The sequence below is a fragment of the Corvus moneduloides genome, chromosome 23 (genome assembly GCF_009650955.1).
Source record: "Corvus moneduloides isolate bCorMon1 chromosome 23, bCorMon1.pri, whole genome shotgun sequence".
NCBI lineage: Eukaryota > Metazoa > Chordata > Aves > Passeriformes > Corvidae > Corvus > Corvus moneduloides.
Window position 1 is genome coordinate 5149161 of NC_045498.1, and position 135971 is coordinate 5285131.

The following is a 135971-nucleotide window of genomic DNA, read 5'->3' on the forward strand; positions in this document are numbered from 1 at the left end:
TCACTTCAGAGTGACGCTCTGCTGCTTTGGCACCTTACGGGGAGGGGCCGCTGCCCCGGGAAGGGCTGTGCCCCATCCCCCTCTTTTTGGTGTGTCCCCCCCAAATGGAGACGACGCTGCGATGTCCCCAAGGCCATCCCAGGGAGGTGAGGGAGGAGCCGCCTTGCCCAGGAGATCCCAAACCCCTGCAGGGACAGGAAAGCTTCGCCCCGTCGCTGTGTGCTGGCACCCCGGGGACAACACGTCCTCCAGCCTGCGACATCGAGGGCTGAGGTGGCCCCTTCCCGTGCCGCTGGCTGGGGAGGAAGCCGGGGCTGGCCGCAGGTCAGTCCCTGCCTTTCCTGGCTGCCTCCTGCCAAGAAATTCGCTCCAGGATCATCTCGGAGCCGAGCACTGCGGGGGCAGCACCTCCCTGCCCCGCTCACACCGGCCCCGCTGCCCCCAGAGCTGCCCTGGCCCGGGGATGGGGGTCTCGTGGGGACTCCAGCACCCCGGTTCCGCGGAGTGCCAGATGTGTGGGGTGCAATCCATGGGGGGTTGGCTTTGAGGGGGACCCGGGACGCAGCAGCACCCCGAAAGCCGTAGGGGCACCGTACCGGCCTCTGCCGGTGTTCCCAGCTGGGTGTGCGGCGTTCCCGGGTGGGTTTGGAGGGATTCACCCCTGCAACAGTGGGATCTTCACCCTGCCCCCCACGGGAGTGGCAGCTCGGCCGAGCCCGTGCGTGTCCATGGGGCATCCAGGGCCAACCCAGCTGGGTGTGGGATCTTCCCACGCCTCTGAGCAGTGGGGACAGGGTCCTGAGACCTTTTCCCTCCCCCAGCATGGCCGGGACGGTGGCACACGCAGGGCAGGGGGTGTGTGCCAGCCCGCGGCTCTGCCTCCCGCCGTCACATGGCCCCAAGGTGCCCCGGCAGGACTTTGTCCCCCTCCACCTTGGCTGCCCCACGTGTGCCGAGGCTGCCACTCCCCGGAGAGGGGGCACGAGCAGGGGGGAGACGCCAGCGTCAGAGTGACACAGAGGGAGCTGTGACCTCGCAGGGCCAGCTGGCCGCATCCCGCCGGAGCCCAGCCGCAAGAACGGGGTGAGGGGATGCTCCAAACGCTTGGACTGTCGCCGCTGCCGCCTCCGCGAAGCGGCTCTTATCAGCTGGCAGGGGAACAGGGTTGTTACGGGAATGCTCAACTGTTCCCGCAGCACCCCACGGCGTCCTCTGAGCTGTCAGGGAGCTGGCGGGAGCACAAGGACACAGAGCAGTGGCCGGGGATGTCCTTTGTGCCAGTGGCTTTGCTTTGTTCCCCCCGGGGGTCTTGGGGGAATTCGTGACTCACTGTGGATTCCTACGAGTCCAGTCATGCTGGAGACATTCGGACTCTGGGCTGGACCCAGTTCCTTCCTGCGGCGCTCCAGCCTCCAGCTCCGCGCTGCGTGCGCTGCCCAAGGACGCGCTCACAGGAAAAGGCCCTTCCAAGAGCGCTTGGAAGAGGGGCTCCCGCAGGATGGGCTCCCGCAGGATCCCCGTTCAGGCGCCCAGAGAGCCCCGGGGAGCAGGCAGCTCCCGTGCCCGGCGGGATTTGGTGCTCCCCACTTCCACACCCTTCCCCGGAGCGAAGCCCGCCCTGGCCGCGGCATGTCCCCGTGGGCTCAGCCAGGAGCCCGTGGCCCGTGGCCCGCGGCCGCCCAGGGAACCCCGCCGTGCTCCCGTCCTGGCTGCCGTGAGGCATCCTCGAGGAATCCTTTGGCAGGGCTGGGAGATGCTCCTGGCGGGCCAGGGACAGCAGGAGCCCCGAGTGGGCGGCTGAGATCCCGCAGCAGCTGGTGCTGGTGCTGCGGGGGGGGGGACCAGAGCCTGGGGGGTGGCCAAGACCCCCCCGGTCCTGGTCCCTGAGCGTGTGGCTGGGCGGTGGCAGCGGAGACATGGGGGTGGATCCAAGTGACACCAACTCCGTGCCCTGGGCTGGGGTGTGCCTGTCTCAGCTGTACCCAGCTGCCCACACCCCTGGAAGGGGGAGGAATGCAGCCCCCTCCCCTCTCCACCCTCCCTTCCCGTGCTCTCCACACACCTGGGGAATGGGGAAACGGCCCAGGATGGATTCCCCCCTGGATGGAGCAGGGGGTGCTGGCGCGACAGCCGGGACCCCCCATCCTGCGAGGGCAGTGCCGGGGGGCACCGGGAAGGGATCAGGAGCCGGGGACACCCCGGCCCCGCGGGGACAGAGGTGTCGCCCGGGACTCCGGGCGAAGGGGCCACAAATTCGGGGCTGTGCTCTGCAGCCCCAGGCCCGACCCCCGCCCAGCTGTGCTCCGCCCCGGGCCGGTCGCGGCTGCCCCGGCGCCTCCCCGCGCCCCCCCGGCCGGGGCGCGGCTATAAGGAGCGGCGGGGCCGGCGGCGGGCGCGGAGCGCCGGGCGCGGCAGGTACGGGACCGGCTCGGGGGGGACGGGGTGGGGCTGGAGGGGGGTGCCAGGCGGGAGGAGAGAAGGGTCCCGCCCCACGACTCCCCGGTACCGGACCCCCCACTCCTCTCCCGGGGTCCCCGCACGGCGGGCGCGGCAGGTACGGCCGGGGACGGGGAGGGAAGGAGAGGTTTCCCGGGATTCCCGGGTCACCCCCTCCCCGCTTTACGGGGGTCGGGGGAGTCCCCGCGCTGCAGGCGGAGCAAGGTAGGGCCGTGGGATGGGACCCGGCAGGAGAGGGTCCTTCCCCGTGTGTCCCCCGGATTGTCCCCACTGGCCTCTTTTGGGGTCCCCGCCGCCCCCCTCTGCCACCTGCCTGCCATAGGGACTGGGGGTGGCGTTGGGAACGGGACCCGGGCAGCCCCCCCGAGTGTCCCGGGGAGCCCCTTCCCGCGGGGGTTTTGCTTTTGGAGCCGGTGGTTAAGGGCTGGGCGGGCACGGGGCCCCTGAGATGCCGGGGAGTGGGGACCTGGGGGGAGAGGGTGTTTGGGAGGTTGTGGGAACCCTGAGCTGCGCGGTCACAAGGGGAGTTACAAAACCGGAACGTTTTGAGGTGGGAGCAGCGGCTGTCGTGCCCTCACTGCCCTCCCTCTGCAGGTGTGGGGACATGACCGGGGACATGTGGGCCCTGCTGTGCGTCTGGCTGGTGGCCCAGGTGGCCCTGTCCTCCCGGGTCCGCACCCGCCGGGAGCTGGGGCCCGGTTTGTACGAGCACGGGGTCTATGACGCCGGGGGCTCCTACTGCCAGCGGGGGGACGTCTGCTGCCACGGCCGCGACGACGGCTGCACCGTGCCCTATCACGACACCCTCTGCTACTGCGACCTCTTCTGCAACCGCACCGTCTCCGACTGCTGCCCCGACTTCTGGGAATACTGCCTGGGCATCCCGGCCCCCTTCCCCAAAGCCTCAGGTGAGGAGCGCCCAGCCTGGCTGTGGGTGTCGGGGGACAGTCCTGGGGTGCTGCTGGTGCTCCTTGGGGTGATGGATGTGGCGCCTCACATTCCTGCCCTCACTGCAGAGTTTCTCCAGACAGCTCGAAGCTGTGGAAACTCCTACAGGGTGGGGATGGACTCGCAGAAAAAGGTGTGGGAGCAGCCCGTGATCCCACAGCCCGTGCCCTGGGGAAGGGGCAGCTCCAGCAGCGCCTGTGGGCAGAGCAGGGATGTGCGGGGACTCCATCCCAGCTTGCCCGGTCACGTCTGGGGCAGGCAGATGTGGCCCTGGCTTAACCCTGTCGGCAGCTGGGGCGGCCGGGGGCGAGGAGGGGGCACGGGCAGCCCCCAGCTCGCAGCACAAGGCTCTCTCAGAAGTCCCTGCGGAGCAGAGCCAGCTCCCGGGCACAACCGGCCCCTTTATCCCTGTCCCGCCAGGCTGAGCATATTTAACCCTCCCGGCGCCGAGCCAGCCCCGCTCCCACCCACCCTGCACCGGGGGGGAACCCACTGAGCCCCATCATAACTTTGGGGGTGCCAAGGTGCAGCCCGGATTTAAGAACAGCATTGATTTTCCCTTTGCTTTGTACCCCCGGGAATATGGGGGTGCTGGTGGGGACCCCCGGCACAGCCAAGCACTCACCAGGGGCTCTCCCATTCCCATCCAGGCTGTGCCCGTGCCGGACGCAATTATCCCACGGGAGCCACGTACCGGGAGAACTGCAACCTGTGGTGAGTGAATGCCGTGTGGGCACCTGTGGCATGTCACCAGCATGTCACCAGAGGAAGGTGTCGCGGTCCTGCGGGCTCCTGTAAACCTCAGGGCTCGGTGGAGAGCGAGGCCCGAGCTGGGTGGTGGGAGCTGCTGCCAAAACGCCTTTGCTCCAGCAAATCCAGAGCCAAGGGCCTTGAGCCGCTCCCAAGTTCCAGCGCATGCCTGCGTGGGAGCCGCTCGCCCCGGCGGGACAACGCGCTGCCCAGGGGGGTTTTGGCCACGCTGGTGCCGGCCCAGCTTGCCCAAGCCTGACGGGACGCTTGGGCAGCCGCGGCGGTTTCGTGCCAGCGGCCAGAGTCCGGCTGTGCCGCCCGCTCGGCAGCCCCTGGAGCTCGCTGCTGGAGCAGCGCGGGGGTTATCTGGGAATACTGGTATTACTGGCATCCGGAGGTGGGGGATAGGGGAACCTGCAGGCGCGGAGCTGCCGGAGACGAGGAGTGAACCCGGCGGGGCGATGCGGCAGATAAGGGGAAATCAAAGGCAGCGTCTGGGGCGTGTGCGAGGGCAGGGGCGCGTGTGTGAACATGCGTGTGCGGGTGTGCGCCGGGGCTGCAGGTGAAAAGCCAGCCCGACCCTCCCCACAGCTCGCGGGCAGCCTGGAAGTTCTCCGGGATCGCGGTGTGGAGCACTCAGGGATGGAGGGTGTCCCCATTCCCGCGGGGAATGTCAGTATCCCAAATCCATGCCCGTGCTGGGGGAGAATCTCTGGCCCGCCAGCGCTGCGGAGGGGGCAAATCTCCTGTTCCAAACCCTCCTCCCCCGCACTTGGCGCCTGGAGAACGGGAATTCCTGCAGTGCTTCACCCCCACCCCTGTCCCTGCCGGGGTCCCGCGGGGTCTGGGAGGGGTGGCAGGGGGCAAAAATTATGGTGGGGTGACGCAGAGCGTGGGCACCCAGCTGGTGTCACCCCGAGATGCTCCCAAGTCCCCACGTGTCTCACGCAGCGCCGGGAGTGCTCAGGGAAGGATGGAGGAATGCGGGGATACAGGTGCTGCCGGCGGGATTGCGATGGGGGTGTCTGGAGGGACGCGGCTACGGCCTCGTTCAGCTCCATAAAAGGGAAATGTGCCGGGATCTGGGCAGGAGGGAGCATGCCAAGCATTGCTCACCGCACGGGGGGAGCACAGCCCGGGGCTCCCCAGGGGACCCGCCACACCCCCACAGCCCCCCCTGCCCCAGCTGTCCCCGTGGGGGCCGCAGGAGTGAGGTGGCCAGAGTGGGTCACTCATGGGGACACCCAGTCCTGACCCCCAGTCCCGGGCTGGTGTCCAAGCCCCTCTCTGATGTCTGCAGCCCTGGCAGCTTTTCAGCTGATTTTTCTATCCCATGGCCTGTCTGCCCTCGGGGCTCCAGCGGGGGCTGGGGCAGAGAGGGACAGCTCCCAGGGCCACCCAAAGGCCACTCGCAGGGTCACCCGGAGGGCTGCCCACGGCTTCACCCCGTTCCGAGGTGCCAAGCCCTGGTGACCCCTGACAAAAGTAGCCCTGAGCCCCTCGCTGGCTGCCCAGTTGGGGAGAGGCAGCGTCCACTCAGGGTCCCCCTGGTCACTCTGGGGACATCATCTCTCACTGGCTGTCCCCTCCGCAGCACGTGCGGGCCCGGCGGGCAGTGGCAGTGCGAGGACCACGCCTGCCTGGTGGATGGGGAGCTGATCGACGCCGTCAACAGGGGCAATTACGGGTAAGCACCGGGCACCGCGAGGATGGGGAAGGGATGCTTCACCCCCTCGCTGCTTTTTGGGGTAACCCCTGACCCGTGATCCCTCCTCCCACGCAGCTGGAGAGCCGCCAACTACAGCCAGTTCTGGGGGATGACGCTGGAGGACGGGATCCGGCACCGCCTGGGCACCTTCCGTCCCTCTCCCACCGTCATGAACATGAACGAGATGCACGTGAGTGCCCCGGCAGGGGGGAAACTGAGGCACGCCAGGGGTTATCCCTGCCTATCCCAGCGATTCCTCATCCCTGGGAAGGGGCTCCCAGGAGGGAGGCAGGGAAGGGTTGTGTTTGGAGACAGCAGCTCAGCAAATTCCCCGGGACAATCCCCGGGCTGCCAGTGTTGTTTTTTCCCCCCTCTCCTCCGTGCTCTTTTCCCATCGGAACGCCGGCCCCGCCGCTGCTGACTCAGCAGAGCCGGCTGCTCCAGCGCTTTGCCTCTGCCCGCACCCAAACCCCGGATGGGCACCCTCCGGGGGTCCCTGGGGTGCTGGCAGAGCTCGGTGCACGCCCAGCCCCTCGCTCCGGAGCCTGAGGTTTAATTTTAGAGGCGCTTCCTGTGCTGGGAGAAGCCAAGGAGTTGTGGCCGTGTCCTCCCCAGGAAGGCCGGGGCGGGGGCTCCATCCCCGTTCCCGAGCGGAAAGGCTGGGCCAGAGGCCACCATGAGGGGCTGTGTCACCCAGAGCTGTGTGCTCGGGGTGGCCACCGAGGGCCTTGCTGGGGTCCGGGACAGGCCACTCGGTGCTGGTGTTCTACGAGGAGCTGCTGGGGCTGTGGAACCCAAATTTGGGGGAAATTGAGGGATCTGGCCCTCCTGGGATAAGGGGGATGCCCAAATCTTTGTCGCTTGTGGTGGTGTCCCTGTCCTGAGGGGGTCTCGCAGTGGGTCTGAGGACACTAAAGGGGGCTGGGGATCATCTCAGAGGATGGCTGGGATGGCAGGAGAAGGACATGGGGTCCCACAGTGGGGCTAGGGGACACTAAAGGTAGCTGGGGACCCTGCTCAGAGGGTACCAGGGATGGCAGGAAAAGAATCAGTGAGGCTGGTTGGGGACTCCGCAGAGGATGAGTGGGATGGCAGGAGGCGGACATGGGGTCCAGCAGTGGGGCTGGGGGATACTAAAGGGGGCTGGGGACCCTGCTCAGAGGATGACAGAGATGGTTGGGATGGCAGGAGGATCTGGGGGTGTCTCTGTGGCCTGAGCCCCCCCGCCTCTGCCCCGCAGATGAACATGGACTCCAATGAGGTGCTGCCGCGTCACTTCGATGCCGCCGCAAAGTGGCCCGGGATGATCCACGAGCCCCTGGACCAGGGGAACTGCGCCGGCTCCTGGGCCTTCTCCACGGCCGGTGAGGGGGGACGGGGTGGGCTGGGTGGGGACAGCGGGGACGGAGGGGGAACCGCCTCCCCCTGACCTCCCGCTCCTCCCCAGCCGTGGCCTCCGACCGCATCTCCATCCACTCCATGGGACACATGACCCCCGCCCTGTCCCCTCAGAACCTCCTGTCCTGTGACACCCGCAACCAGCGGGGCTGCAGCGGGGGCCGCCTGGATGGGGCCTGGTGGTACCTGCGCAGGAGAGGGTGAGGGGGTTGGGGTGGGATGGGATGGGGTGGGATAAAGTGGGTTTGAGGCTCTGGGGAGAGCCCAAGAGATCCTCCTGTCCCTTGGGCAGGTGGGGGAATGAGGGCTGCCAAGGTGGAATGGAGAGTGGGGTTTGGGGGGAAGGTGCAAGTGGGGATTGGGATATGGGTGGGATTGGGATGGGGATGGGAGCGGGGTTTGGGACGGGGATGGAGCCGGGTGGTCCTCCCCCTGCTCACATCCCTGTCCCTCCGCGCAGGGTGGTGACAGACGAGTGCTACCCGTTCACGAGCCAGCAGAGCCAGCCGGTGGCCCCGCCCTGCATGATGCACAGCCGCTCCATGGGCCGGGGCAAGCGACAGGCGACAGCGCGGTGCCCCAACCCCCAGACCCATTCCAACGAGATCTACCAGTCCACCCCCGCCTACCGCCTCTCCTCCAGCGTGAGCGCCGGGCCCCGGGGGCGGAGCGGGAGCCCTTTGGAGTGGGGAGAGGGGGAGCGGGAAGGGGCTTGGCTCGGGGTGCTTTACCTGGGAAAAACCGAGTTTGGGAATGCGGCTGGGAAAACCCCGCTGCGGAGCCCGCGGGGGAGCGGCTCCTGAGCCCGGCATCTCCACAACAGCCACCCGTGGGTGCTGGAGCAGCTCTGCCTGCATCTCTGGGGGTGGGGAGGGCACTGCCGGGGGTCCCGGCCCCGGTGCCACCCGGTGCCACCCGGTGCCACCCGGTGCCAGCCGGCTCTGTGCTTGCAGGAGAAGGAGATCATGAAGGAGCTGCTGGAGAACGGCCCCGTGCAAGGTACGGAGCTGGCGGGGACACCCCTCTGTGCACCCCAAAAGGTTGGGGGAACAAGGTGGGGGGCAAAGCCGCTCTGCCCGGGCTGGGGGAGCTGTCGTGCGAGCCAGGAGCCCCCTCAGCTGCTCCCCCTGCTCGGCCTCAGCCGCGTGCCCGGGCAGTGCTGCCCCAGTGCCCGTCACGCTGCCCACCCCAGCGGGCACTGGGTTGCTCATTAACTCCGAGATTTAATCACCGTCTTGGCAGCTGGGTTTGTTTAACTTGATTTTTTTCTTTTTGAAACCTCCTCCGAGTGTTGTTGCATGGCCCCGGGGAGGACCCGGCTGCCGCCTTCCCTCCTGCTGGCAATGCGATGCCCCGTGCCCCGCTGTGCCCGTATCCCCCACCCTGGGGGACGCGGAGCCCCTTCCCTGGGGACAGTGGCAATGTCCCCAACCCCTGTCCTGCTCCCCGCAGCCATCCTGGAGGTGCACGAGGATTTCTTCATGTACAAGAGCGGGATCTATCGGCACACGCCGGTGGCCGAAGGGAAGGGGCCGAAGCACCAGAGACACGGGACCCACTCGGTCAAAATCACCGGGTGGGTGTGGGGGTGGCCTGGGGGGGCTCCAGGGGGTGTGGAAAGGGTTGGTCTGGGTGGGAAAATTGTTCACTTTGGATGTCCCCAGGCTGGGAAAGGAAGCAGAGAGGGAAATGGTGGCACAAGTGACACGAGTGGGGTGCTCAGCACCCTGGAAGAGGGGGCGGGCTGGATGGAGGTGCAGACCCCAAAGAGGGGAGTGGGGCCGGCTGCCCTGTGCCGGTGTTTCCTTCCTCCTGCCGTGGCTAAATATTCCTGCCCGTATTCCTGGAGCGGATGTCAAAACCTCGGCCTGGCCCTGGGGAGGCGCCGGGGGCAGGAAATGAGCAGGGTCAGCACCCCCCAGTCCCACCACGGTGCTGGGGAAGGGGGATCCCACAATCTAGGGGTGCCCGGGGACCCCCCTCACTGTCCTGTCCCGCTGCAGGTGGGGAGAGGAGCAGCTGCCCGATGGCCAGACCCAAAAATACTGGGTGAGTGTTGGGGGTGAGTTTGGTGGGGCTCAGCCATGAGGTGCTGCTGCTTCTCCGCACCCATTTGGGGTCCAGCTTGGGTTCGGGGGATCACCACCCGTGTCCCGTGTCCCCTCTGCAGACGGCGGCCAACTCGTGGGGCACGGCGTGGGGCGAGGGCGGCCACTTTCGCATCGCCCGCGGCGTCAACGAGTGCGAGGTGGAGACTTTCGTGGTGGGGGTTTGGGGCCGCGTCAGCATGGAGGACATGCCCCACAAGTGAGCCCCCCGCTGCCCCCGATGTCCCTGTCCCCAGCTCGGCCCCGCAGTCACAGCACGGCGGGCGGGGGGCTGGAGTTGTCCCCTGGGTCCCCTGGCCGGGGGCTGCGTGTGCCCGCTGTGCTGACGCAGCGGCTGGGTGCAGTGGGGCGTGCGTGGGGGGTGCCGCGGGGGCTGCTCCCGTCTCCCATGGGATTTACCCGCTAATCCCCCCGCCCCGGGCTCGGCTGGGCTGCGGTGGCGGCGGGGGGCTCTTCAAAGGCAGCTGCACCCCCCCCCCCATCCCGGCTGGAGCTGCGGGATTCCCCCTCCTTTTCCCAATGGATGGGGCTGGGAAGGGTCCCCCATATTCCGGTCCCTCCCATCCTGGCCCCACCACTCCCCCCCAGCAGGGCAGCCCTGGAGCTGGGGGTGTGGAATAACCCAGAGGGGGGGTCCCCTGAGCCCCCAGGGCTGGGTGTCGCCAGGATGGGGTCCCCACCGTCCCCCCCCCAGCCCGTCCCTATGGTGCTATGGCCCCGCCACCCCTCTGGGGACAGCGGGGACAAGGGAGGGCTCAGCCCCGTGATGTCCCCGTCCTGGTGGGGCCACAAGTGGGGTCCACGCAGCAGCGCAGCCCGGGACCTCTCCCCTCTCCCCCCCCCCCCCCCCCCCCCCCCCACCCCCCCCGCCAACCCAAGGGCTGTACTTTTAAGATTTTGTATTTATTTTGCTTTTTATTGTTTGTAAATAAAGTTATGGAGGCCTCAGAGCCGGCAGGGTGGACTCAGTGCTCCGAGGGGGACACGTGGCCCCTGTCACCCCCGTCTGGGGGGCCCAGCGTGGCCTCGGGAAGGGCTGGGGGGGTGAGATAAGGCCCCGCTCATTGTCCACCTTCCGGTCCCGCCGCTCCGGTGACCGCGGCCAGCGCTGGCCACGCTGCGGGCACACGCAGCCGCTCGGGCCACCACGGCCGCGGTGACCGCGGCCAGATGTGCCACCGCACCCAGATGTGGCGCTGCAGTCAGCTGTGCCACCACACCCGAGCGTGCCACCACAGCCACCGTGCAGCTGGGGGTGCCACCGCGGCCAGCTGCGCCCTGCAGGTGCCACCACAGTGAGATGTGCCGGCACAGCCCCCGCGTCCCCGCGGCCACCCCGCTCCATCCCGGGGGTAGCGCTGCGGTTGTTGTGGCCTTTTCCAAAGGTCTGCATTCCTGGTGGTCCCTGGCCCTTTCCGGGTCGCCTCCCTCGGGTCTCCCCCCCCCAGCAGAGGGGGACACAGAGTGTGGAGTGCGGTGCCACCTGGTGGTGGCTGCCTGCAACTGTAGGTATCGATATATTTATTATTTTTAAAATATTTAAAAATATATTTATATTTATATGTATAGATAGAGATATGGATGTGTATAGATGTGTCTGTATATATATATTTTATAGATAGATATAGGTACAGGCGCCTGTTTTTGGTCAGACATGAACACCCCCATCTCGATGTATATCTCGATGTATATCTCCATATATATCTCTATATATCGCTATATATCTCTATATTAATCTCTATATATCTCTATATCGATATACATATCTATATATCTCTATATATATCTATATATATCTATATCTATATATCTATATGTGTGTATATACATATCTGTATATTCATTTATATATATATATATAAAGAACACCCTGTATATATATTTATATGTGTATATATGTACATGCAACCACCCCCCTGCACATATATATATATATATATATATATATAAACATACAGCCCCATACTTATGTTTATATGTATATATAGGTAAACACACAGCTATTTATATGTTTATATATGTGCATGTACACCTGCATGTACACTTATATACACACCCCTGTATTATATATAATATATAATATATTATATATATATTATATTATATATAATAATATATATAATATATATATCTATAATATCTATAATATAAAAAATATATACTATATATAATATATATAGTATATAAAGATATATTATATATAAAATATATAATATATAAAATATATATAATATATTACATATATCATGTATAATATATACAATCTATATTATATATGTTATGTATAATATATATAATATATATAATATATATAATATATGTTATATATAATGTATGATATAATATATACAATATATATTACGTATATAATATATATTATGCAATATATATAATATACATTATATTATACATAATATATAAAAATAAAATTTATATCATATATAGAAAAATTATCGATATAATGTATATAAAATATACTATATATAATACATAATAGATAAAATGTATATAATACAAAATATACTATATCTAAAATAAAAAATATGTAATAAATAATATACTCTATATAATATATATTCTCTGTATCATATATCATCTATTTTATATGTAATAGGTGTGTGCCCATATATTTACATGTACATATGTGTACATATATACACACATCTATTTATGTGTGCATATACATGAACACACCTATATCTAGATTTTAATTTCTATATTTATAAACACACACCTGTATTTATCTCTCTACATGTGCCTGTATATATATTTTTTACGTGTATACATGTAAATATAGAAATTTATATTGAAAATATGCCTGTACACAGACCTGTATATATAAATATATATGTACACCTGTATATATTTATATATATACTTATATACATTTTTATATATACATATATATATATGTACCTATACAGCTATATATATATAGAGAGATAGATGATATACACATAAACCACCCCCCTCTATATATTTATGTGTCTATTTTTATGTAAACACTAAATATAAATATTTCTATATCTATTTATATACCCTATACATATATTTTTATGTGTATTTATCCATGGACACTCAGAGGGGTGTCAGTGAGGAGTTTGGTTTGGATCAATGGCATTTTAGATATATTTCTATACGTTAAAATATAGAAATATATATTTATAATATATGCAGGTATGTATATAACATCTATAAATATAGATATAATTCTATTTATGTGTATTTTATATATTTTTTTATATTTTTGTATGTATTTTACAGAGATGTATTTCATATTTTTAATATATTTTTATATATCTTAAAAATATCGATATAAAATACATCTATAAGTGTATAAAAGATATAAAATACATCTATAAAATAGATATTGATATATTTATAGATATATTTACAACCCTCAACCCCAAGCAGGGCTGAGCTCTGACTCAACAGAAATACTGGGAATGCTCAGGGGGGAAATATCCTTGGTATGCTTGGGAACAGCCAGTCCTGCCCCAGGCTGGAAAACACCGAGCTCACGGAAAACACCGAGGTTGGGCCCTTCCTTCTGATCTCAGACCTTGGAACCTTTTATTCCGTAAGAATTCCTTCAAAGCTCTTGGAGATTCCTCAAGGCAAACTCCAGGTTCATCCTCTGGCCATCACTTGGGAAGAAAACTTCGGCATTGTTTGGATTTTTCTGTGCCTCAGTGCTTTCTTTTCTCTATTTTGACATGAAATTCCCAAGAATTGATTTTAGGGAATGGTATCCAGCCCTGGGAATGGGGAGAGAGGCACACGAGGCACCTGATGTCCCCTGGACCCCCTCCCCGGACACAGAGACCACAGAGCAGCCGGAGCACGACGCCTTTTATTCCAAAGCTGGAAAAATTGAGCTCTAAACTTCGTCTGGATTTGGCTTCAGGATTGGCAACAGCGGGGGGACGATCCCATGAGGCTGCAGCAGCACATCCCATTCCAGCAGCCCCCCAAAAACAGCAATGAGACCCCCCCCAGAAAACATTCCCAGGGGTGTGATGTGCTCCCAGGGCACTCAGAGAGGGAAGGAAGGAGCTTTATCCTCATTTTCCCCCTTTCCTGCTGCTTCCAAACCCAAGGCTCAGCTTTTCCTCCCCAAAACGGGGATGTTCTGCTGCAGACGCCTTGGGATGAAGCTGGAATTTGGGGCTGGCACGGGATCTAAGCTGGTTTGGCTGTCCCAGTTTGGCACGGGATTCACCCCAATTCCCAAGGAATCCAAGCCAGGAAAACCCCAGCAGGCTTTGGGTGGATCACGTTGGGAATTTGGCCCCGGGAGAGGGGAGGGGGAACTCTCACAGAGGCTCAGCCACATTTAGAGGATAGATGAGGATGGCTGCAGCTCCTGGAGAGCTCCAGAATTCCCAGCCTTTGGAGCAGGGGATGTCACAGCATCCGGGTCACCACCACGGCGAGGAAATCCTCGTAGCTGAGCCGGATGTTTCCCACCAGCGCCGTGTCCTTCTCCCGGAAGGAGTCGGTGAGGCTCTGCAACTGCACGCAGATGTGGATGAACCGGTCCAGCTGGATACTGGGATTAGGAGAACGCTGGCTGTACCGGGCCAGCAGCAGCTGGCTGAACTGGGGGCTCAGGTTGTAGCCCATCTGGGAGAAAGCTGGGAGCAAGGAAAACTCGGATTAAACCATCCCAAAGGGATGGAAAGTGGCTGTGCCCTCCTCCTCCATGCCCCATCTCTCATTCCCACCACCCTTCCCACACTTCCCGCTCAGGGTGTGCACGGGCAGGGCTCTCCAGAGGAATCAAGCCACAAATTCCAGGCATTTTTCCCTTCACACACACCCAAGAGCTCCTCCCAAAAAACAGGTTCCAGCCACACATCGTTGAGGGAGGATTCCGGGCTTCCTGCAGGAAGGAAGCCCGTGGCACAGCCCCGCTGCAGCTCATCACCTCCTGTCCCCTGGAAAGCTCCAGTGGATAATTCCCAAGCTGCTTTGGAAGCATCCCAGGAGCTCAGAGCCCCCCAGCCCAGCTGCAGGGACCACTTCAGGAGGAATTCCAGCTTCCAGCTGGGAATAGAGCCAGGCAGTGGCTGGGGGGGGGTCAGGCCAGGCCAGGCTGGTGCCCCTGGCCCTCACCCACCTTGCTGGAGCTCGCTGAAGCTGATGGAGCCGGATTGATCCGTGTCATACTGCTGGAAGAGGCTTCTCCACTGCTGGATGAAGCGCAGCAGGGCGGAGAAGCCGTAGACGTCGATGCGCCCCGACCGCGTCTTGTCGAACATGTCTGGGCGGGAGAGCAGGGCAAGGAGGGGTGGAAAGGATTCAGAAACTTCCAGAGAGCTCAGGATCCGCACCACAGCTCCCTGGAATTCTGCTCTGTTCCCAAAATCCTCCCTCACCAGGACAGCGATCGACTGGGACCATTCAACCCCCAAGGCTGGTAAGAAACAGCACCAAAAGCTGAGGTCGGGGCAAGCTCTGGGTCAGTCTCAGCATTTTTTGGGCTTTCCCTCCCTTTCCTCCCTGTCTTTTTGGGATCTGGGGCTTGTGCAGCTCTGGGATTTCCTTTTCCAAGTGGGATTTTGGGCCTTTCACTCACGTCCTCCACCACTGGGAGCTGCTTGGTTTGCCCAGCTCTGGCTCCAGCCAGGAGGCGATGCCCAGGGAAAAGGGGAATGCCACAGGGATGGGCTTCACCCCAAACCCAAACAAACCAGATTAACACCGGGAGGAGGGGAAGGAGATCCCAAACTCACTGATCATGAGCAGACAGGTCTCATCGTTGAACGAGGACCAGTTGTTGTTGACCAGCGCCTGCTTCAGCTCCTTGACGGAGATGAACCCGCTGTGATCCGCATCCACCGTCTGGAACCAGGAAAATGCCTCGGGATCCACCCCTGGTGGGGCATTCCCTGCATGGGAAGAGGCCATCGGCGCTGTCACCCCCTGCTCGGAGAGGCCACGGGCTAGGCTGGCCCCGGGGGTGGCTCACAGGGCCGGGCAGCGCTTCTCCTCCCACGGGTTTTACAGCCCCGTAACACCCTGGGAAAACAGGGCTGGGATGGGCACGGAGCGGCTGGAGCTGGGAATGGGCTGCGAATCAGAGCCTGGTGGAGCTCTGGGATGGAGAGGAAGCCACGGGACCGCCCCATAAACCCGGCAGCACCGGGGGACGGATGTGGGGTGTGAAGTTTTAGGGCTGCCTGGCACTTCCTCTTCCTCCTCTTTCTCTTTTTCCTCCTCCTCCTCCTTTCCCTCCTCCACTTCCTCCTCCTCCTCCAGGATTTCTAAATAATAAACCGGGACATTGAATTTCATTCTCGTGGCGGCATCTACCGAGCTGGCGACCCCCTCAACCCCCACCCCTCCCCCAGGCACCGGACTGGGAACTCCCCAAACCCCCCGACCCCACACCAGGCTGGGGACCCCATCGCTCCCCACCTCCGTCCCGGGTACCGCGCACGGAGACCCCCGGACTCACCTCCTGGGGCCGCCCCGCCGTACGGCCCGGGCTGGGGGCCGCCGTAGGAGCCGCCGTAGGGACCCCCGGGCGGGGGTTGCCCGTAGGGCCCTGGGGGTGGCCCCCCGCCATAGGGACCCCCAGGTGGGGGCTGCCCGTAGGGTCCCGGGGCCGGCCCCCCACCGTAGGGGCCCCCATGATAGGGGCTGGCCGGAGGGGGCTGTCCTGCGCCGGGGAAGCCCTAGGGAAGGGACAGAGACGGTGTGAGGCGGATACCGGACACCGGGCACCGAGATGGGCAGGGGGATGGACCCCGGCGTGACTCCCAGGCCCCCCTCCCCGGATCAGCCGCCGGTCGCATTCCCGCCGCGGGTCATAGTCCGGGTCCCGGTCACAGTCCAGGTTCTGGTCCCCGGTCCCCGCTCCCGGTCCCCGTTCCCTGCTGCCGCTGCCGCTCCCGGTCCCGGTCCCGATCCCGCTCCCGGTCTCGGTCCCGGTTCCGGTGCCCACCCCGCACCTGCCCCGGGTACGCCATAGCGCGTCCTCCGCCCCGGCCACACCCCGATGACGTCACGGAAACGACGCGCGCCCATTGGCTGCGGCTCGCACAGACCACGCCCCCGGGCGGGGCGGAGGCCAAGCGGTGACGCGCGGGAAGCGCGCGCCCGACGAGGCCTTAAAGCGGCAACGGCGACCGGGGTGGGGCCCACCAGGATGGGTTGGCACCGGGAGCTACACGGGAGCGGGGTTGGAATTCTCCCGGAGTTTACCCGGGATCAGCCCGGGAGTGAGGCCAGGACCAGCCTGGGAGTGGGGCTGGTGACCCCTCAAAATGAGGGCTGGGGTTCCTCTGGCAGCAGGAGCGAGATCCCTCTAGGAGCAGGACTGGGATGGCGGTCGGGGATTCCCGAGGATTCCAGGCATGGTCAGGATCAGCCCAAGAGCAGGGCTGGGCTCAGCCTGAGAGCAGGGCGAGAATCCCCACAAGATGAGAGCTGGTGTCTCCACAGGAACTGGATTGAGATCCCTCCAGAGGCAGGACTGGGATCCCCCCAGATCACAGACAGGAGCTCCTGGGACCTGGGCTGGGATGTGCTGGGATGAGAGCGGGATCTCCCCAGGACCGGGGCTGGGATATGCCCACATCACGGCTGGGATTGCCCCTGAGGCAGGGCCAGGACCCTCTGGGATCAGGACTGGGATCCCCCCATCAGTCCCAGGGTCACAGGGAGCCCAGGGTCACCGTGTCCCCAACCAGAGTGGCCTCAGGACTGGCCCCGAGCAGCATCCCTCGGGGATAGGGCTGGGCACAGGGATGAGGAGGAGGCAGAGACCCATCCGTGTCCGATCACAGAGCCGGGAGGCGCGGGGGCACCAGCACAGGTGTATTTTTGGGGCAGGATCCACCCGCCCCCGCGATTGCTCCGGAGCTGTACAACCCCCGAGCCCCCCGCGACAGGCACGGCCCCGGCACAGCGGGGAAACAATATTAACAGCAAATTCGGGGGGCACGGGGGGCGCGGAGCCCCTCAGCCGAAGGGACCCTTGACGTTCTTGGGCTGGAAGAGCGGCTGCTCCATGGGCATGGCCCCCAGGCACTCGGCGGGGCTGCAGTGCCCCGTCTTGCCCGGCTGCCCCGTGGCACCGGGAGGGCCGGGGATGCCGGGGATGCCCTGCTGCCCCACGGGGCCCGGGGGACCCATCTTCCCGTAGCCTGGTGGCCCTTGGGGACCTGGAAGAGATGGAGAGAAAGGGGGGGGGGTGACAGGATGAGGGGGTGGCAGCAATGCCCAGCGTAGGGCTGGGGGCCACATGGAGGGACGGGGCTCACCTGGGGGTCCCGGGGGGCCGCTGTCCCCCATCAGCCCCACACCTTTCTCGCCTTTCTCTCCTTTGGCACCCGGCTCACCTGGGAGAGAGGGGGATGGAGACGGGTGAGATCCCGGCACAACCGCAGCATCCCAGCAGCCAGGGACACCGGGAATGTCCTGGGGACACCGGCAATGCCACAGGGACTCTGGGAATGCCCCAAGGGCACCAGGAACATCTCAGGGACACTGGAAATGCCCCAGGGACACTGGGAACGTCCTGGCAACGCTGGGAACACCCCAGGGACACCCATAACGTCGTGGGGACACTGGGAATATGATGGGGCCATCAGGAACGCCCCAGGGACACCGGTAATGTCCCAGGGACGTAGGGAACATTCCGGGGACATTGGGAACGTCTAAGGGACACCGGGAACATGATGGTGACATCGGGAATGCCCCGGAGAGCAGCACGTACCCCGCATGCCCGGCACGCCCTGCCGCCCCTCTCTGCCGATCTGCCCCGGCATCCCCGGGGAGCCAGGGGGTCCCGGCCGGCCGGGCAGCCCGTCCTTCCCGGGGGGACCGGGTCTGCCCGGGGATGCCACCATCTCCACCGGGAAGTGCAGCCGGGAGGTGTAATACGCCATCCGCTCTGCGGGGACAAGGACCGAGCTCAGCGCCGACGGGGACAGGGCGGGGACACGGGGAGGGTCCCCGGGCCTCGTCGCCATTCCCCCGGTTACCGTCAAACATCTTGTTCAGCTCCTGCCGGATGAACCTCTTGACCTCGTCGTAATTCACCACGTCTCCCTGAGGAGACACGAGGGGACACGCGACGGGCCACGGCCACCGCGCCCCGGCAAAGGGACAGGGTCCTGCCCCCCGACGCGGCCACCCGTCCTTACCATCATCCCCGGGGGTCCCGGTAGCCCGGGGCTGCCCGCGGGGCCCGGCGAGCCCGGGGGTCCCCTCTCCCCCGCCGGTCCCCGTGGCCCCACGGGTCCCATGGAGCCGCTTTTCCCCGGACCCCCGGGCATTCCGGCTCTGCCCTTCTCCCCGGGGTACCCCCGCTCGCCGGGGGATCCAGAGTCACCCTGTGGAGAGGAAAGGCTCAGCCCTGGGGTGCCGGGACAGCTGTGGGACACCGGGGAGGCGGCGGTGGCACTGCCAGGCTCCCCTCACCTTCTGTCCGGCCGGTCCCACAATGCCCGGTTTTCCTGGGGGTCCCTGGAAAACAGCAGCAGCGTGGCAGGGATGTCCCCACCCCGGCGACCCTGTGTCCCCATCCCTCTGTCCAGCGGGGCAGGAAAGCTCCAGAGCCCCCGCTCCTACCTCTTTCCCAACGGGTCCGTCCGGTCCCTGCTCCCCCTGCGAGGTGGTGACAGAATGAGGTGGTGACACCACGGGGCCACCCCCAAGGTAGCCACTGCTTCGGGGTACGGGGTCTGTGCCCTGCTGCACTCACCGGTGGTCCCGGGTGTCCCGGGGGTCCCGGCTGTCCTGGCATCCCCGGCAGACCCCGCTCCCCCACGGAGCCGCGCTCGCCCTTCAGCCCCTGCGCGGAGGAGGGAGCCGGGAGCATCGGGATCAGCGCGGGGCGGGGATGGGGACCCCAAACCCGCTCTCCGTGGTCCCATCCCGACCCCAAATCCCAGAGTGAGGGCTCCAGCCCTGGCAGTACTCACCACTCCAGCGAGGCCAGCGGGACCCGGCTGCCCCGGGCTGCCGGGGGGTCCCTGGGGACAGAGACAGGCGGGTCAGTTGGGGGTCACAGGTGATGTCCCCACTCCCTGCACCAGAGGGAGTCCCCGCCGTGATCCCCCCGTGGCTATGTCATGGGGGGCAGCTCCAACTTACGATGAGCCCTGGGGGTCCCTGCCGGCCTTGGGGTCCCATGGGTCCAGGGTCACCCTGAGGAAGGCGAGATGAGGAGGAGGAGGTGGGGAGGGGTGGTGACAAGGAAGGCAGGGTGGTGACAAAGGGCCCCAACCTGCCCAGGGGTCACCCAGCCCTCGCTCACCTCCGCTCCCGGCCGGCCCGTGCTCCCCGGGGGGCCAGGTTTGCCACAGTCACCCTAAAAGGAGGAAGGGACATCATGGGCAAGAGCAACGAGTGGAGACTCTGGCCAGGCCCGAGGCCCCTGGGGATGTCACCACCCAGCGTCACCATCGCTCACCTTCGGTCCTGGGAGCCCTGGGTGTCCTGTCTTGCCCTTGAAACCCTGGAGAGAGAAAAGAGCTGAGTGGGGCTCCCAGGGTGCCACCAGCAGAGCCCAGCAGGTGACTCTGACTCTGCAGTGCTGGTCCAGGGCCAGCACCCAGAGCTCAGTGTCCCCAGGAACACGTGGTGGGACAGTCCCGGCTCAGGGGACCCCAGTCCTGGCTGCAGGGACATGCCAGGCACGGAGCACTAGGGAGGGGTGACAAGGAGGGCTGTCACTCACCGGAGGACCCATCATCCCTGGTGGCCCGGGGGGACCAGGGTCACCCTGGGGAGAAAGAGATGTGGGTTGGGGGTGTCCTGGGGGGGTGGTTCAGGGTGGCTGCCCCCCACCAAAACCCAAGAGAGCGCCAGAACCTCACCCTCAGCCCTGGCTTCCCGTCTTTGCCATCCAGTCCTTCCAAGCCAGCAGGGCCCTGTGGGGACAAGGTGACAGTGACAGAGGGTGGTTTGCACTGAGGAGCTCTGGGGGTCCCCAAGGGACTTGCTCAGGGCACCCCAAGATATGGGAACAGATCCCTGGGGAAAGGGAACGGGTCCCTGGGGAATGGGAACAGCCAGCGGTGCTCCCAGGAGCACCCAAGGGTGACACATAGAGGGGGTCTTACCTGGATTCCTGGGGGTCCAGGGGGTCCAGGGGGTCCTGGCATCCCCGCGGGGCCTCGCATGCCCTCACTGCCCTGCAAGAGCCACAGGAGGTCATGGGCACAGCCAGGGCTGGGCACCAAATCTGGGGGGCAAGGGGTGACACCACAGAGCATTGCCCGGTGGCACTTGCCCCTGGCACTCACCTTCTCGGCCACAGGCCCTGGTGGCCCAGCTGGACCAACCTTTCCTGGGAAACCAGGAGGACCCTAAACAGATGAGGGGTGTTGAGTTAATGGGGGATCCCAGCAGAAGAGCCCAGCCCATAAATCCCGCTCTTCCCCAACTTATTTTAATGGGATTGCTCTGGAGCTGCTCCCTGCACCTCATCCCACTCGTGTCCCCCGGGTAGAACCCCCTGTCCCCATCCCTGGCCCTGTGGGGACACCCAGACACACAGCCAGGGATGGGCACCAAGCCTTGGAGACACCTTCCTGGAATTCCCGGGGGGTTGTACTCATCATTCCCAGTGGGATTTACTCACCGGTGGTCCCGGGAAGCCAGGCTGGCCCTGGAAACCCTACAGAGACACAAGAGCTGAGCCAGACCCCACAGCCACATCTTGCCCCATGGGGGTCCTCAGGGGGGTTCTGGCCCCTTTGGGGACACTCACCTGGTCCCCTTTCTCTCCGGCGCTTCCCGGTAGCCCACGCTCGCCCCTGGGACCCTGCGGAGAGACGGGACGAGGTGGTGGGAGCACCCCACAACACCCACAGCCACCCCTCTCCCACCCCATAACCCTCAGGGTGGGCACCTACCGCTGGCCCCACAGGACCGGGCAGCCCGTCCACGCCGGGGGGTCCCTGGGAAGGACAGGGATGGGATCAGATGGATGTGGCTGGAAGGATCCCAGTGCCGGTGCCCACGGAGAGGGGGGCACCTGGGGGAGAGCCCGGCCCCACTGCCCCTGATTAGGGCCCCGAGGGACTCACCAGCTCCCCTTTCTCTCCAGGGGGGCCCACGTAGCCTCGCTCGCCTTTGATGCCCTGGGGAAGGAAGGGGACAAGGTGGGATGTGGGGCAGGGATGGGATTTGGGGAATGGATGGAAAATGGGGCATGGATGGGATATAGGGCAAGGATGGGATATGGGGTAGGGATGGGATTTGGGGTAGGGATGGGATTTGGGGCAGGGGTGGGATTTGGGGCATGGATGGGATATGGGGTAGGGATGGGATATGGGGCAGGGATGGGAGATGGGGTAGGGATGGGAGATGGGGCAGGGGTGGGATATGGGGCAGGGATGGGATATGGGGTAGGGATGGGATATGGGGTAGGGATGGGATATGGGGTAGGGATGGGAGATGGGGCAGGGGTGGGAGATGGGGCAGGGGTGGGATATGGGGTAGGGATGGGATACGGGGTAGGGATGGGATATGGGGTAGGGATGGGAGATGGGGCAGGGGTGGGATATGGGGTAGGGATGGGATATGGGGTAGGGATGGGATATGGGGTAGGGATGGGATACGGGGTAGGGATGGGATGTGGGGTAGGGATGGGATATGGGGCAGGGATGGGATATGGGGTAGGGATGGGAGATGGGGCAGGGATGGGATTTGGGGCATGGATGGGATATGGGGCATGGATGGGAAATGGTGCATGGCTGGGATTTTGGGGCATGGATGGGACATGGGACATAGAAGAGGAGAGATGGAGACACAGCCGGGGCATGCTCAGGGTGCAGGTGCCCTGGCATGGATGAACAGGACGCTGGGAATGTGTGGGATGGGATTGGATGGACAGGACAGAGATGAGCCCTGCAGGGACATGGCGCTCTGTGCCCACCGGGGTCCCCAAATGCAACATGGGGGGGGTCTCAATGAGCACCAGGAGGGACACGAGGACCCCCAGGGGCTGCCTGGTGCCCCCAGTACTCACAGGAAGGCCGGGGGGCCCTGTAGCTCCGGGGTATCCGGGTTGTCCTGGAGGTCCCTGTGTGTGAAGACAAGGACACTGAGCCACCTGCAGTGCCCCAGCCAGGTGCCAACCCCCACGGGCCACCAATGTCCCCCTGTCCCCTCGTCCCACAGCACTCACCGGCTCCCCTTTGGCTCCGGCGAGCCCGGCAGGGCCACGTTCCCCTTGGAGACCCTTTGGGGGGAGAAGAAAGGAGATGCAGGGGGGTCTCCTCCAGCCCCTCCCGGGGCTGTGCCCACCTGGCAGCAGGACCTGGGCACAGTCCATGGGTCTGTGACCTCTGCCAGCCTGCTGGGATCGCGGCTGGGTTCCCTCCACCCCTGGCACAGCCACGGGCACCGGGGGCAGTGCCCAGGCATGGGGCGGGGGGGGGATGCTCAAACCCTGGCGCTGTGACCCTGGAGCCAAGGAAAGCTCAGCCCTGGGGGGACTGCGGGGGGTGCCCAGAGCTGGCTCCAGCCCTCAGCTCCAGCCTGGTGTTCCCCATCCTCCCAGGGTGACACGGGGACAGCCGGGAGCCCCACAGGGACCTCCGGGGTGGGTTAGTGGAGTGACGTGGTGCCGAGGTGGCAGAGAATGACAGGACACGCTGGCACACCGCAGAGCACGGCCCACAGAGAGCCCCAGAGAGCCCCAGAGAGCCCCAGAGAGCCCCAGAGAGCCCCAAAGAGGCCGTGGGGTGATGGTGACATTAGTGGACGAGGGGACACGAGCAGGAGTGCAGGATCCTCCGAGAGCCGCCGGCACAGCCCCACCACGGGCTCCTGTGGGGAGCGAGCAGGGCGGGAGCAGGAGGATGGAGATGGAGGTGGAGATGAGGATGAAGATGGAGATGAAGATGGAGATGGTGGTGGAGGCTGAATGACCACAGAGGAGTGACCAGAGGAGGAGGATGAGCCCAGGCAGCACCGGCCACACACGGGATCCTCCTGGTCGCCACAAATGTCCCTTGGAAGCCACCAGGTGCCCCCCCGTGGGAGCTGTGACGGTCACCCAGCTGAGGTGGCAGGTCCCTGGCACACCTGGAGCCGCGGAGCTGCGCCAGGTCCCGCGGTGGTGAAGAGACCCAGCACCAGATCCCTGAGCTGAGGAAGATCATCCCGGGTCTGCCGGGCCCCCCTGCCTTGGGATGGAGGAATGGGAATGGAGGGATGGAGATGGAGTGGGAGGGGAGGGGCAGCTGTGCTGCGGCTGCTCCCGGCGGGGACGGGGACAAGGGACACAGCCAAACCAAGCGGCAGCGACACAAGGGCACAGAGCGGAGCCGTGCTGGGTTCTTACGGGCAGTCCGGGTGCGCCCGGCGTTCCGGGAAAGCCTGGGGGGCCCTGAGGGGAGAAACAGGGAGGTCACAGCTTGGAAAAAGCGCTGGGGAGCCCGGGCTGAGCCCTGGGGGTGCCACAGAGCTCCTGCTCCACCTCCGGGCTGGCAGCACCTTCATCTCCATCTCCAGCCTCACCGGGGACATCCGTGCCATGCCGTGCCACACCTGTGCCTCGCCACGGCCACGCCCCACTGCCCGTCACCACGGCCTCAGGGCAGGGTGCCAAGCCCCTTTGGCAATCAGCTTTTAAGGGCTCTGAGCCCCCCAGAATCCCCCCACCCCGGGCAGGGGTACTTACGATGGGCCCAGGTGGTCCCGGGGGTCCCCGCAGTCCTGGCGAGCCCTGGGGAGGGACGGGGTGTGGTCACCAAGTGTGACCACAGAGGCGGGGACAGCCCCGAGGGGCACCACGGGACCTGCCCCAGCCCCCGGGAAGGGCTGGCATGGCAGGAAAGGGGGTCCATGGATGGGTTGGAGCTCACCCACCTGCTCTCCTCTCTCTCCTGGGATGCCCGGAGCTCCTGGCAGCCCGGGATCACCAGCGCAGTCAGGGCTGTCACCCTGAGGGGAGTGGGGGACACATCAGGACCCCAGACCTGCCCACCGCCCATCACCCACCTCCGAGCCCTGCCAAGCACCCCGCAAGCAGCTTCTACTCCCCAAAGCCCCCACAGTTGGTCCTGGATGCCCAGCAGGGACCGTCCCTGGGGAGCAGGGGGTGGGACAAGGGCCCCAGCGCCACTCACCCGAGGCTCCTCCGCTCGCGGGAACTGCGCAAAGCACTGCAAGAAAACCCCGGAGTCACCCCGCTGCGACAGGACGAGCCTGTCCCCTCCCAGGATCCAGGCGGTGTCCGGAAGCCTGCCCGCATTCCCAGTAGGACCAGTGTCCCCAAAGCGTGCCCACAGTGTCCCCAAAGCGTGCCCACAGTGTCCCCAAAGCGCGTCCAGTGTGCGGTACTTCCCCCAACTCCCACACAATCCAATTCGCTGGGACTCGGGAGCACCTCTACACCTCCCCCTCCACGGCCAGGGGGTGTCGGGCACCCAAATTCCCACCCGGAGCTGTGGGAATACTCACCCGGGCACAGTTCTCGCTGCCAGGGGCACCCGGCATGCCCCCATCCTCCTTCTCCCCCTCCAATCTGCCGGGAGCTTCCAGGGCCGCCTGCAGCTGGGCACAGTCGCCGCAGAGAGTCTGGGGGGGAAAGAGGGAGTCAGGGGCACCCCGAGGGGTCCCGCGGGGCAGGAGGGTGACCCCATCCCCACCCTCTCACCTTCAGCACCTCGATGTTCCTCTCGGCCATGACGGCCAGAGGTCCCTGGAAAAGAGGGAAGGAGGGATGGAGAAGAGGGATGGAACGACGGAAGGAGGGAAGGATGGGAGGGATGGAGAAGAGGGATGGAACGACGGAAGGAGAGAAGGATGGGAGGGATGGAGAAGAGGGATGGAACGACGGAAGGAGGGAAGGATGGGAGGGATGGAGAAGAGGGATGGAACGACGGAAGGAGGGAAGGATGGGAGGGATGGAGAAGAGGGAGGGAACGGTGGAAGGAGGGAAGGATGGGAGGAGGGATTGTCCCCAGGGACGGGGGAGCAGGGCAGGGGACACTGCCGTGGGAATTGTCACCACCTACCAGGTCTCCAGCCGGTCCAGGCAGTCCGGGCAAGCCGTTGTGTCCCGGCATTCCCTAAATCCAAGGGGACACCGAGTATTCAAACCTTGCCCTAAAAAGATGGCGATCATTCCTGCTCTCCCATGGCTCACCTGGCGACCGGGGGCACCGGGCGGCCCAGGGGGACCGGGAGCTCCGGGGGGACCCTGCAAGACCCCAAAAAAGGATCAGAGGGAGGCAAGGGGGGTGTGGGAGGGGCACAGTGAGGGTGGCACCGACCTGCGGACCAGGCTGGGGCTGCCAGGACATCCCGGTCCATAATCCTGGGGCTCCCTGCGGGTGAGAGACGGGGAAGAGAATCCGGGAGGGTGAGACGGGGCCGGGGGGTGCCTGTGAGGGTGACACGGAGCCGGGGGAGGGGGTGGCACTCACCGGCATCCCGGTGTAGTTGGGGTCCTGGCGGGGGCTGGGGGCACAGGAACACTCCCCGGGCTCTCCCTGTGGGCAGAGGAGGTGAGGAACAGGGCGGGCAGAGGGGGTGGCACGGGGGGCACAGCTCCACCCGAGCCCCAACTCACCTTCTCTCCCTGGGCGCCCTTCTCCCCCTGCCAGAGGAAAGCCGAGATGGGCATTAGGGTGGGTCCCCGGTGCCCCCCACCCACCGCGGGGCACCAGCTCGGCCACCCACACCCCTGGCACAGCCCCCCGGCACCCCCCCGGACCTACCGGCTGCCCGCTGGACCCGGGGAGCCCTCGCTGCCCCTCGGGGCCCTGCGAGGAAGAGGAGGGTGAGGAAACTTCCTGGCTTGGCCAGGGTCGAGGTGCCAGTGGGGTGGCACTGCCCATCCTGGAGGACAGGACCTACCGGTGGCCCTGTGACGCTGCTCCCTGGTGGTCCAGGGGGTCCCGTGGCACCTTTGGGGCCCGGAGGTCCCTGCAGAGGAAGGACAGCAGGAATGGGGAGCACGGGGCACACCGAGGGCTGGGGGACGCTCTCTTACCTTGGCACCTTTCTCTGCTGCCATCCCCGGGGGTCCCTGCGGTCCGGGGGGGCCCTGGGGGCAGGACAGGGTGTCGGTTCCTCCCAGTGAGGGGACAGCAGTGTCCCCAGAGCTGCCACAACCCACACAGGGGGCTGGCAGGAATTGGGGGCTGCCCCATCACCCAGGGCTGGGCACCCCAAAACCCCACCCCCAAACCCTACTCACGGGGGGTCCGGGGGGTCCGGTGCTCCCGGGGTCTCCCTGGGAAAAGCAGATTGTGTGAAAGCCACCAAAGCCACCCAGCACGGCACGGTGACAACACCGGCACCCCAAAACCCACCTGCAGTCCCGGCTGGCCGATCCCCCGCGGTCCTGGCTCACCCTATGGACACAGAAGGGCAGTGAGATGCCCCCAGGACCCCACACCCAACCCCTGCACCCCATTAGGGACACAGAAGAGCAATGAGGTGCCCCAGGACCCCACACCCAACCCCCGCACCCCATTAGGGACACACAGGGGCAGTGAGGTGCCCCCAGGACCCCACACCCAACCCCTGCACCCCATTAGGGACACACAGGGGCAGTGAGGTGCCTCCAGGACCCCACACCCAACCCCTGCACCCCATTAGGGACACACAGGGGCAGTGAGGTGCCCCCAGGACCCCACACCCAACCCCTGCACCCCATTAGGGACACACAGGGGCAGTGAGGTGCCCCCAGGACCCCACCCCCCACCCCCGCACCCCAGTAGGGACACACAGGGGCAGTGAGGTGCCCCCAGGACCCCACACCCAACCCCTGCACCCCATTAGGGACACACAGGGGCAGTGAGGTGCCCCCAGGACCCCACACCCAACCCCTGCACCCCATTAGGGACACACAGGGGCAGTGAGGTGCCCCCAGGACCCCACACCCAACCCCTGCACCCCACTCACCTTTAGCCCCTTCGGCCCAGCGGGGCCCTGCACCCCCGGCAGTCCTGGCTTCCCCTAAAACACAGCAGGGTCACCCCGAGGACACGATGCCACCGGGGCCCTTTGGCCGTGGGGAGGGGGCACTCACGGCTCTGCCCGGCTGGCCGATGCCCGGCGGGCCCTGGTCCCCTTTGGCACCGGGTTTTCCCGGGATGCCCACCACGTCCGAGAGGTCCCCGAGCAAGGCGGGGCCGGGCTCGCAGGCGTCTCCCTGCGGGGAGGGGACAGGAGAAGGATGGAGGGGTGGGTGACACCGAGGTGACGGGGCACAGGTCCCCAAAATGTGGGGGGGGGTCTCACCTTGTCGCCTTTGGGGCCGGCCGGTCCCCTGATGCCAGGCTCACCCGACAGCCCTGGGACACCGGCCATGCCCGGGGTGCCCGGGTCCCCGGGGCTGCCAGCGTCGCCCTGGCGAAGAGAGGGGACAAGGCTGGCACGGGGAGGCAGGGGACAAGGCACGCACAGAGGTGCCAGCCCCCTGTGCCACCACCAGCGCCACCAGGAGCCACCCCGAGCCCCTCTCACCTTCTGTCCCTTCTCGCCAGCGTCGCCGGGTCTGCCCTGGGGAAACGCAGGAACGGGTCAGGCTGGGGCATCCCCCCCCAAAAACGGGCACGGGGGGCACGGGGGGCACGGGGGGCACGGGGGGCACTCACCGCTCTGCCCGGGGGGCCACCAGGGCCCCTTTGTCCTGCTGGCCCCGGCACTGCCACCAATGTCGCTGTCCCTTGGAGGGCTTGCGGGGTGGGAGGGCACTGCCCGCATTGCTCGCCCTGCGGAGGGACGTGCCCGCTGCAGGGTGGCGAGTGGGGGACGGGGGGTCTCGGCCCCCCTGCCCTCCCCATCTCAGCGCCGTCCCGTGCCAGGAGCTGCCCAGGTCTCAGCTGGGGAGGCGGCAGGGACAGGGCAGGGACAGGGCTGTCCCCAATGTCTCACCTTCTCTCCCTTGAGCCCCCGCACGCCGGGATCTCCCTTCTCTCCCGGGATTCCCTGGGCCCGGAATTCACAGCACAGGTGAGACCGCGGCCCCCAAAACCCGGCTCCGGCACCCCTGAGCCCCCAGACCCCTCCTGCACCCCTGGGCTCCCCTCCCCGAGCCCCCAGACCCCTCCTGCACCCCTGGGCTCCCCTCCCAGAGCCCCCAGACCCCTCCTGCACCCCTGGGCTCCCCACTCTGAGCCCCCAGACCCTTCCTGCACCCCTGGGCTCCCCACTCTGAGCCCCCAGATCCCTCCTGCACCCCTGGGCTCCTCCCCCCGAGCCCCCAGACCCTTCCTGCACCCCTGGGCTCCTCCCCCCGAGCCCCCAGACCCTTCCTGCACCCCTGGGCTCCCCACTCTGAGCCCCCAGACCCTTCCTGCACCCCTGGGTTCCCCACTCTGAGCCCCCAGACCCCTCCTGCACCCCTGGGCTCCTCCCCCCGAGCCCCCAGACCCTTCCTGCACCCCTGGGCTCCCCCCCCAGAGCCCCCAGACCCTTCCTGCACCCCTGGGCTCCCCCACTCTGAGCCCCCAGACCCTTCCTGCACCCCTGGGCTCCTCCCCCCGAGCCCCCAGACCCCTCCTGCACCCCTGGGCTCCCCCCCCAGAGCCCCCAGACCCTTCCTGCACCCCTGGGCTCCCCCACTCTGAGCCCCCAGACCCTTCCTGCACCCCTGGGCTCCCCACCCTGAGCCCCCAGACCCTTCCTGCACCCCTGGGCTCCTCCCCCCGAGCCCCCAGACCCTTCCTGCAGCCCTGGGCTCCCCACTCTGAGCCCCCAGACCCTTCCTGCACCCCTGGGCTCCCCACCCTGAGCCCCCAGACCCCTCCTGCACCCCTGAGCTCCCCACCCTGAGCCCCCAGACCCCTCCTGCACCCCTGGGTTCCCCACTCTGAGCCCCCAGACCCCTCCTGCACCCCTGGGTTCCCCACTCTGAGCCCCCAGACCCTTCCTGCACCCCTGGGCTCCCCACTCTGAGCCCCCAGACCCCTCCTGCACCCCTGGGCTCCCCACTCTGAGCCCCCAGACCCTTCCTGCACCCCTGGGCTCCCCACTCTGAGCCCCCAGACCCCTCCTGCACCCCTGGGCTCCCCACTCTGAGCCCCCAGACCCTTCCTGCACCCCTGGGCTCCCCACCCTGAGCCCCCAGACCCCTCCTGCACCCCTGGGCTCCCCACCCTGAGCCCCCAGACCCTTCCTGCACCCCTGGGCTCCCCACCCTGAGCCCCCAGACCCTTCCTGCACCCCTGGGCTCCCCACTCTGAGCCCCCAGACCCCTCCTGCACCCCTGGGCTCCCCACTCTGAGCCCCCAGACCCCTCCTGCACCCCTGGGCTCCCCACCCTGAGCCCCCAGACCCCTCCTGCACCCCTGGGCTCCCCACCCTGAGCCCCCAGACCCCTCCTGCACCCCTGGGCTCCCCCCCCAGAGCCCCCAGACCCCTCCTGCACCCCTGGGCTCCCCACTCTGAGCCCCCAGACCCCTCCTGCACTCCTGAGTTCCCCACTCTGAGCCCCCAGACCCCTCCTGCACTCCTGGGTTCCCCACTCTGAGCCCCCAGACCCCTCCTGCACCCCTGGGCTCCCCACCCTGAGCCCCCAGACCCTTCCTGCACCCCTGGGCTCCCCACCCTGAGCCCCCAGACCCCTCCTGCACCCCTGGGCTCCCCACCCTGAGCCCCCAGACCCCTCCTGCACCCCTGGGTTCCCCACCCTGAGCCCCCAGACCCCTCCTGCACCCCTGGGCTCCCCACTCTGAGCCCCCAGACCCTTCCTGCACCCCTGGGCTCCCCACCCTGAGCCCCCAGACCCTTCCTGCACCCCTGGGCTCCCCACTCTGAGCCCCCAGACCCTTCCTGCACCCCTGGGTTCCCCACCCTGAGCCCCCAGACCCCTCCTGCACCCCTGGGCTCCCCACCCTGAGCCCCCAGACCCCTCCTGCACCCCTGGGTTCCCCACCCTGAGCCCCCAGACCCCTCCTGCACCCCTGGGTTCTCCACTCTGAGCCCCCAGACCCTTCCTGCACCCCTGGGTTCCCCACTCTGAGCCCCCAGACCCTTCCTGCACCCCTGGGCTCCCCACCCTGAGCCCCCAGACCCCTCCTGCACCCCTGGGCTCCCCACTCTGAGCCCCCAGACCCCTCCTGCACCCCTGGGCTCCCCCCCCAGAGCCCCCAGACCCCTCCTGCACCCCTGCGCTCCCCACTCTGAGCCCCCAGACCCCTCCTGCACCCCTGAGCTCCCCACTCTGAGCCCCCAGACCCTTCCTGCACCCCTGGGCTCCCCCCCAGAGCCCCCAGACCCCTCCTGCACCCCTGGGCTCCCCACCCTGAGCCCCCAGACCCCTCCTGCACTCCTGGGCTCCCCACCCTGAGCCCCCAGACCCCTCCTGCACCCCTGGGCTCCCCACCCTGAGCCCCCAGACCCCTCCTGCACCCCTGGGCTCCCCCACTCTGAGCCCCCAGACCCCTCCTGCACCCCTGGGCTCCCCACCCTGAGCCCCCAGACCCCTCCTGCACCCCTGGGCTCCCCACTCTGAGCCCCCAGACCCCTCCTGCACCCCTGGGCTCCCCACCCTGAGCCCCCAGACCCTTCCTGCACTCCTGGGCTCCCCCCCCAGAGCCCCCAGACCCTTCCAGCACCCCTGGGCTCCCCACTCTGAGCCCCCAGACCCCTCCTGCACCCCTGGGCTCCCCACCCTGAGCCCCCAGACCCCTCCTGCACCCCTGGGCTCCCCACTCTGAGCCCCCAGACCCTTCCTGCACCCCTGGGCTCCCCACCCTGAGCCCCCAGACCCCTCCTGCACCCCTGGGCTCCCCACCCTGAGCCCCCTCTGTGTCCCCACTCACCGGTCTGCCCGTGGGTCCCACATGGCCGCTGTCCCCCTGAAATGGAGCAGGCTCATGGTCATCAGGGCCAGGATCAGGATTAGGGTCAGGATCAGCCGAGCCTGCCCCGACCCCATGGGATGATCCAGCCCTTCCCGCTTCTTCCAGGGGTGTGAAGAGTGGGGGTCACTCACCTTCTCGCCCTTGATCCCAGCCAGCCCGGAGAGCCCCATTTCGCCCTGCTGGACACCCCATGGTCACTCACCCGGCACCCACAGCACCTCCGGGGTGCCAGCCCAGCACGGGACAGGAGGGTCCAGCCCCGGCACTCACCGGCAGCCCCGGCTCCCCCTCGAGCCCCTCGGCGGGGCCGCGGCGCAGCGCGGCGAGCACACGGAGATCACAGGACAGGCAGGAGTCCCCCTGGGATGGCAGGAGGGGACAGCTCAGGGTGGGGCGCAGCGGCCGAGCGGGGGGGTGGGATGGAGGGTCACACACTCACCTTCTCCCCTTTCATCCCCTGGATGCCGGCGTCTCCCTGGGAAGGAAAAGCAGGAGCTGGACGCTGCTCGGCGTCCCCCAGGTCCAGCTGGGGACAAGCCAGCTCACCCCGTGTCACCTACCCTGTCCCCTTTGGGTCCTGCGGGGCCGGGTGTGTCCTGGGAACGCGGAAACAGAGGGAACATCAGGGATGCTGAGGTGAGACAGCTCTGCCCTCCACCCCACTCATCCCTGCGTTCAGACTCACCGAGACCCCGTCCCTGCCGGGCGCTCCGGGCTCTCCCCGCGGTCCTGGCTTGCCGGGAATTCCGATGGCACCGAGCATCCCCTCCGGACACACCTCGCACGGCTCGCCCTGCCCGGTGGCAGCGGTGAGACAGAGCCCAGCCTGGGGGTCCGTGGAATGCCCCCCGCGATGCCCCGAGGCCGGGGGATGTGCCCGCGGGCACCCCCGGGCCACTCTGTCACCGCACCCACCTTGTCTCCTTTCGGCCCCAGGACACCGGGGGGACCCTGCGGGAGGAAAGCGGGGACGGGGCTGCTTCAGGGAGGCCAAGGTGTGCCCCATCAGTGCCACCCAGCACCCCTCAGCTGGCCACCAGCCGCGTCACGGGATGATCCCGGGATGGTCATCATTTGGGATGATCCCAGCCCCGAGCAGGGCCGCCGGTTTTCCCAAAGCCCTCTCGACTCCCGGGCTCGGATCCCGTCACCTCTCCGGCCAAGCAGCCCCGACCCCGAGCCAAGAAACCCGGCCCTGACCCCGGGCTTTGGCTCCCGGTCCCGCTACTCACGGGTGTCCCAGGCGATCCTCCGGGTCCAGGAGCTCCCGGGCTGCCCTGGAGCCAGAGATGGGAAAACCGGAGCTCAGCAAGGGGAAACACCGCAGCTCTGGGCCCTCTGTGATGCCCCTGTCCTCCCGGGGGGGGTTTCCTGCCCCCCGAGCCAGGTCTTTGGGCCACCCAAGGAGCTTGGCCAGCCATAGCTCAGCCGTGCTGGATCCGGCTCCGGGCATCGGGAACAGCAGGGACCCCTTTCCCTCCACTCACCTTCTCTCCCTTCGGACCCGGGGGTCCACCGGGGTCACCCTGAAAGGGACAAAGGGTGGTGTTAGCCCTGCTCAGGTGCCCTGGCCAGCCAGCCCTGGCAATGCCCACCGTGGGGACACCACCGTGGCACAGGGGTCCTCACCGGCTTCCCTGGAAAGCCAATCCCTGGAGATCCTGGCTTCCCTGGGGGGCCCGGTTCACCGGCCAACCCCTCGGGTCCCACGAGGCCGGGGTCACCCTGGAGGACAATGGAGGGGTGGCAGTGCTGGCAGTGCCACCAGGTGCCCCGTCTCCCACCCCTCACCCCCAAAGCCCCAGGTACCTTCTGGCCCTTGGGCCCCACCACGCAGATCTCTCCAGGCCGGCCCTGGCAGGAGGGGATTGGGATGTGAAGGCTCCTGTGGCCAGGCCCCCTTGTCCAGGGAATGCCCAGGGGGTGCCCAGGGGGTGCCCAGGGGGTGCCCAGGTACTGCCCAGCACTACTCACATCATGCCCAGGGCGCCCCGGCTTGCCCTGCAGTCCCCCATCGCCCTTCTCGCCCTTCTGGCCCTGCAGGACAGATGAATGTCACCCGTGGTGTCACCCGTGGTGTCACCCATGGTGTCACCCAAGCTACCCAAGCTGGCACTGGCAGGTGCTGCCACCTCTGCCACCATCCCAGGTGTCCCTGCTGCGATGCCCACAGGTGGGCCGGACTCACCTTCTGCCCATCAGTGCCCGCTGGCCCCGGGAGTCCCTGCACGGGAAAAACGGGACAAAGGGGGTGCCCAGGTGGGCTCAGGCAGGGTCCCCTCCTGCTCCTTTCAGGCCCACACGGAGCTGGACCCACCCACCACAGCCCAGGGCAGGGGACTCCCGCAGTGTCCCCACGCCGTGGCCCCACAGCCGAGTGGCACTTACCGCCTGCCCACGCTGCCCCTTCTCACCCCGAGGCCCCTCAGCACACTGGGAGGAGGAGGAGGAGGAGGAGGAGGAGGAGGAGGAGGTGAGAGGAGAGGCAGAGACAGGGAGGGGGTTTGGGGAGGGTTTGGGTGGGCTCTCACCTGCACGGGGCCACCGGGGTGGGTGCGCACGCAGTCCAGGCCCTGCGGAGGGGGGGAGGCGGCTCAGGGATGAGGGTGGGGGGGTTTGGGGATGGGAGCACCCCCAGGGCAGCGGGACCCCCCTGTGCTGGGGATCCCACAGGGAGAGGCCCCCCAGCAGAAGGGGACAGGCCAGGGGTAGGTTGGGGACACTCACACGCTCTCCCTTCTCCCCTTTGGCACCGGCGGTGCCAGGGAGGCCGCGCTCGCCCTTGGTGCCCTGCAAAAGAGGGAGGGGTGGGTGACAAACAGGCACGGGGTGGGTGACAAGCGGGCACAGGGTGTCCCCACAGCAGGGCCCACAGCTCCTGACAGGAATGCTCCGGCACAGCATTCCCACATTTCCGCTGGAGCTGAGCTCTGGGTGTCCTGGGAGGTGGCAAACCTACCTTTGGACCTGGGGGACCAAGGGTGACCTGTGGAGGCAGGAGAAAGGTGTCCCCCAAGGGCACGGTGGCTTCACATGGCAGCAGGAGAGCCCTGAGCCTGCCACGGTGCCCATCCTCCCAAAACTCCTGTCCCCAAGTGCCACCATGGGGCACGGAGTTCCCAAATGCCTGCCATCCCCCTGCCATCCCCCTGCCATCCCCCCACACCCCCAGCCAGCAGCTGCTGTAGGAATGGGGCCACATCTGGAAAGGATCAGGGACTTTCCAGATGTTGCAGGGCCCTGGGCCAGGAGGAGCTGTGGGGTCGTGGGGGGCTGGTGACAGCACCCCGGTGGCTTTTGCCACCCCCAGCTCACAGTCCAGCTGGGCCAGCTCGGCGTCCCCACGTCCAGTGCCACACTCACATTTCCTGATGCCATCTGGGGCGAGCAGGGAGGGCACTGGAAGAGACAGGGATGGAAGCTTGGAGCAGATCCACGCACTGCCCACGGCACCCCAAACCCCACAGCACCCCAAACCCCACAGCACCCCCAAACCCCACAGCCACTGCCCTGCTCCCCTGGGCACCGCACACCCTCAGGGCTCCCCCAGCAGCATCTTCCCCCAGCCCTGGAGCGCTCCGGGCACTGGGAATTCCTGGATGGAAAAGGGAAAAGCCGCCGTGTTTCCTCCCCGGGGAGCTGATGAGGTGCTGGCCTGGCTCTCCCTGTGGATTTGTGGCTTGACCATGGCTCTGCTGGGCCAAACCAGCCCCTCCAGGCTGCTCCCACGGGACTGGGGACAGGTAGGATGTGGCTGTGTCCCCATGGCCTCCAGCCCCCAGCCCTGGCAGGATCCCAGCCCTGGGACACAGCAATGAATCCCTGTGGTGGGATGAGGGATCCCAGAGACACTCAGGGATGAGGAACAGGAGCGCTGGAGACATTTCCCAGCTCTGGCAATGCTCCGGAGACGCTCGGAGGGAACAAAGAGGCCCTTGGCCATAGCTGGGATCGCTCCAGCAGCAGCACAGAGAGAGTGGGGCCTCAATTCCTGCTCGGGGGAGCAGAGCAGCCGCTCTTCCCGGCATCCCAGGAGGGCTGGAAGCAGCTGGGACTTCCCAAATGTGACAGGGACAGAGCCAGACTGGGTCTGGGATAGTGGGTGGCACCCTGGGATGGCACTGGAAGGGGAGCGGGGTTGAGCGTGCCAGGACTGGGATAGCCAGGCTGGGACACTCTCACCTTCTCCTTGGGATCTTCCCTCAGGCTGGTCCTTCCCGAGGTTCTTCCCGGCACCTGTGGGGAGAGAAGAGCACCGTGGGTGTCATCTGCCTGCGTTATCCCACCCCTGGCTGCTCCCTCTCCATGAATCCCGGGTTATCCTGCCCGGGCACCCATGGATGAGGCAGCGGTGGGACCACAGGAGCCCTCCCCTCCCTCATTCCCAGGCCTCCAGTCACCGGCACCTCCCTCCCGAGCCTCGCACCGGGTGGAAAAAGGGAGGAAGGGATTTTCCAGGGGCTGGATCAACGTGGCTGCACCGGGCACCACCGAGCTGCTGCCCACCCCAAAGGGCCAGGAATGGGATGGGGACAGGGGTGGGGATGGACATGGGGACGGAGATGGGGACCAGGATGGAGCCAGGGGTGGGGATGGGGTCGAGAGCGGGGATGGGGACCGGGACGGGGATGGGGATGGGGTCGGGGCCGGGGATGGGAACCGGGATGGGGCCGGGATGGCCCTGCCGGAGCTCACGGTGCCCAGCGGCTCCTCCAGGCAGAAGCAGCGGGTGAACACCCGGCCCTCGGGCTGCGGCACCATCTCGATGAGGTTGCTGCTCTGCATCAGCTCCGCTTGCCGGCGAGTCTTGGGCGCTTCCGTCTGGCACTGCAGGGACACAGCGGGGTGGCAGGGGGGCTGCCGAGGGACAGCCGGGGCCGTGGGGACAGGCAGCACGAGGAGGTGACACACTGGGGACAGACCTGCCCTCGCTGCGCCTCCCCTCTGGGGAAAACCCTGAGCGTGCACAGGGCAGCTCCAGGGTCCTGCCAGGATTGGGGTGGGCACTCAGGGGCACTCAGGGGCACTCAGGGGCACTCACCCCGCTGGCCGAGATCTCGCAGCACCCCTCCCGCCTGGCCAGCTCAGCGTCACAGTAGATGTGGGCTTGCTGGATGTCAAACTGCAGCGGGACGTGGGTGGCAGGTCAGGGGTGACCCTGGCACCGCGGACGGAGCTGCCCCCACCCCGCGGGCACTCACCCGGACCGGGGTGCCACGCACGGCGTCCAGCCCCAGGAAGGTGTTGCCCTCCGGGGCCAGCGCCTGCCGCGGTCCCAGCGGCTTGGAGGAGATGGAGGCACAGTCCAGGTGCACGGACACGGCGTGGCCCTGCACGGCCACCACCACCTTGTGCCACCGCCCGTCGAACAGGGATGCCACGGCCTTGCCCGCAAAGACGGCGCTGACGAAGGTGGCCCCCAGCGCCCTGGCCTGGAACTCCAGGCTTTTCTCGGGGCCGTGCACGGCCAGGGAGAGCTGGGCACAGAGGGGACAGCACCGCGCTCAGAGACGGCTCCTGGCTGTCCCCTGGCGCGTCCCGCCGCATTCCCGGGATGTACCTGGGGGTATCCTTGGCGGTCGGTGACCTGGAAGAGGTACCAGTGCTCGCCGGTGCTGTTCTTCTTCAGCAGCAAGGTGAGGACCAGGGTGAAGGTGGGGGGCAGCCCCCGGGGGAACACTTGCCTGTGGGGACACGTGTTGGGGTGGCCGGACCCTGCGGGGCACTCTGGGGACGGGGTTGTGCCCATCCATAGGGCACTTTCAGGTGGCAGCATCACCCCAACAGCCCCCCAGGGGTCCTGCCACGATGTGTCCCCACTGGTGGCACTCCAGATGCCATCACGGTGGATTCGGCCCCACACTGTGCACCCCAAACACGGCCCTGCTGGGGCAGCTGCAGCACCCAGGGCCATGCTCTGATCCCAGAATTTTGTCCCTGGGAAGCTGGGAAATGCATCCATCATCCCTGTGGCAGCCTTTCCCCAGCTTGCCCACAGCCCATTAAACCACTGGAAATATTTGCTCCGGGCTCTGCTCCGCTCCCGGCCTTGGCTCCACACCCGTGATTTTCCAAGCCACCGCTCTGGAGCTGGACCAAGGGACTGGGACAAGGCCAGTGGTCTCCTCTGCTCTCCGTGGGGCACAGGGACACCTTGACTGGGCACTGAGGTGGCTGGGCAACCAGAGGAGTTCACAACCAGGGTACTGGGGCTGTCCCCATGTCTGGATTCCCAAGGCTGGATCTGGGATGCCACAAGCCCTCGGCCAAGAGCAGCACCAGCCTGGAGCATCCACCATCCATCCCAAAGCCATCCAAGGATTTGGCTGCCCAGGCTGGATCTCCTCACCCTCTGGAGAGCCTCATGCCCGGCACAGCTCTGTGCCAGCCCTGGAGTGATGTGGGGACAAACCGCAGCCGTTTCCTGCAGGAACAGCTCCCGAGGACGTGGATCTGCTCCCGCTCTGCCACGCTGCAGCATCCCTGCCAGCCCTGGCACTACGGGCACCGGAGACGGAGGTGCCAGTCCCCGTGTGCCCCCCCAGCAGCCCCCCACACACCCAGCAGTGCCTGCTCAGAGCTGAGCAGCCTCTGGAGCTCGTCTGGAGCCCGCGGGCGCCTGCCAAGAGCAACCGCAGAGCAGTCACAGAGCCCTGCTTGCGCAAGGTCTGGCCAGCACCCAGCCGAGCCGTGGCAGCCCGGGATTTTCTTTCGAGGAGGAAGGTGTTCGGGCAGCCCCGGGGTCCCCTGTGTGCCCACGGGTGACACGGAGCTGCCTGGCATCCCTGGCACCAGCTGAGGGCAAAGCCCATCCAGCTTCACCCAGACCCCAACCTTACAACACACACGGGGATGACGCCTGGAGGAGCTTTGGGTCACCCAGGGCCACCTCACGGGTCACCCAAGGCCACCTCATGGGTCACCCAGGGCCACCTCATGGGTCACCCTGGGCCACTCACTGCGTGGGCTGGACCAGGGGCACGGTGCCCAGGCGCAGCACCGCTGGCCCCCGGGCGCTGCGGATCTTCTTGATGGACGAGATCTTCAGCAGGTCGAACCTTTTAATCAGGTTAAAACCTGCAGGACAGAGTGGAGGACATAAGACCTGGCCCAGGGACAGGTGACAGTCCCCAGGCAGGGCACAGAGCCCATCCCCCGCCTGTTAAGGGACCTGAGAGGGTCTTTTCTTACCCGTGACGTTCTCATACTTGTCCCCAGCCAGATCCTCATCCCAGAGCTGCGGGCACAGCTGCCCTGTGAGGCAAACCAGCACATCACTGTCGCTGCAGCGTCCCCAGGCACGGTGGGACGAGCAGGGTGGGACCACACAGAGCTCCCCAAGTCCAGGAGGTGTTGCCAGGAGCCCCCCGAGGCAGCACAGACCAAGCAAACCCCGCTCCCAGGGCAGCGCAGGCTCCCGGCGGCCGGGAGGAGCGAAGCTGGAACGCTCCAGGAGCAGTTTGGAAGGGTCCGAGCTGGCCCTGCTGCCTCCCACAGGTGAAATGCTTTTCCCAGCTCCCGGAACAGCCCCGCGGCTGGAATCAGCATCAGGAGGCTCGGACGGGTGCCAGGGACACCCACAGTGCCACGGAGAGCTGTCTGCTCCTGTCCCATCCCGGTGACAGCTCAGAGCTGGCGGCCCAGGGGGACAGGGGTGAGGGTCCAGCCGGAGGCTGAGGCGCAGGAAATGCCGCGTCAGGCGCGGTCACGGGGGTGCTGCTGCTGTTCGCAGGGATAAATCACGGCTCCAGCAGCACCGAGTCACCTCCAGATGCGCCAGATGTTGGGAGGTGCGAGATAAAGGAGTAAACAAGGCGGTAGGGAGAGAAGGATTTGTTTTGTCTCCATGCACGGCGGCCCTGGAGCAGGGATGGGCACCAGCGATTCTCCCACCTCTTCCTTGGATGTTCCTGGGGGGTCTCTGACCGCCCCCCCCCCCCAGCCCTTGCCCATCTCTCTGTCCAAGAGCTTGGCACCACCGTGGCTTGTCCCCCATGCTGACCACAGGGCCAGCAGTGGTGTGGGGACATGCCCTGGCCCTGGGGACCCCCGACCCAGCCACAGCAGTGAGGGTTGTGAATGTCCTGGCCACACGCAGAGTCCCCTCGGGGCCTGTGGGTGTCACAGCCGGGGGCAGAGTCCCCTCCCGCCGGCGCTGACATCACCCTCAGCAGGGCAGGGGACACAAAGCGCAGCATAAATCACCCCCGTGCGATCTCTTTGAAGCCTCTCCCAGCCCTGCTGCTGCTCCCAAGGGAAAATCTCGCCTGTCCAACCCTCTATCCCTCAGGAAAGGCCAGGACACGGGAGGCTACGCCGTGCCGGGCAGCAGGGACCCCTCCACGGGCAAACCCGGGCCCCTCGGGCTGAGCCACCGCTCCACCCCCACCGAGCCTGATGCAACCACGGCGTCGCTTCCAGAGGCTCCTCCCCTGGAGCCCATCCCACGCCGGGAGCCACACGCAGGCCGGGGACACCCCGGCAGCGCTGGGCTCAGCCACGCTCCCCCTGTCCCACGTGGACACCCCCCAGCCCTCAACCATCGCGTGGGTCATGGCCAGACCTCTTCCCGATTCGCAGCTGGAGGCCAAACCTCTCTCGGGAGCTCTGTGCATCCTCACCGCTGCCCGGAGCGGTCCTGGCTCACCTGCCCCGCCCGCTCCCGCCCGGACCCGGCTCCACACGCGCTGCCGGACGCCGCTGCCTTGGCCGCCAGCTGGCACCGAGGGACGGAGAGTGGCCGAGCCCCGTCCCTCCCTGATGGCCGCGGCTGTGGCAGCGGTGTCGGGGTGTCCCGGGCTGGCTCCCCGCAGCCGGGCTCGCTCGGCTCAGCTCTGCCTGGCCCCCTGCCCGCACGGGATGCTGAGCAAAGCCCCGGCGCTCGGTCAGCAGCCACCGCTCCAGTCCTGGCACGTGGGGACCTGGCACAGCTCACGGTGATTCCGGCCACCTCCGTATTGTCACCCCCTGGGTCTGACCCAGCCCTCGCCTAAGGGACAGGCGAGGAGGGAGGTGGCTCCCAAGGCCTCGTTCCTGGTGGTCCTTACCTTCCGCTGGTGGCAGCTCCTTCCCCTGGCAGGCGCTGACGAGCCCGGCGAGCGCCAGGGCCCAGAGACCCCTCATGGTGCCCGTGGCAGAGGCTCAGGGCCCGCACGGCTGCCTGCAAGAGAGAGACTCCGGGCAGCAGCGGGGTGGGCACCTGGTGGCCACCAGCCCATGGAGGTTGGCCACACCAGCAAAGCCACCAGCATGGAGCAGCGCTGACCCTGCTGGCCATGGCTCGGTGACGTTTTGGGGCTCAGTGTGGCCCCCATCCATCTGCTCCACACCCAGCCCAAGCCTCAGCATCCCAGCATCCCTGGGCGTCAAACCCCAGCACCCGGATTTACTCCAAACATCCGGAAATGCGATGGCTGAGGTTCCCCAGAGTGGAACCGGGCACCTCCTGCGTGCACCCACCCAGGAAGGTCTCACTGCCTCCCGTTTTATCCCCCGGTGCCGTGCAGATCCCGGGGTATCCCTGCAGGTCACCCCGACCTGGCCTCCCTCCTGCTTCCTGCCACGAGGCACGGTCGGGCTGCAGGCCGGGAGCAGGAGCCGGGACAGACCGGACACACTCGGCTCCAGGGGCTGCTGCCAGAGCGGGACGTGCATTCATGTTCCTTCATCCCCCATCGCACAGCCCCCGGGACCCCCGGCAGCGGGGCCACCTCTGCCCTGCCTGCACGGGGCTCTCTCGCACCCCCAACTCTTCCCAGACTCCCAGCCCCCCTGTCCCGAAGCACAACCCCTTCACCGGTTGTCCCCCCTGCTGCCAGCCGCCTGGCCTGGCCTGGCACTGCCTGCACCCACCTCTGCTCCCATTGCACCCACCCCTGCACCCCTGCACCCCCGCTCCGCTCCCCAGCTCCCCCCGCCCGCTCCCCGCCTTCCCTGCGCCGCACCCTCCGCACCGGCGGGTCCCCGCGGCCCCGGGGCGTGATTAACTCCGGTGATTAACGGGGAATCCCCCGCTCGTCCCGTCCCGTCCCGCCGCAGGGCGGGGTTCCGCCGGGCTCCTCCCGCCCCCCGGTGCGGCCCTGCCCGGGGCTCACCTGCGCGGGGCTCGGCGGGGACGGGGCTGCCGGGGGGTGCGGGACACCGGGAACTCCGCCGCGGGACACCGGGAACTCCGCCGCGGGACACCGGGAGCGCCGCCCCCGCCGCCTTCCCCGCCTCCCTCCGGGGGGGGCTCGAGCCGCCCCCCAAGCGCTGCCCGCCCTCCGCGCCCCCCCCCCCCCCCCCCCAACCCGGGGGGGCCCGGCCGCCGCCCGCCTTCGCATCCCCGCCCTTCTCCTCCTCCTCCTCCTCCTCTTCCACCCCCGGGCGCCTCCCACGGCAGCGCCTTCCCTCCCTCCCCACCCGCCTTCCCCCCCCCCCGCTCCGGGCGCTGGACCCCCGCCCAGAAGAGGGGAACCCCAATCCCGCGGGTGGGGTGTAGCCCATTCCCTGGCTGCCATCCACGTGGAGCGGCTCTTCCTCTCTTCAGGAGCACGGAGGGGATCCAGGTGCTGGCACCGGTGGTGGCATCGCTGGCCAGAATGTCTGTCCCTGCAGGAGGAGGGTGTCCCTCAAGGATGCTCCTCCACTGGCACGACCCCAGGAGCAGCTCCGGGCAGACCCCGAGGCACCAGGACAGCCAGCCCGCGGTGTGACACGGAGCTGCTGTCCCCTCCCTGCGCCTTGGGGTGGCTTGGGGACAGTCTGGCTCAGGACGAGGTGCCCGGGGTCAGAGCGCTGCGACGGGAACCCTGCCACCATCTCTGCCGCTGGCACCGCTGCTGCTCCCACGTCCCCAGCAGCAGCAGCAGCAGAGCTGCTGATTTCCCAGAGCCCTGCCAAGCCCTGGAGGGATCCGGCGCCCATCCCGGCTCCCAGCGCCCTCGCGCAGCATCCAGCCCCGCGCCACTGGGACGTGCCAGCCTGGAATGCTGCCCCGGGGCCTGGCTGCCCGGCTCTGCTCCATCTTCCCGTTGCGTGCCAGGCCGCCCTGATCCCCCCAAAAACAAGCAGGGAACGAGCCCAGCCCGTGCAATTTTGGGTCTGCAAAGCATCCCCTGGCATCTCCATCCCTGCATCCCAGCGCTGGGATGGCACAGGACCCCGGCTCAGCTGCGTTTTCTCCTAAATGGTGACGGATCTATTTAGGCTGCAGTTTTACAAACGCGTGAGGGACGCGTGGAACCCCATAAAGTCGCTAATTAACAACTGCTGGTTAGGCACAGGCAGTAAATAAACTGTCGTGGGCAACCCCAGGGGCTCGGCTCCGCCAGTCCCGGCGACGTGGTGACAACGCTCCCTCGAGGTGCCTGCTGAGGTAATTAAGGGTAATTAAAGCAAGTGGGAACGAAAACGCAGCGAAACTTCTCTCGTTCCTGCGTTTGGGGTGATTGTTCACCTCGAGATGTTCTTTGTTTGGGGCCACCCAGCAGCGATGAACCCGGGACGGGGGCACTGCAGGGGGTTTGTGTGTCCTGTGGGTGTGGGGCACGGCCCCAAAACTGGCCCCACATCCCACCCCAACCCCACAGCAGAGCAGGGATGAAGGGCAGCCTCATCCCGTCCTCTCCAGCTCCCAGGATCCTCAATTCATCCGCAAAACGCTTTGGAGTGGTCACAACTGAGGCACCCTTCCCGTGCCTCAGTTTCCCTCACTTCCCAGGGTGCTCCCCTGAGTTGGTTGCCCCCAACCCAATGGCACAAAGCGACCCTGGCAGCCCCAGGGGTGGCAGCAGCGTGGAAAACTCTGCTCCACGTAGCTCCTGCTTCCCGTCGCTGTTCCGGTGCACGGGATCGGCGTTTCCAGAGGGGAAAAAGAAGCTGGATCCCGCCTCCCCAGAACTCTCCCTTGGAGCGGCGCCGAGCGGGGGGATGGAAAGCAGGATCCTGGAGCCCCTGCCCACCATCCCAGCACGGAAAAAGCAGAGGCACGCTGTGCTTCCAAGAAACTGCCACGCCGCCTGCCAAGAAACACGAGCCGGAGCAGAGCCCGACAATTTTAGGGCTGGAGATAATTTTGCCTCCGAGCCCGAAGCGTCACCGCGGCGGTTGTGTTACCCTGGGGCTCCCCACTTCCCACACCGAGCTCAGCCTTCCCCCCCTCCCCCCCCCCCCCCAAAAAAAAAGGCTCCCCAAATCCCGGGAATGAGGGTTGGGATGACGCCGTCCGGACCACGTTGGCTCGCAGGCAGCTGCTGGCCTGGACAAGGCACAGGAGGGAATTCCTGCGGCGAGGATTTCAGCGGTTCAGCATTAATTCCTGCACCAATCCAGGCACAATTCCCCCCCCCCTCGCCCCCTCTAATTCCAGCCGGGAAGGAAAACGCCTGCAGGAATTCTTTCCAGCTTCGCTGGGCCCTTTGAATCCGCGGTGCTAGAACAGCACTTTTGCCTCTTTTTGGAGAGATTTCTTTCGCGGAGGGCGAAGCTCCGGGGAGCTCCCGTCCCCCCGCGGCCGCGCAGCCTCAGAGCCGCTTCTCCATCATTTCCGCCCCCCAAACCGCACATTTTTGGCGCTGGGGGGACACAGCCTGGCTCCGACGGGAGCTGCAGATGGAAAATGGCTCCAGAGCTCCGGGATCTCCTCTGACCCACCCTGTACCCCCCATCCCGCAGGATTGGGGGCTGTCCCTTGTCCCTTATGCCGGGACACACCACGAGCCTGTGCCTCTCGCCCGGGCTCCGTTCCCTCGCCCCATCTGGCGTCTCCATGAGTAATGAAAGCTGCTAATTGCCAACAGATGCCCCAGGAAACCCTGACTCTGCCTCTCGCGGCTGTGTTTGGCTGGGAAGGAGAGGAAGGGAGCTGCAGCGGGCCCCGCATCCCCCAGAGCAGGGGGCAGGGGGATCCCAGTGCGTGGTGGCTCCCAAAAACCAGAGCCGGAGGATGTGGCTGCCTTTATCAGCAGAATTAGGGACCAGCGGGGGGACACCTGGTGTCCCTGACCCACGCCCTCCATGGGGCTGGGAGCCACGACTGAGCCCCACGGCAGCCCCCTGACTGTCACCCACAGTCCTGTCCCCCTGGCATGGGCAGCCAAAGCCCCCACGCTCGTGCAAGCCCCCTCCCCGTGCAGCTGGATCCCCCCTAGGAGGTGGCTGTGGAAGGACTTGGCTCCTTCCATCCCTTCCTCTTCACTCCCATCACCGCGTCGGAACCCCCAGCTGGCTTCTTCCTACGCCTCAAACCCAAACTGGGCGCTGCTGGGATGAACTGGGTTATGAAATTTAAATCGGCGCTTCCATCTTAACTGGGCCGTCCCTCGGGGCTGGGGAGAGACCCCCCCACTCCAAGGGTCACATCCTGTCCCAGTGTCCCGGCACAGGCGTGGGGGGGCTGGGAGCAACATCTCCTGTCCTGTCCCATGGTCCAAACTGGGCAGCGGCCACCAGCCCAAGCCAGGCAGCGTCATTTGCTCTTTCCAAGCCTGTCCTGTCCAAAGGAAGTCCTCAGGAAGCCCGAGAGGCTTTTCCCAGAGGGAAGGAATAGCCACGACCAGGATCTGCTCGCACCACGGCACAGCCAGCACCTTACAGCACTCTGCAGTGGGAGGGTTTTGGTGCCGTGATCCCCACCATGGATCAAAATCTCTCATCCCAGATGGGCTGAGAGCCACCAGGCAGAGATGTCCTCTCCTCCAGCAGCGCTTTCCTCACACAGCTCCTGCTCCGAGGTCCCCCAGCTCCGGATGCCGGGATGCTCCGGCAGCGCCGGGCAGCCCACCCGGAGCGGCTCCGCGCGGCGATTGCCTCCCAAGTTCCTAATTTGCTCACAGATTAATTACGATCTAATTACTGCTCCCGGCTCCCGTGATCAGATACTCATTTGCAACGCGTGGCTGCAGGATCAGCCCTACTCGGTGGATTTTGTGGGCAGGGGGGTGCAGACGGAGCAGGGGCGAAGCCACCCCCAGGCGAAGCACGAGGCGGCGGCCGCGGCCCCACGGCACCACAGAGAGTGAACTTTTATTTCCAACAACGACAGCACCTGCCCCGTGGGGTGGGGACGGTGGGGAGGGCTGGGAGGGGGCGGCCGCGGGGGTCCCGGGGTGGGGGGGGGAGGTCCCAGGGAGCGGCCGCTCGCGTGCACACGGTGCACGGCGTGAAGAAACATCCCGGTAGAAAAGAACGAAGGTCTGAGGGCCTCGACGGCCGGTCCTGCCCCGGGGTGGGGGTGCAGGCGTGAGCGTGGGTGAGCATTTTTGGGTGGGGGGAGGAGGGAGGGCTCGGGTCCCCTCCGCACCCGCGTCCGGGGGGTGGCAGGAGGAGGAACCAGGCGAGGACGGGTGGGAGTCGGCTCTCCCGGGGGGAGGGAAGCGGCTCCGGCCGGGCAGGGACCTCCCGGCTGCCCCGGAGCACGGAGCAAACCCAGCGTCTCGGCTCGCGGGGCCGCGCACGGGACGGAGGCGGCGGCGATGGGCGCGGGGCTCACACCTCCGTCTGGAAGTCGCCGTCGGCCGCGTCCAGGCCGCCGCAGGGGCTGTCCCAGTCTGCCCGGCACAGCTCCAGCCGGTCCCGCTGGGCGCTGGGCAGCGAGCCCAGTGTCATCGCCTTGAATGTGCTCCATGGCTTGGGCGGCGCGGCCGGAGCCTTCGGCCGCTGCTCCTCGGGGCTGGTCACATCCTGCGGGGTGAGGGGCAGCTGTGGCTCTGTCCCACTGCCCCGGGGTACAGTCACTCCAGTCCCGCCCAGGATGGGGTAGGACAACCCCCGAGGGGGCTCCAGGACTTACGTTGGCCGTGCTCTTGTCCCCGCCTCCCGACGAGACGCTCCACCGCTTTTCTCGCTGCGGAAAAAGCCCAGCGCTCAGCCCCGGCAGCGCCCCTGGGTGCCCACAACGTCCCCGGGGTGCCACAGTCCATGCAGGAGGAGGTGAAGGGTTCTAGGGTGCAGATCAGGGGCAGGGTGGGGCCTCCAGGACCTCACCTTGGAGGAGCCGGTGGACGGAGCCCGGTACCGGTCCAGCGTGTGGAATTTCTGGTTGAGCTCGTGGTAGAGCTCGGAGTGGCGTTTCCGTGTGTGCATCACCTTCTGCGGGGGCAGAGCAGAGCCTGTGGCCATCGGCGCTGCCCGCTGTCCCTCGGCACTGTCCCCATCCCTGTCCCCCTCCCTGCCTTCCTGGGGCATCCCAGACAAGCAGCAGAGCCCACTCCACGCTCATCATTGGTGTTCTAATCCAGAGCCAGCGCTTGTTACGGCCTGGTCTAAACCCCTCAGAGCTCAGGAGCTGCCAGCGGGGCAAAGGGAGTGGGGACACACTGCGTCAGTCCCCCACGATGGCACCGGTGACACCTCCACGGCAGGACTTACCTCGAAGTCCAGGTCAGAGTACCGCAACCTCTTCCTCTGGCAGGGGGACAGGCAGGAGCAGGGGGAGGAGATGGAGAAGAAAAGGGAAAGGTCTTTGCAGGTCCGGGGTGAGGGGAAACAAGGTTTGGGGGCTCATGCCAGCCCCAATCTATGCCCGGCTGGGGACACGGAGCTCATCCCACCAAGGGTGAGATGCCCAGTGGGGAGCACGGGGGGAATTCATGCAACCCTACACGTGCACACGTGTCCTGGCACACACGTCCCTCCCCACACGAGTGTCCACAGGCACCAGCCCCCCGCTCACCTCCAGGGACCCCACTTTCATGGCAGAGCCGGGCACCGTGCGGGGCATGGTGCGGCTGCGTTCCGACAGCTCCGAGGCCAGGATCTGCCGCACCGTGGGGTGCTGCTTGAACTGGAGGCCGTAGGGAGCCTTCACCGTCGCGTAGGGCTGGTTCAGGTTCACGTTGACGTGATCCACGGCCACAAAACCGGGGTAAGCATCCCCTTCGGCCGCCGGGCGCCCCGTCCCGCCGGGCACCGCCTCCTCTGCGCCGGGACCGAGCGTCCCCTCGTCCCGGGGGAAGGGCTTGAGGCTGCCGGTGCGGCGGGGCAGCATCATGTAGTCGCTCTCGCGGGGGGGCTCGGGAGCCCGGATCCAGCCGTATTCCAGGGGCCGCAGGCTGCTCTCCGTGCACAGGTAAACGGGACCCGGCGCCTCCAGGCCGAGCTGCTGCGCCGGCGGCTCGCCCAGCTCGGTCAGACCCGCCACCACGTTGGGCGTCATCTTGGGCACCTGCACCAGGATGCTGGCGGGGGGGATGTTCCCGGGCAGGCTGGAGAAGCCCAGGCCTCCCTCCGAGGTGGTGTTGAGCTTGGGGTCTTCGTCCCCGTCCAGGGAGATGCGGGACAAGGTGCCAGTGATGGTGGCGGGGTTGCAGGTGTTCACCTCTTTGAACAGCACTGTGGGCAGGGAGCGGGCTCAGAGCCAGCCCTGGGGGTCCCACGGAGGGTGGGGACACCGGAGAGACCCCCTGGCTCGTGCTGCCTGTCCCTCCCAGGTGTGGCACGGTGAGAACAGAGGAGAGCTCACCTGTCTGACACGCCAGGTCAACGTCCTTTTCAAAATCTGTCTATAAAAATCCAGAAAGAGGGGGGAGAGCGAGAGAGAGAGGAGAGAAAGAGAGGGAGAGAGACGGGGAAATGAAGCACCAAGGCCGGCACAGGCAGCGGCGGGGTCTCCAGGGGTGACCCACTCACCAGGATCTGCACCTGCCCGTTCTTGCAGGAGTCGGGCGAGTTTTCATTCTCCTCGCTCCTGCACCCCCCCATCTGACACTTCACCACGTCCTGGACCTGCGGGGACAGAGCCGGTCACGGCCACGCGGCCAGGGCTGTCCCCCGGCACCCCTCCGGGGCCGCCCCACCTCTCGGCGCAGGAACCCGTGCACGGTGATGATGACGAAGCCCTGGACGGAGTTGAAGACGGCGAAGAGGACCTGGAAGAGGATGGAGCGCCGGTCGGTCATGGCGAGCACGGCCGACATCCAGGTCAGCGCCAGCAGAGGCAGGACCACGCAGGAGCTCCACAGCGATGCCCTGGCGCAGGGAGAGAGGGGCCGGGGTGAGCCCGAGGGGCGGAGCTGCCCCGGGACAGCCCCCCGAGCACCGCCCTCCGCCCCCGCAGCAGCCCCCCGAGCCTTGCCCCGCGCCCCACAAGCATGGCTGGGGCTGTGTCACCCAGCTGTCCCCTCTTCCTCGGTGTCCCCAAGCCGGGAACTGAGGCCTGAGAGGACCTGTGGGCTCCAGCCCCCCAAGGTGTGTCCCTCTCCCCACACAGCCACAGGGTGCTGGGGGGGACGCGGGGCCACCGCCACCCTCCCGCGGCCACCAGAACAGCAGAGAGGGGACGGTTTTTTTTTCTCTTTTTATTTTAGCAGTAAATTTCGGGGCTGCCTCTGTCGTGACTAAACCCCCGTGAGCGGGGACCTCGGCAGCCTCTGGAGTTCACACGCCGGGAAGAGGGTCCCGGGGACACCCCCGAGCGCGTACCCCCACCCCCAGGCCAGAAGAGCCCCCCAACCCCAGCGATGAGGTGACCTGCCATGGGAAGCCATGCCATGCAGACGTGATGGGACACGCGCACCCCGCCCCGAGCACACAGCGTCACCCTTCCCCTTGGGGACCCCTGACCCGTCCCCAACCCCCCCGGGGCGATGCCCAGAGTGTCCCCCCGCGCTGTGCTCGGGGCGGGGGGCGCGGCGGGCGCGGGACGGGCACTAACATGGCACTGCTGGCGGTGGCGGAGGTCATGGCCGCGCTGGACACCACGCCGCACTTGGTGCATTTCAGCAGCAGGCTGCCGCACGGGGGGGGCTTGGAGCTACGAGCCCACCGCCCCCCCGGCGCCCCGCGGCCAGGACCGGGCCACGCGGGGGGGATGCAGGCACGGGGAGAGGGTGGGGGGAGCAAGGCAGGACGGCGGGGAGGGGGCGGGGGGGGATGGAGGGATGGATGGAGGGATGGATGGAGGGATGGATGGACGGACACAGGCAAGAAGCGAATGGGAGGAGGAGAAGAAAGAGAGAGAAGAGAGAGAGAGCGCCGGGTTAGTCGAGGGCGGCAGCTGTTAATGGCGAGGGGGGGTGGCCAAGCGGCAGGGGAGGGGGCGGGCAGGGAGGGGGAGCTGCGGCCTGCGGACCCCCCTTCCCCGAGGGAAGGAGAGGGGATGGCTGCCCCCCAAATTCTGCCCCTCCGGCAGCCCCCAACAAGGGGCTGCGGTCACCCCGGGCTTGGCCCCCGCCGCCCAGTGATGCGGTGAAATCTGCCCCGCCCTCAGCCCGCTGCCGGGGCACCTCCATGCCAAGCCCCCGGCAGGGCGCAGGGGGCGGGGGGCGGCCCCGGGGACCCCCCCCCGCGGGGTGCAGGGCACTTACCCAGCTCGCTGCTTTTTGGACTTATCTGAAATGCCGTCGCGGGACATGAGCTTGTTGAAGACGATGATGCCCACCAGCATGTTCACCTGCGGGAGGGCGGGCTCAGGGCTGGCACGGAGCCCCCCTGCCCGCGGCAGCAGCTGGCACGAGCCCCCCCCCCCCCCCCCCCGGGTGAGTTTTGGGGGGTCCACGGCTCGGGGGCAGCTCACCAGCACGATGACAGCAGCAGGTCCCACGAAGGCGTAGAGCAAACCGCCCTCCAGAGAGAGCCAGCAGCTGCAGGGGACCGTGGGTGGCGTGTCAGGGGATGGCCCTGTCGCCATCCCCAGCTCCCAGCCAGCCCGCAGCAGCCTCCGTGCCCCGCCCCGTGTCCCCTGTCCCCACGTACTAGCTCGCTGTCCCATAGCCTTTGGTCCGAGTGAAGCCGACAGAGACAGCGACCACGAGGGCTGGCAAGCCTGGAGAGGGGGGACACGAGGCTGGAGGAGCTGGAAGAAGGTGGCATTGTCCCCTCAACGCCACCCCAGGGGTGGGGACAGCGATGGGGCTCCTCTGACAGCTCCCCGTGGCCTGAGGCTGCCACAGCTGAGACACCTGGGTCTGCTTTCATCCCCTGTGCCTCAGTTTCCCCTCTGATGAGCCTGGGGGGTATCAGGGAGGGGCGAGGGGTGTCCCCTTCTCACCCGTGCCGGGCTCTTACCCCATCCCAAGCACAGGAAGCGCTTCCTGACCAGGCGTGTCCGGATCCGGCCGATCACCGCCAGGTAGGACTGCCAGGCCTCGGTCAGCACCCAGCAGAAGGACGAGAGGAAGAAGAAGTGGAGGAAGGCGGCGGTCATGGTGCACACACCCTGCGGGGTGGGGACACGGGGACATCAGGGGGACGCGGCCACGTGCCCGGCATCTCAGCGGTTAAACCCCCACGCCCGGCGAGGTTTGTGTCAAAGCCACCGGCGCGGGGGATTTAATCCCGGGATCGAGTTAATCCAAATCCAATCTGCTGCTGGGAGCCAGCAGGGGACGAAGCGAGTGGCCTGGGACCCCACTCCGAGGGTGGCAGGGTGGTGGCAGGGTGGTGGCAGGGTGGTGGCACCCACCTTGCTGAGCATCTGGGACTGGCCCACGAGGATGAGGATGTTGGAAGCCAGGATGGAGACGCAGAAGTTGAGCAGGATGATGGAGCGCTCCGACTTGATGAACCTGCGGCAGGAGCGGCATGGGGCGGGGGGGCCAGCCTGTCCCTGTCCCATGTCCCTGTCCCTGTCCCTGTCCCTTGTCCCTGTCCCTTGTCCCTGTCCCATGTCCCATGTCCCTGTCCCTGTCCCATGTCCCTGTCCCATGTCCCTGTCCATGTCCCTGTCCCATGTCCCTGTCCCTGTCCCATGTCCCATGTCCCTGTCCCTGTCCCATGTCCCTGTCCCATGTCCCTGTCCCATGTCCCTGTCCCTGTCCCTGTCCCATGTCCCTGTCCCTGTCCCATGTCCCATGTCCCTGTCCCTGTCCATGTCCCTGTCCCATGTCCCTGTCCCTGTCCCATGTCCCTGTCCCATGTCCCTGTCCATGTCCCTGTCCCATGTCCATGTCCCTGTCCCATGTCCCTGTCCCATATCCCTGTCCCTGTCCCATGTCCCATGTCCCTGTCCCTTTTCCCATGTCCCTGTCCCTGTCCCAGTCCCTTTTCCCATGTCCCTGTCCCATGTCCCTGTCCATGTCCCTTGCCCCATGTCCCTGTCCCATGTCCCTGTCCCTTGTCCAATGTCCCATGTCTCTGTCCCTTGTCCCTGTCCCATGTCCCATGTCCCTTGTCCCATGTCCCTGTCCCTTGTCCCATGTCTCTGTCCCTGTCCCTTGTCCCATGTCCCATGTCCCTGTCCCATGTCCCTTTTCCTGTCCACGTCCCTTGTCCCATGTCCCTGCCCCTGTCCCATGTCCCTGTCCCATGTCTCTGTCCCTGTCCCTGTCCCATGTCCCAGTCCCTGTCCCATGTCCTATGTCCCTGTCCCTGTCCCTGTCCCATGTCCCTGTCCCATGTCCCATATCCTTGTCCCTGTCCCATGTCCCTGTCCCATGTCCCTGTCCCTGTCCCATATCCCTGTCCCTTGTCCAATGTCCCATGTCTCTGTCCCATGTCCCTGTCCCTTGTCCCATGTCCCTGTCCCATGTCCCTGTCCCATGTTCCTGTCCCTGTCCCTGTCCCATGTCTCTGTCCCTGTCCCAGTCCCTGTCCCATGTCCCTGTCCCATGTCTCTGTCCCATGTCCCTGTTCCATGTCCCTGTCCCTGTCCCATGTCCCTGTCCCATGTCCCTGTCCCATGTCCCTGTCCCTGTCCCATATCCCTGTCCCTTGTCCAATGTCCCATGTCTCTGTCCCATGTCCCTGTCCCTTGTCCCATGTCCCTGTCCCATGTCCCTGTCCCTGTCCCATGTCCCTGTCCCATGTTCCTGTCCCTGTCCCTGTCCCATGTCTCTGTCCCTGTCCCTGTCCCATGTCCCTATCCCATGTCCCTGTCCCATGTTCCTGTCCCTGTCCCTGTCCCATGTCTCTGTCCCTGTCCCTGTCCCATGTCCCTATCCCATGTCCCATGTCCCTTGTCCCATGTCCCTGTCCCATGTCCCTGTCCCTGTCCCAGTCCCTGTCCCATGTCCCTGTCCCATGTTCCTGTCCCTGTCCCTGTCCCATGTCTCTGTCCCTGTCCCTGTCCCATGTCCCTATCCCATGTCCCATGTCCCTTGTCCCATGTCCCTGTCCCATGTCCCTGTCCCTGTCCCATGTCCCTGTCCCTGTCCCTGTCCCATGTCTCTGTCCCTGTCCCATGTCCCTATCCCATGTCCCTTTTCCCATGTCCCTGTCCCATATCCCTGTCCCTTGTCCCATGTCCCATGTCTCTGTCTCTGTCCCTGTCCCTGTCCCTGTCCCATGTCCCTATCCCATGTCCCATGTCCCTTGTCCCATGTCCCTGTTCCATGTCCCTGTCCCTGTCCCATGTCCCTGTTCCATGTCCCTGTCCCTGTCCCATATCCCTGTCCCTTGTCCAATGTCTCTGTCCCATGTCCCTGTCCCATGTTCCTGTCCCATGTCCCTGTCCCATGTTCCTGTCCCTGTCCCTGTCCCATGTCTCTGTCCCATGTCCCTGTCCCTTGTCCCATGTCCCTGTCCCATGTCCCTGTCCCATGTCCCTGTCCCTGTCCCATGTCCCTGTCCCATGTCCCATGTCCCTGTCCCATATCCCTGTCCCTTGTCCAATGTCCCATGTTCCTGTCCCATGTCCCTGTCCCTGTCCCAGTCCCAGTCCCTGTCCCATGTCCCTGTCCCATGTCCCTGTTCCATGTCCCTGTCCCTGTCCCATGTCCCTGTCCCATGTCCCTGTCCCATGTCCCTGTCCCTGTCCCATATCCCTGTCCCTGTCCCTGTCCCTTGTCCAATGTCCCATGTCTCTGTCCCATGTCCCTGTCCCTTGTCCCATGTCTCTGTCCCATGTCCCTGTCCCATGTCCCTGTCCCATGTTCCTGTCCCTGTCCCTGTCCCATGTCTCTGTCCCTGTCCCTTGTCCCATGTCCCTGTCCCATGTCCCTGTCCCTGTCCCTGTCCCTGTCCCATGTCCCTGTCCCATGTCCCTGTCCCTGTCCCTGTCCCATGTCTCTGTCCCTGTCCCATGTCCCTATCCCATGTCCCTTTTCCCATGTCCCTGTCCCATATCCCTGTCCCTTGTCCCATGTCCCATGTCTCTGTCTCTGTCCCTGTCCCTGTCCCTGTCCCATGTCCCTGTCCCATGTCCCATGTCCCTTGTCCCATGTCCCTGTCCCATGTCCCTGTCCCTGTCCCTGTCCCTGTCCCATGTCCCTGTCCCTGTCCCTGTCCCTGTCCCATGTCCCTGTCCCTGTCCCATGTCCCTGTCCCATGTCCCGTGCTGCCACTGCATGGGTGCTGTCCCGGGGCGGGGACAGTGCCAGGCCACCCAAGCATCTTCTCCCACCCAGGTTTTCCCTTCCCACCACATTAATCCCATTGATGCTGAGCCTTTCCCGGTGCCGCGTCCCCCTTTGTCACCCCCTCCCCACACAGCCTCGAGCCCCAGGTGCCCCCCAGGTCCCCAGGTGCCCTCGGGTCACCTCCAGAAGGCCGCGTAGATCACCAGCAGGGTCAGCAGGGCCATGCAGGACACGGCGCAGCCGATCATCAGTGGCACCGACGGCGTCCCCGAGGGGTCCATGGCCTGTGGGGACACCGGTGGGCACTGGCTGAGCCCACCCCCCACCCTCCCCACTGCTCTCTGCCAGCCCCCTGCCCACTCTGGGCCCTCCACCCCCTCACTGGGGACCCCCGAGTGCCAGAGGGGGTCAGTGGCAGCGGTGGCACATCCAAGGCGCCTTCCCGGGGACCCGTGCCCATCTCCATGCCAACGGGCGACGCGGGCGGAATAGCAATGGGGCGGGGGGCCAGGGATGCCCCCTCCCCTCCTGGCACACGGCAGTGCCCCGTATGGAGCTCTAGGGACTGTGGCAACCCCCTGCCCACACAAACCCACCCTGCTGGGGGTGCTGGGGGGGGTGGGACCCTTCCCCTGGCTGGTGGGGGACACCCTCACCGTCCAGTGCCCACCTCGTCCTAGCAGGAAATGCCGCCTGCCCATCCCCACCCTCCCTTAGGGACCCCCGCCCCCAGCCCGGGGATCACCCCCCACCCACATCGCGTGTCCCCAGCAGGCTCGTGGCTGTCCCCACGCTGTCCCCTACCAGGTCTCTGGGCAGCTGGGCGAGGACGGCGAAGGTGGCGAGCTGGCGGCACTGGCATTTGGTGTGCGCCGGGAGGGTCTCCAGGGTTTGGCAGCTCTCCGTGTCCCAGTTTCCCAAGCCAGCATCCCTGATTAATGGGAAGAGAGCGAGGGAGAGCAATTTGAAATGATCAAACACACGCAGCCCCTCGCGCCTCTCCGGAGTTAACCCCTTCCTGGCCCTGCCTTGGGGTAGGCACGGCAGGCGGGGAGGCACTGCCAGGGGATCCCTGCCCCGGGCTGATCTTGCTGGGAGCGGTGCAGCGCAAAGGCTTCAGGTTTAATCATCCCACACAGGTTTGGGAGGGGCAGGGGCAGTGCCAGGACAGGCAGGAGCAGCCCCAAGAGCCCCCTGGCACCTGTGTCCTCTCCCGGGGGGGGTGATGATTCCCTCTCCCTGTGGGGCCCCTCCTTCCATGGGGACCTTCCCTCCATGGGGTCCTCTCCCACCACGGGGATCCCCCATTTTGGGGATTCCCCTGCTATAGGGACCCCTCTGCCATGGGGACCCCTCCCGTCTTTGGGGACCCTCCTGTCATGGGGACCCCTCCACCATGAGGACCCCCCCAGCGAGGGAGCAGCGAGGGGGGTGACACTGCCATGCCCGGGGAGAGCAGCCCCAGCTCCCAGCACGTCGGGAAAACCGGGAACTGGGTCTGTGGCACAGCTGGGGACTGTCCTTGGGGCCGGGCTGAGACCTGCCACGCTCATCACAGCCGACACCTCCCCACGGGTTTGGGGGATGAACTGGAACCAGTGACCCGCGGGTACCTGGGCAGGGGGGCTGGCAGTGCCCTCCCCCACCCCGCAGCGCTGCCCGCCCCCCTTCCTGCCCTACTTTCCCTCATTCCTGCCAGCACTAACAAATCACATCTGGCAGCCTGGCGCGGGCGGCCCCGCGGCTCCGGGGCCACATCGATCCCGTGGGAGCTCAGTTCACCCGTGCCGGTGGGGCTGGGATACGGGAAGGGATGGTCCCGGCTCCCCGGCCCTGCTCCCCATCCCTGCTCCTATCCCTGTTCCCATCCCTGCTCCACATTCCTGCTCTCCCATCCCTGTTCCCATCCCTGCTGCCATCCCTGTTCTCCCATCCCTTCCCCCATCCCTGTTCCCATCCCTTCTCCCATCCCTTCTCCCATCCCTTCTCCCAGCCATGTTCCCATCCCTGCTCCCATCCCTGCTCCCCATCCCTGTTCCCATCCCCTCTCCCATCCATGTTCCCATCCCCTCTCCCATCCCTGTTCTCCCATCCCTGCTCCACATTCCTGCTCTCCCATCCCTGTTCCCATCCCTGCTCCACATTCCTGCTCTCCCATCCCTGTTCCCATCCCTGCTCCCCATCCCTGCTGCCATCCCTGTTCTCCCATCCCTTCTCCCATCCCTGTTCTCCCATCCCTTCTCCCATCCCTGTTCCCATCCCTGCTCCCATCCCTGTTCCCATCCCTGCTCTACATTCCTGCTCTCCCATCCCTGCTCCCATCCCTGTTCCCATCCCTTCTCCCATCCCTGTTCTCCCATCCCTTCTCCCATCCCTGTTCCCATCCCTGCTCCCATCCCTGTTCCCATCCCTGCTCTACATTCCTGCTCTCCCATCCCTGCTCCCATCCCTGTTCCCATCCCTGCTCTACATTCCTGCTCTCCCATCCCTGCTCCCATCCCTGTTCCCATCCCTTCTCCCATCCCTGCTCCCATCCATGTTCCCATTCCTGTTCCCATCCCTGTTCCCATCCCTTCTCCCATCCATGTTCCCATCCCTGTTCCCACCCCTGCTCTCCCACCCCTGCTCCCATCCCTGTTCCCATCCCTGCTCCCATCCCTTCTCCCATCCCTTCTCCCATCCATGTTCCCATCCCTGTTCCCATCCCTGTTCCCATCCCTGTTCCCATCCCTTCTCCCATCCCTGTTCCCATCCCTTCTCCCATCCCTGCTCCAATCCATGCTCCCACCCCCTCTCCCACTCCCTCCCAGCAGCCCCCTGGCACTGCCAGCCTGCCCTATCACCAGGGTGTCCCTGTGTCCCTGCCCCTCACTCACGTCCTCGAGTAGTCCCAGGTGACACACTGCGGGTGGGACGTGCCCTGCGGACACAGGGACAGGTTAGAGCTCCCCCCCAGCCTTACCCCCACCCCACGAGGAGATGTGGCACTTGGGGACATCCCCGTGGTGTGCCAGGGCCGGCATGTCCCCACTGTGGGCACAGGGACCAGTTTGTGGCCACAAACTTGGAGCTGGTGGTCCCTGCCTGGCTCTCAGTGCCTGCAGGTGACAAGGCTGGAGGGACCCACATGGGACCGGGAGGTGACGCAGCGATGGGACAGGAGGGTGACACATCGATGGCGTGGGAGGAGAAGGGGACACTCGTGGTGGTGATGAAGGAACTCGCTGGTGACACAGGAGGGTCGATGATGAAGAAGGGCAACACATGGTGGGAGGGGACACTCACGGTGCCAACGTGGGACAGGGACACTTGTGTGGATGACACAGAGGGGGGACACTCACAGTGACGTGGGAGGGGACACTTTCAGTGATGATGAGGGACAGGAGCAGTCACGCTGGTGTGGAAAGGGTGATGACATGAGGAGGGGGACACTCACATTGGTGTCATTGGAGGAGGACTCTCGCTTCGGTGATGTGGGAAGGGACATTCACGGTGCCATGGGAGAGGGACACTCCCACTGGTGCCATGGGAAGGGGGACACTCCCACTGGTGCCATGGGAAGGGACATTCCTGATGACACGGGACACTCACGTTGATGATGTGGGACAGCTCCACCAGCACGAGCGGCTCCGCGGGCCGGGTCGGCGGGCGCACCGTCACCGTCAGCACCTTGGAGGTGACGGCCAGGGGGCTCCTGAGGGGAGGGACACGGGCTGTGACAGGCCGGGGGACAGCAGGGGACACCGCGGGCGGCACCACTCACCTGGGCGGGGGCAGGATGAGCCCCAGCGTGCGGTACAGCACTGCCCCGATGACAAAGTGCGACGACTCCTCCGCTTCTGCAGAGAGAGCCACGAGCTCGGTGACACACGGGAGGGGGCACGCAGGGCACGCACGGGGCTGCCAGATGTGCGCCCAGATGTGCGCTGGCACGCACGCCCAGCCCCAGAGCGCAGGCGTTCACCTGCACGCGCCCGGGGATTCAGCTCATGGGTGTGTCAATGTGAGCCCACATCTGCACCAGATGTGCACTCCCGTGTGTGCACGCGTGCGCGCCTCCAGATGTGCACGCTCACACGCGTGCACGCCTCTACACTCCCAGATGTGCACTCACGTGCAGGTTCACACACACGTGCACACGCGTGCACAGTTCCAGATGTGCAGGCTCACACACGCGTGTGCACATGTGCATACCTCCAGATGTGCACACTCACACGTGTGCACGCCTCTACACTCCCAGATGTGCACTGCCATGTGCAGGCTCACACACGCGCGCGCGGTTCCAGATGTGCAGGCTCACCCGCGCGTGCACTCTCCCAGATGTGCACTGCCATGTGCAGGCTCACAGACACGTGCACACATGTGCATACCTCCAGATGTGCAGGCTCACACGCGTGTGCACTCTCCCAGATGTGCACTGCCATGTGCAGGCTCACACAGGCGTGCGCACACCTGCATGCTCCAGATGTGCACACTCACATATGTGCACGCCTCTACACTCCCAGATGTGCACTGCCATGTGCAGGCTCACGCACACATGCGCAGTTCCAGATGTGCAGGCTCACACGCGCCTGCGCTCTCCCAGATGTGCACTGCCATGCGCAGGCTCACAGACACGTGCGCACACCTGCACGCTCCAGATGTGCACGCCCACAGCACGCACACCTCCAGATGTGCAGGCGCACGCGTGCGCGCCATCTCAGATGTGCAGGAACGTTCGAGCACACGCACGCCTCCAGACGTGCACGCTCCCAGATGTGCGTGCACCTCCAGATGTGCACGCTGCCAGATGTGCGCCTGCCTGGGCACTCCTGCTCACCGGCCGAGGCGAGGCTCAGCACCTCCCTGGGGATGAAGAGCTTGTCCTCGGAGCTGCGGGCCCAGTCCTTCATCCCCCGCCGGCCCTTCATGGGGAAGTTGATGTCGCTGGACACAGCGGACACGGGCTCCCGCTGGATGCTGGTCACTGCCAGGGGACACACAGCGGTCACCTCCCGCTCCCGCCTCCCCTCAGGTCCCCACGCCCGCCCTGCCGCTCACCCAGGTTGTCCGTGACGATGAGGGAGCTCTGGAAAGCCTTCAGCGCATTCCCGACCAGGTGGATGAAGTCCTCCACCACCTTCATCAAGTGCACGGAGCCAGGAGAGACCTGCGGGAGACGGGAGCAGCTCCGGAGCCACCGGGATGCGCCACCGCAGTGAGGACACCCCCATGGTGGGGCCATCCCAGCTGCCACCATCCCCTCGTGCCACTCACCTGCTGGGCATCCTCCCACTTATCGCGGTTCTCCGCGTCCACCATGTAGCTCACCACCTGGAAGAAGCGCTGCGGGGACGGGGCTCAGCGGGGCTGGGGGCTGGGGACCGACCGACCGCCACCTCCCCGGGGAGGGGACCCTCGCTGTCCCCCTGCCCGCTACCTGCACGTCCTCGGAGGACGGGATGTAGGTGGCCCTCTTGAAGGTGTCGGTGACGTTGCGCAGGATCTCCACGGAGAAGAGCAGGTCCCCGCTGTAGTAGGTCTTGCGGGCCATGAGCTCCAGCAGGCTCCGCACCACCTGGGACATGCCCTCCCCTGCCAGCACCCGCTGGCCCTTCGCCAGGTGCTCCCGCAGCTGGTACGGAGTGGGGACAAGCGGTGTCACCTCCCAGCGCTGCTGAGTGTCCCTTATCACCCCCAGAGCCCGGGGGGACACTGCAGAGCTAATTGTGTTAATGAAGGCGGCTGTGGGATGTGAGGGGTGAGGGGGTCCACAGGGGTTTGGGGACATCCATGAGGGTCTGGGGGCATCCTCCCCATCGCAAAAGTCTTTTCCCAAGGACATGGGAATGCAACTCGAACACTCCAGCTCTAGGATTGGGGCCTTAGTCCAAGTTCATGGAGGTCTGGGGACATGCAGGGGGGTCTGGGGGCATCCCGGGGGGTCTGGGGGCATCCTCCCCATCCCAAAAGCCTTTTCCCAAGGACATAGAAACACAACTCCAACCAGGATCCCCCTCCAGCTCTGAGATGGGATGCCTGCTCCCACCCCACAGGGGATTCCATGGGAGTCTGAGGGAACCTTCCCATCCCAAGAACCATTTCCCAAGGACACAGCTTGGGTGGGGTCCCCTTTCCCAACCCACCCAGGGAGCCCTGCCTCAGTTTCCCAACGTGGTGCCCAGATGGAGAAGTGATGTGGCTGTCAGGGGGACAGGGCACAGAAGGGGCCGTGCCAGAGCGGGCACCTACTGAGAGATGCAAATATCTGTACTCATGGGAGATGCAGCGGGCGAAGCTGGGCACACCCCAATAGGCAACCCCATGGGGGCTCAGCAGGCACCGGCGGCTGGCAGACCCTGTGACAGAGATTTGGGATTGGGGCTGGCACTGGAATCACCTCCCAGCACCCCAATGCCACCCGCAGCCCCCTGTGCTGCTCCAGGTCAGAGGGGTTTCGGAATGCTCATCCCTGATGTAACCCAACACCCCTGCCCTGCTCCAGGTGTCTCGACCCCAATGTCACCCTCTGCCCCTGGGGCTCTGGGGTGGCTCAACCCAAATGCCACCCACGATCCCCTACTCTGCTCCAGGTCAGAGAGGTTTGGGCCACTTGTCCCTCATGCCACCTATCGCCCCCGGGGTTTGGAGGTGCTCGTCCCTGATGTCACCCACCACTCCCTGCCCTGCTCCAGGTGGCTCAACCCCAATGCCACCCACCACCCCCTGCCCTACTCCAGCCTGGGGAGCGTCTGGTGTCACCTGTGGCATTGGGGGGACATTTGTTGTAGATGATCTCCCCGGCAGCCGTCTTCTTCCAGGTCAGCAGCATCCCGTACTCGTCCTTGCACATCTCGTGGTAGGCTGGGGGTAAAGAGGGCGGTCAGCACTGCCCAGATGCGGGGTGAGGGGCGCTGGGGTGTGGGGTACCCCATACCTGGGCACTTCTTCTCATTGCAGGTCTTCACCTCCTCGCCGGTGCCCTCGCAGGGGTAGCCCTGCATGCCCGTGCCCTCGCACATGCGGAAGCGCCGCTGCCAGCCGGTGTCGCAGGTCTTGGAGCAGAGGCTCCAGTGGTTCCAAGGACCCCACTTGCTGTCTGCTGTGAGGATGGGGACACTGTGGGACACCCGGCTGAGTGCAGGGAGAGCGGCACCCGCGGGGACGGGGATGGGGCACCATCGGCGCTGCCCCCCGCGCTGGGAGCCGAAATCCCGCGGGGTGTGAAATCCATGGATCGGTGCCATAAATCTCTTTTAGAGCAGACTGGCATCCTGGTGCAGATGCCCCTCACTCCCTGCCACCATCCACAAACACCACGGCACCGACGCCACCGCCTCTCCCAAAAAACAAGGAGCGTCTCAAAGGACACGATGAGGACCTCATGGTCCATCCTTTGCCCAGTGTCCCCCATGCCCAGAGCCGTCCCCAGCCCCATGTGCACACGCGAGAGATCACTCGTGCTTGAACGCCCCAAGCACGGCACAACCCGCAGCCACCTGGCACCGACGGGTCCCCAGCGCGACCCGCTCGGAGAACAGCGCCAAGCCCCAACTCCTCCAGCTGAGACGTGCCCGGTGATCCCTGGCATCACCCTCAGGCTCCTGCTCCCCCGCAGCGGAGGGGGCTGCCAGCACCCCGGGTGTCACCGGCGGTGACACCGCGGCGGCGCGACGGCTGGGCCGCGCTGGGTGCCGCGCCCCGCTGCGTGGCCGTCCCCCCGCTCCCCCCCAGCGCGCGGGGCCTTACTGGGACAGGTGGGGTTGGAGCACTCCCGGGCGTCGGCGTGGGCCCCCCGGCACTCGGCCCAGCCGTGGGCCGAGACGCTGCACTTGCGCGTCCGCTGCTGGGTGCCGTTGGCGCAGGTGACGGAGCAGCGGCTCCAGGCGCCCCACTCCAGCCACTGCCCTTCCACTGCGGGGACAAGGAGAGCGCCGTCAGCTCCCACTGGACAGCGGCCGCTCGGCCGCGCGGCCCCGGCTCGCCACCGGGCTCACCACCACCGGGCAACGGGTCCAACCTACGGATGTGCCGGCTCGTCCTGTGCCCGACTGGACAGGCAGGGCTGGATCCTGTCCTGGGTGGGGGGACTGTCACTGGGACTGGCCCCCCACACCGGCTGCACCACAAGGGACACGCTCACAGTGGGGATCTGGGTGTTGCTCCCATCAAACTTAGCGGTTTTGGCATCCTTGGCATGGCTTCCAACCAAACCCAGTGTCCCTGGCATGGGTCCTGCCAAACCCAGCATCTCTGGCATCGCTTCCAACCAAATCCAGCATCTCTGGAATTAGTCCTGCCAAATCTAGAAGGCCTGGCATCGCTTTCCACCAAATCCAGCGTCCCTGGCATCGCTTCCAGCTAAACCCAGCATCCCTGATATCACTTCTGGCCCAATCCAGCGTCCCTGGCATCGCTTCCAGCCAAATCCAGCATCCCTGGCATCAGTCCTGCTAAATCCAGAAGCTCCAGCATCACTCTCCACCAAACTCAGGATCCCTGGCATTGCTTTTTGACCAAATCCAACACCCCTGGCATCGTTCCCTGCCAAGCTCAAGAGCTCCAGCAGCATCTCCATGGAGCTGCCGTGGCCAAAGCCGTGTGCCACAGGTGCCACATCCCTGTCGGACCTGCTGCAGGAGCAGCTCCCGAGCTCCCTCCTGCTCTGAACTCCCTGCCAGCCCCCCACTTCACACATGGGGTCTCCATGGGGACACCATCCAAGACATGGTGTCCCTGTCCATCACCACAGAAACCCCACAGCCACCACCACGGCCACTCCTGGCATGCAGGAGGAAGGGACAGATGTAGCGCTGCCACCCACGCCTGGACAGACCCTGCAGCCGACCCTATTTGTCACCTCCCTGTGTCCCACAATGTCCGTGTGCCACCCCAGTGCCAGATGCAGCAGATGGGTAGGAAAAGAACCCCCTCCTCTGGACCCCTGCCCACGCTGGGGTCTTGAGACCCCTGTACAGCCAACGGCACCGGTTTTCCACTTGGATTTCCAGCGGAGACAGGAGGGTGCACCCCACGTCACAGCACCCCTGTGCCCACGGGCTGTCCCAGGTCCCCATGGCAGTGCCACCTATCCCTCACAGCACCGGGAGCGTGGCCCTGGCACTCATCCGGTGCTGTCTCCTGGCATTCCCGGCGGGAAGAAGGAGCGTGGGGAGAGGGAGGTACTGACCCGGGCAGATCGCGATATTGCAGGGCTTGGCCTGCAGCTCGGGGCCCTCGCAGGCCTTCCCTCCGCGCCGCGAGGCCACGCAGCGCCGCGTCCTGGTCCTGGCCCCTCGCCCGCAGGTCACCGAGCACAGGCTCCACGGGGACCACTCCTCCCACGCGCCGGGAACTGCAACACAGCACAGCCGCGAGCTCCAGCCTCCTCCTCCTCCTCCTCCTCCTCCTCCTCCTGGCACCAAGGGGTCCTGGCGTGGCAGACCCCTCATGCCCTGCCCGGTCCCCGGCACCGCCTGCCCCGTCATCATCCCAAATCCCTGAGCTGGCAGCGGTGCTGCTGCCGCTCCCTGCCCTGCTCCAGCCTCCCCTTTGGGGTCCTGGCACTGGCGGCGCACATCCCCCCCCAAAGCCACACACGGGTCACCCCAATCCATGTCAGCACACAGAGCACAATCTGCCCCTTGCATCCGTGGGAGCTCAGCGCTCCCGGGAAAGGATCAGGGACCATCCTAAAGGATGCTCCGATGTCCTCGGAGTGCCAGGATCGGGCTGCACTCCCTGGTACGGAGGGGAGTGGACACTGCATGTCCTGGAGGTGCAAAGCCCGTGAAACATCCCAGGTTCAGACAGGGCAGTGATGCCATGAAGATTTTTTGCCTTTTCTTTTATACCCCTGTTATACCTTTTTACAACTTCTGTATTCTCAGTGCTCTTTGCCTCCATTCTTGGACTTGTTTGTCAAGCTGAGAGACTCAACATTTTAGAAGCTTCGTAGCCAGGGATCAGTGTGCCCCAGAGCCCAAGGTCCTCTCCAGAACACATTCTGTAAACTCAGATAGAACCATCCAGGGGAAGGCTCCTTGGGGAGGGGGAGCTCACTCGAGCCTCTCATTGGGGAATCTTTGATAGATCTGCTAATTAGTAACACCTATAATGATATACCCGATCTTTGGGGACATACTCGGTGGGGTGCATTTCAGTGCATTCGACCTGGACGTGTGCACCTAAGGGTCCTTAAAATAAATACCAAGGTAAAATCCCTTTCCCCCTTCTAACTGTGTCTCTTGATTTTAAGACCAGGAAAAGGCATCAGCAGTGCGGCTGCTACTGTGGCACCCTGAGGTCCCTCTGATTCCCGTGTCCTACACGAGACGCACGGACACCACCACGGACACCAAAGGGAGACCTCCAGCATCCTGCCTGTCACCTGCCTCGAGGCACTGAGCAGCTCAGCCCCCTCCTGCCCCACGTCAGGAATGCCAGGCTCCAAATCCCCCGCACACAGTCCTGGGGACATCCAGGAGGAGCCCACAGTTCGCCAGGAGAGAGGATGGAAAGGAGCTCCCGAGGCAAATCCCCGGCAGCAGCACCGCTGACCGGGCACAGGGGGCACGGCACCCCCTCCAGACACCTCCCCTGTGGTTTTCCAAGAGGAGCTCCAGAGGATGGAGGGATGTCAACAGGGCTCGGAGCATCCCAGCACGGGGTGGGCACCACAACCATGCCAAGCCACCCTCCTCATCCACCACAGCAGCTAAAGGAGATCCCAGAGATGTCCCAGTAACGCAGTCCCTCTGTCCCCACCCGCCTGCTCAGCCCTGCGGGGAGCCGGCAGCTCAGCCCCGCGGTGTCCCCGGTGTCCCCGGTGTCCCCGGTGTCCCCCGTACCTGGGCAGGTGGCGGTGTTGTTGCAGGTGCGGGTCTCCCGGAGCAGCCCGCTGCACAGCGTCCCGTAGGGAGAGGAGACGCAGGAGCGCGTCCGCACCTGGGAGCCCTGGCCGCACGTCAGGGAGCACACGCTCCACTGAGACCACTCCTCCGCCGCCGGGTCCCCTGAGGGAGACAGGGAGCCTGAGAGCCCGGGGGGACACGGGACATGCCACCAGTGCAGCCCCACAAAGGGGACAAGGAGGTGGGTGGGTGGCACTGGTGAGCACAGGGGTGAGGATGAGGTGGTGTGGGTGACAGGGGTGACCTTGAGGGTGTCAGTGAGGTGAGGCCACACGGCTCTTTAGGCTCGGCACCAGATCCAGCTGGAGGAGGGATTGAGGCATGGGATCACAGCTGGCGTGAGGGACAGGATCCACAGCAGGCGGTGCTGGTAGGGCGGGCAGGATGGGCAGTGGGCAGCACAGGCAGCAGGGGCAGGGCAGGCAGGGTGGGCAGCGTGGGCAGGAGATAGGATGGGCAGCATGGGCAAGGTGGGCAGGGCAGGAAGGATGGGCAGCACGGGCAGCATGGGCAGGGTGAGCACCATGGGCAGGGTGGGCAGCACAGGCAGGGTGGGCAGCACGGACAGGGTGGGCAGCACAGGCAGCACAGGCAGGGTGGGTAGCACGGGCAGCACGGGCAGGGTGGGCAGCACGGACAGCACGGACAGGGTGGGCAGCACGGACAGGGTGGGCAGCACAGGCAGCACGGGCAGAGTGGGCAGCACGGACAGGGTGGGCAGCACGGGCAGGGTGGGCAGCACGGGCAGCACGGACAGGGTGGGCAGCACAGGCAGGGTGGGCAGCACGGGCAGCACGGGCAGAGTGGGCAGCACGGACAGGGTGGGCAGCACGGGCAGGGTGGGCAGCACGGGCAGCACGGGCAGAGTGGGCAGCACGGACAGCAGCGGCAGCACGAGCAGCAGCGGCAGCACGGGCAGCACGGGCAGCACGGACAGGGTGGGCAGCACAGGCAGGGTGGGCAGCACGGGCAGCACGGGCAGAGTGGGCAGCACGGGCAGCACGGACAGGGTGGGCAGCACGGGCAGGGTGGGCAGCACGGGCAGCACGGGCAGAGTGGGCAGCACGGGCAGCACGGACAGGGTGGGCAGCACGGGCAGGGTGGGCAGCACGGGCAGCACGGACAGGGTGGGCAGCACAGGCAGCACGGGCAGGGTGGGCAGCACAGGCAGGGTGGGCAGCACAGGCAGGGTGGGCAGCACGGGCAGCACGGGCAGGGTGGGCAGCACAGGCAGCACGGGCAGAGTGGGCAGCACGGACAGGGTGGGCAGCACAGGCAGCACGGACAGGGTGGGCAGCACGGGCAGGGTGGGCAGCACAGGCAGCACGGGCAGGGTGGGCAGCACAGGCAGGGTGGGCAGCACGGGCAGCACGGGCAGGGTGGGCAGCACGGACAGGGTGGGCAGCACAGGCAGGGTGGGCAGCACGGGCAGCACGGACAGGGTGGGCAGCACGGGCAGGGTGGGCAGCACGGACAGCACGGACAGGGTGGGCAGCACGGGCAGGGTGGGCAGCACGGGCAGGGTGGGCAGCACGGACAGGGTGGGCAGCACGGACAGGGTGGGCAGCACGGGCAGCACGGGCAGGGTGGGCAGCACGGGCAGCACGGACAGGGTGGGCAGCACGGGCAGCACGGACAGGGTGGGCAGCACGGGCAGCACGGGCAGGGTGGGCAGCACGGGCAGCACGGGCAGGGTGGGCAGCACGGGCAGGGTGGGCAGCACGGACAGGGTGGGCAGCACGGACAGGGTGGGCAGCACAGGCAGCACGGACAGGGTGGGCAGCACGGACAGGGTGGGCAGCACAGGCAGCACGGACAGGGTGGGCAGCACGGACAGCACGGACAGGGTGGGCAGCACGGACAGGGTGGGCAGCACAGGCAGCACGGGCAGGGTGGGCAGCACGGACAGGGTGGGCAGCACAGGCAGGGTGGGCAGCACGGGCAGCACGGACAGGGTGGGCAGCACGGGCAGGGTGGGCAGCACAGGCAGGGTGGGCAGCACGGGCAGCACGGACAGCAGCGGCAGCACGAGCAGCAGCGGCAGCACGGGCAGCCCTCCACGGCTCCCTCTCCCCACCCTGTCACACACTGACATTTACAACAAGCCGCTCTTATTAAGGTTGATGATGTCTCTGAGGCTCTTGGACTGCCCGGCAGCAGAGCCCATCCGTTTAAATTAAACAGGGATATATAGGGGAGGGCTCCAAAGGGGACCATTTGTCCTGGGGACAGGCAGGATGTGAGCTCCGTGTCACCCACGGCAGTGACAACGTGCTGGGGCTGCTCTGTGTCACACGGGGACCCCGAAACTGGACAGGGTCACCACTGGGGTCACTCATGCTCTGCCCAGGAGCTCTCAGTGGGGCAGAACCCCCGGGAGCAGCTGAGTGTGGCCAGGAATTCTGCACGCCAGGCACATGGAGCGGAGCCGGGGCCCATCCATCTCCCGCTCGCCTCCGAGCCCTCCGACCATAAATCAGGGAGGCCGGGGAGGGGGGAGCAGCACGCTCAAATTACCGAGATGGATTTGCCAAATAAATACATTTGAACGAAACAATTAATAGATTTTTTTTTTCCTTTTTTTTTTTTTTTTTGCTTTACAACCCTCGGAGGAAAGTGCAGAGGAAAAAATATATAAATGGAGCAAATTAAGCCAGTCTGTGGGCAGGATGCTAAAGGGACTCACTCCATCTCCATCACCCCTGCCCAAGTGCACGAGCCCAGTGTCACCAGTGTCCCCTGCCTGCTCCTGGTACCTGTCTGGGCCATGTAGACCCCGGGTTCATCTGCTGACCGTGGCCACTGGGTCTTCACCTTCTGGTTCTCCTCGACCGCATTGCCTAAAAGAGAGAAGCGCTTGGGTGAGAGCAGACAGGGGACAGGGATAGGGACAGGGATGGGGACGAGCCACCGTGGGACATTACAGGGGGAGACAGGGATGCCTGGCCCCATGCTGAGCAGTCACAGCACATCCCTAAGGGCAAGACATGGTTGAGCATCACTGAGCGCGCTCCCAGCCCCCCAAACTTGCGTCACAGCCACCCCAAAAGTGTCGCAGGGATGGCAGCTGGACCCCAGCTCAGGGAGCCACATCCCTGGTGCAGGCAGGGTGCCTGTGTCCCCACCGTGCCAGGCGGAGGTGCTCTCCCGTCCCCACTTACCAGCTTGCTGCAGTGAGGTGGCACGAATTTATGGCTCGGCTCACCAAAAATAACAAGTGATCCATCAAGAGCACTTGGCGTGAAATTAACTGGCATGTGCGGGGCTCGGCGGGGGACGCGGCTGCAGGCGCAGGGGGATGCCTCCCTCGGCCTCCCCCACACCCCTGGGCCACCTCCCTGTCCTCCAGCAGGGCTCTTTGTCCCCAAATCGGGGTCCAGAAGTTCCCATGGATTCATCCCAGCTGCTTCTGCCGGATGTGTGGTTGGGGATAGCGGCACAGCACCATTGATGCCACCCCAGGGATGTCACCCCCAAAATGCCATGGTCACCCCACTGCTGTGACAAGCGGGAGAGCAGCCAGGGATGGCACAAGCGCCTCGTTGAGCTGCCAGCCAAACACAGCCATGACCCCAAGGGATGGAGGGGAGGTGGTGTGGGGACATCTGGCACTGCTGGGGGGATTTGGGCTCCCGGTGGCTCCCGGGACGCCCAGCCCCAGGCAGGGAGCACAGCCTGCTCTGACACTGACTGTGCTGCCAAAAACCCCCAAATTTATCGAGTTTTGCCTTAACTCAGGGTAACCCTTCCGGTCTCCCTGCTGGCACCCTCAGATCCTGTCCTTGGGCATTCCACTCCAGGCCATGGAATTCCCGGTGGCATGGGAGACACAGGGGGACCTGGGGACACTGAGGGGATGCCGGGGGGGGTCTGTGGGGCCGAGCTGAATTCCTCACAGGGCCACCCGCTTCTGGGAGCGCCGCGGCAGAATTACACACGGCACGGTGAGAGCCTCGGGAAAACCATAAATCCCGAGGATATACGAGGGCGTTCTCCCGGGCTGTGTTCGACAGAGACACCAAATTCAATTTCCTTCGGAGAGCACTAAATCCTCGGCTGTCGCCACGGGGAAGGCTGTGGCCAATCCCAGCACTGCACCCCACCCTGCCCTGGGGTCCCCCAGCACCCCACCGCAGCACAGCTGGGGGGTGCAAGGGCAGGGGGACATCAGGGGTGTTCTTTTGGGCACCTCACGGTGAATCCCAAGGCCGGTTGTGTCCTTATCCCAGCAGCACCTTGCTTGGGGTTGGTGTCTGAACGGGGATGGCTTTGGGGCAAGGGAAACCCAAAATTTGAACTGCTTGGCCTCCATGCAGCGGGGTCACCCAGAGGCCACCAAAGAGGGGGTCACTTTGAAGGGGCTACAACCCCACCAGAGCCTGCAGCACCAGGGTCGAACGCTCCCAAAGCCACCCCACAAAACTCCAGCCCATCCACCCTTCCCGCCCACGTGCTTCCATCCACATCCCTGAACCCCCGCGGGACAGCCTCCCCACGGCGGGGATGACGCGGGCGCCGGGGAGCCCGGGGTCACCGCTGTGGGGAGGCTCTGGGCGGGCGCCAGCCCCACGTCGCTGCGGCGGAGGAGCCGCTGAGATCAGCGCTGGGCGCCCGCCAAGCCTCGGCTCACAGGCGCTATTCAGGCCCCCGGCCCTGCGTGCCACCATCCCCCTGAAAGGGGACCATTCTCCACCCCGGGGGGCCGGGGGGAGGCCAGGTGGGAGCCCGGGACCCCCCCCTCGCCGTATGAAGGGCGCTCTGTGCTGCGGCCCCGCGGCTCAGCGCGGTGCCGCCCGGGGGGGACGGTGGCAGCGGCGTGGCACGAGGGGTGGCCGAGGCAAGCGCATCACCCCCGTGGCTCCGGCGCCGCAATAACACCGAGCCTCCGGGCGCTCCAGCCTTTAATTGAATGTCAAATGTAATTTGGAGAAGGAGCCGGAGTTTGCGCTGCGGCCGTGGCAGGCGGAGAGGCGGAATGTGGCACTGAGCCCTGCCAGCTCTGCAGGGAGCCCCCTGGCCAGCGCCCTGCGCCAGGCTCGGGGGAAATAACCCCAGCAAGCCACCCCTGGGATGGGCTGGATCCCCTGGAGGAGGATCTCCATCCCATCCTGCATCCCACACTTCTCCATCCCATCCTGCATCCCGCTTCTCCATCCCATCCTGGATCCTGCTTCTCCATCCCATCCTGGATCCCGCTTCTCCATCCCATCCTGCATCCCGCACTTCTCCATCCCATCCTGGATCCCACACTTCTCCATCCCATCCTGCATCCCGCACTTCTCCATCCCATCCTGGATCCCACACTTCTCCATCCCATCCTGGATCCCACACTTCTCCATCCCACCCTGGATCCCACACTTCTCCATCCCATCCTGCATCCCGCACTTCTCCATCCCATCCTGGATCCCACACTTCTCCATCCCATCCTGCATCCCGCACTTCTCCATCCCATCCTGGATCCCACACTTCTCCATCCCATCCTGGATCCCACACTTCTCCATCCCACCCTGGATCCCACACTTCTCCATCCCATCCTGCATCCCGCACTTCTCCATCCCATCCTGCATCCCACACTTCTCCATCCCATCCTGCATCCCGCTTCTCCATCCCATCCTGGATCCTGCTTCTCCATCCCATCCTGGATCCCGCTTCTCCATCCCATCCTGCATCCCGCACTTCTCCATCCCATCCTGGATCCCACACTTCTCCATCCCATCCTGCATCCCGCACTTCTCCATCCCATCCTGGATCCCACACTTCTCCATCCCATCCTGGATCCCACACTTCTCCATCCCACCCTGGATCCCACACTTCTCCATCCCATCCTGCATCCCGCACTTCTCCATCCCATCCTGGATCCCACACTTCTCCATCCCATCCTGGATCCCGCTTCTCCATCCCATCCTGGATCCCGCACTTCTCCATCCCATCCTGCATCCCACACTTCTCCATCCCACCCTGGATCCCACACTTCTCCATCCCATCCTGCATCCCGCTTCTCCATCCCATCCTGGATCCCGCACTTCTCCATCCCATCCTGGATCCTGCTTCTCCATCCCATCCTGGATCCCGCACTTCTCCATCCCATCCTGGATCCCGCTTCTCCATCCCATCCTGGATCCCGCTTCTCCATCCCATCCTGGATCCCACACTTCTCCATCCCATCCTGGATCCCGCACTTCTCCATCCCATCCTGGATCCCGCTTCTCCATCCCATCCTGGATCCCGCTTCTCCATCCCATCCTGGATCCCGCACTTCTCCATCCCATCCTGGATCCCACACTTCTCCATCCCATCCTGGATCCCGCACTTCTCCATCCCATCCTGGATCCCGCTTCTCCATCCCATCCTGGATCCCGCTTCTCCATCCCATCCTGGATCCCGCACTTCTCCATCCCATCCTGGATCCCACACTTCTCCATCCCATCCTGGATCCCGCTTCTCCATCCCATCCTGGATCCCGCTTCTCCATCCCATCCTGGATCCCACACTTCTCCATCCCACCCTGGATCCCACACTTCTCCATCCCACCCTGGATCCCGCTTCTCCATCCCATCCTGGATCCCGCTTCTCCATCCCATCCTGGATCCCGCTTCTCCATCCCACCCTGGATCCCGCTTCTCCACCCCATCCTGGATCCCGCTTCTCCATCCCATCCTGGATCCCGCTTCTCCATCCCATCCTGGATCCCGCTTCTCCATCCCATCCTGGATCCCACACTTCTCCATCCCATCCTGGATCCCACACTTCTCCATCCCATCCTGCATCCCGCACTTCTCCATCCCACCCTGGATCCCACACTTCTCCATCCCATCCTGGATCCCGCTTCTCCAACCCATCCTGCATCCCGCACTTCTCCATCCCATCCTGCATCCCGCACTTCTCCATCCCACCCTGGATCCCACACTTCTCCATCCCATCCTGCATCCCGCACTTCTCCATCCCATCCTGGATCCCACACTTCTCCATCCCATCCTGGATCCCGCACTTCTCCATCCCATCCTGGATCCCGCTTCTCCATCCCATCCTGGATCCCGCTTCTCCATCCCATCCTGGATCCCGCTTGTCCATCCCATCCTGCATCCCGCTTCTCCATCCCATCCTGGATCCCACACTTCTCCAACCCATCCTGGATCCCGCACTTCTCCATCCCATCCTGGATCCCGCACTTCTCCATCCCATCCTGGATCCTGCTTCTCCATCCCATCCTGGATCCCGCACTTCTCCATCCCATCCTGCATCCCGCACTTCTCCATCCCATCCTGGATCCTGCTTCTCCATCCCATCCTGCATCCCACACTTCTCCATCCCACCCTGGATCCCACACTTCTCCATCCCATCCTGCATCCCGCTTCTCCATCCCATCCTGGATCCCGCACTTCTCCATCCCATCCTGGATCCTGCTTCTCCATCCCATCCTGGATCCCGCACTTCTCCATCCCATCCTGGATCCCGCTTCTCCATCCCATCCTGGATCCCGCTTCTCCATCCCATCCTGGATCCCACACTTCTCCATCCCATCCTGCATCCCGCTTCTCCATCCCATCCTGGATCCCGCTTCTCCATCCCATCCTGGATCCCACACTTCTCCATCCCATCCTGGATCCCGCACTTCTCCATCCCATCCTGGATCCCGCTTCTCCATCCCATCCTGCATCCCACACTTCTCCATCCCACCCTGGATCCCACACTTCTCCATCCCATCCTGGATCCCACACTTCTCCATCCCCTCCCACATCCTGTTTCTCCCCAAGCAGCCCCCGGCCACAGCGGGTGTCACCCCTTGGGCACAGGTTCAGCCAGGCTGACCTTGGGGCTGGCACCTGACCCTGGCACTGAGCTCTTAATCATCCCCGGGGAGTTGCGTTTAAAGGGGAAAAAAAAAGGATAAAAAAACCCCATAAAATGAAATCAGCTCAAGCAGCTCCCCTCGGGATGAGGTGAATTAGAGCCTCGCAGCTGTAACGGACCGGGGATTTAGTGGGGGATCTGCCCGTAATGACATTTAGCTCCTGAAAGAAATGCTAAAGCCCAGTGAAATTATCTCTACACCCTCAGCCCAGCCCCGCCACCTAATCTGCCGGATAAAGGCCCCGCGCTGCCCAGTTGCGGATTGCTCCTGCCTGCGCATCACCCTGGGGCCGCTGAAGGGAACAGCTGGCCAGATGTGTCCCAAAATCCCCGTATCACCTCGCCGGCCTTGGCACCGCGGGCACGGGCAGCACCGGGGCGAGGCGGCCCCGCCGCGGGCATCCCGATCCCGGTGCCGGCTGCTTTATCCTCAGCCGACATTCCTGCAATCCCGGAACGAGCAAATGGCCTCATTCCGCCTGGTTAATAGCCCGGGCGCCGTGCCGTGACATCCTGCCTGGAATAACAAGCGCCAGGGCTGCAGCAGTCAAGGGTAATTTGCCACGGGAAAGGGTCATTTTACCTGCAAATTGTTTTCCACGTCTCCATCAAGGCAGAGAGAGTTGGCTCCTGCCCCTGCCCCTGCCCCGTGCCAGGGAGGGGGCCAGCGAGGCCAGGGAGCCCCGTGAGATGCGCCAGAGCAGCCGTGGCATCAGCCCTAGCAGCGGTGGGGTCACCATGGTGGCAAAGTGGCATTCCCAGGGATGGCTGGCCCGTGGCAAGGGCAGAACAAGCTGCAGCTCCACGGATTTGAACTTTGGATGGATTCCCTGCTCCACGCACAGCGGCCCGTTGGAAACTTCCAGCCTCAGGGAGCATGCGCAGGCAGGATTCACCCATTCCATGGATTCCCTGCTCCATGCCCAGTGCCCAGGTGGCACCGTCCTGACCTGGGAGTGGGCTCAGACAGGATTCACCCATGGCACGGATTCCCTGCTCCATGTGCAGCACCCTCCTGCCCTAAGCAGCGTGCTCAGACAGGATTCATCCATTCCATGGATTCCCTGCTCCATGCAACATTTTCCCTGCTCCATGGCCAGCGCCCAGCTGGCACCAATCCTACCCCAGGAGTGTGCACGGGCGGGATTCATCCATGGCAGATTCCCTGCTCCACGGGCACCCTCCAGCCCCAGGAGCCACCCACTGCACGCACAGCTCCCAGCTGGCCCTTTCCAGCCCCACAGAGCTCTCACAAACAGGATCCATCCACTGCACGACTTCCCTGCCCCACGCACAATTCCCAACACCCCCCCTTCCCCGTGGACCCTGCACAGGCAGAATCCACCCTGAATCCACGACCACCCTGCAGCACCCCTGGGACCCCCTGTGCGGCGAGGGGGGGGTCCATCCCCGATCCCCACTCACCGTGTGGCACCTCGGGCAGGTCGAGCTCGTTGGCATTCGCAGAATGCAGCTCGGTGGGGCAGCAGTCGGGGCCCGCGGGCGCCGGGGTGGGCGCAGGGGCCGGGGGCCGGGTGCCGTTTCGCCGAGGGGCCGGAGGGCTCTCGGCCTGGCAGCTGCAGCCGGCGTGGGTGAAGCCGCAGCGGCGGGCACCGGGAGCCTGCAGGCACTCCTCGAGCCAGCGGCACAGCACGCTGCAGGTGAACTGGCTGGAGTTGTTGTTGTTGATGAGCAGCACCTCGACGAAGCGGAATTCCAGGGCTTGCGGCGCCAGCAGCCGCGGGGCCGCCTCGGGCTCGGCCGCCAGGCACAGCTGCACGAAGTTCTTGTCGAAATGCAGGAAGGTGAAGGGCCCCGCGCCCTCGCACAGCTCCAGCTCGGCTTCCTCGTCCTCCTCCTCCTCCTGCTGCTGCTGCTGCTCCGGGCGCTGGCGGGCGGGCGCGGGGCTGGCCTCGCCCCGGGGGTCGCAGGTGTAGTTGGCCAGGTAGTGGTCGAGCGGCAGCACCATGGGCGAGAAGTGGGTGCAGACCTGCTCCTCCCGGTTGAAGCGGAGGTAGAGCGAGTACTTGGTGGGGTCGGGGTTCTCCAGGGTCCAGGAGCAGCCGGAGGAGATGGTGGGGAACAGGTCCTTGAGGGAGAAGGAGCCGTAGAGGACGCCGGAGGCCAGGGCGGAGCAGGCGCTGGGAGCCGGGTCGAAGCCCCGCGTGAGCCACAGGACAGACGATATCACAGCCAGTAAGAGGGGACCAGCAGCGGTCATCCTATGGCATTTGCCCTGCAGACAGACAGATGGACACATGGACAGAGGCTTACCGGGAGGCTTGGCCACTGCGGAGCTGGGCTGGGGGTCAGCACCGTGCCCTGAGCCCAGCTGATGTGGGAGCAGCATCCCAGTTACTCAGTGTCCCCTCCTGGTTCGTGTTCCTACCCGGTCCGTGTCCCTCTCTGTCACCTTGGGGGGCTACAGGGGACTCCTTGCTGTGTCCTCAGGTTGGGGACAGCGCAGCACAGACAGAGGACTTCACCCCAAAGCCACCAGAGATGCAGCCCCGCAGCTCCCCATGCGGTGACCCTGCTGCGCTCAGCTCACCCCCCAGAGCTGGCCGAGCACAATCTGGGCAAGGAGCCACCAAACAACTTCAGACAGGGCTATAAAAGCCCTTGGAGCTCTTTCTGGTGCCCCGGAGCATGGTGGGGACAGGCTGGCAGCTCGGGATGATGTGCTGGGGGTGCACAGTGACACCCCAGCAGCGTGGTGTCCCCACAGCTGCCCTGAGAGCCGGGCACAGGGTGAGCAGTCACTGCTCAGTATGGATTGCTTGGATACCTCCCCGGGAATGCAGAGCATCACCGTGAGCGGCTTTTTAATACCTCATTAATAAAATAATGCACGCGGTGGCCTTATTAAGTGAGCCCGGAGCACGGCTCTACAGAGACCGAGGCCGCCGTGCACGTGTCGGGATCACTCAGCCTGTGCCCGGGGCAGCGGTGGCAAGGGTACAGCCCTGAGGGCAGCAGGGGACATTGAGGAGGTGGCCACAGGGCCAGATGCCATGGCAGAGGTTGATTCCAAAATCGCTGAGGTCGCCGCTCGCCTCCGCCCAGCCGTGTGCTGGGGACGCCGAGCGCTTGGCACGGCTCGGGGGATGTTCTTTTCCATCCTCAAACAGCATCTCCTGCTCCTGGATCACCCCTGGCCGAGCTGGTGATACTGGGGCATCCCCCGGCTCATCGGGGAGGGACACGGAGCCTTGGCCGAGCCTGCGCTGGAGCCACTCCGGGGACATTAGAGAGCTAAAAATATCCCGATTCTCATGCAACAGGCTGGCGCTGGCTCCTGCCGCCCCGGCAGCGCGGGGGGGCTCGGGGCTGGCATTCCCCCCCTCCAGGGCACGGGGAGAGAGGGGCTGGGATGGACCCAGCGGGAGCAGCACGGGCTGGATGCTGGCAGGACCTCCCCGATGCAAGCGGGGAGATCTGGGGTAAAAGAAAACCCCACTTTCCCGGAGTAAGTTCCACACAGAGACCCCAGGGAATGCAACAGGAGAGACTCAACAGCACCGAATTCCAGCGGCAGCCGGAGCGGAGAGCATCCCCCACTGGTGCTACTCGAGAGGCCACCAAGGACCTGGGGTCTCCCAGAGAGTCCCAGCCCCCTCCGCTGCTCCGGGAGAGCCGGGGATGAGGGGGGGGGGGGGGGAGGAGGAGGAGGAGGAGGAGGAGGAGGAGGAGGGAGAGGAGGAGGAGGTCAGGCAGGGACACGCTGCTGCTCTGCAGCGAGCTCCTGGGGCTCCCGCAGCCTGGCAGGGACACAAGATGGTGCTTGCTTCCCTCGCCCAGCAGCAGCGAGCAGGGACGCTCTGGCATCACCATCCTTCCATCCATCCACCCATCCATCCATCCATCCATCCATGCATCCATCCATCCATCCCGCCCGCCACCCAGCCGGCCGCTGGAAGGCTCGGAGATGCACCCAGCCAGACAGCCCACGCCTCACCTCTCCAGGCACGCATGATCCAGGTGTTCTGGGATATGGGCAGCCTCCTCCCAGCCCCAAAACCTGCCGGGGCTGCGGCTGCCCAGAGCCCGGCACCGCACCGAGCCACGGCCGGGGCTGAACCAAACCGGCCAGAGCTCACTCGGCACCAGCCCCGCTCCCTGCAGCGCTCGAGCTGCCGCTGCTCCTGCTGCTGCTGCAGTGAAAATATTTCACTGAGCTGCGAGCCGGGCCGAGGAGATATTTAACATCTGGGCCGCCGAGTCACCCGGGTGACACGAGGAGAGGTCACCATCACCCCCACCCGGCAGCGCGGCGGGGACCTCTCGCCCTGCAGCGTCACCGTCTGCGTTCTCCGGCTCGGGGGAGCCCAGCCTGGCCGCGGTGCCAGGGCACGGCCGCGCTGGCATCACCGCCACTGCCTCCGAAACGACCTCGCTCCATGCGGAATGAACCACCCGGCAGCGGTGACCGCATCCCGGCAGCTCTGCCGGGTCCCTGGGGGCAGCTGGCGACCACCCAGGGACCCCCCGCACCCCGCTGGGGAGTGGCTGGTGCTCTCCGGGGACGGCGATGTCACCCGGAGCACGGCGAGCACAGCCTGGCAAGCTCGCCCGCCGCAGGCGCCCGCTCCAGCCCCTTCCATCTGCCTTTGCTCCCGCCCGGGCGCAGGGAAGGGGGTGGGTTTAAAGCTTTAATTAAAGCTTTTAAAGAGCCATCACAGAGCTGAGAAGCGGCCGGGCGGGCGGAAGCGACAGCCCGGGCTCCACGTCCTCGGAGCGCGGTCCCTCTCCATCACTGCCGGCGCATCCCTCTTGGAATACAGCTCCGGGAAGAGCAGGATCCGACCGGAGCTCGGCTCTCCCTGGCCACGGCACGGCACTGCTCCCGACGTACAAACAGGTTGTTTCCCTGAGGATGTTTTGCCTGGATTTTGGCTGGATCCCGGTCCAGCTCCATCATCCCGGCCCGGCAGGAGGCCAGATCGTGACCATCTCCAGCCAGGAACAACCGAACAGTCCCCTAAAAAGTGATAAATGAGTGGCACTAAACCCCTCGGCATCAGTAATCTGGGAAACGATTAATGGCAGAGCAAAGGAGATTTGAGGGTGGAGGGACGTGGGTTTTAACCCAACAGGTCTTTTAACAGGCTGTAGAAAATGCAAAATCCACGGGAAAAAAAAGACCGGATCCGTGAGAATTCCTAACATGAGCGAGGCTTGGGATAAAGGAATAAAAATAAGGAAGGGCTGGGGAGTCCTGGGGGTTGATCCACCAAGCAACAGCCTCGTTTCCCCACCAAAAGGAACAGGCTGGCTCCTGGCACAGCCGTGAGGATCCATCCTGTGGGATCCCATCCCTGCCCACCCGGAGGTGACAGCGACAAGCACAGAGCCCTAACGAGCAATTCCCACCGCGAGAACCCACGACCCTCCAATTCCCAGGATCTTCCCCGGCAATTCAAAGGCATGCGGGAACTCCAAAGCTGCTCCAAAGGGGACCCCCAGGACTGAACTGGGGTGTCCTCGGCCTTCCCAGCCCCTCCACCAACAGATTAACACCATTCCTGGGAAAAACTCCACTGCAATCCCAGCCTCCATCCCGAAAACACGGATTCCTGCATGGCACATGCTTGCACACGCGTGTGCACACGCAGACACCCAGCAGGGACAGTGACATCCCGGCAGCTTCCAGCCGCCCTGGCACGATTCCCCTGGTGTCCAGCACCACGTTTCCCCTCCCTTCCATGATTCCACGTCTCCCTTCTCCCTCTGGCTCCCCGGCGTGCTGCCACAGCCTCTCCTGGAGCCGGCAGGCTGGCAGCGGTGCCGAGCTGTAATTAATGGTGCCGCTTTGCCAATCCCTGGCGCGGCCTCGCGAGCACTGGCAAGCGCAGGCCTCTTTATTTATTTTACTTAACTGCTGTTGGTAAAACTCCACTCCAAAAGCAAGGCCGGGAGACAGCACAGAGAAATCTCCGCCGGGATTAGGGATTTGCTCTGCCAGGGAACGGCGTGTGCTGCCTCCCCCCCTCCCTGCACAGCTGGGGGGTCCCTGGAGGCAAAGCCCCCCTCGGCTGCAGCAGTCACGGTGCTCCCACGGCCTCTTCAAAGGAGTTTCTTCCTCAGCTTTTCCATCAGCTCCATCCTGCAAAGGGATGGAGGGCTGGGAGGGCTCCAAAGGTGGGTTCTGACTCTGGTGCTGGCAGCAGGATTTGTGCTCATCCCAAAACGGGATTTTTTTCGTACCCCACCACCTCATCCAGACCCAGCCCCACCGGGAGCCTCCGAGGTGCCCCAGGGAGGAGAAGGGGCCTGGATCCATCCTGCTCTTGGAGGACGTCAAGAAGGAACAGACAGGATCGGCACAGGGGGGACACGATGGCCCTCTTGAGTGCCCAGGAGCTACAGAGCTTCTGGCGTTTGGCAACCGAGCCGGGTGGCTCCGAGCCAGCCCCGGCCCCATTAGAGGACAGCCCTGTGGTAGGAAATGAGTTTGTGGGGCCTCAGTCCAAATTCCCATGGAGAAGCGTTGAGGCATCACAGCAGCCCAGGGCTGGAGCATCACCTTCCTCCAGTCACGGGGAAACGGGGAGTTCATCCTGCAGCCCCCACCCAGAGCTCTGCCCTGGCACCAACCTCCTGCTCACCGCTGTGGGAGTAGATGGGACTTCCATCAGCCGGGGTGTTCCCATTGCTGCCAAATCCCCACATCCCGCGCTCTCCACCAGCCGTGAGCCCACCGGGAAGAGCTGAGCACCCCCGGTGCCATCTCCAGCATGGCAGGGAGTCACTCCTGGCAGAAGATTCCACTGCCGAAGGTCCTTGGAGGTGTTGAGAAGAGCCAGAGGGAGCTGGGAAGAGCTGGCAGCGTGTCCTAGCCAGTGCTGGAGCCCCTCTGCCACGCGGCCGCCGGTCGGAGAGCGAGTGCTTGCCATGCCAGCTCCGTGTCCATTTTCTCTCCAGCACAGCCCAAATTTGTAGGATCCTGGCTCCTTGGATCAAAGCAGGGGCTGGTGACAAGGCTTGACAGGCAACTGGGCAGGCCTGGGAGAGGAGCTGCTGCCAGGCTCCGGGCTCTGGCACAGGGCGTCTGGCACTGCCCCACAGCCAGCTCCACATCCACCGCCACCGTGTGATCCCCAAGGAACCCTGCTGGGAATGGGGCCCAGACCCTCCCTGCTGAGGGCGGCCAGAGAGCAGCCAGGTGACGGCGACAGTGACAGCAGCTGCGCCACCGCGCTCCTCCCCATGCTAGCCCACGGAGCCGGCTGCCTCCCCACGACCCCCCTCAGCTCAGCCACGGCCTTCAAGGGAGGGACAAGTCTGTCCCCGACCACTGGGAACAATCCCAGTGCCACAGCTCGGCGCCAGCCCCTCGCTACCGGCTCCACGTGCGGCCGGGACAGAACCCCCGGCCAGACTCTCTGCCACAGCCCGGCCCGGCCACCCCGGGGCCACCTCCCCGCGTCACCGGCGGCCCCGCTGCCAGGCGCCAGCCAGCACAGCCAGCAGTGACACGACCTAGAAAAGCCAAGGGTTGTTCGCGAGCCCCCTGCACCGGCCGTGCGGCCGCGGCTGCGGAAAAACCTCGTCGTCCTCAACAAGTGACCGGCGCGGGCACACGCGTGGGGTACACCTGGCACGGCTTCGTGCCGCCCAACCCCAGGACTCGAGGGTCCTCAACCCCGGGAAGGGCTGCAGCTCCCCCCCCAGCCCCGGCTGCCACCTGCCTCCCGCACGTGCCCGCGGCGACACAAGCTGGGGGCCCACGTGTGCCCTGCCGCACGCCCACGGGCCCCGGGTGCCGTGGCACGGCGGCTCCCCGCAGCCCCCCACGCTGGCACCGAACAAAGCCCCAGCAGGCAGGGGAGGGCTACAAACCCACCCGCGAATCCGCCCACCCACCCACCCACTGTCGGGGCTCCGCCGACGCGCCCGCCCACGCGCCCCGCTGCGTGCCGAGTCCCCAGGGCCCTGCCCAGGGGTGACAACGCGGGGTGACCAACCCCGCCGAGCACCCACGCTCGCCAGGCTGGCACAATCCACACGTGTGCCCACAGCAGGGATGCCAGCAGGGAGCCCTGCACCCACCCGTGGCCTTGATGTGTGACACACCACGGCACCGCGGTGCCACACATGTGCCCAGCGACACACATGTGCCCACGGACACGCTTGCAGCCCCTCCGCCGTGGGGCTGCCGGAGCCTGGCACTGCTTTATAGGGAGGCACCGGCACCCCGCGGGAGGAAACGGAGCCTCGAGGGGGGCACAAGCGTCCTAAGGGGGAGCAGGACACCCGGGGGAACCGGCAGCCCCGAGGGCAGAACCGGCAGAGCGGGGAGGAACCGGCAGCCACCGGAGGGGAGACGGGCAGAGCGGGAGGAGGAGATCGGCAGCCCCGGGAGAGCGGAGAGCGGCAGCCCGGGAGAGGGGGAGACCGGCAGCCCCGCGGGGAAGGACCGGCAGCTCCGGGCACGCCGCGGCTCTCAACCAGCCCCGGTGCTGAGCCCTCCGCGCCGCCGCAGCCCCGCGCAACTTCCCGGCAGGGCCGGGGCCGCCTCGGGAATGCCGCTGCCCGCCCCGGGCACCGGGCACGGGGCACCCGCGGTACCGCGGCGCGGCTGCAACTCCCGTTCCCGCAGACCCACCGCCGGCGCAGGAAAGTTGGCCGCGGCTGGGGTGGGAGCTGAAGCGGCGGGCGGGGGGGGGGGGTCCCCGGTGGAACCGGGGCTCTGCCAACCGGCAGCACCGGCCGCCGCAGCCCGCATCGGCGGAGAGCTGCCGCCCCCGCTGCGCCGCGCCGGGGGGGAGCGAAGCCGCCGCACCGGGAAAGGGAGGGGGGAGGGGGTTCACCGAGAACGGGAGGGTGCCGGTGCACCGGTGGGGGGGAGATGTCGGTGCACCGGCGGAGGGGGTCGTGGCCGCCCTTACCTGCGCTCCGTTAGCAGCGCGTGTAGCCCCGGCGCGGCGCGGCGAGCAGCGGGCTGGCCATCCCCGAGCGGCGGCGGCGGCGGCAGCCGGTGCCCGGGCGCGCCCGGGGGAGCGCGGCGGCGGCGGCGGCGGCGGCGGCGGCGGCGCGCGGGGCCGGGAGCGGGCGCGGGGCCGGGAGCGGGCGCGGGGCCGGGAGCGGGCGCGCAGCGCGCCGGGCCCCGGTGGCGGCGGCGGCGGATGCGGTGGGGAGGGGAAGGGAGAAGGGGGGGCCGGGGGAGCGGGGGGCGCGGGGGCGGCGGCGGCGCGCGCCGCTCGGGCACTTGCTGCATGCGCCGGGCGCGGGGCGGTGTGACAGCACCGGGCACGGCGGGGACCCCCCCGCCCCTCTCCCCGCTCCGCCGCCCCCGCCCCCCGCCGGGTGTGCGGGGGGAGGTGACCCCCGGGCTGCTTCTGCTGCTGCTGCTGCAGCGCTGTGGGGGCGGCGGGCGTGGGGGTGCAAACGCACACGGGGGGGGGGGTCGGGCTCTGGGGTGTTGTGGCGTGTCCCCCCCTCCGTGTGACACGCGTGGAGTGGGTCGTGCACAGGCACGGGGTGGGGGGGGGGGGTGTTGTGGCTGCGTGTGCACGGCTGGGGGGGGTGTGAACGCCGAGTGTGCTCAGCCGTGGCAGTGCGGGTTTGCACACGCGTGTGCGAGGCACGCGGGGCTGCGTGGGGCGCGTGTGCGCCCCGTGTGTGTCCCCACACGTGTGCGGGCCTCGGTGGCTTCTGCAGGGGGGTGTGGGGTGCAGGGACGCGGAGAAATGGGGCTGTCACATGCACAAACGTGGCACAAGTGTGGGTGAGGTGGAGCCCGCCGGACCCCCAGGAGCTCGGGGGGCTGCAGAGCTGCGGTTTCGCACCGAAAGGGGAAGCACAGACAGGATAAACTTGAGGATCTTGGTGGTCCGTGGGCGACTGAGCCATTGGCACAGAGGATCTGCTGCAGCCCGGATCCTGCTGTTTGCCAGGAGCTCTGGCTCGGGGGGGACGGGGTGTCAGGGCCACAGAGCCCCCGGTGTGCAGGAGAAGCTCAGCAGGATGCGGCACGGCCTGGCTGCCACGCTGCGGGAGCAGCGCAGCTGGAAATGCAGCACATTCCTGCTGCTGCCTGTCCACCTCTGCCGGGCACATCCTGCCCAGAGCTGCGAGTGCTGCACTCGGCCTGGGGGTGCTCAGAGCTGTCCCTTGTCCCCTCCATCCAGGCTGGGCACGATGGATGGAGAGGGCAGGAGGCAGCGCCAGCACCACTGCTCTGCACCCCGAGGATCTGTGGCTCAGCACCAGCCCCGATCCAGCCCAGCGCCACTGGAAAAGCAGGATCACATCCACGCCAGACCTTTGTGCAGTTCAGCTCCTTCCCTTGCTGGCATTCCCTTTTCCCAGCGCTTCCCTGCAGTCCCTGGGTGCCTGACCCAGCGTCCCCAGACAGACACTCATCCCCTGCGGGTCAAGGCTGGAAGAAAGCAAACCAGCTTTTCAGGCTGGTCTTTATCCCGAGGAGAAAAGCAGCATTAGCTCCGCCAGAGCTGGAGGATATTCCCGACCCCGGCTCTGTAAATACAGCTCAGAGCAGCTGTGTGGATGAACAATCCCAAAACCACGGCTCCCTGGGCCATTCCCGACTTCCCTCCCTCAGCCAAGTAGCTCTGCACGTTTGAGGGAACCGGGAATTTCCAAAGGGATCTCTTGCACCGGCTATCGCTGCCCTGCGAGGAGCATGGGATGAGGCGTGGGATGCAGGATGCAACGTGGGATGCGCTGCAGGATGCGCTGCAGGATGCTACACGGGATGTGGTGTGGGATGCAGGATGCAACACAGGATGCAACAGGGGATGCAACGCAAGCTGTGATGCGGGATGTGACGCGGGATACGATGGAGTCTTCCCCGAAGCTGTGGCCCAGCTTGGCTTGTGTCACTCTGTCCCACGAGGCCCCCCTGCCACCATCCCCCTGCCGCCACCTGTCCAGCCAGGGAGTCATTCCCATCCTCCGCGTCCCCTCCCCGCCAAGTCCCGTCTGCTCCAGGCGGGCACAGAGGAGCTGGGGGGCCCTGGCGCTGGGGGGGCTGAGCTGTGGGAGCGGGAGGCACCCACTGTTACCAGGACAACTGGGTGCTCTCCGGAGCCGCTTGTTGCTGCTGCTGCATCCCTGCAAACCTCCCCCGGCACCGCGGGAGCGCCGCTGCCTCCAAATCCTCAGCCAGGGGGATGCTCAGCCCCCCAGCCTCCCGGGCACAGCTTGGAAAAGCACTGGAGACCCCCCCCCCAGCCAAAACAATGCATTCCCCAGCTGTCCAGGGTGAAGACTCTGAGCCCCCATCCTCCTCCTCACCCTAATGAGCTGCTGAGATGTGGGAAAACACCGATCGGGGCCTCTCCGGTGCCCGCGGACTCCGGGGCTGGGCTCAAGCGGAGCTTCTCGCAGGGTGTAATTAGAGCAGCGCGCGGAGGTGGTGACACCGGGGCTTTATGGCTCACTGGGAATCAGACCCGTCCATTAAGGCCGTAATAACCCGCCAGGCTGACACGAGGTCCTCGGTGCCACCACCGTCATTAAGGGCCTCCAGCGCCGCAGGGACCGGGCACACCGGGACAGCCAAGCTCCGGCCGAGCCCCCCCACCTCCACCCCGAGCCGGCCAGGGGCTCCCCAGGCACCCGGCACTGCTGCTTCCAACACAGAGCTCTTGTTTCCCCTTCATTTGGCACAGAAATCAGGGACAGGGAGAGTCACCGAGGTGGCAGCTGCTCTGTGCCCAGTGAGGATTTGGGGAAGAGTTGAGTCCAGCTCCTGGCCGGCGGTGTGGGGATGCTCATCCAGCCCGCGAGCTCCTGCAGCCCGCCATGGGCTCCATCCCCAGGGATTGTCTCCCCTGAGCAGGGCAGGGCTTTTCAGAAAGGTGTAGCAGGAGCACCTCGGCTCGAAGACGGGGCCAGCCGGGAGGGGACGGCAGCCCCGGAGCAGCCGGTAACGACAGACGCTTGTCTGAATCGCTTCCCGTAAACTTGGCGGCGAATTGCTCCGGCGGGGAAAAAAACCCCAGAAACAGCCACAAACACGGGAGTTTGGGCTGCAGGATAATCCGCTCTGATGGGAGCGCCCGCGGAGGAGCCTTCGCCACTCGCTCGGTGCCATCACCGGCATGGAGGCACCGGCCCTGCCCGCGGCCACCGCTCCCTCCCAGGGACCTTCACGTGGAGTTTTCTCCCGCTGGTGTCAGGGAGAAAAGCCCAGGAAAAAAAGAGCGAGGGAAGCCCAGGTGACGAGAAGAGGAAGGACATGAATAAACCATGGAATAAATTTCACTTAGTGGTTTGTTCCGGGCTGAGGGCATGGCCAACAGCCCATCCCAAGTGGCTCCCAGACCTCTGGATGCGCTCGCTGTCCCCAGGAAGATGGATTTCAGCTCAGCATCTCCATTTTGATATTCCCAGGCTCTTTGCGCGCGCAAGGATGAATCGGGGCTGATCCTTGCCCGTCTGTGCCCATGTGGATGCTGTGGCACAGGGCAGGGCAGCACAAAGGGCTCGAGCTGCCGGGCCAGGCACGCCGGGGAGAGTTTTGGGGAAAAATTGGAGGAATTTCTGCCGGGTGAGGTGCTGACCTCCCTGCTGGGCCTGTGGGACTGAGGGATGAGCAAAGCATCCGTGGGACAAGTGTGGGATTTTCACCCACAGTGAGGGGTGGGGATAAATCCCTCCTGGGAGATCCTCCCCGATCCACAGCAGCCCGGCAAGGAGCAATCCCACCCCCAGCCCCTTTCCCACCTCCATCCCCCGAAGCCATCTCACTGCCCAGCCCGGCAGCAGCGGCCAGATCACGCCTGCACTCGAGCAGCCGCTCCAGAGGCGAGGAACTTTGCATAAATATTCATCTCGATTAATAAACATGAGGGCTGCAGAAAGCCCGGCTGCAGTGGCAGCGGGGTGATAGCGGCTGCTCAGCCTTGCGGGAGCTCAACCCCGACACCTGACGGGTTTTGCACAGCAGGAAAACCCAGAGATTGGATGTTGGGAAACCGCTCAGCCACGTCCTTTGTCCCTTTGTCAGCTAGCGGGTGGCATCTCCCCAGCGGGCTGGAGCCCCAGTGCTTTCCAGTAACACCTGAACGGGGACGCTGTGGGAGACAAGGGAAGCTGCCCTGGTCGCCTTTGCACCCTCTGTGACAACCCCACAGAGGCACAGGGACCGCAGCCAGTCCCGGTCCCCACTGGGTGTGGCTGCACCGGGAGGGGGCTCTGGAATAGCCCCAACCCCCCCCGTGGCTCCAGAGGGGACGTTCAGGGCCAGCTTTGGGCTGCACAAAGCCACGGCGGTGAGGACAGGGACATGCCCAGCACCGATGGCAGCCCTGCACTGCTGGTGACAGCCGCCACTGAGGCCACCCCGGAGCAGGCAGGGGGATGGATCCAGGTATTCCCAGCTCCTCTGGGGGAAACTGAGGCAAAGGGACAGCCCCGGGGCTGTGGGAGGTGGCAGCGGCAGAGGCAGCAGCTCGGTGGCAGCCGGCCGGGCCAGGTGACGCGCGGTGGCACCTGCGGGACGCTGCCTTTGTCACTCCGCCAGCAACCCGGGGCATAAACAAGTGCCTGACATTTCCACACGGCCGCCAGGCCCTCGGATTAAAGCGGAACATAATTAGCAAATTAATCAGCAGACAATAGCCGGGGATCTGAGGCTGCCGAGCTGTCACCGGCTCCGCGTGGAGCTGACCCCGGGCATGTTCGGGGCCAGGCGAGACGGGGATGGCCACGAGTTGCTGTCTCCGTGTCCCTCCCCTTGCATTTTCCCATCGGGGCAGGGGTTAACCGGAATTCCTGCCCCGTCAGGAGCCTGGGAATGAAACCTGCAAAGGGCAGCGCCTTCCTCTGGCTCACCGGGACACGCGAAACCCGCGGATCAGGGTGAATTTGCATTCCGCTTATTAGACACCCTGCAAATACGGGCGAACCTCGTTCAAACACATTTCGGTGATAAAATGATATTGACTCTGAGTAATTAAAAATCATTTCCATATTCAAATACGCCTGATTGAGGAGAAAGAGCTTCCCTTTAATTGCCTGGAGGGGAGGGGAGCAACTTTCGGAGCGTGCAGCACCGGTAAACGCATCTTCGCTTGGCAGCGTGTGAAAGGCCCTGGGAGGAGGAGGAGGAGAGGAGGAGGAGGAAGAGGAGGTGTAGGAAGAAGAGGAGGAGGAGGTGGAGGAGGCGCGGAGGCAGCACACGGGGTGAGGGTGTGACCCGGCCACCGGCGGGAGGTTCTTCCCTCGCTGCTCCCCAAGGATCAATCCCGGAACAAGGCACTCCTTCCTCCTCCTCATCCAAAGGGTCTTCCCAGGAAAACGCGCCCGTGGCAGCAGGGTTTCAGCCTCGGGATTTCAGGAATAGACCCCAAAATCCCTGCGGCTCGGGAGGGGATCCTCTGGGGGATGCTGGCCATGGCAGGGACACGCCAGCACCCGTGACAGCCCCACAGCGCTGGGGAGAGCCCCAGCTCGGTCACCTGTGAGCGCCAGGAATGTTTCAATCCCAAATCCCCCTTTCCAGGCTCAGCTGCCACCAGCACCTCCCCAGCCACCCGAGTGCCACCATTGCCACCGGTGTCCCCGGAGCAGCGGATGGGACAGCGAGGCTGCCGGGGTGCAGAGCTATTCCAGCCGCGTTCTGGAGCCCCTCCAGCACTTCCCTGCGGGATTTTGGGCTCCGCTTGGTTTCCTAGGGAAACCAGGCTGCAGCTCAGCTCAGCCTCCGCACACGTGGGTGTGCAGGGGGGCCGTGGGTGTGCGGGGGGTGGGGGGCGTGGGTGCCCTGCACCCTCTGTCTCCTCTCCCAGCTCTTCTTGGAGCCTCCCAAACCCCCGAGGAAGGGACTGGAGCAGAGTCCCCGCTCCTGCGTGTCCCCTGAGCAGGGATCCCTGGGGGTGATGCAAGTCCCGCATCCCTGAGGATGCTCCGGTGCCACGCGCAGCCCTCAGGGATGCTCAGAACCCTGCCCGGCCTCCCCGAGGCTCGGTGAGAGGCAGGAGGGGGCTCAGCCCAGGCTGGCCCCGGCGGCGTGGCCGTTTCCACGCTCCATTGCCCTTTGAACAGATTGGAAAGTGCATCCGCTTTGCTCCCATCGATCCATCCCCTCTGGCCCGGAGCCAGCGCCCTCTCCCTGGGGACACGGACCGCGCTGCAGGGGACACGCAGGAGACCCCCCTGAGCACGTCCCCAATTCCAGGAGTGGCTCTGCAACACCTCGGAGCACGGGGATGAGAGGCCAGGGATGGTGAGAAGAAGGAAGAGAGGAAGTTGGGAGAGGAATCAGGAGGAAGAGGGGGAAGGGTCAGCCCTGCAACAGCCCTGGGACAGCCCCATTCCCGCTTGGAAAAGCCTCCTGCTCTTCCAAGGGAACTCAAAGCCCTGGATTTGGGAGGGGCAGAGGGGCCACCGCGGTCAGCACCGAATGGGGCTATCGCAGCCTGGCCAAAAACTGCCCCTCAAGGGTCTGTCAGCACCGAGATGTTCCCCCAATGACCAGAGGATGAAGGAATAGGCAGGAAAGGTCTCCTCCAAAAGCCCAGGCTGGGCTCCCATGGCTCTGGAGCAGCTGGAAAAGGCAGGGACTGGGGACCGGGATGGGCACAGGGACACCAGAGTGGGGTGAGGAGCGGCTCAAACACGGCCTCTCTGCCTCCTCCAGCTCCCAGGCCGGCCTGTGGTCAGTCCTGAAGCTCACATGGAGGAGTTTTCCAGCCAGGATTTCCCTGCTGAACCCGAGGTCCTTCCCTCTGGGCATGGTTCTGGATCAGAGGCACAATCCCAGCTCACAGGCACAAGTGACCCCACGAAGACTTTGGAAGTATTGGGGCTTTTTTGTATAAACCATCTCAAAATGCCCTAAAAAACATCCAGGAGAGCCCTTTGTGCTCCCACAGCTCCGTGAGTCCGCAGGGAGAATTGGGATAACTCACAGGGACCACGGATCACTCCCAGGAACTCCCAACTCCTTCCAACTCCCTCATCCACGTGTCACAATCCCAGATCCCCATCCAGGCTCCCCATAGCCTGGGATCACTGCAGCGGGAACGGGATCATGCCCACAGGACCCCCCATCCCGGGACCATCCCGCTCTCCCAGGCTTCCTCTGCTCACCGGGGAAAAGCACGGAACACAAAGCTGGAGTGATGGGAATTAAAGCTCCATAATTAAAGGGAAAATTTTCCAGCATGCTGGAGACAGAAGAGGATCATTGTGTTTGCCTCCCACATCCCAGATGGATGCACGAGGGCTGCAGAAAACGCCGGGGAGAGCGTGGAGAGGAGGAGAGGAAGGGTGTGAGTGAGACCGGGACGTGTGTGAGCAGAAATTGAATTTTTATCAGTTCCTATGTAGATTGTGTTTATTCATCTGTCTCCTCTCCATCTCCCCCTGCATCTCCCTATTTCTTTGACAAAATTACTTTCCTCCTTTGGCCTAATTTTGTTTGTACAGATAGCAGCTGCTTCCTCCCGTTTCGGCAGAGAAATATCCCGGTAAATGAGGTGTTCCGTATCCCCGGCACAGGTTGGAGCGGCTCCCCGGGGCACATTAGCCCCTGGCTCCTGCAGGGATGTGGCTGCATCCCAAAATTCCCCCTCCTGCTGCTTTTCCATGCTCCTCCCACCCTCTCCTCCGGGCGGCAGAGGATGGGTGAGATGCTGCCAAATTGTCCCAGGTCCCCAAGTGTCACCACCCTGCTGGGTGCGGGGTGCCCAGGGGTGCTGCTCCATGTGCTGCATCCATAGGGAAGCTCTGCTAATCCACATTAAGTGTCCTGCCACGGGAGATGAATGGAGCTGGGATAATCCAGAATACCAATAAGGGCATTTTTTTTCCCCAAAAAAACCATTCTTGGCAGGACCTGTCACTCTCCCTCGCCCCGGCTGGGGTGGATTCTCTGGGAATCTTGAGGAGCCATGCACGTGTGGGCCTCAGGATGCTCCCAAAACCCAGGAGCCCCGCAGGGAGGTGCAACCCCAAATCCCAGAGGGACAATCCCAGCGTCCCTGGCTGCCACCAGGAAGAGCCACAGAGCGTGGACAACCCAATCCTGAGCTGTTTTTTCCATGCCCAAAACACCCCAAAAACGGCCGGAAAAACCTTCCCCAGCCCAGCCAGTGACTCCAGGCCTTTGCCAAGGGGGTGTTTCCCAGGGAAAAGAGGGGAAGAGGAGCTTCTGGAGCCCTTTATGCTCCCTGGCACGAGGAAAATTCAAGGCGGCGCCCCGTGTGATGGATTCCCCCCCAGGGCCCGCCATTAAAAATGTATGGAATTACTCATGCAAAGTCCCACTTACACACGAGGCTTTTGTGAGGACATTAAAACACCGGCGTTTGTCACTCACTTCCCCACGGCTCGCAATTTGCTCCCGTTTTTTTATCGGGAATGAACCGCCAGGAATTCTATTTTCGCCTCCCTGCGCGTCACGCGGAGCTGTCCCAGCTCGGGTCCCACCTCCCAGCCCGGCACCCACCCGGGGAACGGCCCCCAAACCCCACCTGCCATGGGGAGAGCCCTCCTTGGGAAGGCAGGAGAGGATTGGGACGCTCAGGATGGGATTGGGATGCTCAGGATGCTCAGCATCAGGCCCCCCCCATCCCATTCCAATTCCTTTCCCACCTCTTACGGGGGAAAAACCCACCTGGGGTGAGGCCAGCAAGGGGTTGGGATACTCAGGGTGAGGTCCCCCATCCTCTCCCAGGTCCTGTCCCACTCCTGAAGGGGGCAAAACCCACCTGGAGTGAGGCCAGGAGAGGATTGGGATGCTCCGAACTCTCAGCATCAGGGTTCCCATCTCCTCCCAGCTCCTTTCCCACCTCTGAGAGGGGGCAAATCCCACCTGGGGGGAGGCAAATCCCACCTGGGGGGAGGCAAATCCCACCTGGAAGGAGGCAAATCCCACCTGGAAGGAGGCAAATCCCACCTGGGGGGACGCTCAGGAGCATCAGGATATTCAGGATGGAAAAAGCTTTATCCTTGCCCAGGATCCAGGCTCTCACCCAGCCCCATCCCAGCGTTTCCTTCACCCTCCCTGGCCAGGCTGGTCATTCCAAGGGGTGCTGGGCTGGGTTGGGAATGGGGTCCTGCTCCTGCTCTGAGCTCCGGGAGCCGGGGAAGGAGCAAACAGCTGGAGACAGGGAGGGCAGGAATGTGGGAACACAATGGATCGCGTTCCCCGGGTGTCTCTGGCTGGGAGGAACGGGGCTGGAATCACGGAACGCTTCCCCTCTGCTCTCTCGGAGCCTTTCAACTCGTAATGCATTTCGCTCCCCGCCTGAGCACCTTGCCGAGTCAAAAAGACAAATTTCCCGCAGCTTCAAAAGCTGCTGAGAGCCACAGCTCCGCGCTTCAGAGCCATCGCTCACCGAGCCAAACAGCCTCGGCTGCCCTCGCCCGCCCTGCCCTCCTCTGCCATCCCAAATTCCTAATCAGGGTTTTCCAGGGTGCCTGGTGAGGGGGATCAGCACAGGGAGAGCCCCCACGACAAAGGGGGACAAGGGGTGGTGTCACCCCCCCCCTGCAGCCAGAACCCCCAAGCCCTCCGTGCTTGAAATTCTCTGTTTCGGGGGGCTTTGGGCAGGGGGTGGCACCACCCCCGTGTCCCCCCGTGCCGTGGGGGTTCTCGCTGTGCTGATCCCCCTCAGCCGGCACCCTGGAAAACCCTGATTAGGAATTTGGGATGGCAGAGGAGGGCAGGGCAGGGCAGCCGAGGCTGTTCGGCTCCGTCAGTGATGGTTTGGAAGAACAGGCAGAGCCCTCGCGGCACGGGGGGGACACGGGGAGGTGCCACCCCCTGCCCAAATCCCCCCCCCCCCAAAAAGCAGGAAAACCAGAGGATTTCAAGCACGGAGGGTTTGGGGGTTCTGCACCACCCCGTGTGCCTCCAAACCATCACTGACGGAGCCTCGGCTGCCCTGCCCTGCCCTCCTCTGCCATCCCAAATTCCCAATCAGGGTTTTCCAGGGCTCCTGGTGAGGGGGATCAGCACAGGGAGAGCCCCCGCGACAAAAGGGGACGCGGGGAGGTGCCACCCCCTGCCCAAAGCCCCCCGAAACAGAGGATTTGGGGGTTCTGGCTGCAGAGGGAGAGCAGGAAAAGCTGGATTTGGCCTCGGGGCTGACAACGCGTGGCGCAGAGAGCCCAGCTCAGAGCGGGGCGGTGCCCACGAGCAGCACCCAAAGCTCAGCCGTGCCCTCGGTGCCCTCGGGGGTGTCACCAGCTGCCACCGCCCGCTCGGCCGGGGTTGGATCCAGTCCGCAGGCACGACACGTTCCACAACATTGCCCGGTAATTGCGTCTCCCAAAAAGCAATTACCACGCCAGCAGCCCCGCGGCGGCCGAGGCGACACGTTATTTATTCACCCGGCGACGAGGTGGCAGCCCTGAAATGTGGCTGGCACCGGGAACAGGGCGCTTAACCCCCCATCAAGAGGCCGTGACGATCACACCCGGCCCAGCCAGCTCCGTGCCCAGGGGCCACGACATCCAACTCCCCTGCCCGTGCCTCAGTTTCCCTTTTCTTGCCGTGATCCCAGCTCGTGTCGCCTCCCTGGATGCAAAGCCCAAGGGGAAAACAAGTTCCACCCACTCCTGACGCCAGCCCGTGGCGGATTTTCCATGGGCTGGGGTGAGCAGGGGGGTCTCTCCTCCTCACACAACCCCAAACAGGAGCGGATAACCCCAAATCGGGGGTTTTATCCCCTGGGTTAACCCCAAATAGAGGGGGTTTAACCCGTCACAGAGCGATTTAACCCCAAATGCTGCTCCTGCCTGGCTGAGGCCCTGCCCCATCTCTCCAGCTGGAGACACGGAGAAGTTTTCCCGCAGATGACAAAGCACCGTCTGGGGTTTGAGACGGCGAAGGGGGGAAAAAAACACAAGGAAAACCAGCAAAACAAAGCAAACCCCAACATTTCCCTCCAGGAGCACAGCGAGCAGAGGTGTCGGAGTGGGAGATGTCACTCGGCTCCGGCGGCTCCGGCAGACTTTGTTCATTTTGACTCCTGCGCTCAGGGCAGATCCAAACATTCCACAGCTGCTGGAATCCCCGGGTGGGATGGGAAGGGTCTGGATGGGTTTGGGAAGGGATGGGAAAGAGGGAAAAAATCTCTGCTCTCCCTCTATCAACATTCCCAACCGGCAGGAGACACGGGATGAGAAACCAGCTCAGAGCGGGTCTTGGGGGCACCTCCTGCCCCTCGCCCCGTGGGAAGGCAGTGGCAAATCCCATCCCACATTGGGACCAGGGAAAAGCTCATTTTCCACCGGGACAGAGGCAGGAAAATGTTGGGGTTTTTTTTTTCCCCGACCGATGGACCAGTTTTGAAACCTTCTCTGCAGTGAGACAGAGGATGGAGGTGACACGTTAAATCACCCAAGCGTGGCTGGCAGCGCTGGCAGCTCACCCGGGCAGAAAGCCGGGTGGTGCTGGGGGCACTCAGCCTTCCCCACCCTGCATGCCACCCCTTTCCCTCCATCCCAATTCCCGCATTCCTCAGGAGAACCACGTCCTCCTCCAGGGGCTCCATTCCCAGCACATGGAGGGAACACCCCGGGCACGGTGGGGTCAGGGTGGCACCGCTGGCTGAGGAGCTGGCCCGGAGCCGCGCGGCGAAGCAATTAGTAAATTAATTATCGAGCGGTAACGGAGATTTCATAGCTCGGAGCTGTCACATCACCAGTGTTTTGTCAAAGCCAGATGACGACTGGTGGAATTATTACTGCGGTGCTGGGGCTGGGAAAAAGAGGAGAGAGAGACTAGCAGGGAGAGGGGAGGATAAAAATATAAAGGGAAGAGATAGGGAAGAACAAGATAAGTGGGTTTTGTTGCTAATGGAAGCTGGCACGGGGACAGAATCGCAACTATTAGAAGACAACACACTACACTACGAGTGCCTCTGAATGATCCTCTTAATTAACGACGAGCACAAAAGGAGCCCCTGCCCACCTCCAAGCCCGCCGGCGCTGCTGGAAGAGCAGCCACAGCTCCGTGAGGACGCCCACGGATCCAGGCCGTGCCCAGCAGTGGCACGGAAAAAGCTGGAGATGCTCGGAGAGGAGGGAATGATCAGAGCCGAGGGCACGGACCCGACGGGGACACGAAAAAGAGCACGCGGAGGTCCCTGTCCCCTCCTGCCACCTCATCCAGGCCCAGACAGCAGGGGGACACAGCGTGGGGCTGGCGGCGATGGCAGCGCTCCTGGATGCAGGGATTGCAGAGCCCGAACGCCAAAGGGACGCGATTTTCCTTCCCCACCCGCCTCGTTTCCCCTCCATCTTTCCAGGGCCAGATTTAAGCTGCGTATCCAGTGTGATATAAAAATAACACCCCGCCCTCCCACTTGGGAAATTGATTCCTTCGCTTCCCACCCGGCTCCGGCTTTAAATATCCCCATTTACATGCAGATTGTGCTGCCTCCCTGCACCGCCTGGTGAGGAGCCCGTGGGTGGCTGCCTGGCCGTGCTGGGACCTCATCCTGCCGCTCCACCCCATCGCGAGGCAGCGACAGAGGTCCTGGAAGTCCCAGCGGTGCCCTGATGTTCCTTCCCAAGCTGGGAGGTGACACAGAGCGGTGGCACTGCCGGGCGGTGCCACCCTGCCCGCGTTTATCCAGGGAGAGCGCGGAGTGAGCCGCGGGTCTCATCCCAAATCCAACCCCACTAATCCCACCCCTCCAGTGGGCCCCGGCTGCTTCCCCGTCCCCAGCACGAGGAGCAGCAGATGCCAGGGATGGGGGGGGGGGGGATGAGGAGAACGTGGGCAGCCGTGGCTGCGCCCTACTTTTCCAGGGCAAAAATCTGGAGAGGGGAAGCGGAGCTGTCGTGTGAGCGGATCCAGCATCTGTGCCGGCTGGCAGAGCCTCACACCCACGGCCCCGAGCCCTCCCAGCCTCCCCAGCACGACCCACGAGGACAAAGCAGGGCGGGGGAAGGAAGACAAGCAGCGATTTAGGGGTCTCCCAGGTGTCCCAGATGGGCGCAGGGATGGGATAACCCCCACGGAGCCGGGGGACGTGGGACAGGAGCGGAGCTGGGATCGGCGCTGGCAGCGGCAGCCACCGCGTGTTGTAACTTCTGAGGGGAGGGAGAGAAAGGATGGGTTTGAAGAAGCCGCCGCAGGGCTCCCGGAGGGATCTTTGCCAGCTTCTCGAAGTGCTTAATTCCTTCCCCTCGGCAGCCGCGGGAGCAGCCGAGATTCATGGCATCGCTCCCGAGTTGTCCCTCCCTCGCCGCGTGAGGAGGGATCAAGGGAGCTGCGAAGCTTCTGCTTCCACCAGAATCCAACCCCGCGCCTCGGGGCAGAGCCGGAGGCCCCCCCAAATTCCTGCCGGGAAGATGCTGAGTGCGAAGCCTCCCCCGGCGTGGGATGCCGAGTTCCCCCCGGGGGTGACCAAAGGGGAGCTCGTGACGGCGCTCGGCCAATTTTGGGTGGAAAACCCCAGGATTTAGAGGAGTTTCTGGGGAAAGGATCATGGGCGCCAAGGGGAGTTCACAAATCCATCCTCGCCCTCCGGCACAGCTCCGTGTCCCAGCATTCCCTGATCCCAAACCGCCTCCCCGGGCTGAGGTTGGCAGGGAAATCATCATTCCTGCTGAAAAGAAGGAGGCAACAGGGCGAGCACAAACAGCATTTACATATCCTTAATTCTATTTTAGCACCTCTCGGGCTATTTCTGTCGCGGCAGAAACACAACAGGAGCGCAAGGCCAGAGAAAGGGCAAGGAACGGCTCGGAATGTGGGACACAGGGAGAGAAAATAAATCCCAGCCTCGGGAATGACTGAGCGCTGTCCCGCTCGTCGCAGCCTCTGTGCCCGTGTCCCCGGGCAGGACAAAGGGACCCAAGTGCCACCAGAGACCCCTGTCCCGTGTGCAGTGTGGGAGTGAGGAGGGGGCAGCGCTTTCCCTCGCTGCCCAGCTGGGAAAAGCAGCGGGAAGGATCCAGGAGCAGGGGGGACATTCCCGGGTGAGGGCAGCCCCCCGGAGCAGGAGGGGACAGGCCAGGGCATGGCTCCGCAGCATCCTCGCCCGTTGCCAGGACAACGGGATGTGATGGAGCCACCTCCACCAGGCCCAGCTCCGGGATGTTGGGGTGTGGGGGCCGCAGCAGGTTTGGGGTGAGGGGGAGCCCCCCAAGTCTCTTGTCCATACGAGAACCCCCCAAGAGCCACCTGCACCCAGCGGGCACAGGCAGGGATGTGGCCACGTGGCACAGCGGGAAAAGAGGGATGGAGCCCACTGGGACAACCTCAGATCCCGGTGGAGCAGACAAGGCACAGCCCCGGGGTCCCGCTGCCCACATCCCGAGGCCTCTGCCCCGCCACCAACGCGGAACAGGGATCAGGGGCTGGCAGGGGGTCCCCTGTGTCCCACGGCTCCCCAGCGCCCCGGGCAGAGGGGCTGGGAACGCCCGGAGGCTCTGGAGCAGCCATAAAGGTGCAGTTTCGTTTCTTTGCTGTTGGTGCCATGGCAACCTTTCCCACTTGGCTTAATTACAGAGCCGGCTGTGCCTTCGCGGGGGGGCCGGGGGTCTGCTCCTTCCCTGCTCCTTCCCTGCTCCTTCCCAGCTCCCCAGAGCCAGGGATGGAGGACAGGAGGCGGAACCCCCAAGCTCCGATGGGAGGAGAGTCCTCGCGCAGCCCCAAAGAGCATCCTCAGGGAGCAATCCTGGAGTGGAGCCCGTGCTGGGATCCACCTGGATGACAGGGCAAAGCCAGCAGGGCTGTTTCCATGATGGGAAAAGGCCTTTCCTGCTCCTCCTCCTCATGCCCTGGCTCATTCCTGCCCTTGTTGCTCCTCAAACTCCACCCTCGGCACCGGGTTGTCCCAGCCCATCCATCCATCCATCCATCCATCCCTCCATCCATCCCAACTGGAATTCCAAGCAAGGCCAGACCAAAGGGAACCAGAATTCCTTCGGTTCAGGCACCCCAGGCTGCACCTGGAAGCGTTCCCGGCTCAAAATTTCCTTCCTCTTCCAGGAGGAAACCACTCTGCGGTTGGATTCTCCAGGGGAGGATGCGGGAAAAGTCCATCCCAGCAGGCAAGAGGATCCCAAAGTGAATCCCAGCACGGAGCTAAGCAAATCCTTGAGTACCAAACGAGCCGGGATGAGACATCTCCATCCCCAAGGGGATCCCATGGGAATTTCCCTGCCCTGGGCAGGGCTCCTGCTGCGAATCCCTTTGTTATTAATTACAAACAATTATCTTCCCGTGGCAGCTGACCCCGACCCCGTGTCCGGCTGCCAAGCGGGCAGATGGAGCCCGGCCCCGCCGGCTGGTGGGGATTTAATGACCTTATTGATCCCAGAGAAATCCCACACGCTGTGCCCGCTGTGCCCGAGCTGAGCTCCCTCTCCAGGGGCAGATTTTGGAGCCCACGGGGACATCCAGGACTGGCGGTGGGAGGCAGAGCATCCCTGGAGGAATGCAGTTTATGGCAATTAAAAAAAAAAAAAAAAAAAGAGAGAGAGGGAAAAGGAGGTGGAAAGGAGCCCTCTGGAGCTGTGGAGAGCGTGAGAAATAAAAAACAAAAAAGAGAGAAGGGAAAATCTCCACACCCAACCCAAGCCAGCAGCAGTGCTGGGCTTCAAAGGTCACCTCTGGGCATGAATTTTAATTTCACACAGGAGTTTTGTTCATTTGTTAATTATTTTCAGATGAAAAGGGAGATATTCCTGCGGAGGGTGAGGAAAGGGCCACGGCAACATTTGAATTTCAAAGGCGAGCCGTTTGCAAGGAAAACACAAGGGGAGAGAAGGGAGGGAGAGCTCCGGGAGGAGAGAGAGGCTGGAGAGGTCCCCCACTGCCACGGCCTTGCTGGGGACACTCCGAGGGCACGGTGGCTCCATAAAAACCCCTGGAATTGCATCCTGATCCTCTTTCCAGGGAATATCGTGCGCACCACGGAAGCACATCATGGATTGGGGCTTCTTGTGCCTCCACTCCCCTCCAAGGAATGGGAACACCCGGGATGAGTCCCGACACCGGGATGTGGCGCAGGCTGGGGATGCCAAGAGGGAATTTTTTGCCCTTTCCATAGGTTCTGCAACCCCAGGAGGAGGAGGGAGAAGAGCAGAAGGTGTTGGAAAGAGCCAGGCGGGAGAGGGCAGGGATCAGGGAATAAAGCTGGGAATGCTTTTTCCCTCCTCCTTTTAGCTTTTAGGGTAAAATTTTGCTTTTTCTGGAGCCGAAGGAGCCCGGGGAGCCGCACATAAAACACAAGTGGGTGAATTAAATCCGCCCCTGAGGAATTCCCAGCACTTCCCAGCATCCTGAACCCCAAAACCGCTCTTTCACGGATGGAACGGGACCCCTGAGCATCCTGGAAAACTGCCTGGGTGGAAGAGGAAGGGGCTCACAAGCTCGCACCCAGGCAAATCCCGCCTGGAATTTCTCCTTCCCGGTTTTCCTTTTGCAGCGGAGCAGTGAATTCCCGGGAAATCATTCCCCAGGAAGGGTCCTGCCCGCACGAACAGCGACCCCACAGATGGGAGGAACCGAGTTCTTTTTCTAGGGATAAAGCAAGTATTTCCCTTCTCCAGATAAACGCGTTTATCCCCAAACAAGAGGTGGGAGGGAGGAATCCCAGGAGCCAGGGAGACCCTGAGCTCCCAGGAAATCATCCCTCAGACCCCCAGATCCTCCCCGCTGCCCCGTGCCTCAGTTTCCCCGCCCAGCTGGGCACGAGGAGCTGGGAAGGATCCTCGGGAAGAGGAAGATTAGAGCAAGGATTTATCATCATTTCTTCATCTCTGGCTGAAACTACCGGGGGGAATTTCACTCTCAGCTCCTCAGCCCTGCCAAATCCAGGGAAAAGTCCAGTTTCCACAGTTCTGAGCCCATCCTGATCTCCTAAACCCGAGCGATTTTATGCCTGATCAAGAATTAAACCGCAGCAGCCGCGATGGAGGAGAGCACGGGGGTGCAGGGCCGGGGGACAGAGGATGATCCCAAATCCCTGCACCCCTCCAACATCATCCCTGGAATGGGATTCCTGCGGGATAGAAAGGCGGGAAAGGGACCTGATGACCCCAGAACCCCTCATGTGCTCACCCATTGCCGAGAAGCAGCACAGGACACCCCAATATCCTCACCCCGCGTTACGGGGCCGTTCCTGGAGCTTCCCCATCCCGGGGCATTCGTGTCCCACTCCATAAATCCCTGGTTTCACCATTCCCTGTGGGGTCTGGCTAATGAAGCAGCAGGAAAATTAAGGGACGAGTTATTAATGAAGAGAAGCAAGCTCCGCTTTCCCTTCCGGCAGCACTGGGAGAGGTTTGGAGATTCCCGGCTGAATTCCCGGTGGAATTCCAATTCCCGGTGCCACCGGGGCTGGCAGTGCCACAACCCCGAGCTGGAGCCACCCCCTGTCCCCACCCCCGGCACCTGCTCGTGCCCCGAGGCGCTGAAATCGCTCTGTATTATGGGGTTTTTTTGGTTTTTTTTTCTTTTTAATGTGGCTGCAAGAAAACACCGAGCGGAGTTTGCAAAGATGGGGCGCATTTAAATGCAAATTGCGTTATTTCTGTCTCGGGGAGGGGAAAAAAAAAAAAAGCGTCATTAATACATTTTCTGCAATTTGGAGAAATCAGTGGCAATTATTTTTCTCGCAACGAGCCATTAGCCAACTTTCATTGGAAGGAGGTGGGGGGGGGGGGGAGAGGCAAAAAAAAAAAAGATCTCAAGGAAATCGTTGTGTGGCTGACACGTTTCCTCCCAGGTCTTCGAGCTGCCTGCTCATCCCAGGAATAATTAGGAAGGGAAGGAGCTCCAAAGTACTTCCAGGAGGCGGATGTGTACGAAGCCAAGTGTTTTTTCCGAAGGGTTGATCCAACACGTGCGTGCTCAGATCAACAGGATGGGATTTTGGGGGCTCTTCACGGAGAATTTTGGGTTGGGAGAGGCCTTAAAACCCATCCAGTTCCACCTTCCGCTATTCCAGGTTGCTCCAAGCCCCATCCAACCCGGCCTTGGGCACTTCCAAGGATGCAACATCCAGGATTTTTCCTGGAGCTCCGAATCCTGAGGGTCCAAAAGCTTCTCCAGCGTTTCCTTCATGCTCGTGCCCAGGTGCTGAGGGGTGTGGGGAGGGATTTATAGGATCAGAACGGAGGAAAAGGCCGCTCGGGGAGGGGTCTCAGGTATCCAGGTGGTGCCTGCCTCTGGAATGTGCCGGCCCCCGCTGGAATTCCGCAGCCGGTGGGATCTCCCGCCCGCTTTGCTGCTAAATGAAAGGGAGCAGAGAGGAGAGAAGAAAAGAGCGATCCGTGGCGAGATTAAAGGGAAAAGGGACAAAAAAAAAAAAAAAAAAAAAAAAAAAAAAAAAAAAAGGCGCCCGCTCTTGTCGGATTCCTCGGGGTGAAAAGCGAATTTCCATAATGCTGGAAGTGCTCATTAAGCGCTGTTAAGTGACAGTCCCCACCCCCGGAGCGCCGCAGGGGTGGCTCCTTCCCCACCAGGAACACACATTCCAGGCTCTCCGGGGTGGGATTTGGGATAAACCAGAGGTGCCAGGCTGCCAGCGCGACTTGGGGGGCAATCCCGGCACCGTTCCCGGCTGATTTTTCCTCGTCCTCCCTCCCTGCTCACACATCGGGGCCAGCAACGAACGCGAAGAGCCACAAAAAATCCCCCAAAAACAGCTGGGGAGCGACAAAGAGCCACCGAGCTCTGAGGGACATCCCAAACCAGGTTCCCGAGCTCTTGCAACGCCTCCTTGCTGCTGGATAATCCAGGAAAATCCAGAAAAAAAATCCAGTTCCCTCCTCCTGCCTGGGCACCCAGGAGCGAGAGCAGCAGCCCCCCACCCTCGGCACCCAGGGGCTGGTGGGTCCTGGGGGTCACCTGGGCTTGTCCCAAATTTCCAGTGGCCTCCATCCATCGATATCCATCGATATCCATCGATATCCATCGATATCCATCGATATCCATCGATATCCAAGAATCCCACGCTGTCCCACAGACCCTGTCCAGAGCAGCCGAACTGGGGTTGCCCTGGGCAGCTCCCGCGCTGTCCCACCAATCCCAAATCTCCCGCCTCCCCTCCCGCACCCTTCCCGAGGCCGCCGAGCCCTTCCCCATCCATCCCTGTCTCCTCACGCCCTGCCCTGCTGCCACCCCCTCGGCCGGGTGACGGATGGCCAGGGCGACCAGGGGGCGAGCAGAGGTGGGAGACCAAACCCCCCCTTCCCAGGAGGAGCCGTGGGGATGGAGCTCCAGGGTCCTTTTCCCGGGATAATCCTCGGCCACGGTGACGGCTCGCGGCTGGTGATGGATGAGCGCTGCCATCCCCGCTGGCCCTTTCCTATTGATTTTTGGGGTTTTTTAATACACATCATAACCCCGGCGCAGGGATTGCAAACACCTGGATCAGCACAGGGAATGGATGAGGAGCATAAAACATCCTCGGGATAGATGTTCCCCTTGGAAAAGGGGCACCGAGGGCTCCGGGGATGGAGCAGCAGCAAGGAAGGGGTTGGACATCAAACCCTAAAACCACCCCAAAACGCGCCCAGGTGGTTTCAGGGGGGTGACAGCGTCCTCACAGCCACAGGACACGGATCCTGCCCTCAGCGGGACTTCCAGAATTAATTCCCAGCTCCTGCAAATCTCCTTTGTCCCTGCCTCTCTCTGCTCCTTGTCACCTCCTTCCACCCCAGCACAAATCGCTGATCACCGTCCCAAAATCACAGCCCTGAGGCTCTGAGGGTTTTTCTGGCGGGGTGTCCCCGCTCTCCATGATGCCAATCCCGGGCTCTCCAAAGGATCCAGCTCCCGGCTCAGTGTGGAGCACATTTTAAGGGCCATAAATTCTGGGGATGCTTAATCACAGCCCCGTATTTCAGCCGGCGGGTGACTGATCTCCTCTCCGCTTTTAGGAGCTTTTTTCATGTCCTCTTCCGCTCCGATATGGATCCAATATCTCCCGCAGCGGCCAGGGTCATAAAGATAAAAAACGGGATAATTGAGGAAGGAGTTTTATCGGTGGGAAAATACGGGAGCGCACGAAGCAGCTCTGACAACTGTTTTTGGGGCTGCTGGGAAAGACCCTCCTGCTTCATTCCAGCCGTCCCAAAGCTCCCAAATCGCAGGGAGGCACCGATTTTGGAATATCGGGAGATGCTGGATGAGAGAGGGGGTTCAGAGCAGCGCTGCACCCAAAAAAACGCTGCCGGAGCAAAGGATTTGGGGTGGAAAAACTTCCAATAAAGGGGAGCAGCCTCTCCTTTCCTGATATTTGGGGTGGAAAAACTTCGGATGAAGAGGATCAGCCTCTCCATTCCCATCGTTTGGGGTGGAAATGGCGGAGGGAAAAGGGTGAAAGCGGGATTTTGAGGAAAGGAATCATTTTGCCTGGAAAAACTTTGGATAAGGTGGATCAGCCTCTCCTTTCCCGATGTTTGGGGTGGAAATTGTGGAGGGGAAAGGATGAAAATGGGATTTTGAGGGAAGGAGACTTTGGGGCTGTTCTGACACTCACGGATGTCCCTGGTCCTGTCCCAAGGTCAGGGCTGGAGCATTCCAGGGAAAACGCTGCCGGCTGGAACTGTCCCGCTCCAGTTTAGGAGGATTTTGGCTTTCCCGAAGCTCGCCACAGACATCAATCCCACATCCCATGAGTCAGGAACAGCCCGGCACGGCACAGAGGGGGCGGGAAGGGCGGGAAGGGAGGGATGGGAGCTGATTTATAAACACAGCGTTTTATGGAAGTGGGAAATGGAGAGGAAACGCCGGGATGGGCTCGGCGCAGAGCGGCAATTCCAAGGGTATTCAGGATAAAAACCCAATAAATTCCGGGCCGCCAGGCAGCTCCGTGGAGCTGAGCAGAGCAGAGTGATCCCCTCAGGCTCCTTCCCTGCTCCCATCATTTTGGGAATGGGATCAGCATCCCACAGCCCCCCAGGATTAAACCCCTCCGTAGTCGAGGCCTCTCCAAAAATCCAGTAGAAGACCCTCTCCTCCCCTTGCTCATTCCAGCGCCATCCCAGCGCTCTCCCCGAGGAATTCCTTGCACATTCCATGCCACAGGAACGCCAGTTCCTCCCCACACGATCCCAGCTCCATCCCTGAGTGCCGCAAGCCCGGCACGGAGCCCTGGAGCTCCGGTGAGCCGCTCCCTGGATGAGGCGCGGCGCTAATTAAAGCACCCCTGACTACAGCTCCATTACAATTAACAGACAATTAGCAGCACAAGCTGGCGCGCGGCAGCGACGAGCACGAGCTGGCAGCGAGACAAACTCCCTGTCCCTTCCCGGCGGGATGGCTTCTCCCGATGCGGCTTTGGAGATCCTTGGGCTGGGGAATTCCAGCTGCGCTCCCGGCACCAAAACAGCGCTGGAGCTGCTCCACCACACCCTTCCCTTCTTCCTTTTTTTTCCCTTCCCTTCGTCCTTTTTTCCCCCCTTCCCTTCCATTTCTTTCCCTTCCTTTTCCCCCTTCCCTTCCCTTCCTTTTCCCCCTTCCCTTCCCTTCCTTTTCCCCCCTGCCCTTCTCACAGGAATATTCGCCCCCTTCTAAAATTTCCCCAAATCCCACCCGCCGCCCCTCCCTTTACACCCAGCCCTGGTTTATTTTTCCACTCTTAATTCCTAAATTCCCAAAGACCGAGTAATTAAGCCTCCAATATCCCGGGAAATCGTCCATGTCCTTCCGCTGGATGCCATCCTGGCGGGAGGGGACAGGGCCAGCCGGGCTCGGTGACATCGCGCCGAGCTCCCTGAGAAAAGGTGGTGGTGGGCGAGAGGGAGCCCAGATTTCCTGGGAAAACCCCTTTTCCTGAGATTATTTGAGCCTGGGGATGGATTGGGACGCAAGCCAGCACTGAGGATGGCTCTGGACACGCAGGACCCCGCCCCAGCACCTCCTCCAGCAGCACGACGCCACCATTCCCATTCCCAATCCCGGCAAAACCCTCCCCGCGCTCCTCCGAAACTCCGGGATTCGGGATTCCTCCTTTTCCTGCGTCAACACGAGGATCCCGCCAGCTCCTCGAGCAGGCACGATTATCAAGAATTTATCAAAAACCACAACACGCCGAGCCCCTTCCCTCGTCGCGCTCTCCCCCTCTCCAGCGGGTTCGGGAATCGCTCGGCTTTCCCTGGATCTTTCTGCCAGAGCTTCACGCTAATTCGGTTTGATCCTCGCTCGCCGGGGTCCCGGCGGAGCTGGGGCTGCGGGAGACAGGCTGGGAATGGTGCCGGGATGCTCCCGGAGAGAGATGCGAGCTGACAGCGCGGCTCCCGAGGGATGCGGGCACCCGCGCCGGGAGCCGCCGGGGCGGGGAGGAGAAAACCGGGATTAAAGGCTGGGAATGAGAGCCCATCCCGGCAGGGCGTTCGTGCTTAAACGCACCCAGAGCCTGCGTTAGCCCCGCTGGGGCTGTTGTGCGGCTTTATTTGATGGCTTTAATTAATTTGTTGCTCCACACGCGGCTCGGTGCTCCCCCCACGCGCGTGGCTGCGGCTCCTGGGACACGCAAGGGAGCCCAGGGGGGGCCCCAAGCTGTCCCCCCTCCTCACTCCCCCAGCAGCGGTGTCCCCAGATCCTGGTGGCCTGGCCCAGTGGCCCATTTTGGTGGCCCAGTTTGGGGACCACGGGGTCCCAGGCAGGGCCAGAGGTGCTCTGAGCTTCCCATCATGTGCTCGACCTTCCCCAACAGGGCAGGAGCTTCCTCCTGCTCTATCCTCTTCCTCCTCCTCCTCCCAGGCAGCACAGCTGGGCCAGTGGATGCAAATCCACCCCAACTCACCCAGTCCTGTTGTTGCCTTCATTAGGGTCTCATTAGGGGCCCACGAGTCCCCCAAAACTCCGTGGTGACCCTAATTAGGTGGCCCTGTCCCTGCCCCATGCTGGGCTCGCCCTCTCTGCGCTGAACCCCAAAACAATGAGAGGACAGGGAGCCAAAAAGGACCAGGGATGGGGCTGGGGTCGCTGTGGGCTGTGTGACATCCCAAATTCCCAGAGGAATGGCAGCTCGACATCACCCCTTGTGCTGTCCTGGCAGCCACTCCTTGAGGGGAATGAAGGCACAAAAGCCCTGGGGACAGCCTGGAGAGGGACAGGGACACGGAGAGCGGCGCTGCGGAGGCAGCGTGGTTGTGGTTGTGGGGGGAAATAAAAGGAACTAAAAAGCCTCTATAAATGATGTAATTTCTCCCGCCAGGCTGGGAACAGGAGCGAGGTGGCTGCAGGTGACAGCCAGAGCCTCTGAAATGCCAAACCAGCCGTGATGCCAGCGCTGGGGTCACCTCCGTGTCCCCAAGCCACAGATCGGCTCCTCTTTGGCCACCCCGGAGTGCTCGGGGCTGCAGCCAACAAAGGGACCCGCCGGGACCTGGGCCTGGCAGTGTTCCCTCTGTCCCTGCTGTCCCCTGCTGTCCCTAGTCACCTCCACCATCCCATTCCCCATGCACAGCAATGCCAGCAGGAGGCTGCAGGGCATGGATTCAGTGATTGATGGGCTGAGAGGAGCCAAAGGTCCCGGCCTTGTCACTGTGCCAGCACCGGGAGCATCCCGGAGCACATTTATGGCTCCCGTCCCTCCTTTACACATCCCAAAGTGCTCCCTCCCAGGCTCGCGCAGCTTTTGGAGGGCAATAAATCCCCAGGTTGCTGATTGGGGCCATCCCAGACTCCATCCCAAACCCCATCCATGCCTCTGGGATGTGAAAACCCCCCCTAGCCCCATCCCAAATCCCACACCCCAGGGACTGCATGCCCCCACGTGAACATCCCAGTAACACACCCCGGGTTTTCCTTACTTCATCCTCCTTCCCCATCGTCACTCCCGAGGAAAATGGGATCGGCCCTCTCCCTCCTGTCTCCCCGGGCTCCCTGAGGAGCAGCCGGCAGATGTTCGCTCGGTGCCAATCTGCATCCTGCTGGATTCCATAATAATATCAATTATCCCAAGCTTTCATCCACGGAGCTCTGTGTTCCCTGGGAAATAGAGATGGATGGAGCTGCTCCACCGCCAGCCAGAGGCGCACGGGGTCCTGAGGACACCAGGCTTGGTGCCAGACAGGGAGGTCACAGCGGTGGAAGGGGCGAGGAGAGCCTGGGGCTGGATTTCCTCTGGGAAATGGGAAAACGCCGCAAAACTCATTGCCAGTCCCAGCTGGAGGCGACACCCCGAGCTCTGTGCTGGTGGATGGGGAAGAGCAGAGATTCCTGGGGACATCCCGGCTCCAGGCATGGGATACCTGGCAGATGGGTGCTGGCACCCCCTTGGCAGGCCACTGCCACCACGGGTCACCCGCCTGGAACATCCCGGCTCTGGCACCGCTCCCTTGGAGCTTCCCTCAGTCGGGAGCAAGGTGGGATGAGGGTGGCAGCACCCCAGATTTCCCCTGGAAAGCCGGATCTTTCCCAGGGGATTGTGCTGTCCCTGCTTCCCGAGCTGCCCGACAAGGAGGGGGATCCTTTTTTTTCCGCTCCCGTTCCTGTTTTGGCAGCACTGGAGTCAAGTAGCTCAATTAAGCAATAACTGCCTCTGTACAGCTGCCCACACAGCCTGCGGTAAATAATTAAATGCTGAAATAATCCAGCAGATGGGAAGCAGCATGGAGAGGGATCCGGGAGGAATCCTCCCTCCTGCCCCGCTCATCCCTGGCCCTGCCACAGCACCGGGACGCCGAGCCATGGAAATAGAGGGAAACACCTGGAGGGGAAAATCCCGACTCCCACCACGTGTCCCCCCTCCCCGAGAAGCAGAACGTGGAAAAACATCATGGAAAATTTTAGCCGAGCCCTGGTATTGATCTGGAGGCAAAGCACATCCCCGAGCCAGCCCGCAGCTCCTCTCGCACATCACCCGCCTTTATCTGCTCCAACGCAAAGCAGGAGCATCACTGAGAGGCCTCATTAGCAGCCGCTGATAGATAAATATTAATTCCAAACCCTCTGGAATGAGGATCCAGCTTGGAGCTGGGAGGGTTTGGCCGGGAGGCTCTCTGTCCAGCCACCAGCGTCACGCAGCAGCTCTGCTGTCCCAGCAATTCCTGGCGTGGAATTGGCACCATCCATGTGCCACATTCCCTGTCTTTTCCCAGGCAGAGCCGGAGCGAGGGCAGCAAAGGCAGTGAGAGCTTTTCCAAAGGGTGATCCAGCCCTATCCACCTCCCAAAAATCCCTTTAACGGTCCCTAAAATCCCTTCCTGCCATTCCCAAGGGCCGGCACACGGGGATGGCTGGGGGGCAGTGGCCGGGGGATGTTGTTGCACAGCGATCCCGGCTCCCGGCAGGCAGCCGGAGCCTCCTCTCCATATTCACATTTCCATCACATCCTCCTCAGACAGCTCCACTCCACTCCTCCATCTGCTTAAATGCCACCTCCGAGAGGGATTGGCTCCCAACAGCTTCTCCCCTTGTAGCTCGCTCCTCGTTCTCCTCCTCAGGATTTGCATGCCTGATCCGGGGAATTCGCGAGGGCCTCGGATTTTGTGGGGCCTGGGAGCCAGGCAAAATGTGTCAGCCTGGGAATGGGCAGGGGATGGGCTCCAAACCTGAATTTCTTCATGGAAAACAGAAGCTTTTGGGTCCAGAACATCCCGGGAAAGGCTGAGGTGTCCAATTCTAATGTCACCCACTTGGGGACATCCTCGGGGAGGGTCCCTGCCGCAGGCTCGCAGCCAGGAGGGATTTATTTTCCGAGTGTGAATTGAATCTCAGGTGAGAACAGATTTTTCCTGCCAGATCCACCTGCCCGGCACATGGAGAATCAGATAGGGGAAGTGATCCCGGGAATCAGGAGAAAGCGATCCCGGGAATGAGATGGGGAAAGTGACCCCGGGGAATGAGATCGGGAAAGTGACCCCGGGAATGAGATCGGGAAAATGATCCCGGAATGAGATTGGGAAAGTGATCCCGGGAATCAGATCGGGAAAATGACCCCGGGAGACGCCTTACAGATCGGTATCTCCGTTATCAGCTCCCGGCCCAATTCCCCAAACACCCCCGGGGCTTAATCCCACACCCAAACCAGCCCCATCGAGGCAAAATGCAATCCTGGGAAGAACTGGGATGAACTGGGATGCTCTGGGTATCCCCCCAGCCTGCCTGGAGCTGCACCCGAGCTCCTCAGCGCGAGCATCATCCATGGACCTGCTGCCACCTCCGATGGCTCCGGCGGCTCCATCCTCGGCCAAAACCCCCTTTTTGTCACCTCCCAGCCTCTCCTTTGGGGACCCCCGCGCCTGTCCCCCCCTCGCTTTGTGCCGGGAGGGCGCCGGGGCGGGGGGACAGCGGAGCTGCTGCTGGCAGGGATGTGACAGGGTGTCACAGCCCCTTTTCCCCCCCCCCCCGGCACTCGCTGTCACAGCGCGTTTTTTCCCGGGCAGCTACTGAATAATTTGCATCCGCCACGACGCAGCTTCTGGGCCGTGTTTGTCAAAGTCAATCTGCGCCTCGCTGCCTCCGGAGATTCCAACACGATCGCGGCGTCCGGGCTCATGGATGGGCACCGGGAGCGCTCCGGAGCTGCCCACGGAGCCGCGCGGGCACGGCCGGGATGGGCCTGGCACCTCCCGTCCGTCCCAGTGCAGCCCCTAGGGGTGCAAATTCCTGGGAGGAAGGCAGGAAACAGCCTGTGGGTGACACCAGGACAAATCCCTGTGTCCCCTCATGCCTGGGATGAGCTGCGGTGATCCAAAGGGATTAAACACCGGTGCAGGAGCATCACATCAGCCCCCGTCTCCTGAACCCCACCGGATGCAAATTCTTGGGAAGCAGCAAGGAAAGAGCCAGCAGCTTGTGGGTGACACAAGGATAAGGTGTCCCAGTCCCCCACGGATGAGGGACATCCCTGGGATGAGCCATGGTGCTCCAGGGGGAACAAACACTGGTGCAAGAGCATCACCCCAAATTCCAGCATCAGCCCCCAGCTCCCTGAACCCCAGGGATGTAAATTTTTGAGAGGATGAAAGGAAGGAGCCACCAGCTTGTGGGTGACACAAGGTCAAGGCGTCCCTTGGGGACATCCCTGGGATGAGCCATGGTGCTCCAAGGGAAATAAACACCGGTGCAGGAGCATCACCCCGATTTCGGCCTCAGCCCACGTCTCCTTCAACCCCAAGGATGTAAATTCTTGGGAGCCAAAGGGGAAAGAGCCACCAGCTTCTGGGTGACACAAGGACAAGGTGTCCCTGTGCCTCCTCATCCCTGGGATGAGCTCCAAAGGGAGCAAACACCACTGCAGGAGCATCACCCCCAATTCCAGCATCAGCCCCCAGCTCCCTCCACGCCAAGGAAGCAAATTCTTGGGAGCCAGGAAGGAAAGAGCCACCAGCTTGTGAGTGACACAAGGACAAGTCGTCCCTTGAGGACAATCCCTGGGACATCCCTGGGATGAGCCACGGTGCTCCAAGGGGACTAAACACCAGCACAGGAGCATCACCCCAAATTCCAGCCTCAGCCCAGGCTGCTGCCACGAGCTGGGGGGGGCTCAGCCCCGCCTCGCCCCCGTCCCTGGCACCGCGGGAAGGGGCCAGTGGCTGCTCCTGGATGTTCCCTCGGTGACAGCTGTCGATCCTGCGATAGACTCGTGTTCCCTGGGAGCCTGGCTTTGTTCCCTGCACAAAGGGAGCTGCCAGGGAGCGGTGACAGCAGCGGCACAGAGGGATCAAGGCTGGCTGCGACGTGGGAGAGGGACGGCTTTTGTCACAACCCTGCCAGGCACGGTGGCAGCGGACTGGGCTGGGAGCACAGATGGAAAGAGGGAAGAGCCAGAGGGTCATCCCTGCTCCTTGCTGATCCCCCTGAGCTCAAAAACGCCCCAAAAGCCGCTTTATGGGGCGTGCCCGCCCACGTTCCCCCAGGTTCCTGATCTGGAGAGACGAGGGAACAAGTGTGACAATGGGGACACGTCGGGGTGCTGACAGTGATGCCACAGCCCTGGTGGGGTGGAGCCAGAGCTTTTCCATCTCTGCCAGGACCCTGCAGGCTCCATGGCCACAGCCAGACCGGGCCACCCAGGGGACGCCAAAGCAGTGGCAGAGGGTGCTGTGACCTCCAGGGCGCTGTCACCCCCCCTGTCCCACTCCCCCAAGGCAGGACACGCTGCTGTCCCCTCCCTCAGCTCCATCCAGCTCCAATTCCAACCCCTGGGATCCCCTCACTCACCTTCCTGCCAGCCCTCCTAAATCCCAGCGAGCATCTCCCGGGCTTTGCCGTGAGCCGGCCGCATCCAGGCTCTCCATCCACGTCCTGCGGCGGCACGGCCTCCCCTCCGCTCCCAAACTTCCCAAATCCAGGGGAGTGGGGGCTGTTCTCGCTTTCCTGCGCTATCTATAGTCCCCTCCATACCTCTATATATAGATTCTATATCTCCCAGCTAATCTCTCCGCAATCATAAAGCCATTAAATTAATTAACCGAGGCAAAGAGAGGGAAAGGGCTGGAGGGCCCCCGGAGGACAGAGGAGCGCTTTATTTATCATTATTTATTTATCTCCCCGATTTTCAAGGCGGGTCAGCCCCAGCGGCTGCCCACTCCAGCTCGGCTTCCGACCACACAGAGCAGATCCATGCTGAGCCATCATCCCAACCTCTGCTTCTCCTGGTGTTCCAGGTGGGGAATGAGGCAGGAGAAGAGCTGGAGGTGCTGGAATCTGCATTTCCACGCTGGATGCAGAGCATGGGATGGGTGGGAGGGCGGTGCTGAACCCCACACCCATCCCCATTTTCGCGGCGCCCTGCGGAGCCGGGCGAGAATTCCAGGGGCGGGCAGGGAGGGTGTGAAGTGGTGACGATCCAGGAGCGCTGCCAGGAGCGAGGGAGCTGCAGCCGCCAGCGGGAGCAGCCGCAGGCGCCGGAGCTCTGGATGAGCCCCTGGATTGGAGGGAGAGCTCGGCGTGGGTCGATTCCGGCGTGTTTGCAACCAAATCCAACCTCGGCTCGTCTGCTTGGGGTTTGGGGAATGTCGTCACCCCGAGCTGGGCATCCTTGGAGCTTTTCCAGGGAATCTGGGGCAAATCTGGGGCTGAACGCAGTGGGGGAAGGAGAACCCAGGTGGAGAGGTGGAAATGGGGAGAGATGGAAAACTCCGGCTCCACCTCACCCGGGCTTCGGCCCCGCTGTCACCACCCCCATGTGTCCCCACTGTCACACTTGTCCCCTCATCTCTACGGGTGAGGGAGCTGGGGGAACACGGACAGGCACACCCCATAAAGGGATTTTTGGGGCATTTTGGAGCTCAGGGGGTCAGCAAGGAGCAGGGATGAGCCTTTACAAGACCTCTGGCTCTTCCCTCTTTCCATCTCCCAGCTCAGCCCGGTGCCACCGCGCCTGTGACAAGGCGGAGGGACAGACACGGCCAGGAATGGCAGGACTGGGAATGCTTCCCTCTGATCCCCCCGGCTGATGGATCGTCTGTCTGCCTGCAATCCCCGGCAGTCACTCAGCCTCTAATCCGCAGCCCTGGCGCATTCTCCTCGTTGACAAGGAGCTGACACGGTTTTCATGGCACTTAATCAGCTCTTTAAATTTAATGCCCCAATCGGCGGCATCGACGGCGGCCACTCCGCCCCGGCCGGGTGGGGGGCGGCAGGAGGGAGGAAATCCCTGCTGGAATTTCAAGGATGGAGCTGTTTGCAGCAGCCAGAAGCTCCCCCCCCCAAAAAAAAATCCCAGCTCGGCTCCCAGCTCTTCCCGTTTTCTCTCCTTCCCTCGGGAACAGCCCAGGAATCAGCAGGGCGTGGTGGCCCCGGGGCCTGGTGGCATCCGCCCCACAAAGTCCGGGACACAGCCCCACATTCCAAGCCCTTGGATCCCCGGGAGCCCCCCCAGAGTGACCCCGGTGGCACAGGGCTCTGTAGTGGGGTGAATCCTGTGGTGACACCGGATCACAGCCACCGCGGAGGTGACAGGGAGGTGACAGCAGCCAGGGGTGAGGCTTGATGGGCAGGGCAGGGAGATTGGCTGGGATCAGGGGAGAGGAGCATCGGGAATGGCCACAGCAGGGATCGGTGACATCCAGGCACCTCGTGACAGCCAAAGCCGAGCGCTGTGGGAAGATGGGGATGATGGGCTGTATTCCACCCAAAAAACATGGAAAACAATGGGAATGGGGGTGAGCACAGGGATGGGGGTGAGCAGAAGGAATGGGACCGGCACAGGGAATGGGGTGGGCATAGGGAATGGGATGAAGACAGGAATGGGATGGGCACAGGGAATGGGATGAGGAAATGGAATGGGATGGGCACAGGGAATGGGGTGGGCACAGGGAATGAATGAGGAAAAGGAATGGGATGAGGAAAGGGAATGGGGATGGGCACAGGGAATGGGATGAGCACAGGGAATGAATGAGGAAAAGGAATGGGATGAGGAAAGGGAATGGGGTGGGCACAGGGAATGGGATGAGCACAGGGAATGAATGAGGAAAAGGAATGGGATGAGGAAAGGGAATGGGGAGGAAGAAAGGGAATGGGAGGAGCAGGGGAATGGGACGGGCACAGGGAATGGCAGGGGAACAGGGAATGGGATGAGGAGAGAGATGGGGATGAGCACAAAGAATGGGATGGGTACAAGAATGGGTGTGAGCACAGGGAATGAGATGAACACAGAGATGGGGATGGGCACAGGGAATGGGATGAGGACAGGGATGGAGATGAACACAGGGATGCAGACGAGGCCGTATCAGCTTCCCAGAGATCTGGGAGCTGCTGGAATGCAGCCAAGGACCCGGCCCAGCCAGGAGCAGTGTGTCCATCCTGGCTGAGCTGGGATTCCTCCTTTCTCAGCACCCTCCCGGGTACCAAATCCTTCCCGACCCCGGGCTGGCACCTCCCTGCTGCCGCCAGCTCCGCTCTCCACGCTGCAGAGACCAGGGAATTAAGGGACGAGAGCGAGTTTTCTCCCTTCACCTTTCTTTGTACTCCTATGCTAATGACAACAATGGGGATTAAACCTCTCCCGAGCAGCAGAACAAAGGCCTCTGTCGAGAGGAGATCGGCGTGACCGAGCTGGAGGCGCTGGATAAAAAGCCCTGGAGCAGCAGCAGGAATGAGGAACAGCGGGGTGGGGGGCACCGCGCACCCCTCGAGAGCTGGGGCTCATCGTGGGTGCACCGCAGCGCTGTTACCCCTCACCCACGGGAAAAATCCTTGGGAGGAAACCTCCCGAGCCCTTGGCCAGCTGGCCGGAGCCGGAGCGTGCCGGCACACACGGATGGGCAGCAGCCCCCTCGGGCCCCCCTGCGCCTGCCCCAGCCCTCACATGCCGCGCTCCGTGCGGGAAGGCGATGGCCTGGGATGCTCCAGCCTGCCCTACATTCCTCCTAAATATAGCAGCCAGGTGCTGCCACTTCCCCCGGCTCGGGAGAGGCCGGGTGGTCCCGCCCTGGGCTGCTGGGATGATGCTGGGATGATGCTGTGGATGATGCTGGGATGCTCCCCAGCACCGCCATCCCCATCCCTGTGTCACCTCTCCCACCCCACCTGTGACACCGCGGTGGCTGAGCAGGGACGAGGGGCTGGTGGCACGCTGGGGACAAAACCAGGCATCCAGATGGACCCACTCCTCTCGGTTTTTCCCTCCCCGACACGGGGAGCCTTCCCAAAAATAGCTGGGAACAGCTTCCTGCGCCCTGGTACTGGCTGGGAGGAGGGGAGGAGGAGGAAGGAAGGCAGCTCTCACCTCCTGCTTCCCAAAATCCCAGGGAGTACAGAGGCTGTGCCATGGGAGAAGGGTCATCCCCGGCTCGTTGCGTCCCCGGTTGCCCCCTGTCCCAAAGAGCTGGCGAGGGGACAAGAGGACGGAGCGGTGGCTGGGCGCTGCAGTGGTGCAGAGGATTCCTGGCTGGATTTTGGGATTTTTCCCACCTGCAGGACATCATTTGCTGTTGGCAGAGCCAGGCCTGGTGCCCAACGTGGTACCTATTTTTTTGCTCAGGACTCTGCCCCTCCAGCTCCGATGATTCCAATAAAAACCCCCTTGCTCCACAGCGGATGTGTTGGTGCTGGATCCCAGCTCCCATCCCGGATTTCAGCTCATCCTCTCCCTTTGTCCCTAAATCCCACAGAGGACAGCCTGTGCCCACTCAGTGCCACCCCAGGCCCCGAGGGGCTCACAGACCCCATCCCCAGGCAGTCCCTGATGCTCCCTCTCAGGGCCTCGACTCCCTCATCACACTTTTGCACCACCTGCAGAAATCCCAGACCCCCAGCAGCTCTTCCCTTCCCCAGCACCGCCTTTATCCCTCCCCAGGATCATGCGACAGCCAGAAATTCTGGAATTCCGGCCTGGAATCCTGAGGTGGAACCTCTAACAGAGCTCCCAGGGCAGGATCCGAGCCCCACCCGGGCCCCTCCGGGTACCACCACCCACGTCAGGCACAGCGAGGGGCTCGGGCTGGGTGTGGGGCACCCACGCGTGAGCGGCCGGGGCCGCGCTCGGCTCAGCTCGCTTGGGTGGCCATGCGGGAGATAATTGGGCACTTGTGCGTGAGCCGAGGGGCCGCTCATGCATAAACGATCGGGGTGCTCCCGCACAGCTCCTCCTGCGCCCTGCCCGGCAGCGGCCGGCTCAGTTCCCCACGGAGACCGGGAACGGGATGAGGCCGCTGCCCGGAGGGGACCGAGGAAGCGGCGCCGATGTCGCCGTCACGGCGGCCGTCAGCCCTTCCTCGCTGTCCCCGGCAGCTTTTCCTCGCTGTCCCCGGCAGCTTTTCCTCGCTGTCAGCTTTTCCTCCCCCCTGCGCTCGCTGCCCTTTTGAACTCCTCATTCTCACCTCTCCCTCACCCCGAGTGCCGGGAATGGAGCAGCCTCGCGGCCACCAATTCGTGCTGCCCTCGCCCTCGTTGTCCCCTGGCTGTCCCCAAACCCTACCCAGGAGTGACTCCCTCCCTCCCACTCCCCAAAACCTTCCTCTCTGGAACCACGGTCATGCACGATCTCCCTCCTCCCTCCAGAGTGGTTCATGCCTATGGATTCATCCTCAGCACCTTCTCTGCTCCTGCCCCTCTCCTCTCGTTCCCCTCCCCACGTTGTTTTCCCCCTTTTCCCCCCTCCTCTTGCCGGGGTTTTGCCCCGCGGGGCCCTGATCCCGCTGAGGGACTGCAGCTGCCGCCGCAGCCGAATAAAGGCCGCTCTTTTAAAAGCTCCCAAAAGCTCTGGCAGAAAGCTGATGTTCACCTTGAGAAAGCCATTTGCTGAAGGCCAGAGACGCCATCCCCGCTCGAGTCAAAAGCTGCTCCAGTAATGGATGTGCAGACAAAAGCGCCGGCTTGGCAGCCCAGGGCTGGAGAGGGCCCCGAGTCCTCCCCCCATCCCTGCGGCACTGCCAGAGGCACCGAGTTGGCAGGCAGGTGCCCCCTGCCCAACAGGCACCCCCATGGACGTGTCCTCCTGGCCATCCTCCTCTACCTCACGGGATATCATTTGCTGTCCCCACATCACGTCCCCATCACATCCCATAACATCCCCCCCCCCCCCCATTACATCCCAGTCCTCCCCATTCTCCCATCTCATCCCCCCGTCACATTCCCGTCTTACCCCCGTTTCATTCCCCTTTTCCACTCCCCCACCTCATTCCCCCCATCAATCCCATCAATCCCCATCCCATCAATCCCCCATCCCATCACATCCCATCCCATCACATCCCATCCCATCCCATCCCATCCCATCCCATCCCATCCCATCCCATCCCCCATCTCCTCCCCATACCCCCTCACATCCCCCACCTCATCCCCATCACATTCCCCCTTTGGATGCCCCCATCCCATCCCATCCCATCCCCCCTTTTAATCCCCCTTTTTTATCCCCCCATCCCATCCCCTCATATCCCCCATCCCAACCCCATCATTCCCCGAATTCCGACGTTTTCCCAACCCACATCCCGGCTGCACCCCACGGAATCCGTGGGTTCCACCCAGCGCCGAGGCCACCATCATCCTGGAATGCCGGAAGATCTCCCCCTGGAATTTTCTCAGCCCATTAAAGCCCATCAAGGCTTTGTCCCAGCCCAGTTTAGGTCCCAAAGGAACCACCAGGGGCGATTCCCACCCTTCTTCCTTGGAATGACTTGGCATTTTCAGCTCGACAAGACACAGAGACCTTTTAAAAATCGGAAATAATCCATAAATCCAAATATTTCAGCTCACAATTGCCTTCCCCCCCCCCCCCCCCAAACCGTTCAAACTCATAAATATGCATTTTCCCATTTTCACTTCCTACAAATCTCTTATTGTTTTTGCCGGCTCCGGGAGGCCCTGGTTGGCATTGGGAGTGCGTAATTTATCATTAAAATGTAATTTATAACGCCGAGAGTGGAGCATAATAAAGTCGGGATGAGGTGATGGATGGCCGGGATCATGTCTTTAAAGGGAATCGTGTTTACATCCTCGTAGGTCTGCGCAGAAAAGGGAATGGGATGGTTGGGAAATAATTACCGGTGTGTTGGGAGTTATTGTGGGATCCTTCCTGCCTGCTCCTGCTGCCTCCTGGCCCCGCTGCTCCCGGGAGAGCTCCTGGAAGAGCTGGGGAAACGATTGGGGGTGGAATTGCTGGGGTTTGTAGGGTTTTTGTAGGGTGGAGAAGGGAGAGCAGCCAGGGAAGGGAGAGGATCCAGAAAAAGGAGAGAATCCAGAAAAGGAAGAGGAGCCAGGGAAGGGAGAATATCCAGGGAAGAGAGGGAATCCAGGGAAGGGAGAGAATCCAGGGAAAGAGCAGCCAGGGAAAGCTGAGCACCCAGGGAAGGTGAGAACCTGGGGAAAAGAGGGCATCCAGGGAAGGGAGAGCATCCATGGAAGAGGGAATCCAGGGAAGGGAGAGAATCCAGGGAAAGAGCAGCCAGGGAAAGCTGAGCACCCAGGGAAGGTGAGAACCTGGGGAAAAGAGGGCATCCAGGGAAGGGAGAGCATCCATGGAAGAGAGAATCCAGGGAAGAGCATCCAGGGGAGGTGAGAACCCAGGGAAGAAAGAGCATCCAGGGAGGAGAGAGAATCCAGGGAAGGGAGAGAATCCAGGGGAGGAGATGAGCCAGGGAAAGCTGAGAATCCAGGGAAGAGAGGACACCCTTGGAAGGAAGAGCAGCCAGGGCAGGGAAAGAAGCCTGGAAAAGGTGAGCAGCCAGGGAAGGAGAAGCACTCATGGAAGAGGGAGCATCCAGGGAAGGTGAACACCCAGGAGAAGGGAAGTGGCCAGGGAAAAGTGAGGCCCTGGGAAAGGGAAGATACCCAGGGAAGGGAGAGCATCCAGAAAAGAGAGAGTATCCAGGGAAAGGTGAACTCGCAGGAAAGAGAGAGCACCCAAAGAAGGGACAGCATCCAGAGAAGGGAGAGCACCCAAGGGAGATGAGCACCCAGGGAAGGATGAGCATCCAGGGAAGGATGAGAATCCAGGGAAAGATGAGAATCCAGGAAAGCTGAGCACCCAGAGAAGGATGAGAATCCAAGGAAAGATGAGAATCCAGGGAAAGATGAGAATCCAGGGAAGGATGAGAATCCAGGGAAGGATGAGCACCCAGGGAAGCCGAGCACCCAGGGAAGCCGAGCACCCAGGGAAGGATGAGCACCCAGGGAAAGATGAGAATCCAGGGAAGGGTGAGAATCCAGGAAAGCTGAGCACCCAGAGAAGGATGAGAATCCAGGGAAGGATGAGCACCCAGGGAAGGATGAGAATCCAGGGAAGGATGAGCACCCAGGGAAGGATGAGAATCCAGGGAAAGATGAGAATCCAGGGAGGAATGACCACCCAGGGAAGGATGAGAATCCAGGGAAGGGTGAGAATCCAGGAAAGCTGAGCACCCAGAGAAGGATGAGAATCCAGGGAAGGATGAGCACCCAGGGAAGGATGAGAATCCAGGGAAAGATGAGAATCCAGGGAGGAATGACCACCCAGGGAAGGATGAGCACTCAGAGAAGGATGAGCACCCAGGGAAAGATGAGCACCCAGGGAAAGATGAGCGCCCAGCCCCATTCGGCAGCAGTGGATTTCCTTCACATGGAAAAGCCAACACCAACTCCAGCTGGATTCCAGCACCCTGGGAAGCTCCTCTGAGCCATTGCAATGCAGACAGGGACGAACCCATCCAAACTCCCACTTCCCAGGGAATGGAGCAGAGGATCCGAGCATTCCCGGGCAGGAGGGAGCGCGGCGAGCCTGAGCTGGCACCCGGCTGAGAGCTCCAGGATATGGTGGCAGCAGCCACAGCCACGGCTCTTCCCTCCCAGGGACGTGGATGTGGCGGCTGGGGCAGAGCTCAGCAGAGCAGAGACAGGCGGGGATGGTCCCAAAGTGATTTATTTCCAGCGTGGAAACCAGGAAAGTTGTCCTTTATAAATCCCTGGATGCTGCTCCTGCTCCTTGCATCCTCCTCCCTAAAAATTAAATGAATTCCAGGGATGTGGGAGCAGAATGTGCCAGCTGAGTCCCTCTGCCTCCTCTTCCCTAAAAATTAAAGAAACCCCAGGGATGCAGCAGCGGGATGGGCCCATCCAGGCTGTGCCTCCACCAGGAGGATGCTGCAGCTGGAAGAAATTTGGGAATTCTGCAGAGAAATATCCACTACAGAAGGACCCCCAGGGAATGGTCACGGTCCCAAACCTGCTGGAGGTCAGGGTGGGATTTTTTGGGGTTGGTTTGCAGGGCCAGGAGTTGGACTCGATGATCCTTGTGGATCCCATCCAGCTGGGAATATCCAAGAGGAAAAAACTCCCTGGAAGGAGACAGGCACCTGCCGGTAGGGGCATCCCCTCGGCGCTGCCTTTGGATTCAATTCCCGGTCTCCATCCAAGGGGGAGAAGCCCTGCAGGGCCCAGCTGATCCCGGCGGGATCCTGGCGTCATTCCTGAGCCGCCGAGAGCCGAATCCGGCCCATTGTTTTCCATCCGTCTGCCTTCAAATTGCTCCTAAATAACGCAGTTTATCTTTGGCTGATTGAGTCGAGGAATTTTGCAATTACAGACAAACAAGGACATTCAGCGGCCCATGTTATTTGCATTTTTAAGGACCGAGGATTTTTATTTTTTTCCTCCCTCTCCACGGGATTTTAGCCAACGAGTTGTTGGGTTGGGGCCGATTTCAAACCTTACCCGCGTGGGTTTTGGCTCTTCTCCCTCGGACCCCAAAACTACTCGAGCTTGTGCTGCCCCTCCAGCCCATCCCAGGAGTCCTCAGGCAGCTGGGGAAGCAAATTTCATCCCCAATCCTGCTTTTTTGGGCTGTTTCCCCCCTCTTTCCAGCTGCAAACCGCATCCAGGAGGGAACAGGGCAGCCCTGGAGCATCTCTGGGGCCGGCAAGCAGAGCCGGCACTGGTGAAACTGGTCCCAGTTTCCCTCTCGGCGGCACCACGTGCACTCAGCCGGGGGTCAGCGGCTTTCATCCCTTTTTTTATTCCCTTTCTTTTTCCCCCGGCTGCTCCATTAGGCCGGGCTGCCTCCTCCAGGCCCCTTTTTCTGCTCTAATTCCCTCCGCCCTCGGAGCTTCCCCCCCCCCCCCCCCCGCCGCAGCCGCCGCCCGATCATTGATCACCTTGTCAGAACTTCGCCGGGCTGGAGCGGCGAGGAAGAGGAGCTGGAGAGGTGGGAGAGGAGCGGGAGAGGAGCTGGAGAGCTTTAATTACTCCCTGGAATCGCTGCCGGGGGTCCCAGGGCTGTATAAATGATTAATTACAGCCCGGCTGCGTGCGAGGAGCAGAAGACGCCGCTAATGCACTGAGTGCTCTCCCCTCTAAATACCTGCTCGGAGCCCTCGGGGAGCGGGGAAAACGCGGGGCAAACGCCTCGCACGGACCCGGCCCTGCCCTAATTCCAAGTTTTTGTGAGTTCAGGGAGCTCCCAGCCCGCCCAGATCCCACGGGAAGCGCCTGGGTGCTGATTCTCCTACGGGGAATCGGCCGCAGGCACGCGATGCTTTGATCACCGCATCTCTCCCTGCGCTTGGAGTCGATCCCTGGGAAGGCCGGATTGGGAAAAAGGAGCCGAATTCCCGGATTTTTGCGGCAGGGATGAGCCAGGGCCTGCCCAAAGGGGTGTTTGGTGCTGTCACCAACAGCGTGGCCGTGCCCGAGCAGGGATCAGGGGGGCACAGGGAAGGGATGCTCCGGATATCCCGATCCTTACGGTGCCAGGGAGGGGTTGGCGACAGCCCCGCTGGCACCTCGGGTCCTGCCCCGGGCTGTCACACCCCGTTCCCAGCGTGCCCCGAGTCCCCAGTGCCTCCCAAAGCCGTAGCTCACCTTTTATCCTCTTTATTTTCATTTTATCCACTTTATTTTCATTTTATCCACTTTATTTTCATTTTATCCCGATTTTAGCGGCTTGTTCCTGCTCCTAAGTGCGATTAATTCCTGGCCGGGACACAGCGGAGGTGAGGAAGGGACAGCTCCCATCAGAAGGGACAAAGGGCTCAGTGTCACCTCCTCCTGCCACCTCCCGAACACCAAAACCACGGGAATTCTGCCCCCCGCGGCATCGCTCCCTCCCTCAAAGCTCCCGAAAGGAGCTGCTCCAGCATCTCCTGCTGACTCCAGCTCTCGCTGCTGTCGCTAACGAAGCGCTCCTGGAAGTTCACAAACCCACGGATTCGTGTGGTGATGGAAGAAGGACCTAATTAAAAAGGGAAATGAGGATGACATCGTAAAACCGTTCAATTAAGTTGATCTCATTACGGTTAATATTCCAGAGGAACTTCGGGGCTTTTTTTTTTTTTTTTAATATATTTTACTCCAAGTCTGCAGCTGGCCGTCCATGGATCCTCGGGAAAGGATGAGGGAAGGGGGAAAATGGGATTTAGTTAAACATCCACCTCTTCACTCGTGTGACATTTCAGAGCAGCATCGGGCGGGGACAGCGGGCACCGATCACGTCCCCGCTGGTGCCACCGCTGTCGCCACACCTGGCAGCTGGCGGCGGCGGCGGCGGCGAGGAAACAAAGCGGCGGCGATGTTTTGATCCAATTAAGCGTAATTTATTTCATGCTCATCAACGCTTCCCCGCCGGGGGATTCGCAGTTTCGCCGGGAATGTGCGAGCTCCGCTGGGAGATCCCAGCAGGAACCTTTCCCCTTCCCAGCCCCCAGCTCTCCATCACCATCCATCCCCGAGGGGTGCGGGAATCCCCCGGCAGCTTCTCCCGGCAGCTTTTAGGGGGTGAACCCTCGTAAATTCACACCCCATCAGCAAAGGCGCTCAGGGCGTTTGGGTTTTATATCCTGGGGAATAAAACCGAGGTGGGGATTTTTCCGTCCCTTCTCCATGGAGGTGGAGAGGGGAAACCTCGCCTGGAGGAGCTGGGGATGGATTTTTCCCGGGGGTGAATGAAAAATTAATCCACGGAGGCGACATTCGGGTGCCTGTTCCCTCCTTCTCCCCTCGTGCCGTGCATCCGAGGAGGGTAAACAGATGTTGTTTTCCTCGTGGAGGCTTTAAATTTACGGGCGTGCCCTCGTTCGGAGGGAAAAACAAGCGGGAGAAGGTCGGGAAGAGGAAGAGGAGGGAGAGACGAGGCGGTCTCCAAGGAATCATCGGAACTCATTCCCAGGGAGCGCAGCAGCCGCGGGAAATTGGGGTGAAACCCCAGGGTTGGGCTGAGCCCGGGGGTCTGACAGGCCGGGAGCAGCTTCCAGCCCCAAATCCTGCTGGGAGCACCTTCCAGCCCCAAATCCTGCCGGGATCATCTTCCAGCCCCAAATCCTGCCAGGGTCACCTTCCAGCCCCAGATCCTGCTGGGAGCACCTTCCAGCCCCAAATCCTGCTGGGAGCACCTTCCAGCCCCAAATCCTGCCGGGATCATCTTCCAGCCCCAAATCCTGCCGGGAGCACCTTCCAGCCCCAAATCCTGCCGGGATCAGCTTCCAGCCCCAAATCCTGCCGGGATCATCTTCCAGCCCCAAATCCTGCCGGGAGCACCTTCCAGCCCCAAATCCTGCCGGGATCAGCTTCCAGCCCCAAATCCTGCCGGGAGCACCTTCCAGCCCCAAATCCTGCCGGGATCACCTTCCAGCCCCAAATCCTGCCGGGATCATCTTCCAGCCCCAAATACTGCCTGGAGCAGCCGGGGAGAAGCCAGCGGGGGACGGGGGAAGTTGTGGGGTTGATGGGAATCCCTGGCTGATCCCAGCAGGATTTGGGGCTGGACACTGCACCAGGCCTCATTCAGACCCCCGGGATCAGCGTCCAGCCCCAAATCCTGCTGGGATCAGCCAGGGAGAAGCCAGCGGAAGTTGTGGGGCACCGATGGTTCCATTTCCTGCCCCAAGGGAACGGGAATTTCAGGGCGGGTTTGATCCCTCGCCCGTGGCTGAGATTCCTTTGATGCAGGAGACGCTCCAAAGCGCTTTAATGCAGAAAATGGAGTTAAGGAAGGAAGCGAAAAATCTCTGTGTGCGCTGCTCGGGGCTGTGTGGGGCTCCCCAAAATCCTCCCCTCATTCCCGGCAGCTCCAGCATCGGGAGAGCCCCTTTATCCCCAATCTCCTGATCCAAAGGGATCCCCAAGGATGGGGCCTCTGGCACCCCATCACCTCGGTAGGGGACAGCAGGGACACCCAGGTGCTGAGCACGAAGCACCTCAACCACCCAGGGACCCCCCCAAAAACCCCCTTGCTCTGTCTCCAGCATCGAGACAACCCCTTTGTCCCCCAAACCCCCCAAAACCCCTTTCCTTTGCCCCCTTCCCCAACCGCCTCCTCCTTTCATCTTCCCCTCGGCTGAACTTTCCTTCCTTCTAATCAACGCCTGCTATTAATGATGCATAAAATTACCCTTGATTAAAAGAACCTTTTCCAGCGGCGGTGGCGGGCGCGGGGGGGATCACGCGGGTGAGGAGCGGGGTGAGGAGCCCCCGCCCCGGGCACCCACGGAGGGGGGGGGCAGAGGCTCTTTTGGGGCCCGGGGTTATTTAGGGACCGATGGCTCCACTCTGAACCCTCCCCTCTTCCTGGCGAGCCTTAATTAAGGGATCAGCGAGAGCATCCCAAAGCTCAGGGACAGCAGGGATGGAGCTCGGAGCTGTTTGCGTCCCCTCTGCCCCCGCCTCGGAGGGGACAGGAGGGTGTCACCACCCGTCCCTTTAGGGAAACCATCCCTTTTTTAAAAAAAAAAAAAAAAAAAAGGAGCTTTTGGTGTGTTTTTCAGAGTTTGAAGTCAGGAAATGGTGCGGTGATGAATGGGAGATGGCAGCAAAAAGGAAAACGCGGCGGATCAAAGGCGCTGTGATCTGGATGGCAGCGAGGAGCGGGCGGTAATCGCTGCCACGAGCTCGGGGCGGGGGCTGGCAGTGCCAGGAGAGCCGGCCCGGCGCTTCCAGAGGGGGAATTTTGGGATGCAGAGCATGGATGGGGGGGTCACAATGCGGTCTCAGCTCCCCAAAATCCACCCGGAGCGCCAGATGGGCGACCCTGGGTCAGGCGGGGCGGCCACACCTGAGCAGGGGAAAGCAAATTTTATCCCAAATGTTGCTTTTTTGGGGATGTTTTCCCCCTCTTTCCAACTGCAGGGAAGGCAAACTGCATCCAGGAGGGAACAGGGGCATTTTTGGGGCAGCTGTGGGGGATCCTGGGTCCTGGCACAGCTAATTCCAGACCCCTTGGAGCAAGGAGAGGCTGAGAAGTGCCCCGGCATCCCAAAATCTTGAATCTTTACTCCTTATCCCAGCACCATCATCCCTGTGCCGTGTCCCTGCCCTCAGCAGGGACACCAGGAAGATATTTGTGGGATTAATGGGAATAAAACCACTTCCAGAGGAGCTCTCCAGGCTCTGGGAAGGAGGACAGAGCCTCTCCCAGCCCCTCCCAGCCCTGCGTGGGGAGCACACGTTTGAAATGCAGCTTTGCCAAAACATCCCGGGGGCGAGGAGAGGCGCAGGGAAAATGCGGGAATGCGGGAATTCGGGGCTGGGAAGATGCAGGGATGTGAGGGAAGGACGGCCCCGCGCGGGGAAAGCGGCGGAAAACCCAATTAGGCTCCGAAATTACGGCCGCCTTCTTTTAGTGCTGCTTTTATCAGCTCCTGCTGCAGCCCGCGGGCCTCGGCGGATGGAGGGAGATTATCCCGAGCCGTGGGAGGGGATTAAGGATGCCAGGCCGGGAAAAACGTGGCTCCAGGCCCCCGGGAAAGGCCTGAGCGGCGGGGATGGAGGGATGAGGTGCTGGAAGAGGCGAGGTTGGAGCTGCCGCCCGCAGTGCATGTCCAGGGAGAGCAGATCTTGGGATAAAAGGGATTTTCCACACTCCCGCGATGCCATAAGGCCATGAAAACCCCCCAGGTCCCTCTCCGGCCTCTTTTCCTCGAGGATATTTTCTATTCCAGCTTTTCTCCGCTGTCCCCGAGGCTTTTGGAGCCCCAACACCTCAAACCCCTCAGCCAGGGCTCCCTCCCAGCCCTGTCCTGACCCCATTCCCGCTGCAAATCCCGGTTTTCCAGCGCCGTTCCCTTCATCTCTCGAGGATTTGGGCCCTGTCTCTCCGGGGTGCTGCTGCTGGATAATTCCTGGGAATGTGGCACCGCCCCGACCCCACAGAGCCGCTGCAATCCGCGGATCCGACCCCAAATCCCACATTTTTCCCACCAAAACGACCCGAGGGGATGGATGGAGCATGGGAGAACCCACAGGGCTTCAAACCACGCGAGTGTCTCCCCCCTCCCGAGGGTTTCAGCGCCTGGGGAAGGATTTAGGATAATCCAGGGAGAAAAATGAAAGGCGCGGCCCCGCAGGACGGAGGAGCTGTCTGGGGCAGGAATAATTGTTATTATCTCCATTAAGCACCACGGCTGTCAGGCAGGAATTAATTTGCAGGCGGCGAGAGATGAAAATTCGCCCATTTTTCAGGGAAAATCCTCTCCGCGCGAAGAGGCCGGAGAAAAATCGCTCCGGCCTTGATTAAAAACGAGCCCCGTTTTATTAAAACTAATTCTAATTTATCTCTCCCCTCCCGCCGGCTTTCCTGGCAGGAATCCCGGTTTCCTGGAGATCCCGGGATCCGCCGCTGGACTCGTGCCGGGGTGCCCGGGCTTGGGGCATCCCCGAGTGGCTCCAAAATTTAGGATCAGGCTCTGGAGATCCAGGTTTTCCCTGCCGAGCCCTAATTCCCTTTTCCAGACCAAAAGCAAAGCCCGCTCCAACCCCTCGTGGATCATCCCCTGCAGGCAGCGATGGTGAAATTTAAAAAAAGGGGGGAAATATTGAAAATATTCCAGTCTGGGAGGGGTCTGGAAAAGCGAGAAAAGAGGGAAAAGCGGGAACAAGGCTCAGCTCTGCGGTCAGTCCGTCTGTCCGGCTGCAAAACCAGGATGCGGCCCCGCTCCATCGCCAAGGTGTTGGGAGAAAAATCAATTAGCTGCTAATGACGCAATGGCCTCCGGGAGCTAAAAAAGCTTTCCAAGGGCTGGAAGTGGTGGCGAGACCCAGGAATTCCGATCCCAGCCGTGAAGGGTGGGAGATTTTCCCGTTTTATCAGCGCTGTTGCTCTGCTCATTAAGTTTATTAATTATTTGATCCCCCCTCCTCCCTCCCCAGCCTGGCACGGGGGGGGTGGAGCTGGAGCATCTCGAGTTTCTTTTAACCAATATTCAATTTTCTGCTGGCAAATCAGGGGAGGTTTTAGGAATCTGCCGGGATCAAAAACCGTGCTCTGAAATGAATATTTTTGATTTTTTTTTTTTCGCCTTTCCAAAAATATATCTAATGGAAAAAAAAATAATATAATAAAATAAAAATCAGGGATTGGAAGCGACCGTTTGGCTTTGAGCTTTCAGGGCTGGATTTTATTCTCCTTTCATTGCTGTGCCAGCAGCGAGTTCCCGTCCTGCCGGTGCCCTTCTAATAATATTCCATTGTAACACTTAAAACATTTCACTTTTTTTTCCCGTTTAAAGCCGGCGAGGAAACGTTTCTGCTGCATATTCCGAGATATCAGCTCTCCCTTTTGGTTTGTGACAGACCCAATTTCAAAATAATAATAATAATGATGAAAAAGAGAGTAACGACCCAAAAAAAAAAAAAAGCCCGCGGTTCAAAAGAGCCGCTGGAAAATCCGACTTCTGGGATCTCTCCCATCTCCTCTCCCAGCATGGATTTAGCTCGTGGATTTACAAATCCCCCTCCAAAAAATAAATATCCCCCTTTTGATGGGGCTCCAGGGTGGGTTTGATACCAAAATCCGCAGCAGATCCCGTAAAACCTCAGTGTTGTCCCCAAAATGAAGGAGGTGCCTTCCCTCAGCGTCCCTGGGGGTGCGGCCAGGCTGGGATGTGGAGGGATGCAGACTCCAGAATGGGGCAAAACGCCGGGAAATTGGGATCCAGATTCCAGAATGGGGCAAAATTCTGTAAAAATTGGGATCCAGACTCCAGAATGGGGGAAAATTCTGTAAAAATTGGGATCCAGACTCCAGAATGGGGGAAAATGCCGGGAAATTGGGATCCAGACTCCAGAATGGGGAAAAAATCTGGAAAATTGGGATCCAGACTCCGGAATGGGGCAAAACGCCGGGAAATTGGGATCCAGACTCTGCAATGGGGCGTGGTGCAAACACGAGGCTCCCCCTCCTCTTCCTCTTCTTCTTCCTCCTCCTCCTCTTGCCCCTGTTTTAAGGTTAACACAGAACAATCAGCTCCTTTTCTCCCAGTTTTATGTCATTTTCCAGGCCTGGAAAACCCAGGAATTTTCACTCCATCACCCCCCAGGGTGGGAAAACCCCAACCCTGCCCCAGGGCTGGGAGCATCCCCCTGATCCCAGCACTCGCTCAGCAGCCAGGAGCCAACCCGGCGCTGCCAAACCAGCCCTGGCCGCCCGTTTTTCCATGGAAAACATCCCAAAGGAAGGAGAGGGAGCAGCTCCAGGGTGATCCGGGCGCTGCAGGTTTTGTTCCCTGGGAGCCGCCCACGGGAAAGGTCGTTCCTGTCGCGGCTTCGGCGTTTATCGAGCGAGCTCTGAAACAGCAAAATCATTTAATGGCTTAATAAATCCGATCGATGGAGGGGGGGAGGGAGCGGTGCTGAGGAGCTGGAGCTGCTGGAGTCACTCCCGAGCGGGGCTGGGGGGGTTATTCCAGCTGGGAATGGGAACAGAGCGTGGCCGGACACCCTGGAGCCAAGGGGAAGGGTCAGGATTGACCCCAAACCCTGCAAGGTCTGGGCTGGGGAGCCAGGAAAGCATCCCAGGAACTCCCAGAAAGGTGGGAAAAGCATCCCTGAAACTCCCAGAAAGGTGGGAAAAGCACCCCAGGAACTCCCAGAAAGGCCGGAAAAGCATCCCTGAAACTCCCAGAAAGGTGGGAAAAGCACCCCAGGAACTCCCAGAAAGGTGGGAAAAGCATCCCTGAAACTCCCAGAAAGGTGGGAAAAGCACCCCAGGAACTCCCAGAAAGGTGGGAAAAGCACCACAGGAACTCCCAGAAAGATGGGAAAAGCACCCCAGGAACTCCCAGAAAGATGGGAAAAGCACCCCTGAAACTCCCAGAAAGGTGGGAAAAGCATCCCTGAAACTCCCAGAAAGGTGGGAAAAGCATCCCAGGAACTCCCAGAAAGGTGGGGAAAGCACCCCAGGAACTCCCAGAAAGATGGGAAAAGCATCCCTGAAACTCCCAGAAAGGCGGGAAAAGCATCCCAGGAACTTCCAGAAAGGTGGGAAAAGCACCCCAGGAACTCCCAGAAAGGCGGGAAAAGCACCCCAGGAACTCCCAGAAAGGCGGGAAAAGGATCCCAGGAACTCCCAGAAAGGCGGGAAAAGCATCCCTGAAACTCCCAGAAAGGTGGGAAAAGCACCACAGGAACTCCCAGAAAGGTGGGAAAAGCATCCCTGAAACTCCCAGAAAGGTGGGAAAAGCATCCCTGAAACTCCCGGAAAGGCGGGAAAAGCACCCCAGGAACTCCCAGAAAGGTGGGAAAAGCATCCCAGGAACTCCCAGAAAGGTGGGAAAAGCATCCCTGAAACTCCCAGAAAGGTGGGAAAAGCATCCCTGAAACTCCCGGAAAGGCGGGAAAAGCACCACAGGAACTCCCAGAAAGGTGGGGAAAGCACCACAGGAACTCCCAGAAAGATGGGAAAAGCATCCCAGGAACTCCCAGAAAGGCGGGAAAAGCATCCCAGGAACTCCCAGAAAGGCGGGAAAAGCATCCCAGGAACTCCCAGAAAGGTGGGAAAAGCACCCCAGGAACTCCCAGAAAGGTGGGAAAAGCATCCCTGAAACTCCCAGAAAGATGGGAAAAGCATCCCTGAAACTCCCAGAAAGGTGGGAAAAGCATCCCTGAAACTCCCGGAAAGGCGGGAAAAGCACCACAGGAACTCCCAGAAAGGTGGGGAAAGCATCCCAGGAACTCCCAGAAAGGTGGGAAAAGCATCCCAGGAACTCCCAGAAAGGCGGGAAAAGCATCCCAGGAACTCCCAGAAAGGCGGGAAAAGCATCCCAGGAACTCCCAGAAAGGCGGGAAAAGGATCCCAGGAACTCCCAGAAAGGCGGGAAAAGCACCCCAGGAACTCCCAGAAAGGCGGGAAAAGGATCCCAGGAACTCCCAGAAAGGCGGGAAAAGCATCCCTGAAACTCCCAGAAAGGTGGGAAAAGCACCACAGGAACTCCCAGAAAGGTGGGAAAAGCATCCCTGAAACTCCCAGAAAGGTGGGAAAAGCATCCCTGAAACTCCCGGAAAGGCGGGAAAAGCACCCCAGGAACTCCCAGAAAGGTGGGAAAAGCACCCCAGGAACTCCCAGAAAGGTGGGAAAAGCATCCCAGGAACTCCCAGAAAGGTGGGAAAAGCATCCCTGAAACTCCCGGAAAGGCGGGAAAAGCACCACAGGAACTCCCAGAAAGGTGGGGAAAGCACCACAGGAACTCCCAGAAAGATGGGAAAAGCATCCCAGGAACTCCCAGAAAGGCGGGAAAAGCATCCCAGGAACTCCCAGAAAGGCGGGAAAAGCATCCCAGGAACTCCCAGAAAGGTGGGAAAAGCACCCCAGGAACTCCCAGAAAGGTGGGAAAAGCATCCCTGAAACTCCCAGAAAGATGGGAAAAGCATCCCTGAAACTCCCAGAAAGGTGGGAAAAGCATCCCTGAAACTCCCGGAAAGGCGGGAAAAGCACCACAGGAACTCCCAGAAAGGTGGGAAAAGCATCCCTGAAACTCCCAGAAAGGTGGGGAAAGCATCCCTGAAACTCCCAGAAAGGCGGGAAAAGCATCCCAGGAACTCCCAGAAAGGTGGGAAAAGCATCCCAGGAACTCCCAGAAAGGCGGGAAAAGCATCCCAGGAACTCCCAGAAAGGCGGGAAAAGCATCCCAGGAACTCCCAGAAAGGCGGGAAAAGGATCCCAGGAACTCCCAGAAAGGCGGGAAAAGCACCACAGGAACTCCCAGAAAGGCGGGAAAAGGATCCCAGGAACTCCCAGAAAGGCGGGAAAAGCATCCCAGGAACTTCCAGAAAGGTGGGAAAAGCACCACAGGAACTCCCAGAAAGGTGGGAAAAGCATCCCTGAAACTCCCAGAAAGGCGGGAAAAGCATCCCTGAAACTCCCAGAAAGGCGGGAAAAACATCCCAGGAAGTCCCAGAAAGGCGGGAAAAGCATCCCTGAAACTCCCAGAAAGGCGGGAAAAGCATCCCTGAAACTCCCGGAAAGGCGGGAAAAGCACCACAGGAACTCCCAGAAAGGTGGGGAAAGCACCACAGGAACTCCCAGAAAGATGGGAAAAGCATCCCTGAAACTCCCAGAAAGGTGGGAAAAGCATCCCTGAAACTCCCAGAAAGGCGGGAAAAGCATCCCAGGAACTCCCAGAAAGGCGGGAAAAGCACCCCAGGAACTCCCAGAAAGGCGGGAAAAGGATCCCAGGAACTCCCAGAAAGGCGGGAAAAGCATCCCTGAAACTCCCAGAAAGGCGGGAAAAGCATCCCAGGAACTCCCAGAAAGGCGGGAAAAGCACCAAAGGAACTCCCAGAAAGGCGGGAAAAGGATCCCAGGAACTCCCAGAAAGGCGGGAAAAGCATCCCAGGAACTTCCAGAAAGGTGGGAAAAGCACCACAGGAACTCCCAGAAAGGTGGGAAAAGCATCCCTGAAACTCCCAGAAAGGCGGGAAAAGCGTCCCTGAAACTCCCAGAAAGGCGGGAAAAGCATCCCTGAAACTCCCAGAAAGGCGGGAAAAGCATCCCTGAAACTCCCAGAAAGGTGGGAAAAGCATCCCTGCAGGGCTGGATCCGGGTTTGGGAAGGACACGGAGCTGCTGGAGCGAGGTGGGCACCAAGGGGAGTCCAGAGGGATGGGGCAGCTGTGGGAAAGGCTGGGAGAGTTGGGAATGTTCAGCTGGAGAGGGAAAGCTTCAGAATGACCTACTTGTGACCTTCCAGGACCTGAAGGAGCTCCAAGAAATGGATACAGACTTGGAGAAGGGCCTGGAGTGCCAGGACAAATGGGAATGGCTTCCCACTGCCTTTTAGGGCGGGATAAATGGGATATTGGGATGAAATCCTTCCCTGTGAGGGCGGGGAGGGGCCGGGATGGATTTCCCAGAGAAGCTGGGGCTGCTCCATCCCTGGAAATGTCCAAGGCCAGGCTGGAGCAGCCTGGGATTGGGAAAGGTGTCCCTTGCCCGTGGCAGGGATGGAACGGGATGAGCTTTATGGCTCTCCCAACCCAAACCATTCCACGATTCCAGGCCGCGGCACCTCTGGCGCGCCTCCCTCACACGTGCCCGCACTCAGCCCCCTCCTAATCGCTTCCCTTCATCTTTTCCCGGTTGTTAATTGCTCCCACCCCGCGTTCCCTGCGTTCCTCCCAGCGCCGCTCTCAACTCCCCTCTCCCGCCGCAGGTGCCGGCTCTGTCATTAACTTTTAACACGGAGCGTGAGGGATCCATGAGTTTGTTTTCCTTGCTCCTGATGGATCTTTAATTGGCCGGCGCCTGCCGGGGTGGCGGGGCCATTCCGCAGGAATCCGATGCAAATGGGATTTCGCATTCCTCGGCTCCCTCTCGGCCGCTGCCAAATATTTGAAAGGAATAAACACGATTGCGTCAACGGAGAGCAGCGTGAGGCTCGCAGGTGCACTCGCAGCCTCTACCACAGCCCAAACACGGCGGGATGAGCCCAAACTCGGTCCGGGAAAAGCTGGGAAAGGGGGTGGATTTGGCGGGAGCATCGCCGGGAAAGGACGGCTCGATAACGCTGTGCATTAATGGGCCGCAATGCAGGCGCTAATCAGGAGGATGCGGCTCCCACCTCCCACCTCCCATCCCGCGGTTTAACCCTCCGCAGCCTGACTCCAGACTCTCCTGGATCCATGGGGTCTCCCCCACCCGTCGGAGCTCCCAAATCCCGGGGTTGGAATGTTGGTGCCACCTCCTGCACCCCTCAATGGGCCCCCCAAACCCCCCGTGCCAGGCGCGGCCTCCCCGCAAGGATGCCCGGGGCTGGGTGATTGACAGCTGTCACTCAAAGCTGTCTCTGGCCGCGGCTTCCCGGCAGATGAATATTCATGGGATGCTTTCCATGCTGCGGCGGGACCCTTCTGTGGGTTTTCTCCATTAACTATTCATGGAACACCAGGCAAAATGCAAATTCCAACGGGCTTGGCCCGGCAATCAGCTCCTCCAGGCCTGGCACCGGCGACCCTGATCCTCCCGTGCCGTGCCAGCTGCAGAAAGTGCTGGAAAAGGCAGGAAAACATGGATATCTCCCCTGCTCTTCCCGCCTTCCTGGGACGCTGGGGGCAGCCAGGAGCACCAGAACCCCCACGGTGTGACCTTGGGTGGTCACCGCCACCATCCCGCATGTCCATAATCCTCATCCCCCCTGGAATATCCCTGGAACATCCCGGAGCTGGCCCTGCCACCGGGATGCGTCCCCGTGTTCTGCTCGGGGTGGGGAAACTGAGGCACGGAGCGGGACAGGGCCAGCCTGGCACAGCAGGGGACAGGGAGGTGACACTGCCGGCTCTGGCTGTCGGTGGCGCTCGGCGCTGACGCCTCTTCACCATCACGGCCCCGTCACTGAGCTAATTAAACCGCTGTTAATGAGCCACTCATTAGCGAGGGCCATCAAAGGCGACCCTGCCTCTCTGCCCGGGACACCCGGGGGGCTGCGGGGCCGGGATTTTTCCCAGCTGGAACAAAGCAGGAGAGGCTCTTCCGCGGGCTCGGGTGGCTCCTGGACATCCCGTGAGCAGGGACAGGAGGGGCGATCCCAAAAGGGACCCCGGGAAGGTCACCGGAGGGGGTGACACTGCCCCGCGCTGTCCCCGCGGCCCCGGGGATGCCGTGGGCATCTCCTGCCTGCCCCAGCCTGAGCTCCCAGGGCTTCGTCCCGAATCCAGACCCCAAATGTGAACCCCCCCAGGGCTTCATCCCTAACCCAACAGCACAACCTGAGTCTCCAGGGCTTCATCCCGAATCCAGGGCCCCAGAGTGAGCTCTCCAGGGCTTCGTTCCTATTCCTGAATCACAACCTGATTCCCCCCCCCCAGGGCTTCACCCTGAATCCAGGGCCCCATCCTGATCCCCCCCAAGGCTTCATCCCTAATCCTGCACCACAATTTGAGTTCCCCAGGCTTTGTTCCTATTCCAGTGCCCCACCCTGATCTCCCCGAGGCTTCATCCCCAAATTCAGGGCCCCATCCTGATCCCCCCCAGGCTTCATCCCTAATCCTGCACCATAATTTGAGTCCCCCAGCTTTCATTCCTAATCCAGCACCCCAGGCTGAGCTCTCCAAGGCTTCATTCCTATTCCTGCATCACAACCTGATTCCCCCCCCCCACCCAGGGCTTCATCCCAAATCCAGCTCCCCAGACTGAGTTCCCCAGGTTCCATCCCTTCATCCAGGGCCCCGTCTTGATCCCCCAGGGCTTCATCCCTAATCCACACCACAATTTGAACCCCCCCCGGCTTCATTCCTATTCCAGCGCCCCGTCCTGATTCCCCCAGGGCTCCATCCCGAACCCGGCCTGAACCCGGTTTCCACCCGGTCTGGAATGTCCCAAAGGAGCTGGACCTCGGTGAATCCCGGCCGGCCTCGGGACCCCCATCCTGAGGGGGCACAGAGGGGTTTGGAGCAGAGGATGGAAGAAGAGGAGGAAGAGGAAGAAGAGGAAGAAGAGGAGGAAGAGGAGGAGGCATCCCGGCTCTTTCCCACGCCCACTCCTCCCCGCTCGCACTTCCCAGCTCACCTTTCCCGGCACGTCTGATCCCGGAGGAGCCTTGCACCGACGCCGCTCCCTCCTCCCACCTCCCTCCCGGCTTTTCTCAGTTTAAACACACGGACGCATGAAAAATAAATGTTGCTCAGGAAAGACAGCGGCAGAGGGCTGGGAAGCAATTAGCATCCAAAGAGGCGTAATTAGTGCTCAGAATGCGAGCGGCGGAGAAGAAATAAAGCAGCGCTCGGATGCAATCAGGGTCGTGCCTGAATTACAAACCGTTAACGGAATCACTAATTAAGCACAGGGTGTGAATCACGGCTTATTAAGGGCTCAGCGCGGGCCCTGCCAGGCAGGACCGTGCTGGGACAGAGGGACCGTGGTGGGACGGAGGGAAAATGATGGGACAGAGGGACCGTGGTGGGATGCAGGAGCAGTGGTGGGACAAGGGGCTGTGGTGTAATGGAGGGACAAAGATGGGACAAGGGAATCTGGTGGGACAGAAGGACAATGATGGGATGAGGAGCCCGTGGTGGGACAGAGGGACCCTGGTGGGACAAAGGACCATGATAGGACAAGGGACCGTGGTGGGATAGAGGGACAAAGATGGGACAAGGGACCAGGTGGGATGAGGGGACCATGGTGGGACAAGGGACCACAGGACCCTGGTGGGGACAAGGGCCGTGGTGGGACAGGGGGTCCGCGTGACATCTCTGGTGGCATGGCATGATCCTCGGTGAGCCAGTGCCAACCTTGGTGGCACGGTGTGCCCCTCGGTGGCACGGTGCCATCCTCAGCGGGGTGTGGTGCCCAGCGCCATCCTCGGCGCCACGGTGCCCTCCTTGGTGGCACAGAGCAATCCCTGGTGCCGCGCCGGGATTCCCGATGGCACAGGAACATCCTCGGGGATGCGGTGCCGTCCTCGGTGACGCTCTGTGATCCTCGGTGTCACAGTGCCACCGGGGTTTGGGGACCTGCCCACGGTGCCGGCTCTGGGTGTGCCCTGCCGGTGGGACGCGGGAGGCGCTGCCCACCCGGCCGTTAATTAGCCCTAATTAGCAGGATTCGCCTCATTTTAACAGCCTGGGCCAATATTTGCTCAGGGTGTGCTGCTGCCTCCGCGGGCCGGGCTGGCTCCCGGGGGGATGGAGCTGGAAAGGCCGGGAGCCACGCGGGGCCCTCAGTGTCCCCAAGGTCCCCTGTGGCCCCGCTGGCTGCCCCGGGTGCCACCTTCGTGTCCCCTCTCAGCAGGAGGGGCAGGTCCGAAGCGGGGACACTTCCCTTGGGGGATTCTCCTGGAATGCCTCCATACCCTGCATCCCACATCCCTATCCCCTGTATCCCCAAACGCCTGTGTCCTGCACCCCTGTGCTCCCGCATCCTTGCAGCCTGCATCCCGTATTCCCTGAATCCCTGTAACCCCATATCCTGGCAGCCTGCCACCCCTGAGTCCTGTATCCCACATCCCCACTCTCTGCATCCCTGTGTCCCCAAATCCCTGTGTCCCCAAATCCTTGCAGCCTGCACCCCTGTCCTGCAGTCCTGATTCCCCATATCCCTGTAATCCCACATCCCCATTCCCTGTATCCTGCATTCCCCATCCCATTCCCTGCACCCTCACACCCCATCTCCCCAGTTCCCATCCCAATTCCCATCCCAGTTCCCATCCCAGTCCCGCAGCCCCGCTCGGAGCAGGGAGCGCCCAGATCCTGATCCAGGGATGGGAAGGGACAGGATTCATTAATTATTCCCGGTTTATCCAACCCAGACACGTCGCTCCAAAGACCCGACGAGCTTTGCCCAGGGGTGCAGCTGCCCTTGGCTGCCTCCTCTTCGCTTCCCAACCCTTTCCCTTTTTGTCTCCAGGATCGTTTTTATCTCCACCTTTTTCCCTTTCCCGTTTTCCCCAGAGTTCCAGCACCGTCTCTGTGTGTCCTTGCCAAGCTTCCCCGAATCCCTCCGGCTTTTCCACCTCCCTAAATCCCTGCTGAGCTTCCAGGGATTCATAGCGCTCCCGCCCCATCCCCGCGGGCTCCCCAAGGACTGGGATCCCCCAGCTTTTCCCGGGAAGGTGAGGAGCAGCTCTGGGTTTCCAGGCTGGCGAGCTGGGAGCAGGGATGAAAGGGAAGCGGCTGCGCTTGAAGCCCGGCACCGCGAAAGGTCCTGGGAGCACCGTGGCGATCAAAAGGAGCCTCATCTATTTTAATGAGGCTCCTCCGAGCATTCCAGAGGGTTTGGAGAAGGGAAGGGGCTTTCCGGAGATCAAAGCCCTGCGCGAGCATCGGAGGAGCTGAGGGGGCTCGGAGAGGGAGAGGAAGGAGAGAGGGCTCGGAATAAAAAGATGGAGAGGCCGGAGATGCGGCTCCCAGGGATCCGTTTGGAGCTTCCCGATTCCTGGGAAGGAGCTGAGCATCGGGGGGGATGCAGCTGAGAGCACCCCAAGGAATGTCCCTGGCACCAAACCGGGTCCCACTGCCACATCCTGCCACTGCCAAATCCGGGAATAGAGGGCTCAGGGTGGGCACGAAGGGACTGACAGGGACATGGGCAGATGTCCCCACTTATCCCGCAAAAAGCCACTGGGATGATCCCAGGAAGGGACAACCAAAGGGTTTCCCTGGACACAGGTGGAGGGAAGGTCCCCCCTGCCCATCAGCGCTTCCCTCTTGGTGCATCCCACAAATCGCTAAGATCCAGCACCATATCCCGGCTCATGTGGGACACCAAAGCCAAGAGCACGGCCTTGGGAATGGTCCCCAAGCCGGGATTTCTCCACCAGCAGGAAAAAATCCAGCGGGAACAAGAGCAAACATGGAGCTCCCGGGGAAAATCCGGGAGCAAATGAAGATGTGCAGCTCCGGAGCTGTTATCCCTGCTCAGCTCCTCCGCGGACCCTTCGGAGATGAAAACCCTTTTTCTTTGATGAAGGATTTATCAAGTTTAGTTTGAAATCACCGAGGAAGATTCCCTGTTTGGATAAGCCTCTGGCTTGTGCTGGATTAATGTCCCAAGCCAGGAACTGGCGGATGTTTGGGAACATCATAATGAGGAACAGCAAACAGAGCAATGAGGAGAAATGATCCCACTGCTTTTCCAGGGCCAGAAATCCTGGGATGAAGCCTGGCAAGGAAGCCTGGAGGTCTGGCTGCCCCTTGGGTGCTGCCACGAGCTCTGGGATGCAGGAAAATCCCAGGGATTAATGGAGTGATGGAGATTCCTTAGGCTCTTTTCACTTTGGGACTTGATTTTTTTTCCTGAGGAGGGAAAAGGGGATGAATCCCAGCGCTGCTGCAGGGCAGACACCTGGAGCTGCAGCAGCTTTCCCAGCCAAGGATTGTCATGGAATAAAGCAATTCCCAGCTGGTGATCCCTCAGGCTTTTCCGGGAATGGCTCGGCAGCGGCTGGATCCAGCAGGGAGGGATTGAGGAATCAACACCTCCAGGGATAGGAAATGCTGGAGAGGGACTGGAGCCGTGTGGAAAATGGGATGTGCCACACAGGGGATGTTGCTCCTCATCCCCAAATCTGGTGTGTCCATGCATGGGAATATCCCAGGGAATCTCTAGGAATTCCAGAGCTTCGTCATAGAACCATGGAGTCATGGAATGGTTTGGGTTGGAAGGGAACTTAAAGAGCATCTCCTTCCACGGGCAGGGACACCTTCCACTATCCCAGGCTGCTCCAAGCTGGCCTGGGACACTTCCAGGGATCCAGGGGCAGCCACAGCTTCTCTCGGAATTCCATCCCAGCCCCTCCCCGCCCTCCCAGGGAGGAATTCCTCCCCAATATCCCATCCATCCCTGCCCTCTGGCAGTGGGAAGCCATTCCCTGTCCCTCCATCCCTTA

At 62.6% G+C, this 135971-nt stretch overlaps 5 protein-coding genes across 23 annotated transcripts in view; 1 reads left to right on the forward strand and 4 right to left on the reverse strand.

Annotated features, from left to right (window-relative positions):
* The first annotated feature begins 877 nt into the window (after window positions 1-877).
* TINAGL1 (tubulointerstitial nephritis antigen like 1) lies at window positions 878-10319 on the forward strand. Of its 3 annotated transcripts, none has more exons than XM_032132425.1 (12): window positions 878-1083; window positions 3052-3365; window positions 4056-4119; window positions 5750-5842; window positions 5939-6053; window positions 7104-7227; window positions 7311-7461; window positions 7722-7905; window positions 8215-8260; window positions 8714-8837; window positions 9265-9310; window positions 9432-10319. In XM_032132425.1, exons 1-12 carry the CDS (start codon window positions 893-895, stop codon window positions 9570-9572), a joined length of 1593 nt encoding a protein of 530 aa, XP_031988316.1. In that variant the 5' UTR covers window positions 878-892; the 3' UTR covers window positions 9573-10319. The 3 variants fall into 3 exon arrangements, with proteins under 3 accessions (XP_031988316.1, XP_031988317.1, XP_031988318.1); XM_032132426.1 differs by lacking the exon at window positions 878-1083 and adding an exon at window positions 2381-2415; XM_032132427.1 differs by lacking the exon at window positions 878-1083 and adding an exon at window positions 2500-2554.
* A 2885-nt stretch (window positions 10320-13204) lies between these two features.
* Window positions 13205-16408, reverse strand: PEF1 (penta-EF-hand domain containing 1). Its single transcript, XM_032132392.1, has 5 exons — window positions 16329-16408; window positions 15833-16052; window positions 15108-15263; window positions 14492-14635; window positions 13205-14006 (listed from the first exon to the last, which is right to left on the reverse strand). Exons 1-5 carry the CDS (start codon window positions 16344-16346, stop codon window positions 13777-13779), a joined length of 768 nt encoding a protein of 255 aa, XP_031988283.1. The 5' UTR covers window positions 16347-16408; the 3' UTR covers window positions 13205-13776.
* A 771-nt stretch (window positions 16409-17179) lies between these two features.
* Window positions 17180-41387, reverse strand: COL16A1 (collagen type XVI alpha 1 chain). Of its 6 annotated transcripts, none has more exons than XM_032132387.1 (71): window positions 41261-41386; window positions 40214-40326; window positions 38358-38420; window positions 38126-38243; window positions 36727-36850; window positions 36368-36643; window positions 36208-36288; window positions 35862-35993; window positions 35349-35402; window positions 34530-34565; window positions 34126-34152; window positions 33894-33956; window positions 33698-33739; window positions 33555-33599; window positions 33355-33390; window positions 33141-33203; window positions 32976-33020; window positions 32796-32891; window positions 32654-32692; window positions 32399-32443; window positions 32082-32117; window positions 31852-31959; window positions 31727-31762; window positions 31606-31641; window positions 31437-31526; window positions 31298-31342; window positions 31125-31160; window positions 28234-28287; window positions 27954-28070; window positions 27823-27858; window positions 27598-27705; window positions 27386-27508; window positions 27259-27312; window positions 26664-26705; window positions 26549-26584; window positions 26342-26395; window positions 26206-26274; window positions 26067-26111; window positions 25919-25945; window positions 25773-25838; window positions 25620-25673; window positions 25493-25546; window positions 25362-25415; window positions 25001-25045; window positions 24805-24921; window positions 24471-24506; window positions 24211-24285; window positions 24023-24067; window positions 23684-23728; window positions 22523-22576; window positions 22364-22417; window positions 21420-21473; window positions 21246-21290; window positions 21101-21154; window positions 20972-21007; window positions 20634-20696; window positions 20451-20522; window positions 20205-20258; window positions 20066-20110; window positions 19799-19843; window positions 19643-19696; window positions 19480-19533; window positions 19308-19358; window positions 19088-19177; window positions 18955-18990; window positions 18805-18849; window positions 18528-18716; window positions 18366-18432; window positions 18098-18274; window positions 17643-17720; window positions 17180-17543 (listed from the first exon to the last, which is right to left on the reverse strand). In XM_032132387.1, the coding sequence occupies exons 2-71, from the start codon at window positions 40287-40289 to the stop codon at window positions 17341-17343; spliced, it is 4824 nt and encodes a 1607-aa protein (XP_031988278.1). In that variant the 5' UTR covers window positions 40290-40326; window positions 41261-41386; the 3' UTR covers window positions 17180-17340. The 6 variants fall into 6 exon arrangements, with proteins under 6 accessions (XP_031988278.1, XP_031988276.1, XP_031988277.1 ...); XM_032132385.1 differs by having other exon boundaries at window positions 31298-31345; XM_032132386.1 differs by lacking the exon at window positions 41261-41386 and adding an exon at window positions 41111-41167 and having other exon boundaries at window positions 31298-31345.
* Window positions 41388-45257: 3870 nt separating this feature from the next.
* Window positions 45258-109291, reverse strand: ADGRB2 (adhesion G protein-coupled receptor B2). Of its 12 annotated transcripts, none has more exons than XM_032132437.1 (32): window positions 109196-109291; window positions 73549-74359; window positions 67029-67112; window positions 64210-64374; window positions 62550-62714; window positions 61109-61273; window positions 60297-60461; window positions 60122-60223; window positions 59612-59718; window positions 58800-58994; window positions 58637-58705; window positions 58421-58529; window positions 58200-58346; window positions 57144-57219; window positions 56972-57074; window positions 56257-56300; window positions 54185-54311; window positions 53561-53664; window positions 50548-50650; window positions 50151-50301; window positions 49839-49908; window positions 49660-49726; window positions 49451-49536; window positions 48799-48897; window positions 47942-48113; window positions 47775-47870; window positions 47608-47647; window positions 46819-47477; window positions 46515-46550; window positions 46131-46235; window positions 45937-45990; window positions 45258-45827 (listed from the first exon to the last, which is right to left on the reverse strand). In XM_032132437.1, exons 2-32 carry the CDS (start codon window positions 74342-74344, stop codon window positions 45633-45635), a joined length of 4656 nt encoding a protein of 1551 aa, XP_031988328.1. In that variant the 5' UTR covers window positions 74345-74359; window positions 109196-109291; the 3' UTR covers window positions 45258-45632. The 12 variants fall into 12 exon arrangements, with proteins under 12 accessions (XP_031988328.1, XP_031988329.1, XP_031988320.1 ...); XM_032132438.1 differs by lacking the exon at window positions 109196-109291 and adding an exon at window positions 81015-81105; XM_032132429.1 differs by lacking the exon at window positions 109196-109291 and adding an exon at window positions 78732-79758 and having other exon boundaries at window positions 60297-60458.
* Window positions 109292-123889: 14598 nt separating this feature from the next.
* LOC116455019 overlaps window positions 123890-135971 on the reverse strand; it is a 16738-nt gene continuing 4656 nt past the window's right edge. The window contains exon 3 of the mRNA XM_032132367.1: window positions 123890-125592. Within this exon, the coding sequence (XP_031988258.1) occupies window positions 124922-125592 (671 nt within the window). The 3' untranslated portion in view covers window positions 123890-124921. The remainder of the gene's footprint in view (window positions 125593-135971) is intronic.

Coding starts and splice junctions, on each gene's coding strand:
- TINAGL1 (XM_032132425.1), top strand. CDS start 893: ATGGCCCCAAGGTGCCCCGGCAGGACTTTGTCCCCCTCCACCTTGGCT. Junction 1,084..3,051: donor AGCCCAGCCGCAAGAACGGG/GTGAGGGGATGC, acceptor CTCCCTCTGCAG/GTGTGGGGACATGACCGGGG. Junction 3,366..4,055: donor CCCCTTCCCCAAAGCCTCAG/GTGAGGAGCGCC, acceptor ATTCCCATCCAG/GCTGTGCCCGTGCCGGACGC.
- ADGRB2 (XM_032132428.1), bottom strand. CDS start 79,019: ATGGCAAGCACTCGCTCTCCGACCGGCGGCCGCGTGGCAGAGGGGCTC. Junction 60,462..61,108: donor CTCCAACCCCACCTGTCCCA/GTAAGGCCCCGC, acceptor CCATCCTCACAG/CAGACAGCAAGTGGGGTCCT. Junction 54,312..56,256: donor ACCTGGGACTACTCGAGGAC/GTGAGTGAGGGG, acceptor CCCATTAATCAG/GGATGCTGGCTTGGGAAACT.
- COL16A1 (XM_032132385.1), bottom strand. CDS start 40,289: ATGAGGGGTCTCTGGGCCCTGGCGCTCGCCGGGCTCGTCAGCGCCTGC. Junction 25,946..26,066: donor CCGGGTCCAGCGGGCAGCCG/GTAGGTCCGGGG, acceptor TTCCTCTGGCAG/GGGGAGAAGGGCGCCCAGGG. Junction 25,046..25,361: donor CTGGACCGGCTGGAGACCTG/GTAGGTGGTGAC, acceptor CCTCTTTTCCAG/GGACCTCTGGCCGTCATGGC.
- PEF1 (XM_032132392.1), bottom strand. Junction 15,264..15,832: donor CGGCGGGGCGGCCCCAGGAG/GTGAGTCCGGGG, acceptor CTTCCCATGCAG/GGAATGCCCCACCAGGGGTG. Junction 14,007..14,491: donor CTTCAGCGAGCTCCAGCAAG/GTGGGTGAGGGC, acceptor CCTTGCTCCCAG/CTTTCTCCCAGATGGGCTAC.